Source organism: Mixophyes fleayi, chromosome 9 (assembly GCF_038048845.1).
Source record: "Mixophyes fleayi isolate aMixFle1 chromosome 9, aMixFle1.hap1, whole genome shotgun sequence".
In the NCBI taxonomy this organism is placed as follows: domain Eukaryota; kingdom Metazoa; phylum Chordata; class Amphibia; order Anura; family Limnodynastidae; genus Mixophyes; species Mixophyes fleayi.
Genome location: NC_134410.1, coordinates 109,795,880 through 109,933,234, shown reverse-complemented (window position 1 = coordinate 109,933,234; position 137,355 = coordinate 109,795,880). Strand labels below are relative to the sequence as shown.

Genomic DNA, 137,355 nt, shown 5'->3' with positions numbered 1-137,355 from the left:
TCACTTTAAATGTACTAAGGACAAGTGCTTGCACTCACGTAGTTAATCCGTTCTAAGAAGCATTCAGTAGTGGCCATGATTATCTTTAAAATAAGACTTTTCTTATGAACATAAAATCAGGACTCGGAATGTTGCTTCTCTCAAAAATCTCTGGAGAAATCTGGAAACAGATCGTTCTATAGAGTTAAGCTGTATTTTTAAAAGAAAAAGTACCGGTAAGTAAGCATTCAAGAAGAGGACAGGGTTGAAGGTGGGAGAAAGAAGTAGATCATCATCTTCAGCTATTTATATAGCGCCACTAATTCCGCAGCGCTGTACAGAGAACTCACTCACATCAGTCCCTGCCCCATTGGAGCTTGCAGCCTAAATTCTCTAATATACACACACACAGACACACACACACACACACACACACACACACACACACACACACACACACAGAGACTAGGGTCAATTTACTAGCAGACAATTAACCTACCAGTATGTTGTTGGATTGTGGGAGGAAACCGGAGCACACGGAGGAAACCCACACAAACACGGGGAGAACATACAAACTCCACACGGATAAGGTCAGGGTCGGAAATCGAACTCATGATCCCAGTGCTATGAGGCAGAAGTGCTAACCATTAGCCACCATGCTGCCCAAATAAAACAATACTGAGTATTACATACGTACAGAGAGATAAGAGCATACTTGCCAACTCTCCCGGAATGTCCGGGAGACTCACAAAATTCGGGCCGGTCTCACGGACTCCCGGGAGAGCAGGCAAGTCTCCCGCATCCTGCAACTGCCTTCCCGAAATGACACGATTCCCGGTGAATCGCATCATTTTGGCCCCGCCCCCCGCATCAAAACGTCATTACCGTCGTGGGGCCAAAATGACGCGTTTGGCCCCGGCCCCGCCCCCTCCTGCCCTCAGGTCACGCCCCTCTCCTGGACAGAACTTGCCGAAAGTAGGCAAGCATGGGTAAGAGGGACCTGCCCGCAAGCTTACAATAAGAATATGTGAGTACAAATAGTATGAGAAAAGCATTCCTTGTGACAATAGCTTTGTAGTGAACATATAAGAATATACAATTTATTGTAGAAGGCAAATCAATTTTGTATACTGACCAGCAAATTTAGCTGATGCCTCTAAGCACTGTCTTTATTAACCAAAATGAAAAAAGGTCTCCTTAACAAAGCTGCAGTCCTCAGGCCAGATCTGAAAATACATTAATTAATTAGCTGCTTGATACAAGAGAGTATTTACTGTACACCATATTTCAACACTTAGTAATGTAGAAGTGTGTAACAGCGGTATTCCTGATATTGTCCACACACGGAGGTGCCCTTTACAGACCCCGCCCACATGGTTTCATATTTTTATCTATTGAGTTGGTTGCTAGGCAGCAGCCTAGCAACATGTAAACGCTTGGCGGCGGAAGATGTACACAGTAGAAGTTTGGCTTGCCTTGTAAATGCTACAATTTAAAACACTATTATGAATGATTCATGAATGTATACACATTCCAGCCATGTCACAGGAATTCCTGGATCACATTGCATCTGAATCTTTAAAACAAATCTCCAATGTAATACAAACGTCGGCCTTTTTTGGGCCTAAAATGCACAGAAAATAAAAATACTTTTATAAAAAAAAAAAAACTCCTACTGCAAGAGATAAAATATGAACGTTCCATCGATGGGGTCATAATTCAGCAAAGAGAGAGAGAGCACTTAAAACTTTGCATAGTGAGGAAGACATTACTGAAGCAAAAAAACATCTAAAGGCAACGTGCGAGGACCACCACTGAGCACCTAGATTGGGGCATGAGCGCCTAGATTTCTGCCGAAGCGCATGTGTTTGTCAGCGCTTGCAGAAGAGAGGATTGCACAGGCCAAGGGGGTGATTTGGGCGGAGGGTTGCAAAGTACAGAGCTTAGCTTTGTGGGGCTGTGCAAATGATTCAGTTAAGACACAAATGAGGATGAACAGTGCAGTATTTTAGGAATATAATGGACACGTTTTGCTTAATAAAAGGGTAGGTTGTAAAGTGTTTGGACCTTGATGTGATGTTTACACTTCTGCATAGTGCTCTCTTCAAAATGTTCCACTTTTCCGCACTTCTAGTGCGCGGAGGAATTTCCTGAGTGGAGAGTAGGCGAGCACCTTGATAAGTGCTGGGCGAGCCATCCATGTGCACCAGGGCAAAACCAAGGCTTGGTCTAGCCACACGTCTAATAGTCAACAGAACCTGTTAGATTAAATTTAATTTGGTTGGTCATAACACAGTTATTAAATTTAGTATCACTTGCTGGCACTGCGTTACTCTTATCCTTTAGCAATTAGATGAATGCTATGAAAGTGTTCTAATGTAATTTTGTCAGTCTCAAAACTTACTTTAATAAACACTAGCTTGTGTCCTACAAGACTGGTTAAACAACTTTACCTGCCAACATCCCAACATACTTGAGGTATGCTCCATGCAATCTGATCTCCTGCTCCACTTTCAGTACTGAGCAATTCAGAAAACAAAAGAAAAAACAAAAGAAGTACAACAACATTTATGCAGCCTTTGCTTGAGTTCCCAAAGTGCGGTCATCTTCTATACGCACTAACAGGCTCCACTGAAGCCGGAAAAAATCCGGCTGCTTGGCCTGAGTCCCAAATGTCCGTATTTCTTCCAATTTTGGACACTGATCATCATAGTGGGGAGGTATTGTACAAAATCTGGACAATACCTCCACATTGTCCAGATTTTGGTGGAACAGTCCCGAATCGTGGACCGTGGAAGGGACAGGGCTTACGCAAAAATAGGCAAGTTTTGCACTCAAAAGTTGTAATTTTTTGGGAGGATCTGGGCAATGTCTGGACGGATTGGGGTGTGTGACTTAATGCTGTGTGTCTCAATGTTGATAGTAGGTAGGTATGAAGAAAATATGCTGTAATAGAAATTGTTAGGGTTTCTGCAGATTGTTGCAGCATCAGAATAATGTAAAGGGCTCCTCCGGTGTTGGTGCCGGACTTCACATCTAAGTTCCTCTACTCTAACACATCTTTTACTTCCCAACAATAGAACTAAGGATCTCAGAGTCACCCATGCAAGCACTTTAGTCTGGAGAATCCTCCTCAGTCTTATGCTTTCCCAATATTATTAGCATATTCAACACTTTCTTAAAGTTAACATAAGCTGTTTTTAAAAAGTCTCACAAGCCAGGTGTTGCCCACTGGTGTTGTGTTAGCATTTTATAATGCTAATAAAAAGCAAGTCAAGCACAAACGCGTTTCACTGCATTTTTTACTAGCATCTGGTGATCACTGTTGGCTATATTTATCCACCGTAAACGCATGTAGATAGAACAAGATGCATCCCAAATACCAGAAGCAAATACTAGCCATAGTGGATACGGTGACACTCAAACCATTGGTTTCTAGAGTCGTATCCATTTACATGCATGTTACTAGTGTCGAAGTCGTATAATTGGATGAACGAAAGTATATTGGTTAATATTGTTTTATCGTGCGATTGCGAACAGTATGCCTCGTAACACGTGGCATACTGCGATCGCACCGTAAAATACGCACGCACACACTCGCACTACAACATTTAGTTATTTATATATATTTCATATTTATATTGATTCCACAGTGATTTATGAGCAGATAGTATTTAGTTTATTATTAGTATATATATTATGATTATATATATACTTTAGTGTTATTTAAGGTTCAGGTTATAGGAAAATGTGTCATGTCTAGTATCATTTTAATCCCCTATTCATCAGCAGTTGTCCGGTTCATTCGCCGAAAATATCGCACATTGCATACACTAGTTAGTGATATTATGTAATAAATACTTAAAGTGATACTGACTATAAAATGCTAATAGACTAGTTGAAACTGGAGTCTTGGCGGGAAAAGTCAGAGCACAACCCCTGGAGAGATGACCCCCACCTTTGGATATTTTGGTTTGAACTGGCCTATGACCTGCAGCACTCTGAACCTTCCTGATACCTGGACCAATAGAAGCAAGCCACACCATCTGCATTGTTCTCACCGTAACACTGAGTGTATATAATAACAGCTCTCACTGGCACTGGCCTCAGTCTCTTCTGACCACAGTATTCTGGAGTGAAATACTGTTCGCAGGTACCAGTGGGAGGGCAGCTAGCGCAAGCGAACGCAGCAGTATGTATTTATCTTTTGGTATTGGCTGTACTGTATTATAATTATGTATTGAACTGTTAAATTTTACATCTGCTAAAATAAATTACTTTGTGCTTTGGAAAGACAATACAATCGCTTATGCAATGCTTATTTGAAAACGATAGAATTCCTTTAATACTAGTAAAATGATTGTGTTTAATATTGATGCTGAAAGTTTGTCAACCAAGTTACTGTGTTACTGCAATAATGTGATCTGATCTTTATCTATAGCTGTCCGCAAACAGATCGATCCTACTGCTCTGCTCGAGTTCTTTTAGTGTCATGATCAGTGACCGAAATTGGAAGGAATATGGACATTTGGGACTTAGGCCAAGCAGCCGGATCTTTTCCGGCTTCAGTGGGTCCTGTTAGTGCGTATAGAGGATGACCGCACAACGCAAACCAATAATTGTCACCGTCCTACCCCGTTTACCAACACATCCAACAATGATCTGACTGGTTCAGATCAGACTATTGTTGAGCATCAGGGTCAATCTGGGTTCATATGCGCTGTGGGCAGCTAAAGTCTAAATAATAAGGACAGAGGAGCTAGATAAACAACAAAAGATTTTAAAGTATTTAACAAATGAATGTACTGGAACTTATGAGCTATCTTAAATGGTAATTCCCTCTTTATATGATATCTGCAATAAAGCTAATATTGCTCAAGAAATGTGTTTGTTTTTGTTTTATTATTGTGACCCCGGGAATACCTTTTGCACGAAACTGTGAATTCCAGTAATAATTTTCTAGCTTTGTATATTTTCAAAATGAATTCCTAGTGGGGCAAAGGCAGCCTGCAGGGACATCCCAGCTCTGTAGTGCAAAGATTCTCACAGTAACCTGCAACTTCCATCATCCATTGCTGCAAACATCCATTAGCAGCATTAGCCTGTACCTGTACCTCCCCTGTGACATCATCACTGACGGTGTAGTCTGATTGGTCCAGCACAGAGCTAGTAGTCGTAGAGAATGTAACACAGAATTAGATTTTGAGGGACAGTTCTGGACAGACATACGACGATGAACAGTGGTTTCTGAGGACCTAAGAAAGAAACGTTACCAATGCTAATAAGACTGGACATCGACAACCAATGCCAAAGCCTTTGGCCTACACCGATTCAATCAGGCTGATGAATCGGTGTAGGCCAAATTTTTTCTAAAAACATCATAAAGATGTCTACCTTTGATGAAGTTCTACCCCCACATTACTTATGTTTGAAATTCAATTTTCTGTAACTAAAAAGTTCCCATCTATCTCCCTTAAATTTCTTGCTTAGGAGCCATTTACAGGCAGGCAGCTAAAGTAGACAGTGCAACAAGTGAGGTAGGCAGTAGATTGTATTGTGCCGTTAGCTGTCTGAGTTGGCCAACTTGGGATGTAGAATCAAATGGGCAGTACAGTATTCACAGTACACTCCCACAAGTGAGTTTGCTTTACACAAAGAATAACTGTTGAGCCCACAAGGAGCAAGTAAATGACAAGACAATAGGGGAACATTGATGACATCAGTGAATATACATCTGTAATCTAATTACTGGTGAAGTCCAGTGGTGGTGTTAGACTACGTGTTAGTGTATTTGGTAGTGCCAATCCCACCTGCTAGTTATTGTCACCTGTGTGTGTGTGTGTACTCCGGCACACTTGCTGTCTATCTGTGTTCTGCAGGGTCACTGCCATGTACTCCATTCTATCAGTTTGTTTACTACCTCAATCTGAACTAATACATCCTTGTACCTCACTACAAGCTGTGCGCTGTTCAAACATTGCCAAAACATCCGTGTACCATATTGCACGCTACACAGTGTTCAACCAGTACAAACACTTCCATGTACCGTATTTCATGCTACGCGCTGTTTAATGAGGGCTAATACCCCTGTGTACCTTATTGCCGCTACACGCTGTCCAACACGTACCAACACCTTCCGCTACCTTAGTACACACCAGGAGCTGCCAACAATCTCTGCGTACTCTGTTGCACGTTACCAAACCACCACACTTTGTGTACGTAGCTGTATCCTCAGCATTTTGCCTACAGTGTAAAACACCTCCAGTGTATTCCAGTGGGACAACCTCTCTTTGTATTGCATCCACCTTCTGGTGTGTTCTCTGTAGATAGAAAATCCCAAGTTCTCACACTTCCAAGATCCCTGGTTCCGGGTCTAGAGCCCCCTCCAAGCCAAAATAGTCTCCAGAGTGATGTAAGCCAAATCATCTTGAGAGGGACAGTCCCCCCGCCGCTTCTGGAGCCCGCAGGACTCCCAGGAGGCAGTGCGTCTCTAGAAGCCCCTCCAATGCCCTATGGATGAGGAACCCTCAGGTATACCAGCACACATGGGAGCTGAAATGGAGGCATGGCACCACCAGATGCGCCCAGATTTCACCTTTAAATTTTTCCCCCACATATATTATAAAGGATGCGCTGCACCTATATGATTATACAAAACATGTCGCACAACACATGTGGGGTGCGGGAGAAGGCCGATCTTTCTACAGCAAAATTTTGGGAAGACAATGCCCAGATGACAGGGTAGCGGCTGTAGGAAAAAGGTCTGTGATGAAAATAAAATAATATAATACTAATCTTAAATACTGTGTTGCTGAGATCTATTGATTTAATTCACCAAACATGTTTCTTGAAGACCTATGTCTCCTTAACTATATCCTCATATATAGCACAGTTGTATATACAGTGAGTGGCTTTAGCCCTTTTAGCTCTACACACATTCAGACTGGTAGCGGTAATTCATGAGAGTCACTATCAGGAAATTAAAATTATACCAGCTGCTGAATTTCTTTCTTTCTTTCAAGAAAAAAACACAAGAATAATGTGACCTAAACTTGATATCTTGTGAGAAAATTGCCCAAGTCCAAAATATGAACCACTTTAAGAATATAAGTGGTTTATTTTTGTGCTGGAACACCAGGAGAGATACAAACTATTGGTAGATGTGGTTGCAGCACAACATCTTCTCTGGTGAAAACTATCTGAGCTTTTGACAGAGATTTAAGTAAGGGATGGAGGGTCTGATTCATTAAGGATCTTAACTTAAGAAACTTCTTATTTCAGTTTCCTGGACAAAACCATGTTACAATGCAAGGGGTGCAAATTAGTATTCTGATTTGCACATAAGTTAAATATTGTCTGTGTTTTCATGTAGCACACAAATATCAACTTTAAATTTCAGTGTACAAATAAGCTATCAAGTATTTGTGTGTTACATGAAAAAACAGTCAGTATTTAACTTATGTGCAAAACAGAATACTAATTTGCACCCCTTGCATTGTAACATGGTTTAGTCCAGGAGACTGAAATAAGAAGTTTCTTAAGTTAAAATCCTTAATGAATCAGGCCCGGAGTATTCACTGCTATAGAGGCCAAACAATCATAGGCTACCTGACACTGATCCCTGGGACAAGCAGGAGTTGGATTTTACAGAGAGAAATGATATACAATCCCTTTAAATGCAGACAATTAGGGGATAACTAATAGATTAAGGCTGTTATACAACAATCTCGTTTAAGATTTCTTAGTACACTGTAGTTTGGGACATTCCCCTGTAGAAACTGTGGGCACTGCAATGGCTTATTTAAAGGTGTGTATCTTGTAAAACCAATCCCTTTGAAATGCTACAAAAATAGATATAAAGAAATTACAGTAGGCAGAATTTTTCCCCGCTTAGACACAATGGGGCAGATTCCTTTATTCGCGAGGTGACGTCATGTGTCTGCAGCAGTTCACAAAGACACTTCACATCACAGTTTGTACTAAAATTTCAGCTCAAAATGAGTGGAGCTTTCTGTGCCGCATCAGCCTGGCAAGGTGCGCAGCTGGACCGCGGCTAATTGAACCTTAATCATGTAATTCTCTTGGTATTATTTTTGTTATATTTATAGATTAGTGGGCAGCGATTGTAACATCACATTATCATCATCACCATTTATTTATATAGCGCCACTAATTCCGCAGCGCTGTACAGAGAACTCATTCACATCAGTCCCTGCCCCATTGGAGCTTACAGTCTAAATTCCCTATCACACACACACACAGACGGACAGAGACAGACTAGGGTCAATTTGATAGCAGCCAATTAACCTACCAGTATGTTTTTTTTGGAGTGTGGGAGGAAACCGGAGCACCCGGAGGAAACCCACGCAAACACGGGGAGAACATACAAACTCCTCACAGATAAGGCCATGGTTGGGAATTGAACTCATGACCCCAGTGCTGTGAGGCAGAAGTGCTAACCACTGAGCCACCAGCATTGCGGTCACCTGATCAATGTTCCATATGCAGCTATCGTATTATTAAATTATAGCAATATTATTGGCAGTAGCATATAGCATTAAGAGTTACTGGTAGAATATCGCTTTAATCGATTAATTTGTGTCTGCTATGAAAGGGTTAAGTTATCAGATGACCTCTGACATTACTCCATGATTGGTTGAATCCTAGGGGGCATATTCAATTGTTGGCGTTATAGCCAAAAATCTCGCGGCGCGCCCACTATTACCATTAGAGCGCGTAAATACCGTTATTACGGTAGTTTTCTCGCTGGATTTCAGCTTGCAGCTCCCTGAGCCGCAAGCTGAAATCCAGCTAACTACTACCGTAATAACGGTAATAGTTTTAACGCCGCGGGATATTCAAACAATTGAATATGCCCCTATATGTCCTATGTCCACCGTGGTGCTTTTAAAACTTAAATGCGTCGAAATTCCATGTTTTATTCCGCAAACTCTGCTGAATAAATTTGCATTTCACTACATGGAGCCGTTTCAAGAGGCCATTTTTGACACTGGACAGTTTTGCAAGGCATGGCAGTCCTTAGATCAATAACAGGTGATAAATTTGAAATCATTTGACTATATTAGCAGTTAATTAATAATTTTGCAGCCTTGAGGCCTACTGGTTGCTGCAAATGTAAAGTTATAGAGTCAATCTATGAATACATTTGTAGACAAGAGGAAAATAATTACCTACCAATGGAACAACGTTCTTTGAGCCTGATTCTGCAATCTGGTGGATGTGGTGAGGTAAGAAAAGTGCACAATCTACACTTAGCGATTAATTGCATGTCGTTTACATTGCTCTGTGGATTGCTCTGTGAGGCTAAAAGATTGTTGCTCCGTCTGAAGTGGATGATGATCAATTGTTTAAAAATCTATTTTCTTCTGGGGGTAAATGTATCAAGCTGAGAGTTTTCCGGCGGCTTTGAAAAACCAATCAGATTCTAACTATCATTTATTTAGTACAGTCTACAAAATGACAGCTAGAATCTGATTGGTTGTTATAGGCAACATCTCTACTTTTCAAACCCGCTGGAAAACTCTCAGCTTGATACATTTACCCCTTAGTTTAACTTTAAGTCCATTGTAGACTAGACATTAAAGAACAATCTTTACATTTTGGCAACAAAATAGATCAGTCAAATAAAGCTGAATATTGTCCAGATAAACAATCATGATTTAATAAAATAAGACCCCAAAATCTTGTTCTTGAAATTCTGTAAAACTGTCGGTGCTTTGAGCAACCTAAAAGTCGCGACAAGACATTTGGGGGCATATTCAATTAGCAGATGAACATCGCGGCTACGTGCAACTGTGCATTTTTCACGTTAATACGGTACCAGAACATTGCAGATTTCCTTTTGCAACCTTATGGGGGACGAATGGAATTCTGCGATGTTGCGGTAATGTGGAGGGCCTTTAGGTCTGTTCCGGAGCCACTTCGGTCTTAATCGAATATATCCCTTGGAATTACCAAAATAAGATATTAACATGGAATTTGGATGAGCATTGTAGGCATCCCACACATTTGGTTTAGTAAAACCCCAGTCAAGCAGTATTAAGCAGAACTAATCACATAAAACTAATATGTATACAAGTTGTACTCTAAAACCAATTGTATAGAGCGTTTATTCAGGAAGTCTCTAATAGCACGGGGATCTCCACAACAACAGGCAGGAGAAACAAGAAGGAATAATCAGTGAAGTCACTACTGGAACAGGAACAGTAATGCATTCTGTAGGCAAAGTACGCCCTCGAAATACCGAGATGTACCAAGGACTGTGAGAAGTGTTAACAATCAAACAATACAAAATAAAAAAGGACAAAAAACAAAGCCCAATTACTCAAACGTGTTTTCCAAAAAGAAATAATCATTGTATGAATTTAAGCAATTTACCAAAAATGTGGTGGGAAAGATTACCCCCCCCCCCCCCCCCCCCATAACTACCCAGCACTGAGTGTGAAGTTTATAAAGGGGAATTTAAAAGTGATTATTTCCTGAAGTAGGTTTCTAAAATCAGTGCCATTTATTCATCACAAAACACTGATTTTCAAAACTGCCATTTAAAATTGAAACAGAAGCTGTTGCCATGGAACGGATATCGTGCAAGGATTGTGCAGCTGTGGTGGCACAGTGCGTGTATGGGGCATCCTGTACAACAATGGCACTAAGTAAGGTTAACCACGATGCACAGATCTAAATGTCACAAATGATAAGTAATATGAAAAGGAGAAACACAGCTTAAATGTGTGACCTAATAGCAAGTAACATGTAATAAAGCATAGTAAACATTATTTTATTTTATAATGATCCATCTGTGTACCAGGACTCTCTGTGTTTACCTTAATTTACATGCTCTTAAGAGATTGTTTTCATCATATTATATCTGTGTAGTAAGCACAATTTCATAGGCTTAAATATAGATGCATGACATACATACAAACAGACACAGGAAGCAGATTTAATGGAAAGTTTTGAGGACCATACACTTTAAAACATTGGTACTCACTAGAAATTTTTCTAGAGCAACTAAGAGGTACAAACAAGCACAAGTGGGCAGCAACCCAACTGATATATGGGTGCATGAATTAACTACAACTAACTACCCCTCACTGCCCCCCTCCAACACACTTTACTTTTGATAGACCGTTCTGCTGCGCTTTTATTCCTATGCTGCTCAGACAGGAAGTGAAGAAATATGAACACACTTCCTCTCTGACAAACCTCCCAACTGGCCAGATTTTGGTGGGCCGCAAAAGGAGCGGAATGTAACAAAAAGTGGGTGGGGTTTTAGCTAGCGATGCTCGGGCTCAGTTTCCTGAAAACCGAGCCCACCCGAACTTGGGGGATCCGAGTAGGCTCGCGAGCCGGCTCGGTACTTTCGCGCATCCTTGGTTCTGAATCAAGGCAAAACGTCATTGTTGCATTGTCGGATCTTGCAGGTTTTGGATTCCATAAGTACCTCCCTCCCCAGGAGATCCAGCGCCATTGCTCACACAGAAACAGGGGTAGCAGTGTTCTTGTCATTCTCCATTCTCCAGTGACATTGCTTAGTGACATTGCTCACACAGAAACAGGAGGGGTAGCAGTGTTCTTGTCACTTGACAAAAATCGATTGTAAATGACTGTAAATTAATGTTATTGAGGTTAATTATAATGTAGGAACACCATCCAAAACCAAAACTCGAACACATGAGGGCGGTATTGCCAAAACCAAAACACGAAATATGTAGAACCATGTAAAGTAGTGTCCTCATGCACCTGTGAGCACAGAGGATTCTGGGAGTGCCGGACTGTGCTTTATAAATCCAGGTCTGGCGCTTTGCTTCTCTCTCTGACTTCACAGCCCTAAAACAAGCTAGCACCTCCATCTCCCCCCCCCCCCTGCGCTCTCTGTTTTACATAAAGACAAACAAGGAGGCAAGGAACTAACTTTGGAATAGGGCATACCATGAAGGAAGACACAAGGCAAGAAGTGGACACAATGGAAATTCCATACTTGTCAACTTCGGAGATCCCCCCTCCGTGAGATCTTGGCCGGGTCTTAGGGGCGTGGCCACACAAATTGCATCATTGGGCCACACCCCTTGCTATACAATACCAATTTTGGCCTATTATAGCAGAGAACACAATTAGCCCTGCCTCCACCCACTTCACCAACCGGGATTCGGGAGGTTGCTCTGCACTCCCAGGAGTCCTGGGGAGCTCCCAAATAATCGAGAGTCTCCCGGATATTCTGAGAGAGTGGGCAACTATGGGGAATACACAAAGAGGCAATCAACTAATCAGGGAAAGGGACACATACGAGGAAGGGAAACCAGAGAGGACATTAGGAAGGAGGGTGACACAAGATGACACAGGCAGGCATAGGAGTTATAGCAAGCATGGGAAAACAAATTAGGAAGAACAGAAGTAACTTGTCAAATTTAGGGATAGACTGCTTTGTGATTACATCCTCTATACAAGGGCTTTAGTGTAGATATTTCTATGTTATTTAAAAGGTTTATGACTGAAGAGAGCATGTCTAACCAGTGCAAGGAAAAGTGCGAAAAGGATGCGAGTAAATATAAAGTACCCTAGGAAGAACAAACAAGTATACAAAAAGGAAACATCAAAGGAAAAAAATGCTAATGACCCTGTAATCTAAATATTAATTATCGATACGCCATATTATCCTTTAACTATAAATTTGAAGATAATTTTTCTAACAACTATATTTTTCAAACAGTTCACAGATAATGGGCATTGTAAAGTAGAGGGCTATCATAGCACAGACTGTCACCATTACACTGAAATATAGATCCAAATAAACAAATCAAAAGAATCTTATCAGTAAATAGTGATATTTTAAGATACAAAAGAAAAAAAGAAAGAAAATAGCATGAGATATGTAAATATTGTCAGATTTATACACTACCAAAAAACGAAGAGGTATTTACAGCTAAGATATCTAGAGGTAGATGCTAGTATTGAGGGAATTATAGACCTGTAAGCCTGACATCAATAGTGGGGAAACTACTGGAAGGTATATTAAGGGATAGTATTCAGGATTACTTGGTGCGCAGTATGATTATTAGTGCGAATCAACATGGATTTGTGAGGGATAGGTCATGTCAAACTAATCTAATTAGTTTCTACGAGGAAGTTAATGGGAACTTAGACCAGGGCAGCACAGTAGATGTGGTCTACTTAGATTTTGCAAAGGCCTTTGATACAGTGCCACACAAGAGGTTGGTTTACAAAATAAGGGAACTGGGTCTAGGAAACAACATTTTTACTTGGATCGAAAACTGGTTAGAGAATAGGGAACAGAGAGTTCAAAAGTGATAAATGGAACATTTTCTAAATGGTCAAACGTTTTAAGTGGAGTATCTCAAGGTTCCGTGCTGGGAACCAGGGCTGCCAAGAGGAATTTCGGGCCCCGGTACAACAAATTCATGGGGCCTCTCCCTTGTAGTCGAGCATGCAAATTTTTTTTGGGGGTGTGGTCATGCATTTGGGCGCGTGGCAAATGCACCATTGGGCGTGGCTAACATCAAAATCACTATCACTAGGCTCTCAATTCGCCGGAGCGTCATATATGTCCAAGCACTCCTGACTTTCAGGACATCTACTACCACAGTGTAGTATAGAAAGAATGCAGTGTGTACACAAAGAGTTCAGTTTTGGCCTGCACCCTACATTGGGCACAACATTCACCAAAAATTGGTATTGTCCCTACTAGAATCACAACATTTCACACACTGTGCTGCTCTCTCCTACCTGTTCTTCTCACTTCTCCACCTGTGGCTGCTGGTTTCTTAAGTTGTGGCTTGTCTGGATCCTGGAATGTTGGGGACCCTATTTGGAAAAATAATGGCTACATTTAGAAAATTACAGCCAGCCCCGGCGTTAAATCAATGGCACCCACGATTAATAATTAGGCCTTCCTCCAGCCCCAACATTAAAATAATACTTTTTTCTATATTAAAATAATACTATTCACATTTAATAAATAAACCTATTTCCCTTCCTGCAAACAGCAATACCTATTTCCCGCAACCATCACTGCCATTAAATAACTCATAGTCACATTTAATAAATAGACCTCATTCTCCCCAAACTCACCCCCATATTCAATAGCCCCCAAACCACCCCATCTTAAATTAATAGTTCCCACTATTAAATTGCCCCACCATCACCCTACAAACAAAATAGCGCCCATTAATTAGCCACCACCTACCTCACACACACTACATTGCTACAAGCCCCCTGTGCCATCACACACACATTACTGTGCCCCTTCATCACAACTACACTGTGCCCCCTTATGCTCACACTGCGCCCTCCATGCTGCTTTCCCCCCTTCTTTTTTACTTTGTGCCTCTCTCCCCCCCTTCTTTTTCACTCTGTGCCTCTCCCCTTTTTTTTTTAATCTGTGCCTCTCCCCTTTTTTTTTTTAATCTGTGCCTCTCCCCTTTTTTTTTAAATCTGTGCTTCTCTCCCCCTTTTTTTTTTTACTCTCAGCTTCTCTCCCCTTTTTTCTTTTACTTTCAGCTTCTCTCCCCCGTTTTTTTACTCCCTCTTCTTTATAGCACTGTCCCCTTCTGTTTTCCTCCCCTTGCCTCTCCTTTTCTTTACTTACCTTTTGTCAGCTTCTTTCTTTTCTTCTCTTCTTTCTTCTGGCTTGGTCTTGTCTGGCGCTCCTCACTGACTGACGGGCATGACTTGATGACGTCACGCCCGACAGTCAGTGTGAATGGAGCAGAGAAGAGAGGAGGGACGCGGCGCCGCGGTCAGGTGAGTGTGATTTTTTTTTTGTTCCAGCTCCCCCCACCAATGAGCTTTGATGGACCGGCCCCCCCTACCTCCCCGCAGAAAAAAATAATAAATAAAAAAAAACGCAAGATGAAAAAAAATAAAAAATTAATAAAAATAAAAAAATTAGAAGAGAGGGCCCGGCCCGGGCCCTCTGGCAAGCCCGGGCCCGGGTAAAATGTACCCGCTCCCCCCCCTCTCGGCGGCCCTGCTGGGGACACTCCTTTTTAATATATTTGTTAATGACCTTGGTGATGGTTTAGAGAGTAAAGTTCTATTCTTGCAGATGACACTAAACTCTGTAAGGTAATAAAATCAGAGCAAGATGTAGCTTCTCTACAGAGGGACTTAAATAAACTGGAGGATTGGGCGGCCAAATGGAATATGAGGTTTAACATAGATAAATGTAAGATTATGCATTTAGGGATCAAAAACAAGAACGCAATCTATAAATTAAATGGAATTAATTTAGGAGAATCTATAATGGAAAAGGATTTGGGAGTGGTCGTAGACAGTAGAATTAGCAATAGTGCTCAATGTCAAGCAGCAGCTGCAAGGGCAAATAAAGTATTGGCATACATAAAAAGGGGCATAGATGCAAGGGAAGACAGTGTAATTTTGCCACTGTATAAATTGTTGGTAAGACCTTATCTTGAATATGCAGTACAGTTCTGGGCACCACTCTATAAAAAAGATAATTTGGAACTAGAAAGGGTTCAGAGAAGGGCGACAAAATTGATAAAGGGTATGGAGTCATTAAGTTATGAGGAAAGGTTAGCCAGTTTAGACATGTTTACTTTAGAAAAGAGGCGTCTAAGAGGGGATATGATTACTATGTACAAATACATTAAGGGTCAATACAGAGAACTTTCATGGGAACTTTTTACCCCAAGGACCATACACAGGACACGCAGTCACCCCCTAAGGTTAGAGGAGAGGAAATTTCACAACCAGCAAAGGAAGGGGTTCTTTACAGTAAGGGCAGTCAAGATATGGAATTCACTGCCAGGGAAGGTTGTGATGGCAGATTCTATAGATATGTTTAAGAAAGGGTTAGACAAATTTTTTGTGGAAAAGTGTCTCCAGGGATACGACCGTTAATTAAAATGAAGGATAGTAGTAGATATAGGGTAAAAATAGAACTGCAATATTGAGTCTGGGGGGATTTTCACAATTGAAACAGATTGGCGGTTGCTTACTCTGGATCAATTTCAAATATAAGTGCAGGATCGCAGGAGATCCAAAATAGGATGAACTCGATGGACTGGTGTTTTTTTTTAACCTCATCAACTATGTTACTATGTTACTAGTATTGTAAGCTAAAATATCCTTAAATCATAGGCGGAATGAAGCAAACCCAAGATTTATTATTAATGTTTTTAGTAAGAAGTATGGACACAGAATAATCACATCCTGGACCTAAAATGAAATTAGAATTCACGTCATATACGCAAATTAGTATTTCTCTACACTGACTAGCAATTAGGGGATGGAAGCGTGGCCATCTTGTAATTATATGGGGAAAAGTTTGTGTACACTCTAACTAAATTTTAAGAATATAGCTGTGTCTTTATTGTGATTCAATCAAAGTTAAGAATATTACCTATTATACAGGAAGCATACATGGTAGCATTACTTGCTTGAATGAAAATGTGCTCCTTTAAATTAATTATGCTTAATAGACCAAAAAAGGTGGTTAGATACACTTTATAGCAGAGTGAACCTAACAGTACCCGCTGCTGATCTTTAGATGCTTGGCAGGTAGAGCTTGTATGCAGCTGTGCATAAAGACTCGCACCCTCTGCAGTGTCCATACATATTTCTAGGAATGTATTATAACAAAACCAGCAAAGTCTGCCATTATTCCCATCCACTGTAATGCAGCTTCAAGGTTACTCATCAACCTTCACCACTAAGTGGTTGGATGGCGCTCTAGGAGACAACACAATAGAACAATAAACAACCATCTTTCAACATCTTAAATGTCACAAAAACAAAAGAAATAACATTTGATGAATAATGGAAACATTCTCTGTAAAGCACTGCGCTATATGTTGATGCAATATAATAAAGATAATAGTCTCTCCTTGTTGGTTTTTTTTCTAACTCGTACTTTGTCATCTTAACAAAAAGTCTTGCAATATATATTGTACATGTGTTCACAGTGACCTCTAGGGGTGTATTTATTAAACTGCGGGTTTGAAAAAGTGGAGATGTTGCCTACAGCAACCAATCAGATTCTAGTTAGTTATTTAGCACATTCTACAAAATGACAGCCAGAATCTGATTGGTTGCTATAGGCAACATCTCCACTTTTTAAAACCCGCTCTTTAGTAAATATACCCCCTAGTGTTCTTACAAATGACTGAAAACAAACTATAGCCACTAGTTTACATTAAAAGCAGCAATCCAGGGAAAAAAAATGGGGTGTGCTTTTTTAACATAAATAACTGTGGCAGGCTATAAGAAGAATCTTGTTTATTACTATTTTCTTTGGTTTGTTTCTTCAGACTGCTATTAATGATTTCTAATTCTGCACAGAGTCATGTGACTACCATGGTAACGGGATGTAGTCATCTGTTCACGCTGAGCATGTGGACAGGCAGACTGTTGATACCAAAATGTCGATAGTTAGAAATGTCGATAGCTTCAGTGTTTCCACATGGTTAAAATGACGACATTGTGACTGATGACCGGTAGTAAAGTTGACATTCACAATGTCGCCAGCAGCTGGAAATACAGCCGATGGATCCGTAGGAACAATACAACCGCCGGACACGCTGGTACAATGCAGTACTTAATACACACCAGACCTGCCCCACAATACAGTAAATAACACAGGGGAAAAAAACAAAAACCTCTAAAACATAAATAAATAAACAGAAAGAGCTTAACCCTAGTGCAGCCAGCCTAGGCTGGTACTAAGACAATCGGGGGGATAAAAAGCATGGGGGTCCCCCCGACTTTACCAGCCGGGGCTGGTGGTACTATAGTAGGGGAACCAGCAGTGTAGGATCCCCCTGCCATAAGGACAACCAACCCTAGGCTGGTCAGTAAGGGCTGTAGGGAGAATACAGCAGACTACACCTTACCCCCATAGGGGTACCCAGACCCGGACTAGGGCTCTTACCACACCCCTGGGCAGTGGGTTAGGGGTAATAAAAATATTTTTTTATTTAAATGGTCCCCCTAAAGTGGGAACTATTTTGTCCCTGGTGCATTACAGGTCCCAGCAAGTCAGGGGCATTTTGGGATTAATAATGTGGGGTGCTGAGGTAGTTTGGTTCATTACCAAAATGGAGGGTAATGCATCGCGCGTTATGCTGCCATTAAGAATGTAATTTTTCCTACGTTGTCCTACCCTCTCCAGATGCTTCCACTTAACCTCTCTAAATTTGACCTCCACACGTGTACCAAATAATATTCTCACTTTTTATGACAATCATATTACTCAAAATAAGCTGGTTCTGGGGAAGAAACAAGGAGGTATAGGCTTACCAGACATTCTCTCCTTCATATGTGCAGCCTTATTTTGCTACATTTCGGAATGTCTCTTGAATCAGGAACACTTTACGAATCGTTTTTCCCTGTTCCCCAGCTGCACAATTACATATCCCCAGACCCCTAATACCTTCTTAATTTCATCACAATATTCTTTTCAGAGATAATTCGTGCCAAATTAGTAAAAAATATGATCAAAATTAATAGAAAATATGACCGGAGTTATAGGTACTCTAGATTCTTTCTTCAGTGTTTAGACAATGCCACCATCTTTACTATTACTACAATCATAGATGTATTTGATCCAGGGAGCAATTTATACAGTTTCCAACAACTTTGGGGAAAAATGAACATCCCCAATAGCCAGCTTTATATGTTTTTACAACTCATCATATACATAATAGCCCTCCCCTGACAGACATGGTCAAAAATTACAATTGTAGTTCTGACCAAACACCAGAATGGAGAAGAAATGTGATCTAAGTGACTTTTACTGTGGAATGATTGTTGGTACCGGACTGGTTTCAGTACCACAGAAACTGTTGATCTCTTGGGATTTTTACACACAACAGTCTCTAAAGTTTACAGAGAACAGTGCTCAAAACCAGAGCGGCAGTTCTGTGGGTGGAAAAGCTGACAGGAGGGTGACAGTAACTCAATTGACCATGGGTGGTATGCAGAGGAGCATCTCTGGATGCACAAACTTGATGTGGATCTGCTATAGCATTAGAAGACCACACAACACCCTTGTGACCGCCACACAATACACAGCACCCTTGTGACATGAGACCTCCACCCAATACAGAGAGCAAAATAAGATTTTTATTGATGCAAAAAAACTGCAGTTAATGTGCGAGAATGTGATTATCAGCTGTTGGTCATTTTCAGACCTTCTAATACCTCAAATCGTCAAAGGGGAATGTATAAGATTTATTATATATAACAGGTGCCCTCAAAAAAAAAAAATATATATATATTATTTTTTTTACTCCTGGCTGGCCTGAGCCTATTTCCGTGGAGAGGCCTGGGGCTGCCGCCCCATCAGGCCCCTTGTTACTTCGGCCCTAGCCATTTATGTACAAGTACCCACTTACAGTCTTAATATAAAGAATATTAATTTTTAAGTGTTGACCTTTGTTTCAGCACTCACACATTGAAGGACAATTACCTTTTGATCCTGGTCAGTATTGTAATCCTTTTTCTTTTTTGTAGGTGACCTATATCAATACTTACCCACTCTCCTGGAATGTCCAGGAGACTCACGAATTTCAGTTAGGTCTCCCATACTCCCGGGAGAGGAGGACCAGGATGGGAGCCTCCACGACACGTTTTGCATCATTTTGGCCCCCCCTCCCCATGGCAAAATGACGCTTTAGCATCATTGCATCACAGGGCGGGGCCAAAATAACGTGATCCACAGTGCGCCACCCCCCTCCTCACACTTCACCTCCTCTCCTGGTACATATGCCTATATCTACTATTAGTTTTGTATATTCATGTTCTCTATTCTATTGATGTCACTGGAATGTTCTCTGCATTGTATAGAAGTTAAACAGCCTCATCACTTTAATAAACTACAGATAGGACTGTGCTGTATTTGATTATAGCTCTTTGACGTAACATTTTTTCATATATTTAGTTGATTAAATAACCCACTCCCACCTTATAAATCCTTGCATTTATTAAGTATATGTTTTAACCATGGTTTATGTTAAAATGTATTACCGTATTTGTGCTTTATGTTACAATTAGGCTGTTGCTGCTAGGTATAATTTTATCCCTATTATTGGTACAGCTTGCCTGGTATATTATTGTAAATGCAGTAATTTTATTTTTGAGACAGGCTGTCCACAGGAAATCATATGTAAATTAACATCTTGCTTCAGCTGGCAGGGGGATGGTATTATCTTGACCACTACATTCATGGTTTCAATGCACACCAGGTGATCCCTGTTGGTATATGTTAAAGATAGCCAGGCTATTTGTCAATGATACAGTTCCTTGTTACATTACAGATTACTGTATATTTGTTGTATTGTGATATACTGTTGGAATCAACATTCTAGATAACTCATTGCCCCACGTGAATAGAGGTTTCCTCTGACACTAAAGATTAATATGTAATCATCTCGGTGTTGAAGCTATTGTCTTGTTTGTAAGGAAAATAGATCTGTCCCCTTGCAGCCAGGAAATTAAGTGCACAGGCTTCCAAAGGCTTTGTCCATTGGCCTAGTCACACTTATTCCTGATTGGTTAGCTCAGTGCAGTCTATCCCTTCTCTTAGATTGGCCACCCTGATCAAATGCCTATGTATGTGATTGATAACAAAGGCACCATTCCAATTGGTTACCACTCCCTTAAAGAATTCTTCAACGACCAATGACAGTAAAACCACTTTAACAAAATTGACAATTTCTTAACATATTTGTTTTTGTTATTTCCATCAATCTGTGGACATATTATAGTCTGTGTATAAGTATATAGGTGTCTATATTCATACAAGCCTTAATACAAAGACAGACTGGGCTCAGGTATTGCACCAGAGATCTCGGACATAAGCCAGCATGAAAGGAAGAGAAGCACTAGAAGAGGTAACTTTGAAAGCTGTAAGTTGCATAATAATATAGTACAATTAGCGCCATGTTACAGTTGGTTGTATTGGACCATTATTTTAGTTTAAGTTGATCAATGCACTTGTTAGCAGCTGATTGTAGGTGAGTCAGCAGGGGATCCCCATCTCATAAAACCAGGAGTGTTCTTCCAGCTTCCAAGAATCTAAGACGATATATTTGCAGGCTTTTCGTCTTCCTCCTCCAAGAGCTTGGACAGGATTTCCTCACACATATACAGGCATCGAGGGACATGGAAACAGCCTAAAAAGAAAGCGGTAAATCATCATCATCAATTTATATAGCGCCACTAATTCCGTAGCGCTGTACAGAGAACTGGCCCATATCAGTCCCTGCCCCATTGGAGCTTACAGTCTACATTCCCTAACATACACAGACACACACACAGATAGAGAGAGAGACTAGGGTCAATTTTTTGATAGCGGCCAATTAATCTTCTAGTATGTTTTTGGATTGTGGGAGAAAACCCAAGCAGCTGGAGGAAACACACGCAAAAACGCGGGGGGAACATACAAACTCCACACAGATAAGGCCATGGTCTGGAATCGAACTCATGACCCCAGTTCTGTGAGGCAGAAGTGCTAACCACTGAGCCAGACAAAATGAAGGAGGAAATAAAAACTCTTTTTGACATTGATATATTTTGAAGCCTGTATATCAGTGAGCTAAATAATTTACCTTAAAGAACTGTTTAAGAGGGTGGTGCATCTCTATCTTGCAGCAATGCAAAACAGAAGCCTGTGAGAAATGCTCTGTACTGACTGTAGATTGGTAGACTCAGACACATGGCAGTGCTAAGCTTTCAGTTCTGTATCGCATCCACATAAGACATTGTGTTGGTTTAAATAAATTCACTTTTGGTACTACTGGCACTCGGCCACAAATATAAAAAAATAAAAACATGAAATAAAAAATATTCACAACATATTTAAAAGCAACAGGATTTATTATAAAGTGTAGATTTTTATTGTAAAATATATTAATTTAAAAAAAGTGTTAATTGCACTTTTATTTCAAGTTTTACTATGGTGGCTGGAGGCAATTCCCTTAAGCAATTTTGCCACTTACCCGTTTGTGAATTTTCAGATTACTTTCAAGGTTTTGAAATTTCCTTTTTTTTTTTTTTTAATCGGAAATGAAAGTTGGACTAAATGGTAACACATACATTTTGGATTTTGCTGTCCTTGTATATGTATGCAAAGGCTGAATATGTATTTTCTACAAATAATGCTTGGGATTGTTAAAACCTAAAAAAACAAAAACAAAAAACCTCTATACTATCATTCAAGACGGATGATGAAAACTCTCCTAATCTTTGGACCAGATTTAGTCATAGGGCTTGGGCACAGGTGAAAAAAACCCAAAGCTGGGGGAGCGTGGCTTGGCTGCCAACACGTGTTCAACTGCAGTTCCAACTGTTGAGTAAAAACACAAAAAAAACACAAAAAAACCTATCCTAAAACTTTACACCAGGGAGCTCCCTGAAGTACATTTGGTCCACAGAGAGCTGCCAAAGCAAAAACATTTCCGAGGCCTACACTGTATCCACGGCTCAGAGAGGTGTTATTGGACGATCAATTATAAAATCAAAACTCAAGTGCCCCCCTCCCCCAGGAGGTCTATCCCCCTCGCTTGGATGGAAAAGTTGTTCCAAGGCTAAGCTACAGTATAAACCAATTGAACTTACAAACCAGAGGTCGACACCTGTTTCTAATGTGTCTGGGCCGTTGTGGTCTTTAATCAAATAAGAAGTTTTAACCACTTTCCCAGGGACAGGCTGGGCTGGGGGACATCTGCCTCCCAGGCCGGTCCCATAGTGAGCTACCTTGGGCTGGGTCACCTGCATTTTTTTTTGCTTTAAAATGTTCCTGATAGGCTGCTGAGTTGAGTCTTGCCCCCATCCCCCCCGGGGCTAAAATTTTACAGTCCTCCCCTGTACTTTCTCCCCGGCTCTCCCACTTTCTCTGCCAAACACCCATATCTGTGCCTGTTCTACCCTTAGTGGGATATTTGAACAAACTCTGACCCCACATAAGATCCTCTGCCTGGTCCCTATAACAAGGCAACAGCACCGACTGCACAGAAACACACATCAGGAATCTATTGAAATAGGCAGCTCACCCGCTAGGGCGACACAGGTGATGGTACCACTGGGCCTTGGAGAGATTTCAACAGTTATACTGATCCGGCAATAAGTAGAGGAAACTTCAGAGGACGCCTCAAGTACAAAGTGTAGGGGAGACTGAATTCTTTATAAAAACCAGGATTACGTATTTCAGGCCCTATCAGCATTTTAACCAGACCCGAAAGAAAATGACAAACCCTCAGCACATGAATTTGTGTTCTCTTAACGCCACACAGGCATTCATGAGAACCGTCATTTAGTGTTTCAAGCAGCTAATGCGATCATATCATCAAAGGTCTACGCCGCATCAGAATTACAATCCTCATAAATTATCCACCCCCTTGGGATATTGGTTTATAACCCGAAGAAGAAAAACTGCATCAGTAACAGAAACAGCCAAACCCTATAGTGAAGCTTACAGTTATAATTACATCTACAGTGTATCCGCCTGAATCAGGTTTCCTTCAATCATAGCAGGTGTTAACAATCACTGAGTATTAGGCAGTGATCAACTGTACTTAACTCTGTAGTCACAGCAGAGAGTGTTGCGATATCCCCATTACAATTATATAATAAGACTTTACTGCCCTCAGGTGGCTATTTGTGAAATTACAGAGCTCTTTCCTCTAAAGATAAAAGAAAATGATTGTAAGTATTATTATTACTGTAGATTTGTAAGGCGCCACAGTGCTCCGCAGCGCCGTACAGTAGGGAAAACAGGACAAACATAAAACAGGGACATACAAGGTAGGCAAACTAAATGCAGACATGAAAACAAAGGGTATGGAGGAGAACTTTCTTCCAAAAGAAAAACTTACGTCTCCTTCTTATCTAATTATAAAGAAATATTTGCTATTAAAACAGGAACTGACATCTGAAGGACACATAAAAGATTTCTTTTAAGATTCCTCTCTCCAAAAGTCATCCGCTCTGTGATAAACGCTTGACAAGATCCCTAAAGTAAAAAACACCACAACTGAAGTATCATCCAGCTTTTTTGCACTAGCAAAAAAAAATAAAATACACTACTTCTGATACAAGAGGTAAGATTAGAGTCCACATGTGCTCACATATAATCTGATTCGGAAGATCATCTATTTATTTAGGCAGCATTGTGGCTCAGTGGTTAGCACTTTTGCATTACAGCCCTGGGGTCGTGAGTTCAATTCCCGACCATAGCCTCATCTGTGTGGAGTTTGTACGTTCTCCCCGTGTTTGCGTGGGTTTCCTCCGGGTGCTCCGGTTTCCTTCCACTCTCCAAAAACATACTGGTAGGTTAATTGGCTGCTAACAAAATTGACCCTAGTCTGTGTGTGTATGTTAGGGAATTTAGATTGTAAGCTCCAATGGGGCAGGGACTGATGTGAATGAGTTCTCTGTACAGCGCTGCGGAATTAGTAGCGCTATATAAATAAATGGTGATGATGATGATAGCGCTAATAATTCCGCAGAACTGAACTAGATAAAGTGAGAACTCGCTCACATCAGCTCCTGCCCCACCGGAGCACCCGGAGGAAACCCTCGCAAATACAGGGAAAACATACAAACTCCACACAGATAAGTGTTAGGAACCCCTCCAGCCGGCACAACACAACCCGGAGTCTACTCTGCCAGTCAGGTGTTCACTGGAGCCCCTGATGGTGGGGACAGACTGGGCTGCAGACTGACAGAGGGTCGTGAAGTGTGTACCGGCTGGGGAGAACCCAGGCAAGAAGAGTCAGGTCCACGCAGAGGTCAAAAGGCCGGCAGCAGGTAACAGAAACGATGAGCAAGCTGAGGTCAGAGGTCACAGGCAAAGTAGCAGAACAGGTAAACGAGCCAAGGATCAGGGTCACAGGAAACACAAGCGAAGTCAAATACGAAGCCAAGGGTCATACACGGGAAGTCAAAACGTAGATACAGGAACAGGAACTGGAGCAAGCAGGTCAGCAGACTGGAGCACAGAAGCTATAACCGGCAATGAGGCAGCAGACCTCATTGCCTTAAATACAACCCATAACCAATCAGAACCTGCCCCTAGACAAGGCCACACTTGTAGGCTAATTGCCAGCACCTAGCAAGACCAATCAGGGCTTAGCACTGAAATCCACACCTGCAGGCTAATGCCTGCTAATTCAGCCACAGGCTAAATCTGCCTGATTGTCCCTAGAGCGCATGCGCGCCTGGCTGCCAGGACACGGCGCTGAGGAAGTGTCCGACCGTTGCCTTGGCAACGGTTGGGAGTTGGAAGGAAATGACGTCCCGGTCGTCATGGTGACGGCCGGGACGTTGGGACCTACAGGAAGCGAGCCGCGGCGGCTGTGAGTACCGCCGCGGCTCGTGACAGTACCCCCCCCTTGAGGAAGGGTTAAGGAACCCCGACATCCCGGTTTCCTTGGAAATTTTTTAAAAAACTCCTTCAACTGTTTAGGAGCATCGAGTTGTCTCCGTGGGATCCAAGACCGTTCTTCTAACCCACGATTCCTCCACTGCACTAGGAAGTGCACCTGACCTTGCACTTTTTTGGAATCCAAGATCTTCTGAACAACGTATCTTGGTGATCTGTTTGATTTTCTCTCAGGCAAATTTGAAGACTGGATTTGAGTAGGATATAATACCGGCTTCAACAGAGAACAGTGAAATGTGTTGGGAATTCTCAATGAGCCCGGAATTCTTAACCTAAATGCAACAGAATTAACCTGCTTGATGATAAGGAACGGGCCGATGAACTTGGGACCTAACTTTTTGCAAGGCTGTCTGAGTTTAATGTTTTTTGTAGACAGCCACACTCTCTGGCCCACCTTGAAGGAGCAGATGGTACGGTGGCGATCCGAAAATTTTTTTGCGACAACTGAAGCCTGTTTCAGAGATGCCTGTACTTTCCTCCAGATAACTCTGAGATCTCTTGCAGTGGAACGGATCTCCTGGACACCAACTGGGTTAAGTGAATACAGGGAGTTAGATCTGGGGTGAAAACCATAATTGCAGAAAAACGGAGAAGTTTTAGTATATGAATGACAGGAATTGTTACAGGCGAATTCTGCCCAGGGTAACAAGGAAGACCAATTATCATGGAACTCTGACGTGTAGCATCGCAAAAATTTTTCCAAGGACTGGTTAACTCTTTCGGTCTGCCCATTGGACTGAGGGTGATATGCGGATGATAAACTAACCTTGATTCCGAGGAGGGTACAGAAAGATCTCCAGAATTGCGCTATGAACTGGGAACCCCGATCGGAAACTATGTCAGTAGGGAGTCCATGGAGCCGGAAAATATGTTGAATGAATAAGACGGCCAAATCCCGAGCTGTAGGCAGTCTGGGTAAGGGAACGAAATGGGACATCTTACTGAACCGGTCTACCACGACCCAAATGGTATTGTGTCCTGCAGAAGGTGGTAAATCCACTATAAAGTCCATGGACAAGTGGGTCCATGGTTTTGCAGGTGGTGCCAAAGGAACTAACTGGCCTATTGGGCGGATCCTAGGAACTTTGTTTCTGGCACAAACCTCACATGAGAGGATATGACTCCTGACGTCAGCAGACATAGATGGCCACCAGACTGTACGGGAAAGGATTTCTAACGTCTTGAAAATTCCAGGATGCCCTGCAACCCTACTGTTATGCGCCTCTGCAATAACCGCCTTCCTTAGATGGACTGGAACAAAGAGACGTCGCTCCGGAGTAGTATCAGGGGCTAATTTCTGGAATCTCTGAAGTGTGATACTCAGATCTTGGGTCAACCCGGCATGGATTACAGAAGGGGGAATAATCGGCTCTGGGATAGTGACTGGATTGTGGTGTGCCGAGAAACTTCTGGAAAGGGCATCTGCCCGGACATTTTTGGAGCCTGGTCGGTAGGTGATCAGGAAGTTAAACCGGGTAAAGAATAACGCCCACCGGGCCTGTCTGGGATTTAAACGTTTGGCTGACTGTATATATTGTAAATTCTTGTGATCGGTAATGACAGAGATCTGATGTGAAGCACCCTCCAACCAATGCCGCCACTCCTCGAAGGCCCATTTGATTGCCAATAGTTCTCTATTACCGACATCATAGTTGGCCTCCGCTGAAGAGAACTGACGGGAGAAATAAGCACATGGGTGCAGACGATTAGTATGAGGATCCTTCTGCGATAGGATGGCACCGGCACCGATGTCAGAGGCGTCGACCTCAAGAATAAATGTCCTAGCTGGATCCGGATGTCTGAGGACCTGAGCGGAGACAAAGGCCCTTTTCAGGCTTTCGAATGAGGCTACTGCTTGGGGCGACCAATTAGTTGGATCCATTCCTTTACGGGTCAGAGCGACAATGGGAGCCACAATGTCGGCAAAGTTGTGAATGAATCTCCTATAATAATTGGAGAAGCCCAGGAACCTCTGCACCGCCTTAAGATTGTTGGGTTGCACCCAATCCAGAATAGCCTGGACCTTAGCTGGATCCATGGAGAATCCCTCAGAAGAGATTACATAGCCTAAAAAGGATACTCTCTGTACCTCGAACTCACACTTTTCCAGCTTAGCGTACAGGTGGTTCTCTCGTAATTTCTGTAGAACTTGTTTGACGTGAGTCTGATGGGCGGGCAAAGATCTGGAATAGATGAGGATATCATCTAAATAGACGACCACGAAACAACCAAGGAATTCCCGAAGAACTTCATTGATCAAGTCCTGGAACACTGCAGGTGCATTACTAAGGCCAAACGGCATGACCAGATACTCGTAGTGGCCGGAGTGCGAATTGAACGCCGTCTTCCACTCATCTCCTTCTTTGATACGGATGAGGTTATATGCTCCGCGAAGGTCGATTTTAGTGAAGATAGTGGCCCCTCTTAGCTGATCAAACAAAACCGAGATGAGCGGAAGGGGATAGGTGTTCTTGACTGTGATATGATTCAATCCCCGGTAGTCAATACAAGGTCTTAACCCTCCGTCTTTTTTTGATACAAAGAAGCATCCCGCTCCTACGGGAGACTTAGATGGCCTGATGAAGCCTCTCTCCAGGTTTTCATCGATATACTCCTGCATGGATTTTGTTTCTGGAGCAGAAAGGGAATACAAACGCCCCTTAGGTAACTTGGAACCAGGAATAAGTTCGATGGCACAGTCAAAGTCACGATGTGGCGGTAAGGTATCAGCAGCCTTCTTGGAGAACACGTCCCAGAATTCATGATACTGTGAGGGAAGCCGCTCCGGAATAGGCTGAATCATACGCAGAGACAGTGACAAACAAGATTGTGTACAATAAGTACTCCACTTGACAATCTCTCCTTTTACCCAGTCTATGACAGGGTTATGACAGGAAAGCCATGGGTGGCCCAAGATCATAGGAACCGACGAACAATCGATCAGGAAGAAGGTGATTGACTCAGAATGGAGAGCTCCGATCTTCAACTGTAGTGGCGGGGTCTCCCAGGAAATCTTGCCACCAGGCAACGGACCTCCGTCTAAGCCACAGACAGTAATGGCAGAGTTGAGTTTTACCATCGGAATTCCGGCAGAGCGGGCAAACCCAATATCAAGGAAGTTGCCTGCAGCTCCGCTATCAATGAAGGCCGACAGGTCCACAGAGCGAGCCCGGAAGGTGAGCTGTGCAGGGATTAATACAGCATTTTTCGGGGAGATAATTTGCAGACCTAGGTGAACTTTCCCCTCATTCCCTAGGCATGGTCTTTTCCCGACTTATTTGGGCAAGAACGGGAGAAGTGGCCTTTTATGCCACAGTATAGACATAGACCTTGCGAACGTCTCCTGTCTCTCTCTTCCGAAGAGAGACGATATGCTCCTAATTGCATAGGCTCCTCACCATCCTGGGAAACAGGAACGAAGGCGAATGGAGGTGATGATGCTTCCTTTTCAGTTTTCCGCTCCTTATATCTCCTGTCAATTTTAATGGAGAGGTGCATCAGATCCTCCAGAGAACTAGGAGACGGGTATTGCACCAAAGAATCTTTAATCTGTTCAGATAGGCCGAGACGGAACTGACTCCGTAAGGCAGGGTCGTTCCATCCACTATCAGGTGACCATCTACGGAATTCAGCGCAGTATTCTTCTGCCGACCGTCGGCCTTGTTTCAAGGACCGTAGATGAGCTTCCGCGGAGGCCACTCGATCCGGGTCATCATACAGTAGACCCAGTGCCTCGAAGAAGGAGTCTACGGACTGCATGGCCGGACTGGTCTGCGGCAAAGAAAACGCCCAGGACTGGGGGTCACCCTGTAGAAGGGAAATAATAATCCCAACTCTTTGCTGCTCTGAACCGGAGGAGCGAGGTCTCATCCGAAAATAGAGCTTGCAGCTCTCCCTGAAGTTCCGAAACAGGGTTCTATTTCCGGAGAACCGATCTGGTAAGTTCATTTTGGGTTCACAGATGGGACCTGGAGTCGGTTGTGAAGCTTTTGTGGCTTCTTCTTGAACAGACATACGCTCAGCCAATCCCTGCATCATCTGATACAAGGACTCAACGTGGCCTGCTAGAGTTTGTGCTGGAGACGGTGTGGATCCACTTGTATCCATCCTAATCTTGTCTCCGTGAGTGGGCCGGTTATAATGTTAGGAACCCCTCCAGCCGGCACAACACAACCCGGAGTCTACTCTGCCAGTCAGGTGTTCACTGGAGCCCCTGATGGTGGGGACAGACTGGGCTGCAGACTGACAGAGGGTCGTGAAGTGTGTACCGGCTGGGGAGAACCCAGGCAAGAAGAGTCAGGTCCACGCAGAGGTCTAAAGGCCGGCAGCAGGTAACAGAAACGATGAGCAAGCTGAGGTCAGAGGTCACAGGCAAAGTAGCAGAACAGGTAAACGAGCCAAGGATCAGGGTCACAGGAAACACAAGCGAAGTCAAATACGAAGCCAAGGGTCATACACGGGAAGTCAAAACGTAGATACAGGAACAGGAACTGGAGCAAGCAGGTCAGCAGACTGGAGCACAGAAGCTATAACCGGCAATGAGGCAGCAGACCTCATTGCCTTAAATACAACCCATAACCAATCAGAACCTGCCCCTAGACAAGGCCACACTTGTAGGCTAATTGCCAGCACCTAGCAAGACCAATCAGGGCTTAGCACTGAAATCCACACCTGCAGGCTAATGCCTGCTAATTCAGCCACAGGCTAAATCTGGCTGATTGTCCCTAGAGCGCATGCGCGCCTGGCTGCCAGGACACGGCGCTGAGGAAGTGTCCGACCGTTGCCTTGGCAACGGTTGGGAGTTGGAAGGAAATGACGTCCCGGTCGTCATGGTGACGGCCGGGACGTTGGGACCTACAGGAAGCGAGCCGCGGCGGCTGTGAGTACCGCCGCGGCTCGTGACAATAAGGCCATTATCAGAAATTGAACTCATGACTCCAATGCTGTGAGGTAGAAGTGCTAACCACTGAGCCACAGTGCTGCCCAAATAGACTGCAAAGACTTTCATATTTTATTGCATAAGCAAATGAAGGAAATGTGGCTAACTATGTATTCTGATGTGCGATATGTTGAAAACAGATGACTTCTGGTGGGGAGAGAACAGTTCAAGTGAAGAAAAAGTTTGCATACCAGCACAAAGTGGGGTAGACCTACTCCAGAGCCATCAAGACGTATCTCAGCTTCAAGAAGACCAAGATAATAAGGGTAGATGGGACAATTTAAAACCAAGAGGCATAGCGGAAGAGGTAGAAATCTCCAACCTGGAATTATACCTTCAGAAATCATTTCTAAACTTTTCCCTGCAAACCCCATTTGCTACTGGATGGAACACACATAACTCTTAGCCCCAAATCCCAAAACTCATCTCAACCAAGAGATGTAATCCCCAGAATGCACTATTACCGCGCTAAAACAGCTATATTAACTCAGTGCTCGGATTACCAGATTATGGTGTGTCTGCAGCAGTGTCTAGTGTTTGTCCATATCTCTGATGTCACATTGTGTACCAGACCCTTGGCCTACCTGTGACTACAATTGTGGTCCTACCTCAGTAATTTTACCTCCTGAACATTTGTCATTAACCCGATGGGCACTTAAGGTCACACTGTTACCTGCATTGTGTATTAAACCTCAGACTTCTAACCACAGTTACAGTCTTTATTATGACTATACTGTGTCCCAGACCCTTGGCATTGACCGCGACTGCAGATGTCTCCTAGATGCTAAACCTCAGCACTAATCCTTGTATACTTCAGTGTTCTATATCCTGGGAAGTTATCACGAATGTTGGCGTCGATTTTCCAGCCTGGTTACCAGTAATAAATACTACTTGGACCCTAGTTCTTCTTCCTCTGGAGATATTTCTGAGTTGGTGGATTTTCCCGAATATGGATATTAATCCTTGTATAGCCACAAGCCACTGGTATCCATTACAAAGACTACAAACAGTGAAAATTATTTGCTATGTTCATTAGCACCAGGTTTGTCTTCAAGTGAGTATCTGGTATATAGAACAGTATTTCATATGGTAATGTTATCCTCAACACTCAGGGTATCTTAATTTGTAGGGAGCAGTTCATTCACTTGTGCTCCATTAAGGATTGATGTGATAATGTTGTACTGACCTTTAAATGGACCTCCTTTTATGCTGAGGGCCACGTTCCCATCTTGATTCAAGTAACCAAACCACTCTCCATGTTCTGGATCAGAAAACTGAAGCAAATAAGTATACTCAATGTTATTTGTATACCAGACACACTGCACAGCGCCCCCCACATAGCCGGCTACACTGCACAGACCCCACCCCCCACATAGCCGGCTACACTGCACAGACCCCACCCCACCCCCCATCCCCCACATAGCCGGCTACACTGCACAGACCCTACACTGCACAGACCCCACCCCACCCCCCACATAGCCGGCTACACTGCACAGACCCCACCCCACCCCCCACATAGCCGGCTACACTGCACAGACCCTACACTGCACAGACCCCACCCCACCCCCCACACAGCCGACCACACTGCACAGACCACCCCCACCCCCCACATAGCCGGCTACACTGTACAGACCCCACCCCACCCCCCCACATAGCCGGCTACACTGCACAGACGCTACACTGCACAGATCCCACCCCACCCCCCACATAGCTGACCACACTGCACAGACCCCACCCCCCACATAGCCGGCTACACTGTACAGACCCCACCCCACCCCCCACATAGCCGGCTACGCTGCACAGACGCTACACTGCACAGATCCCACCCCACCCCCCACATAGCCGGCCACACTGCACAGACCACCCCCACCCCTCACATAGCCGGCTACACTGTACAGACCCCACCCCACCCCCCACATAGCCAGCTACACTGCACAGACCCTACACTGCACAGACCCCACCCCACCCCCCACATAGCCGGCTACACTGCACAGACCCTACACTGCACAGACCCCACCCCCCACAAAGCCGACCACACTGCACAGACCCCACCCCACCCCCCACATAGCCGGCTACACTGCACAGACCCTACACTGCACAGACCCCACCCCACCCCCCACATAGCCGGCTACACTGCACAGACCCTACACTGCACAGACCCCACCCCCCACAAAGCCGACCACACTGCACAGACCCCACCCCACCCCCCACATAGCCGGCTACACTGCACAGACCCTACACTGCACAGACCCCACCCCACCCCCCACATAGCCGGCCACACTGCACAGACCCTACACTGCACAGACCCCACCCCACCCCCCACATAGCCGGCTACACTGCACAGACCCTACACTGCACAGACCCCACCCCACCCCCCACATAGCCGGCTACACTGCACAGACCCTACACTGCGCAGACCCCACCCCACCCCCCACATACCCGGCCACACTGCACAGACCACCCCCACCCCCCACATAGCCGGCTACACTGCACAGACCCCACCCCACCCCCCACATAGCCGGCTACACTGCACAGACCCTACACTGCACAGACCCCACCCCACCCCCCACATAGCCGGCCACACTGCACAGACCACCCCCACCCCCCACATAGCCGGCTAAACTGCACAGACCCCACACTGCACAGACCACCCCCACATAGCCAACCACACTGCACAGACCCCCAACCCCCAACCCCCACATAGCCGGCCACACTGCACAGACCCCCCCCCCACATATAGCCGGCCACACTGCACAGACCCTCCCACATTGCCAGCCACACTGCACAGACCCCCCCCCCCCCCCACATAGCCGGCCACACTGCACAGACCCCCCCCCCCACACTGCACAGACCCCCCACAAGGTATGCACTGGTAAATCAAATGGATCCCTGGAAGGTGCTGCAGACATCTGAACCAATATTTGTAGGTGATTATAGCGGTTTCTTTCTACAACCCCGGCTGCTTACACACCCGGCTGAATGTGTAATCAAAGACTTTCTGGAAATGGTCAAGCAGTTGTGGATCCCGTGTCTCCAGATAGCCCAGCAGGAAGGCAATGAGAGCCTCGGTGTGTGGCCACCACAGTTTCATCCTCCACTCCAGCTGGAAGAGAACAGATGAATGATCCGCAAACTGCGTATTATACAGCCGGAAACATGATCTACACAATATTCTTCTATCTGAGCATGTGCACAGGGGCAGCTGGATTCACATACAATGTAACAGGTCATATACAAACAAATACAATCTACTCGTCAAATTTCATAATGACCTCATTTATAATTTTGGGTTAATCCTATGTTATAGAGCAATGTCCATTATAAAATGGATCCCATGATAAAGTAGTTCATACAACAATGTATAGAGATTCTCAGGAAAGCTTGGACTTACACTAGAGCAGTATTGGCTAACCTGTGACACTCCAGGCGTTGTGAAACTACAAGTCCCAGCATGCTTTGCCAATATATAGGAGCTTATTGCTGGAAGGGTATGCTGGGATTTGTAGTTTCACAACACCTTGAGTGTCACAGGTTAGCCAACACTGCACTAGAGTCTAGGAGGGATATATTCTAGTTTACAAGATGTCAGTTGGACCCTTACTGGAGAAGGTAACAAGTTATCGATATAGGATTATACGTACTACATACTAGAGGGTGAGAAAGTCACAGAACCCCATGAAATCATTCAAACATTTTCATATGTATTATTACACCAACGATGGTACATAAACAAAGTGCAATAGGATCTTTGCACAAGCACAGTTGCACAAATTGAGGTGGTCCAGAGAGAGAGGTGCGGATGTGACCTGTGATAACCCATCCAAGCACTTTAGCACAAACCCATAGCATTCCCTGTACACATCGGGTGGTTTCATAAAGGAGCACTTATGGTTGTGGGCCACAGGAAATCTACACGATTTCAGACACCAACACAATCATATGCCAAATTAATTATTAAAAGAGTGGGACAGTTTATCCTGGAAACTTATTGGGGTTGAGTTAATTTGTACGAAAATGGAACATTCACTGGCTCTGCTACTGAGCTGTATTTTCACCTGCGTTGGACAATGTCCATCCACATCCTGGAAAGAGAAGAGACCCCCATGCTCCTGGTCCCACCCCGACAGAAACGGCATTATTACAAACTTCTCCACCGCTGTGCGCCCCAAAGCACGATCAGACTGTGTGATCGCTTGACGTAAAAGGAACCATCCGGCTTCAATGGCGTGACCTATCAGGAGAGAAGCAAGAGGTTACATGAGCAATGAGCAGCTGCTATAGGTTTCTGATGAAGGCAGAGTTGGCCATACCAGGGTTCTGATGCCTGCCCAGGCATCCTGGAAGTTCCTTTCCATCTACAGAAACATTCTCCAATATGACCTGTCCATCACGCTGCAGAAGAAGAACTTACAGTCATCTAAGGCATTATTTTGGACAACTGAACAGTGTACAGAAAGAAGAGACCCAGGGAAAAGTACATTGCGGATCTACTCTATCAGCCACTAACGGAAGATCCACTAAATCTAGTAGATTAAATCGTAAAAGGCATCTTACAACATTTACAAATGTATTTCAAAATATTAAACTTCCCATATTGTAAAGATTTTTCACATTGGCCATTAATTGCATTACTAACACTGTCCACCGAAATATATCTATTTCTGAGTAGCATAAAACATTTTCATATATTTGTGAATGTTAGCAGTCCTTTTATAGGAAACAACTTAAATGTTGTGTCTTGTTACATGACACTTTAAAGAGTTCTCCACATTCAACCCCCCATTTTTAGTATATATGTTTAATGGTGTATGGTGGGTCTTAGAGGTGAAACTAGTGAGCTGTGGGCCCTGGTGCAGGGAGGAGGGAACCGGGGCCCCCAACCCTCTGCATCTGCTATGCAGCGGGCCCCATTATCTCCCCCGATGCACAGCACCAATGGTAGTTCCCCCCACTGGTGGGTCTAACTCAAGAGGGGGTATTCCAAACATGGAATAATCCTATTTCTTAAAGTGCCTTTTCTATCATCATCGTCATTTATATAGCGCCACTAATTCCACAGCACTGTACAGGGAACTCATTCACATCAGTCCCTGCCCCATTGGGGCTTACAATCTAAATCCCCTAACATACACACACACAGACAGAGAAAGACTAAGGGCAATTAAATAGCAGCCAATTGACCTACCAGTAGGTTTATGGAGTGTGGGAGGAAACCAGAGCACCCGGAAGTAACCCACGCAAACACGGGGAGAACATACAAACCCCTCACAGATAAGGCCATGGTCGGGAATCAAACTCAGTGCTGTAAGGCAGAAGTGCTAACCACTAAGCCACTGTGCTGCCCTATTCTATTCTCTTCAGCACCAGTTCTCAGTCTCCATCATACATGCACTTCCCGTTTTAGGTCTCTGGTACCTGCAGGTGTTGCAGTATTGTCTCCACACTCCAGGCTCCCAGCTCTTCATACTTCCTTGCTGCCTCTTCATCCTCCTCACGTAGCTGGTCCACCAAGTTCAGCAGCATCATTGGAACAGCCATAGAGTTCACCGGTTCAGCCCCTGGTAGCTCTGGTCTCCCTAAACCCGAGGGGTCCTCTCGCACCCAGTGTACAATCTGATCCATCATCTCTCGTGCCTCTTTCTGAAAAGCAAAAAACTATTTAGCAAATAGAACTATTTTATATGCTGTGTAATAATCATAAATGATGGATCATTTTATTTAATTACAAAAAACGCCACCACCTCTAGATATTGCCGTCCTATAAGCATTACTGTGGCTTTTGTAGTCTATGTACAATTTAGTTATTCAGTAAATGCTCTATGCACAATAATCACACTGGAGATCTTGCAGAATGTAATAATGGACATATCACATATCAGGTGTGTCTACAATACATCAAAGAATCTTTGTTTTAATGACCAGGAAGAATCTGATTTATAGAAAGTTTACATTTTGCAAAAACATGGAATAACTGTATCTGGATATTAAGCATTAAGCCTCAGTCGGCTGTTACAAGATGCTTCAATGGCGGGTTAAAATGTTGATCTCTCGAGGTGATATAAGCGGTATACATGAGAATGGGCCAGGCTGTCAGATTAAAGAGGATTTATCATAGTTTTTCATCTTGTATTAAAACTCCCTTGTGTATCAGAACACCCACTTTTTATTTGTATTATTTAATTTATGAAAGAAACTGATGTAAACAATCAAACGTTCTATGAAAACCCACCTCTTCAGACAAGCTTATAATATTCCTCAATCACCTTCTTAACCTCACTACCTTACCCTATTACCACCCGTTACACAATTTCACACAAGACAACTACCCCCTGACCAACATTGTTGTGTGACAGGATCATCTAGCCTATGAGTCACTTTTACCTCTGCAGTCTGGCTGGGCCGAAATGCAAAATGTAGACTTAGGGCTAGATTTACTAAGCTGCGGGTTTGAAAAAGGTGGGATGTTGCCTATAGCAACCAATCAGATACTAGCTTTCATTTATTTAGTGCTTTCTACAAAATGACAGCTAGAATATGATTGGTTGCTATAGGCAACATCTCCACTTTTTCAAACCCGCAGCTTAGTAAATCTAGCCCTTAGCCGCATGTGTCAAACTCCCATTGTCCCATAGATTGTAAGCTTGCGAGCAGGGCCTTCTCACCTCTTTGTCTATTGTACCCAGTTTGTTTATTAGTTTACTATGTTTGTCCCCAATTGTAAAGCGCTACGGAATATGTTGGTGCTATATAAATAAATGATGATGATGAATAAAAATTGGTGAACATATAACCAGGTGTTTCTGTGATTGAATGAAAAGACTGATGGGGAAAAAAATAAAGGGGGCAGTTACATAACTGAAATAGCCCCCATACACAATATAATCAAACCCACCTTGGAATAATAGGTGGGTGGAATCAAGGGGCACCCATATAATTAACACCTACTGTAATAAACAGACTGATAAGTCCTGTATAAATGGCACCTCCCGCTCATGCGATAAGCAGGTTCCCACCTCTCTTGTTCACCTTATAGCGCTCTCTGCGGGTTATCTTCCACAGCTCGTCCATAGCCAGAATGTAGAAACATTCACTGAAAACGGTGCGCTGGGTCTTCACCGCTCGCCCGTCACGGGTCACCACAAAGGCACATTTCAGGGAGTCAGCCGATGGGCGCGCATGGGTAAGGAGGAACTCACCCCCTGGGTATGGAGGAGGAACACATCAGATATATGTAAGTACATTCAGAAAAAGGGAAGGTCATGTACTAATATTGCCCAAAAGGTGCAAATCTGCACTAAAATCACCGCTACCAATCGGCAATTAGCTTTTATCTGCCTAGTGCAAATTACACAATGACAGCAAACACCTGATTGGTGACTTAACCATCAATGTGTTAACATTCTGATCCATGTACATTGTAGCACGCACACATATATATATATATATATATATATATATATATATATATATATATATATATATATATATATATATATATATATATATATATATATATATACATATACATACATATATATATATATATATATACACATACACACACACACACACACACAAGTTAACCCATGCATGATACTCATGCATTCTAGTCAAATCAAGCTACTTAAGGTGTCAAAAAGGTTCTTGTCATGCATTTGGGCCTAGCCCAGGCCTCCTCATGGGAAGAGCGTTACTTCCCGACGCAAGCGCCCTTTTTTAACGTGGTTTTGTCCACATGTCACCACCTCATCATTTTTCTCCATCACCTCATCCTTCATCTTCATCGCCACATCCTTCATCAAGCTACTTAAGGTGTTAAAAACTCCCCACTGTCACCCCCGGCAACCACCAACCACTCCCAACTGTCACTTCTCCTTCAAGAAATACATAGGTCAGTGTATAACTCTGCCCAGCAGGTGGCGCTGCAGCTTGTGGTTTTTTTTCACACACGCCACTAGGCATTTATATAGTAGAATATATATATATATATATATATATATAGATAGATATAGATATATATATACACATACACACATATGTGTACGTATTATTCTGTATACACTATTGAACCAGAGACTCACCAGCAATGGCAGAGGCGAGTATCTCCGGTCTGTGGAACCTGGGCACCTTCCTGTAGAGACGGCAATACATCCAAACCTAGAAGCACCAGAACAACATGGGCCTGACTTAACAGAACAAAGGGATCTATCATGACTCTTACAGTCTACCATCTGCACAGAAATATACACTGCTTTTATTTAACTCATCAAGAACCTGATTTAGAGTAAAATATAAAACAGTGAATTTTGCATACCTGCAAAAACGTACTCATACACTTACATTTCTGTGGCTATGTTTGGAGTTTCATGTCTACTAGAATACATGCAAATTTAACTTGAGCGCATAGATATGTTCAACACAAAAACGTGGCCGCCATCGTCATCATCAAGCGGGAAACCTGCATCAGGTCTATGGGATGTGCAGAGGAACATATAACAGGAGTATCTTAAAGATACATGGAAGACTAAATTGGATGCATGTCTAACAGGGGTAGATGCAGGGGCTGGCTGGCAAATGTTAGCCCGAGGCAGTGAGCAGGACTCGGCTCAGCAGCCTATTAGGATGTTAAAGGTGCAGGTAGCCCAATGACCCAGCCCAAGGTAGCCCACTATAGGACTGTCCCCCATCCCAGCCAGCCCCTGGGTAGTTGCTTTGTATCTCCACTCCCCATGCCACAGAATTTACAAATGAGCCTCTGACCCAACTCTCAAGCGCAAGGGAATGCAAGTATATAAGTTCAACTGGGAATTAGGGAGCAACTGAAAAGTTATGCAAGTCGCACTTTTATGGGACGTAAATGGTCTTGTACGCAACAACAGTATTTAAGGATACTGTTGCAATTACCTTTTCTGTCCCCTCCCGATGCACAGAGGGGCAGTGTCACCTTCCCCTAACACCAGTGGATCACAAACTTTTTCAGTTCAAGGCACTCTTGGGGTCTCTAATTTTTTGAAGGCACCCCTAAGCCAAAATAATTACAATTAGTCCCCCCCCCGCCTTGCTTACCACTGGCCCTGGCTGAGGCACCCCTGTGAGATCGCCGAGGCACCCCAGGGAGCCTAGGCACACAGTTCGGGAACCACTGGCTTACACTACTGAAGTGTTGGTATATATCGCCTCTACTGTCACTTACATACTATACTAGCATTAAGTTGCAACAAAAGGAAAGCGATTCAGAACAAGTTGGATGTATCATCATCATTTATTTATATAGCGCCAACATATTCCATAGCGCTTTACAATTGGGGACAAACATAGTAAACGAATAAACAAACTGGGTACAGACAAAGGTGAGAAGGCCCTGCTCGCAAGCTTACAATCTATGGGATGTATGAACTTCATTTCATCTAGAGATTGCAAGCTTGCGGGCAGGGCCTTCTTACCGCTCTGTCTGTGTTACCCAGTATTGTTTTATTACTGTGTTTGCTCCCAATTGTACAGCACTACAGAATTTGCTAGCGCTATACAAATAAACGATTATGATATTGTGGTGTGTTTGACAGCAGTATCTTCCCAGCACCAGTTTGATAGAACTAATCAGTCTTGTTTAGTTATCCAGCACCTTACACTGGCTCCCAGTCTCCCTCGATTCCACTCCCTTCCTCACACCATAACAAACCTGTCCGTCTCCTTACTAACACAATCACACAAGTGGGCAGGACACTGCCCCCGTAAGATCATCACGCTATTTTCCTGAAATAATCTGTGCTGCTGTGAACATTTTTATGTTCCGACTAGCTACGAGTTGTTTTATCCCAGTCTACTTAAAAACTACAAACAATCAAAAGATGTAGGCTGATAACAAAAAGGTACGGAAAGAAGCTAAAAGTATGGCAATTCATGATGACCAGGGTCAGCAAGATAAATTTCGGGCCCCGGAACAGCAACTTTCTTATGTGTTATTCTATAGATGCCGAAGGGGGCGGGATCATACCAGGTTGGTGACTCCTCCCCCTACACAGGCAGGTCAGAGTTCCCCAGGCAGGCCCGGGCACTTCCTACCTGTCCCTCCCCTCTTGGGGCCCCGGATAATGACAGGTGCACACTAAGAGCCAGTCAGGAGTAGGTTCATGCAGTAATGTTTGCCAAGAGTTTGCCTTTTGGCAAAAGATGACCCAACTGTAGCAAGAATGGAGGATACAGTAGAAGTGATTTATCAGTAAGTTTCTGATGGGTTTTGTCAAGTAAAGATTTACCCAGTAAAGGGATCCCAGAAAAGAAACGGTTACATAAAAACACCCTGTATCTAACCAACAGTGATACATGTGAGCGCTGCAGGTCATTTACTAATATTGCTTAAAGGGGCAAAACTGCAGTGAAACAACCAAATATTTGCTTTTATTGTCTAAGTAGCACTTGACAGATGAACACCGCTTGGTTGCTGCGATTTTAGTGCAGACTTGCAGCTTTCAGCAACGTTAATGAATAACTCTCCATGGGTAATATCTGAATGTACAAGGATCTTCTAACAAGACCACAATAACATAGATGGATAAACTTTATTTCACCTCTTAATAAAATACAGATCACATCACATATATTTCCGCCAGAGAGCAGCTGTCTGACCAGCAAAGCAAATGCAGTTCAGCAATAATGAATGTATTGTATGTGCGTTATAAAAGCATAGTATAGCCGTAGAGATGATGGTTTTATTTAAACTCAGCTCTCACTGCAGTCACCTCACCTGTCTCCCCTGCAGCCAGATGTACTTCAGTTGATCATACACTGACCCATCCTGACCGAGACAAGTGAAGAAGCCTCTAGCAACAAGAAACACAGTGGAATAAGAACATTTGTGAATGAATCAGATGGTACAAATAAGTACGATAGTAGAAGTAGATGTCATTGAGGTATATGAGCATTTGTTATATAAGTTAGAGATACTATTTTTTGTTATATGTGTTGCCATCTACTCGTGTCACCTATTGCATGGATCCCACAGGAATAGTTGGCAGCTAATCTGGCATTTTATTCTGAGGTAACATGATCCTTTCCTATTAAGTGTCTGCAATTCCCAGAATTAGCCATATTGGTGGAGAACTCTGCTCTGGCCACGCCCTCATTTCCCCTCACAGGTTTAAAGGAACCTGCAAATAAATTGTTGGTATTAAGTTGGTGTTGGATCCCCAAAGACAGTTTTAGGGGCTTGGAAAATAGAGACCCTCCCCTATTCCACAGGAAGGGCTAATGCCACAGGAAGTGTGGCTAGACACGCAGATAAACTGCCTGACGGCCGTTGCCCCCGTTCTTACTACCCACTCTCCTATTTCTTGAAATAAAGACATGAGATTGATTTTAAAATAAAGCTGTGACCTCTTTTTTGCCAAATAAATCTTTCGAAAGGTGGCAAAGAAAAATCCATCCATCAGTTCCAGTCATAACCTTAAATATCACAACCAAGAAGAGACCTCCAGGCCCTGGTGACCCCACCCCCCTTTACCCTTGCTTTCTATAAGACTCCCCCCCCTTATAAGGGTGGTATCGACAATTTCAGCTGCACCTTGAAAAGGGGCTTAACCCCAGGGCCGCCACTTGCGCCCCCATGGCAGCAATTTAATCTAGACTCCTTGATTCCCTCAATTTAAACCTCTCTTATCCCTTCTGAACATCCCTACTACAGCTCCCTCCCTTCTCCCTTTGGCTCCCTTCTAACCAGCTCCCGCTCTGTTTCACACCTGATCTACCTAACCTGTGACACTCCAGGTGTTGTGAAACTACAAGTCCCAGCATGCTTTGCCAATATATGGCAGCTTATTGCTGGAAGGGTATGCTGGGACTTGTAGTTTCACAACACCTGGAGTGTCACAGGTTAGCCAACACTGTCCTAACCCATTCCCCTTTATTCTCCACTATCCCTCTCACCCCCTCCCCTCGCTTACTTAATGCAAGACTGGCCCAGTCAGGGCGTTTATGTTCCTTCGGTACTAATTAGACCTCTGTCTTCTTTATAGTGTTTAACAAGCTCTACCAGCCTTCCATCCCACACCGCGTGCCCTGTTCACCAACCAAATACATCTGCCATGTGATCACACTCATATAGGCTGTGCTCGCAGCACCATACTGCAGTAACGCACAGGGAAAACCTGTTTCAGACTGCAGTTCTCAAGGATCCACATAAGAGGGCATTAAGCATGGAGCTCTGCTCAAGCATGGGTAGTGCACTGATGGTACCCCTCAAATGTCAGCCCTGCTGTCTTACCAATCATTATAATCCATGAATGATCCTAACAGAATGCAAATGTAGCTTTTTACATTGTGTAACTTTTTTTTTTTTTTTATATGCACTTTTCAATGAAACATGAAATATTCCCAATACTTTTCCTCCACCCTCCTCTCTCTCAGCCCTCGTAACCTGCCACTCCCCATGTGGCAAATAGGATGGGGGCACAACAACTGCGCAGAAGGGTGTTGTCAGTCCAATTCTATTCAACAGAGCTGACTAGGAGGGCCCTATTGAGTACTACCCAAAATCTGTTACTGAGTTGTGGTAAGATATGCGCATAGGGCAACCGCTTTGGGATAATAGATTGTAATTCTCATAGGATCATCTTCTGTTGTGCACTGAAATGCATCAAGATTAGATTTTTTTCTTCAAAAGTGAATTCCTGAGAGCACCAGAAGGTCATTTTGAATAATCTATCTTATAGATCATTGAAATAAAACATGATTTAGATAAATTAAGTCTGTGTATTCCGTACTAGATGATCTTGTTTGAATAGGGCATACTCATGTATTTTGTGGAGTCCTCCGGAACCAGTTGGCATTCTCCTGGTTTCTGGCAGAGGCAGAGCTTAATTGTGCGATTCTTGTCATAAGCCCCGCCCCCCCATGTGGGCATGACTCTCCGCATTATATAACAGGGGATGGGCCATAGTGAAGCATCACCATACCCCTCCTGACCTTGCCACCTGACTTCCCGGGGGAGTTGTTATAAAATGTTGGCAAATATGGAATGGTGCCATGTGCACAGCAAGCACAATGTTAAACATTTGGACCGCCCCAAAACAACCACCATGCAGTATAATCTATATGGGACATCAACCATCAAGTTGTGTGCAGTAGACGGCATGTTTATGACAACGACGTGCAAAATGTTGCTGCATTTTAGATTGTAACCTCATATAGACCTGGATTTCTATATCCTTGTTTAATGTTTGTTGTTTGTTTTATGTGTATAATATTTTGCTGGATAATTAAAGTTTAGAGTTCTAAATTGTTACAATAGCACGAGATTGGTTTACATTATACTTGACGTCCAATATTTTGCACTAATTTAGGACTCTAAACTTTATGATTAGCTTTTCCCTTATTGTACAACACAGCAGAATAAATATTTGCTAATAAATACATGTTTAACAGTGATATCCGACTCTGTTTACAATTTATTTTATAGCACAATAAGCCGCCAATAATCTCTGTATCCCACTTTCCAGTTAACACAATAATCATCCCAGGATTGAACCAGAGTCTAGTTACCCATATTCCTTGTCCTCGGAATGTTTTATCCAGAAATCCATGACTCTGTCCAGCTCTTTGCTCATCTGGTCTTTCCACTGCTGCAGGCGTGTTCTCCCTTCCATCCTGGAACTTATCTGTATGTGGTCACTCAGTCTCTGCAATTGTCTCTTCCACACAATTTGGAAACAACCGTCTGCCCTGTTCTCTCTCCCACAATTTGTTACTGCCAATATATAACCCCTGTCCCTAAGATTGTCTCTGCTTAACACCTCTGTGCACTTACACTACACTGTCACCCTCTATATGCTCACTGGTCCCTGTCTGTAAATTCAGCAGCTGAGGAAGGAAATCAACTGTGTGAAGCAGATCAACAATCAGCTGACTCTGTCACGTGACTCATTAATGAAAGTTAAAGTGTACTAGGAGCAGATCCTCTGAGTTCTATTTAATAAAATAACGTGCAATGTACTTGTAACATGTTTTGGGTTTTTTTTACAAACAGTGGGGGGGAATGCTTAATGTGTACCTGTCATACAGTTTTGAAAAATTTAATATTAATAGTGCATGCTGAACAAACTCCAAACTGAAATGCAGTTAGTAACACAAACATCATTCTTGAGTAAAGAATTAGAAAAACAGCTATTAATCTGAGACCCTCTGTACCTGTAACATAAAAAAAATTACACATTATTTAAACTTAGCTGATGGTGTGAGCACAAGTTCATGTGCACTAATCTCATGTGATTACTCAGAGCCAATGTGCTGAATCCTGGCAGTGGAATGATGTCACAGGGGGTTTCTCAGAAGCATAGGTAGCATGCTCCTGCCCGTATATGGTTTGTCCTCACTTTTCACAGCCAATATTAAAAGTATACTTGCCAACTCTTCCTGAATGTCAGGGAGACTCACTCCCTGAAGAGTCTGGAATTCTCCCTGATGCTGAGCCAGTACAAGATATGGTTGGCTTCGCCATCTGTGGTATGATTACACAGTTCAGAAATTGTGTTCTATGTCCATATATTGATGCCTATGGAGGTTGCCATTTTCATGGAGACCAAGATTTAATCAAAGACTGACAGGTAAGACAACATGACTTCAGTAATGGAGACAGAAATGTAAAAGACACTTCAGTCTCTAGAGATTCATTAACTGCTTTTCTTTAGGCATAGTTGCTTACTCTCCTGGAATGTCCGGGAGACTCCCGCATTTCTGGGAGACCTCCCGGCTCCCAGGAGAGCAGGGCAACCTCCCGGTTCTCGTCCCCGCAATAGATAAGTGGTGGGGGCGAATCGTGTCATTACGGCCTGGTTCCGCCGCGAAAATGCCATGATTCACGACATTGCCTGGCAAGGGGCGGGGTTCGGGTTATGCGATTGCATTGCCATGACTCCTCCCCACTTGCTCTCCCCTCCGGGATCTCCCAGAAGAAAGGCACAAAATATTGGTAATTATGCATGAAAGATGAACTAGTCACTGTAGAAATCTTAAAACAGCTGCTGAAAACCATGACAGGTATTCTTTAGTATGGACAATCTGGTCATGGGATCATGTTTATATCTGTAGAGTTAAAAAAAATCTGTATTTAACAAAGAAGAGACTTAAAAAATATATTTTATTTATGAAAAATTGCTATAAGGTCGATAATGTATTCTGCACTTTACATGGTTGTAATAAAATATAACAACTGAAACAAAGAACAACATGGTGCAGATAGCGAGACCTCAGGAGGATTTGAAGCACTGTGAACCTTTGGATTTCTATTGGAGAGAAAGGTTTACACATGCAGAGCCTGAGCCATTAAGGAGAGCAAAGCACCTGGGCACCTGGGAAAAACCATGTTGCATTGGAGGGGGAGGTAAATTTAAAATGTGGAGACAGATTTATAGCATACTCGCCAACTTTGGGGAGGAGTTGTGCATGGGGGGCGGGGCTCGGCGAATCACGTCACCCCCCCCCCCCAACTGAAATCACAATTTCTGGCCTATTACAGCAGGGGTGGGGCCACGATGACGCTTGAATCGTGCCACTTAATTAATGAAGTGGCCAAGAACCGGGAGGTTGCCCTGCTCTCCCGGGGGAGGCTAACAGAAATTCCGGATTCTCATGGACATCCCGGGAGAGTAGGCAACTATAATTTATAGTTGGGGTAGGGCATGTCCTAGATTAACTTTAAATTTCAGTGTAAAAATAAAACTATCAAGTATTTGTGTGCTGCAAGAAAAAGCAGCCATTTTTTTCCTTATGTGCAAAATTATAAACTAATCTGCATCCCTTGCATTGTAACATGGTTTATCCCAGAGCAAACTTAATCCTTTTTTTTTTTTGCCTTGCTTAATGACTCAGGCCCTGTCACTCTATAGGCGTCTGGAACAGGCTCGGGCTGGCAGATTTCAGCCCGGGGGCCACACAGGCGGCCGCTTCAGATGACACATGATGCGTCCGTGTCCAATGATGCGGCCGCCGGTAAAAATCAGGCGATATTGCATCCGGGGGGCGGCCGGCCAGTCTAACGGCCGGCCCTAACAGCGGTGAGACTGAGCGGCCTGAGGGACCGATGCCCCCCCCGGCCTGGAAGTTGAACCATTGATACAGCCAGATTTAGGCCACAGGCCCAATGGTGTTTTACATGCATTATTACTAGTGATTGTAGGCTTTCCTATGTGTTTAAATGCAGAAATGCACAGAAATGTAACACAAACGCTACCGCAATGGATCACAAGGCAAGATAAACATCACTGGGTACAAAAACTCTACAAACAATGGTTTCTGGTGTCAGACGTGTTTACACACATTAAAAAGGAATTTAAAAACACCTTTTGTTAGGAGGTTTAATACATACAAATATAAGGCATGTGATTATAGCCTTCTGTACCACAGGGACACTTGTATGGCATACTTGCCTACTCTCCCGGAATTCCTGGGAGGCTCCAGAATTTCGGGGAGTCCTCCGGGACTCCCGGAAGAGTAGGCACAGCTCCCGCATTCGCCAAAATTCACGGCATTGAATGGAGGGGGCGGGACTCAATTGTGTCATTAAGCCCTGCCCCACTATTCAATGCCGTGAATTTCTGCATTTTATAGTGGGGGCGGGGCTACGGTGACACGACGATGTCACCATGCCCCCTCCTACACCTTGTCACATGACTTCTCCCCTGGACCTCCCGGGGGAGGAATCTTAAAAGTTGGCATGTATGTCGCATGGTAGCCCGGCTGGACCAAAAGTCCTGCCAATTAAGAGGTAAATTGCTCATTTTATCCTAAACTCCATCCTATTTATTTGAAACCACTTTGAACTTTGCAATAACACTGCTCCTTTTATCTCTCAGTCTTCTTGTATTTACGGGAACCCCTCTATGGGATTGGTCAGAGAGTTTCTAGAATTTAAATTTGTCTTAGAGTGTTAAACATAATTGTTCTTTTGCTCTCTGGAATATAAAGAGTTTAACAGTAATGTACTGTCTGCACAGACTGCAATACGTTCTGACAGTTCTACTCCTCAAAGCACAGGGTGGAGCTGCGGAGAGACCGCGGAGCAGCCAGATTGGAACAGCGTTGTGTGATCCTGTATTCCTGAAAGGGGGGATTCAGCTGACTGGCGGTGGAGGATTCTGCAGATCTCTGGTTGTGGATTTCCGGAGATTCTCTCTCACTCTCAGGAATTCGTGGACGTTTGGACTGTCACTGTTGGCCGATTTCTGCTCCCTCTGCAATGTCAAAAGATCACAGAGGAAACTAAGTTTTTTTTATTACATAACCCTCAAACAGTCAAAATATAGTGTTATACGGTGGTTGAAGTGGACATTTAGAAGTGATGGTATGAAAAATGTCATGGGAGTGTAAGCGATACCCCCACTGATTTCAAATAGATTCCTACCGATAAAAACAGTATATTCAGTAGGGATGTGCACTGGCGACTTTTGAGGTCTCGTGTTTTGTGTTTTGTATCCGGATTTTTGCGATGTTTTGGGTTCGGATTTGTTTCGCAAAACACCTGCCGAAAGGTTTTGGTTCGGATTTAAGGTTTTGGATTCGGATATTTTTTGAAAAAAAACTAAAAAGTGTTTTTGGGCTTATTTTCACTCCTACGCTATTATTAACCTCAATAACATTCAATAACAATCATTTCCACTAATTTAAAGGCTATTCTGAACACCTAACACCTCACAATATTTTTTTTTTTTTTAGTACAAAACGTTGCAACGAGGTATCTTTCTGGACTGCGTAGAGGAGTGTTCCCCACAATATAATTAAAAACCCATCAACTGGTCTGAATTACACCCAAAAATAGTATCTGGACTGCGTAGAGTAGTGGGCACTGGGCACCACAATAAAATATATAGAAAACCTTCAACAGGTCTGAATTACACCCAAAAATAGTATCTGGACTGCGTAGAGGACTGGCCACTGGCCACCACAATATAATATATAGAAAACCTTCAACAGGTCTGCATTACACCCAAAAATAGTATCTGGACTGCGTAGAGGACTGGCCACCACAATATAATATATAGAAAACCTTCAACAGGTCTGCATTACACCCAAAAATAGTATCTGGACTGCGTAGAGGACTGGCCACTGGCCACCACAATATAATATATAGAAAACCTTCAACAGGTCTGAATTACACCCAAAAATAGTATCTGGACTGCGTAGAGTAGTGGGCACTGGGCACTGGGCACCACAATAAAATATATAGAAAACCTTCAACAGGTCTGAATTACACCCAAAAATAGTATCTGGACTGCGTAGAGGACTGGCCACTGGCCACCACAATATAATATATAGAAAACCTTCAACAGGTCTGCATTACACCCAAAAATAGTATCTGGACTGCGTAGGACTGGCCACTGGCCACCACAATATAATATATAGAAAACCTTCAACAGGTCTGCATTACACCCAAAAATAGAACCTGGACTGCGTAGAGTAGTGGGCACTGGGCACCACAATAAAATATATAGAAAACCTTCAACAGGTCTGAATTACACCCAAAAATAGTATCTGGACTGCGTAGAGGACTGGCCACTGGCCACCACAATATAATATATAGAAAACCTTCAACAGGTCTGCATTACACTGCACATACGGCTGCTCCTCCATCCTCTCCATCATATACATGTTGGAGTTTCAGCGTGTCAAAACCTCTTGTTTTTGATAATGACAGTGCATTTTGAATATTTTTCAATTTGCCCCACAACACTGAATGTACTTTATCTATGATACGCATCTATCTTTCTTGACTGCGTAGTGTGGTGGCCCCGGTACACAATTTGGTACCGAGGCCACAATATAATTAAAAAACCCTCCACGGGTCAGAATTCCACCAAAAAAGGGTATGGACTGCGTAGTGTGGTGTGCCAGGAACACAATTTTTTACAGCACCAACAATATAATTTAAAAATTGGGCATCAACTGTCACCGTTGTTTAATATCTGATACACCTAAATATGGACTGCACAGTGGAGTGGCCCCGGTAGTAAATTTGGTGCCGGGGCCACAATACCTCCTCCAACTTCCAAGTGTAGTGTTTATAAAGACAGACAGCGTCAAAGTGTTATTTGTTGACTTTCTTAACCCTAAAATTGTCCCTGTTGCAAATATTCGTGCAATGGAGAGTTACTTTTTCATTGAAAGACTCAAGCTTTCAAGTGTAGTGTTTATAAAATATAAACAACAATACAGTAGTTCTAAAGCACGTCAATCCCTCTTGTTTTAAATTATGACAGGGCATTTTACTTTTGGTTTAATTTCCTGAATTTGTTTAAATTTGGTTTTACTTTTTGAACATGGCAAACGACTGTTGATTGGTCATATAATGCAAAAAAAAAAGTTCCAAGATGGAATTGTCCTTGGGCCCTCCCACCCACCCTTATGTTGTTGAAATAGGACATGCACACTTTAACAAACCAATCATTTCAGCGACAGGGCCTACCAAACAACTTTGGCTGAAATGATTGGTTTGTTTGGGCCCCCACACCAATAAAACAATTAATCTCTCCCTGTACAAACTAAACAGGCTCTACTGAGGAAAGATGTCGTCCTCATCCTCAACCTCTGATTCCTCTCCCCCTACAGTGTGTACTTCCTCCTCCTCACACATTATCAATTCGTCCCCGCTGGACTCCACAACCACAGGTCCCTCTGTACTGTCTGGAGGGCAGTGCTGTACTTCATTGAGGAATTGATTATTCATTTTTATAAACATCATTTTTTCAACGTTGTGAGGAAGCAACCTCCTTCGCCGCTCACTGACCAGGTTCCCAGCTGCACTAAAAACTCTTTCCGAGTACACACTGGAGGGGGGACAACTCAGTTAAAAAATAGAGCCAGTTTGTACAGGGGCTTCCAAACTGCCTTTTGGAGTTCTACCACGTCACTACCTCTAGTTAATTTAGATTGCAAGGCTTGTAAATATAAATACTTTGAAGATAAAAAAAGCAGGCTGCACAGACTGTGGAGCTAGAAAGTGTAATTAAATGGACCACGTTACTTTGGTGGCTATCTATGCCCCCCCCCCGCTCTACACTTGTAGTTGAATATAAATAAAGCAGCCTGCATAGACTGTAGAACTAGAAATTCAAATATACAAAGAAATGGACAAAGGCAGTTTGGTATCTGTCTGCATCAGATCCCCTCTCCACTAGGAGTAAAACAGTAAACTATTCAGCCATTATATAATCTAGAATATAAATAGAAATTGAGAAAGGCAATTTGGTATCTGTCTGCATCATAATCATCAACATCCTCCTCAGCGCCAGCTACATCAATATCCTCCTCCCGGTGTACAACATTCACACCTTCATTAGCTAAATCTGTAACTGGACTGTGGGTGATCCTTCCAGCATATGCAGAGGGCGTGCTGCAAATGCTGGATGGAGTCACCTCTTCCCGTACAGTGATGGGAAGGTCAGGGTTCACAACCAACAACACCCTTGGACTCGCCTTGGGGATTTGTGATGTCATCTTTTTAGAAGGCAGAGTTCTTTGCTGTTTTGTTGTTGTTGCTGACAGCATAACTCTCTTAAAAATTTTGTAGGGGGGGGGGAGGAGGAGGGCTTAGATCCTTGGGTAAAGCTGGACCACTAGTCATGAACACGGGCCAGGGCCTAAGCCGTTCCTTGCCACTACGTATCGTAAATGGCATATTGCCAACTTTACGTTTCTCCTCAGATGATTTTAAGTTTCTCTTTTTGCTATTTTTTGAAAACTTGGGCTTTTTGGATTTTACATTCCCTGTACTAGGAGATTGGGCATCGGGCTTGCCAGACGACGTTGATGGCATTTCATCGTCTATGTCATGACTAGTGGCAGCAGCTTCAGCATTAGGAGGAAGTGGGTCTTGATCTTTCCCTACTTTATCCTCCAAATTTTGGTTTTCCATTATATGTAGCACAAGAGAGCGTACCCCTAAGCCACACACACTCGGCAAAGCCTTTAAAAATTATATGCGGCACAGGAGAGTAGCACTGGACTTATACTGCTGAATCAGTGAACTTTTTAATAGCAGGACCACTGGACGTATACACTGCTGAATCAGTGAACTTTTTAATAGCAGTACCACTGGACTTATACTGCTGAATCAGTGAACTTTGTAATAGCAGTACCACTGGACTTATACTGCTGAATCAGTGAACTTGGTAATATTGCAGTACCAATGGGCTTATACTGCAGGATTGGTTTTGCAAATTTTGTTGTAATTAATTTTTTTTTAATTTTTTTTTTTTGTATTTTTTTTTTATAACTTTTTTTTCATTTTTTAAACACTTGGGAATAATGGGGAAATAACTATGCCCTTAGAAGCACAGAGCACAGGACACAGCACCACTGGACTGAACAGGACACAGCACAGGACCCAGCAGCACTACTGAACTCAGCAGGACAGAGCACAGGACACAGCACCACTGGACTGATACTGCAGAATGTGTGAACTTTGTAATATTGCAGTACCACTGGACTTTTACTGCTGAATGTGTGAACTTGGTAATATTGCAGTACCAATGGGCTTATACTGCAGGATTGGTTGTGCAAATTTTGTTGTAATTAAAAAAAAATGTAATTAGTCTTTTGTATTTTTTTAAATAACTTTTTTTTATTTTTTTAAACACTTATATGAACAGGACACAGCACAGGACCCAGCAGCACCACTGAACTCAAAAGGACAGAGCACAGGACACAGCACCACTGGACTGAGCACAGCACAGCACTGCACTGCACAGCACTGCACAGCACTGCACAGCACGAGATATAGCAGGACAGAGGACCACCTAACACACCCTCCCTCTACCCTGATCAATGCCCGAGTGAAGATGGCGGCGACTAGCGGGGAATTTATAGGATCCGAATATCGCGAGATCCGACAACTGGATTATGAGTCGTAGCCTCGGTTTCAGATTTGAATTTGGCGCTAATACCCGGATCTGTCTCGGATCCGACTCGGATCGGCAACGTTCGGGTGGGCTCGGATTTCAGAAATCCGAGTGCGCTCATCTCTAATATTCAGTCAATAAATTATTTATTTTCATCCTGATATGACATGAACAGAACAGGAATAAAGGCCATACCTTATATAAATTGGCACCCCAAGCTTTTGCTGGTATACAAACAGTGTATATACCTGCCAACTTTCACAATTGGAGATTTAGGACAGAACAACTACATCTCTTATCAGCACAAACTACCCTTCACCCGGATCCACCAAAACAACACCTATTTCAGACCCTATGCACTTGCTGGTAGGTTACACCCACTTTTGACTGCCGAAACACGTTGACTGTCCACGTAGTCTGGACTATTGTTGGGTATGATGTAGGGATGAGCGCACTCGGATTTATGTGTTAGGTGGTCCTCTGTCCTGGTAGATCTCGTGCTGTGCTGTTTAGTTCTGTGCTGTGCTGTGCTGTGCTGTGTTCTGCAGTATCAGTCCAGTGGTGCTGTGTGCTGTGCTCTGTCCTTCTGAGGTCAGTGGTGCTGCTGGGTCCTGTGCTGTGTCCTGTTCAGTCCAGTGGTGCTGTGTCCTGTGCTCTGTGCTTCTAAGGGCATAGTTATTTCCCCAAAATTCCCCGCTAGTCGCCGCCATCTTCACTCGGGCATTGATCAGGGTAGAGGGAGGGTGTGTTAGGTGGTCCTCTGTCCTGCTATATCTCGTGCTGTGCAGTGCTGTGCAGTGCTGTGCAGTGCAGTGCTGTGCTGTGCTCAGTCCAGTGGTGCTGTGTCCTGTGCTCTGTCCTTTTGAGTTCAGTGGTGCTGCTGGGTCCTGTGCTGTGTCCTGTTCATATAAGTGTTTAAAAAAATAAAAAAAAGTTATTTAAAAAAATACCAAAAACTAATTTAATTTTTTTTAATTACCACAAAATTTGCACAACCAATCCTGCAGTATAAGCCCATTGGTACTGCAATATTACCAAGTTCACACATTCAGCAGTAAAAGTCCAGTGGTACTGCAATATTACAAAGTTTACACATTCTGCAGTATCAGTCCAGTGGTGCTGTGTCCTGTGCTCTGTCCTGCTGAGTTCCGTAGTGCTGCTGGGTCCTGTGCCGTGTCCTGTTCAGTCCAGTGGTGCTGTGTCCTGTGCTCTGTGCTTCTAAGGGCATAGTTATTTCCCCAATATTCCCCTGTGTTTAAAAAAATAAAAAAAAGTTATTTAAAAAAATACCAAAAACTAATTTAATTTTTTTTAATTACCACAAAATTTGCACAACCAATCCTGCAGTATAAGCCCATTGGTACTGCAATATTACCAAGTTCACACATTCAGCAGTAAAAGTCCATTGGTACTGCAATATTACAAAGTTCACACATTCTGCAGTATCAGTCCAGTGGTGTTGTGTCCTGTGCTCTGTCCTGCTGAGTTCCGTAGTGCTGCTGGGTCCTGTGCCGTGTCCTGTTCAGTCCAGTGGTGCTGTGTCCTGTGCTCTGTGCTTCTAAGGGTATAGTTATTTCCCCATTATTCCCAAGTTTTTAAAAAATAAAAAAAAAGTAAAAAAAAATAAAAATATATAATAATTATAACCAAATTTGCAAAACCAATCCAGCAGTATAAGTCCATTGGTACTGCAATATTACCAAGTTCACACATTCTGCAGTATCTTGTGCTACATATAATGGAGACCAAAAATTTGGAGGATAAAGTAGGGAAAGATCAAGACCCACTTCCTCCTAATGCTGAAGCTGCTGCCACTAGTCATGACATAGACGATGAAATGCCATCAACGTCGTCTTCCAAGCCCGATGCCCAATCTCGTAGTACCGGGCATGTAAAATCCAAAAAGCCCAAGTTAAGAAAAAGTAGCAAAAAGAGAAACTTAAAATCATCTGAGGAGAAACGTAAAGTTGCCAATATGCCATTTACGACACGGAGTGGCAAGGAACGGCTTAGGCCCTGGTCCGTGTTCATGACTAGTGGTTCAGCTTCACCCACGGATCTTAGCCCTCCTCCTCCTCCCCCCCCCTACAAAAAATTGAAGAGAGTTATGCTGTCAGCAACAAAACAGAAAACAACTCTGCCTTCTAAAGAGAAATTATCACAAATCCACAAGGCGAGTCCAAGGATGTTGGTGGTTGTCAAGCCTGACCTTCCCATCACTGTACGGGAAGAGGTGGCTCGGGAGGAGGCTATTGATGATGTACCTGGCGCTGTGGAGGAACTTGATGATGAGGATGGTGATGTGGTTATTGTAAATGAGGCACCAGGGGGGGAAACAGCTGATGTCCATGGGATGAAAAAGCCCATCGTCATGCCTGGTCAGAAGACCAAAAAATGCACCTCTTCGGTCTGGAGTTATTTTTATCCAAATCCAGACAACCAATGTATGGCCATATGTAGCTTATGTAAAGCTCAAATAAGCAGGGGTAAGGATCTTGCCCACCTAGGAACATCCTCCCTTATACGTCACCTGAATAACCTTCATAGTTCAGTGGTTAGTTCAGGAACTGGGGCTAGGACCCTCATCGGTACAGGGACACCTAAATCCCGTGGTCCAGTTGGATACACACCAGCAACACCCTCCTCGTCAACTTCCTCCACAATCTCCATCAGATTCAGTCCTGCAGCCCAAGTCAGCAGCCAGACTGAGTCCTCCTCAATACGGGATTCATCCGAGGAATCCTGCAGCGGTACGCCTACTACTGCCACTGCTGCTGTTGCTGCTGTTAGTCGGTCATCTTCCCAGAGGGGAAGTCGTAAGACCGCTAAGTCTTTCACAAAACAATTGACCGTCCAACAGTCGTTTGCCATGACCACAAAATACGATAGTAGTCACCCTATTGCAAAGCGTATAACTGCGGCTGTAACTGCAATGTTGGTGTTAGACGTGCGCCCGGTGTCCGCCATCAGTGGAGTGGGATTTAGAGGGTTGATGGAGGTATTGTGTCCCCGGTACCTAATCCCGTCGAGATTCTACTTCACTAGGCAGGCGATACCAAAAATGTACAGAGAAGTACGATCAAGTGTCCTCAGTGCTCTAAAAAATGCGGTTGTACCCACTGTCCACTTAACCACGGACATGTGGACAAGTGGTTCTGGGCAAACGAAGGACTATATGACTGTGACAGCCCACTGGGTAGATGCATCCCCTTCCGCAGCAACAGCAACAGCTGCATCAGTAGCAGCAACTACAAAATGGCGGCTCGTGCAAAGGCAGGCAACATTGTGTATTACAGGCTTTAATAAGAGGCACAACGCTGACAACATATTAGAGAAAATGAGGGAAATTATCTCCCAGTGGCTTACCCCACTTAGACTCTCATGGGGATTTGTGGTGTCAGACAATGCCAGTAACATTGTGCGTGCATTAAATATGGGCAATTTCCAGCACGTCCCATGTTTTGCCCACACCATTAATTTGGTGGTGCAGCATTACCTCAAGAGTGACAGGGGTGTGCAGGAGATGCTTGCGGTGGCGCGCAAAATTGCTGGACACTTTCGGCATTCAGCCAGTGCCTACCGCAGACTAGAGGCACATCAAAAAAGCATGAACCTGCCCTGCCATCACCTCAAACAAGAGGTTGTGACGCGCTGGAACTCCACCCTCTATATGCTGCAGAGGATGGAGGAGCAGCAAAAGGCCATTCAGGCCTACACAGCCACCTACGACATAGGCAAAGGAGTGGGGATGCGCCTCAGTCAAGCGCAGTGGAGACTGATTTCCGTGTTGTGCAAGGTTCTGCAGCCATTTGAACTTGCCACACGAGAAGTCAGTTCCGACACTGCCAGCTTGAGTCAGGTCATTCCCCTGATCAGGCTGTTGCAGAAGCAGCTGGAGAAAGTGAGGGAGGAGCTGGTAAGCCATTGCGATTACACCAAGCATGTAGCTCTTGTGGATGTAGCCCTTCGTACGCTTTGCCAGGATCCGAGGGTGGTCACTCTTTTAAAGTCAGAGGAATACATTCTGGCCATCGTGCTCGATCCTCGGTTTAAAGCGTATGTTGTGTCTCTGTTTCCGGCGGACACAAGTCTACAGCGGTGCAAAGACCTGCTGGTCAGGAGATTGTCCTCTGAAGAGGACCGTGACATGCCAACAGCTCCACCCTCATTTTCTTCCACATCTATGGCTGCGAGGAAAAAGCTCAGTTTTCCCAAAAGAGGCACTGGCGGGGATGCTGATAACATCTGGTCCGGACTGAAGGACCTGCCAACCATTGCAGACATGTCTACTCTCGCTGCATTGGATGCTGTCACAATAGAAAAAATTGTGGATGATTACTTTGCTGACACCATCCAAGTAGACATGTCAGACAGTCCATATTGTTACTGGCAGGAAAAAAAGGCAGTTTGGAAGCCCCTGTACAAACTGGCTTTATTTTACCTGAGTTGTCCCCCCTCCAGTGTGTACTCGGAAAGAGTTTTTAGTGCAGCGGGGAACCTGGTCAGTGAGCGGCGAAGGAGGTTGCTTCCTCAGAACGTTGAAAAAATGATGTTTATAAAAATGAATAATCAATTCCTCAATGAAGTACAGCACTGCCCTCCAGATACTACAGAGGGACCTGTGGTTGTGGAGTCCAGCGGGGACGAATTGATAATGTGTGATGAGGAGGAAGTACACACTGTAGGGGGAGAGGAATCAGAGGTTGAGGATGAGGACGACATCTTGCCTCAGTAGAGCCTGTTTAGTCTGTACAGGGAGAGATGAATAGCTTTTTTGGTGTGGGGGCCCAAACAAACCAATCATTTCAGCCAAAGTTGTTTGGTAGGCCCGGTCGCTGAAATGGTTGGTTTGTTAAAGTGTGCATGTCCTATTTCAACAACATAAGGGTGGGTGTGAGGGCCCAAGGACAATTCCATCTTGGACCTTTTTTTTTTGCATTATATGACCAATCAACAGTCGTTTGCCATGTTCAAAAAGTAAAACCAAATTTAAAAAAATTCAAGAAATTAAACCAAAAGTAAAATGCCCTGTCATAATTTAAAACAAGAGGTATTGACGTGCTCTAAAACTACTGTATTGTTGTTTATATTTTATAAACACTACACTTGAAAGCTTGAGTCTTTCAATAAAAAAGTAACTGTCCATTGCACGAATATTTGCAACAGGGACAATTTTAGGGTTAAGAAAGTCAACTAATAACACTTCGACGCTGTCTGTCTTTATAAACACTACACTTGGAATTTGGAGGAGGTATTGTGGCCCCGGCACCAAATTTACTACCGGGGCCACTCCACTGTGCAGTCCATATTTAGGTGTATCAGATATTAAACAACGGTGACAGTTGATGCCCAATTTTTTAATTATATTGTGGCCTCGGTACCAAATTGTGTACCGGGGCCACCACACTACGCAGTCCATACCCTTTTTTGGTGGAATTCTGACACGTGGAGGGTTTTTTAATTATATTGTGGCCGCGGTACCAAATTGTGTACCGGGGCCACCACACTACGCAGTCAAGATAGATAGATGCGTATCATAGATAAAGTACATTCAGTGGTGTGGGGCAAATTGAAAAATATTCAAAATGCACTGACATTATCAAAAACAAGAGGTTGTCACACGCTAAAACTCCAACATGTATATGATGGAGAGGATGGAGGAGCAGCCGTATGTGTAGTGTAATGCAGACCTGTTGAAGGTTTTTTATATATTTTATTGTGGTGCCCAGTGCCCACTCCTCTACGCAGTCCAGATACATTTATTGGTGCGAATCATAAAAGTTCAGGGTTTTTAATATATATTGTGGTGACCCACTCCTCTACGCAGTCCAGGTACATTTATTGGTGCGAATCATAAAAGTTCAGGGTTTTTAATATATATTGTGGTGACCCACTCCTCTACGCAGTCCAGATACATTTATTGGTGCGAATCATAAAAGTTCAGGGTTTTTAATATATATTGTGGTGACCCACTCCTCTACGCAGTCCAGGTACATTTATTGGTGCGAATCATACAAGTTGATGGTTTTCTTATTATATATATTGTGGTGACCCACTCCTCTACGCAGTCCAGATACATTTATTGGTGCGAATCATAAAAGTTCAGGGTTTTTAATATATATTGTGGTGACCCACTCCTCTACGCAGTCCAGATACATTTATTGGTGCGAATCATAAAAGTTCAGGGTTTTTAATATATATTGTGGTGACCCACTCCTCTACGCAGTCCAGATACATTTATTGGTGCGAATCATAAAAGTTCAGGGTTTTTAATATATATTGTGGTGACCCACTCCTCTACGCAGTCCAGATACATTTATTGGTGCGAATCATAAAAGTTCAGGGTTTTTAATATATATTGTGGTGACCCACTCCTCTACGCAGTCCAGATACATTTATTGGTGCGAATCATAAAAGTTCAGGGTTTTTAATATATATTGTGGTGACCCACTCCTCTACGCAGTCCAGGTACATTTATTGGTGCGATTCATAAAAGTTCAGGGTTTTTAATATATTGCGGTGACCCACTCCTCTACGCAGTCCAGGTACATTTATTGGTACGATTCATAAAAGTTCAGGGTTTTTAATATATATTGTGGTGACCCACTCCTCTACGCAGTCCAGGTACATTTATTGGTGCGAATCATACAAGTTGATGGTTTTCTTATTATATATATTGTGGTGACCCACTCCTCTAGGCAGTCCAGGTACATTTATTGGTGCGAATCATAAAAGTTCAGGGTTTTTAATATATATTGTGGTGACCCACTCCTCTATGCAGTCCAGGTACATTTATTGGTGCGATTCATAAAAGTTCAGGGTTTTTAATATATTGTGGTGACCCACTCCTCTACGCAGTCCAGGTACATTTATTGGTGCGATTCATAAAAGTTCAGGGTTTTTAATATATTGTGGTGACCCACTCCTCTACGCAGTCCAGGTACATTTATTGGTGCGATTCATAAAAGTTCAGGGTTTTTAATATATTGTGGTGACCCACTCCTCTACGCAGTCCAGGTACATTTATTGGTGCGATTCATAAAAGTTCAGGGTTTTTAATATATATTGTGGTGACCCACTCCTCTACGCAGTCCAGGTACATTTATTGGTGCGAATCATAAAAGTTCAGGGTTTTTAATATATATTGTGGTGACCCACTCCTCTACGCAGTCCAGAAAGATACCTTGTTGCAACGTTTTGGACTAATAACTATATTGTGAGGTGTTCAGAATACACTGTAAATTAGTGGAAATGCTTGTTATTGAATGTTATTGAGGTTAATAATAGCGTAGGAGTGAAAATAAGCCCAAAAACTTGATTTTTAAACTTTTTATGTTTTTTTCAAAAAAAAATCCGAATCCAAAACCTTAAATCCGAACCGAGACCTTTCGTCAAGTGTTTTGCGAGACAAATCCGAACCCCAAAAATAACGAAAATCCGGATCCAAAACACAAAACACGAGACCTCAAAAGTCGCCAGTGCACATCCCTAGTATGATGCTGTTATAACATTATCATTAGCTCCTCAAATTTATTAATTCAGCTTTCATACTAGGGGTGAGCGGGCTCGGATTTCCAAAATCCGAACACCCCCGAACAGTGCCAATCCGAGCCCGGATCCGAGCACTGTTCGGGGATTCCCGCCCGAAGCAAAACTCAGAACGAGGCAAAACGTCATCATCCCGCCGTCGAATCTCACGAGATCCGGATTAATATTATTCCCCGCTGCCCGCCGCCATCTTCACTCGGGCACTGGAGCTTGTATTGAAAACAGCTTTCAGACTTTAACCAGTCAGCTAACACACTGCCCTCTCTATAAACTTATAGATTTTTATTAATCGCACTGTATTAGGAGTGTGAACTCCCAGCTTATTTTGTCCACGGAGTGCTACTGTGTTTATAAATAAGTGGACTGTATATGTACATATTAGTTTGGAGGGCTGAGTTCCTGTTTATTATACAATGAGAAGGTTTTAGACTAGAACCTTATACCCTGGTACTAATGTGGTCTAATATCAAGTAATTAAGACTTACCACACTTCTTCCCAGGGTCTACTAGGTCTGAACAAAGCTGTTACATCCTACCAAGAATTATGTTATATAAGGGTTCTAACGAACATATAAAAATTGTGGCCATTTATGACATCTATCACTAAGAGGTTCAATAGTAGGTTGATATGCTGTTTATGTATTATAAGTAAACAGCATTAGCAAAGACTTCTCTAGCTTATAAGGAGTATTTTAGCTCATTTATCAAGAACTCAATCAAAGGTGTACACTCTTAGAAAATACTAAAGTTCCTGGATGGCATAGAGATTGAATACATGCATGATTCAAAAAGGGGATCAATCTATTAATTTTCCAGTCCAGTGGTACTGCTGTTTAAGTCCACTGATCCTGCCATATAAGTCCAGTGGTACTGTTGTTTAAGTCCACTGATCCTGCCGTATAAGTCCAGTGGTACTGCTGTTTAAGTTCACTGATCCTGCTGTATAAGTCCAGTGGTACTGCTGTTTAAGTCCACTGATCCTGCCGTATAAGTCCAGTGGTACTGTTGTTTAAGTTCACTGATCCTGCCTTATAAGTCCAGTGGTACTGCTGTTTAAGTTCATTGATCCTGCCGTATAAGTCCAGTGGTACTGCTGTTTAAGTCCACTGATCCTGCCGTATAAGTCCAGTGGTACTCTCCTGTGCCGCATATAATTTTTAAAGGCTTTGCCGAGTGTGTGTGGTTTAGGAGTATGCTCTCTTGTGCTGCATATAATGGAGAACAAAAATTTGGAGGATAAAGTAGGGAAAGATCAAGAACCACTTCCTCCTAATGCTGAAGCTGCTGCCACTAGTCATGACATAGACGATGAAATGCCATCAACGTCGTCTGCCAAAGCCGATGCCCAATGTAATAGTAGAGGGCATGTAAAATCCAAAAAGCCAAAGTTCACTAAAATGATCAAAAAAAAAAGAAATTAAAATCATCTGAGGAGAAACGTAAACTTGCCAATATGCCATTTACGACACGGAGTGGCAAGGGACGGCTTAGGCCCTGGCCCGTGTTCATGACTAGTGGTTCAGCTTCACACAACGATCTAAGCCCTCCTACTCCCCCCCCCTCCTCTAGAAAATTTAAGAGAGTTAAGCTGTCATCAAAAACACAGCAAACAACTCTGCCTTCTAAAGAGATGGCATCACAAATCCCCAAGGAGAGTCCAAGGGTGTTGGTGGTTGCGAAGCCTGACCTTCCCATCACTGTACAGGAAGAGGTGGCTCCTTCCACCATTTGCAGCACGCCCTCTGCATATGCTGGAAGGATCACCCACAGTGCAGTTCCAGATGTTGATAATGAAGGTGTCAATGTTGTACACCAGGAGGAGGATATTGATGTAGCTGGCGCTGAGGAGGAAGTTGACAAGGAGGATGCTGATGTGGTTTTCTTAAATGAGGCACCAGGGGGGGGGGGAAACAGTTGTTGTCCATGGGATGAAAAAGCCCATCGTCATGCCTGGGCAGAAGACCAATAAATCCACCTCTTCGGTCTGGAATTATTTCTATCCCAATCCGGACAACAAATGTATTGCCATATGTAGCTTATGTAAAGCTGCAATAAGCAGGGGTAAGGATCTTGGCCACCTAGGGACATCCTCCCTTATACGTCACCTGAAGACCCTTCATAATTCTGTGTTTAGTTCAGGAACTGTGGCTAGGACCGTCAGCAGTCCAGGGACACCTAAATCCCTTGGTCCTGTTGTATCCACACCAGCAACACCCTCCTCCTAAATTTCCTCCTCGATCGGGATCGGAGGTAGTCCTGCAGGCCATGTCACCGGCATGACTGCGTCCTCTTCAATCCGGGATTCTTCCGGAGGATCCTGCAGCACTACGCCTACTACTGCCGCTGCTGCTGGGAGTCGGTCATCTTCCCAGAGGGGAAGTCGTAAGACCGCTACGTCTTTCACTAAGCAATTGACCGTACAACAGTCGTTTGCCATGAGGACGAACTACGACAGCAGTCATCCTATGGCAAAGCGGATAACTGCGGCCTTGACAGCTATGTTGGTGTCAGACGTGCGTCCGGTGTCCGCCATCAGTGGAGTGGGATTTAGACGGTTGATGGAGGTATTGTGTCCCCGGTACCGGTCTAGATTCCACTTCACTAGGCAGGCGATACCCGGGATATACAGAGAAGTACGAAAAAGTGTCCTCAGTGCTCTGAAAAATGCGGTTGTACCCACTGTCCACTTAACCACGGACATGTGGACAAGTGGTTCAGGGCAAACTAAGGACTATATGACTGTGACAGGCCACTGGGTAGATGCATCGCCTTCCGCAGCAACAGCAGCAGCAGCATCAGTAGCAGTATCTCCGAAACACCTGCTTGTTCCAAGGCAGGCAACGTTGTGTATCACCAGTTTCAGTAAGAGGCACAACGCCGACAACCTCTTAGAGAAACTGAGGGAAATCATATTGCAGTGGCTTACCCCACTTAGACTCTCCTGGGGATTTGTGGTGTTGGACAACACCAGTAACATTGTGCGGGCATTACATATGGGCAATTTCCAGCACGTGCCATGTTTTGCCCACACAATAAATTTGGTGGTGCAGCATTATCTTAAAAGTGACAGGGGTGTGCAGGATATGCTTGCGGTGGCCCGCAAAATTGCGGGACACTTTCGCCATTCTGCCACTGCCTACCGAAGACTGGAGCACCATCAAAAACGCCTGAACCTGCCCTGCCATCACCTCAAACAAGAGGTTGTGACACGCTGGAACGCCACCCTTTATATGCTGCAGAGGATGGAGGAGCAGCAAAAGGCCATTCAAGCCTACACAGCCACCTACGACATAGGCAAAGGAGTGGGGATGCACCTGAGTCAAGCGCAGTGGAGACTGATTTCCGTGTTGTGCAAGGTTTTCCAGCCATTTGAACTTGCCACACGAGAAGTCAGTTTCGACACTGCCAGCTTGAGTCAGGTGATTCCCCTGATCAGGCTGTTGCAGAAGCAGCTGGAGAAAGTGAGGGAGGAGCTGGTAAAGCATTGCGATTTAACAAAGCATGTAGCTCTTGTGGATGAAGCCCTTCTTACGCTTTGCCAGGATCCGAGGATGGTCAGTCTTTTAAAGTCAGAGGAATACATTCTGGCCACCGTGCTCGATCCTCGGTTTAAAGCGTATGTTGTGTCTCTGTTTCCGCCGGACACAAGTCTACAGCGGTGCAAAGACCTGCTGATCAGGAGATTGTCATCTGAAGAGGACCGTGACATGGCAACAGCTCCTCCTTCATTTTCTTCCACACCTGTGGCTGCGAGGAAACAGCTGAGATTTCCTAAACGACCCGCTGGCGGGGATGCAGAGCAGGCAGAAGCGAATTTCAACATCTGGTCCGGACTGAAGGACCTGCCAACGATTGCTGACATGTCTACTGTCGCTGCATTGGATGCTGTCACCATTGAAAAAATGGTGGAGGATTACTTTGGTGACAGCATCCAAATAGACATGTCAGACAGTCCTTTCTTGTACTGGCAGGAAAAAAAGGCAGTTTGGAAGCCCCTGTACAAACTGGCTCTATTTTACCTGAGTTGTCCCCCCTCCAGTGTGTACTCCGAAAGAGTTTTTAGTGCAGCGGGGAACCTGGTCAGTGAGCGGCGAAGGAGGTTGCTTCCGCAAAATGTGGAGAAGATGATGTTCATCAAAATGAATTATCAATTCTTCAATGAAGACCAGCACTGCCCTCCAGAGACTACAGAGGGACCTGTGATTGTGGAGTCCAGCGGGGACGAATTGATAATGTGTGATGAGGAGGAAGTACACACTGAATGGGGCGAGGATTCAGAGGATGAGCATGAGGACGACATCTTGCCTCAGTAGAGCCAGTTTACTATGTACAGGGAGAGATGAATTGCTTTTTTTGTGTGGGGGCCCAAACAAACCAATCATTTCAGCCACAGTAGTTTGGTAGGCCCTGTCGCTGAAATGATTGGTTTGTTAAAGTGTGCATGTCCTATTTCCCCAACATAAGGGTGGGTGGGAGGGCCCAAGGACAATTCCATCTTGCACCTCTTTTTTTTCTTTACCAGCTCATTTTGTGGGGGTCCAAACGAACCAATCATTTCAGCCACAGTAGTTTGGTAGGCCCTGTCGCTGAAATGATTGGTTTGTTAAAGTGCGCATGTCCTATTTCCCCAACATAAGGGTGGGTGGGAGGGCCCAAGGACAATTCCATCTTGCACCTCTTTTTTTGGCATTATGTTCTCTTTGGGGCCTAGTTTTTCAAACTGCCATCCTGTCTGCCACTGCAGTGCCACTACTAGATGGGCCACGTGTTTGTGCCGCCCACTTGTGTTGCTTAGCTTAGTCATCCAGCTACCTCGGTGCAACCTTTTGGCCTAAAAACAATATTGTGAGGTGTGAGGTGTTCAGAATAGACTGGAAATGAGTGGAAATTAATGTTATTGAGGTTAATAATAGCGTAGGAGTGAAAAAAATAAATAAATCTGGATTTTAGCAGTTTTTATGCTTTTTTAAAAAAAAATCAGAACCCAAAACCCAAAACCTTGAGGGGGGTGTTTTGGCAAAACCCATTAGAACCCAAAACCTGAAGCTAATCAGAACCCAAAACGCAAAAAGTGGCCGGTGCACATCCCTATTTCATACTGTATGATAACATAATTTAGCACCTGTTTTAGAGCTCAAAAATTAATAGTGTCCTAAAATATTTGCTTTTATACTGTCATGAAAGCTAATATGCTGGTTAAAGCTAGGTACACACTACACGGTTTTCGTCCAATAATCGGCTAAATCATATGATCGCTCGTTCAAAAGTCGGGTCAGTGTGTGCAGTGACACGATGGTCGAAATTCTGCCCAAATGGACGATTGTCACCTCATTTGGTTGGTCGTACCGTTTAATATTTTCATTCCAATCTCGTTTCCGCTGTGTAGTGTGTATAAACTTCCGACCGATCCACAACAGTGAGTACGAAACTAGTCATTGCTCACGACAACATTGCTATAAAAAGTCGCTAAAGGGAGGTTCGCTCTTCCCTTTATCGTCCTAAACAAGGCTAGTGTGTATGCAGTCCATGGACCGAGCGATCGGAACATCGATCGCATGTAAAATCGATCGGCATAAAAAGTTGGTGGAAAATTCTGTAGTGTGTACCTAGCTTTAGATAACCATATGGTCAACCATTGAGCAGCGTGTGGCTTTAAGGTAAACAATTTAACATCAGATTGGATTTGAGGAGGAGGGACTGACCGGGTCAGCTAGTGATCCACTAAATCACTTTCAGAACACTGACAAATTCAGATCAAGGGGTCTATTTAGTAAGGTGCGATGAGCTGCAAATCTGGAGCTGTTTTCTCCAGAGAATGGCCATTACAGCTCTTCTTTGAATTTATCAAGGGATAAAAGCAGCAGAAATCAGAGAATAGACTGCCAGTGAAGAAGGTTTTTAGTTAGTTTAGTCGGTGGCTCGGCAACGAGCCCTGGCTTGATAAATTTAAGCGTCAGAACGTTTTGCATCGCTGTGGTATGCAGCGACACAAAATTAATCTTATTGCCTCCTACTGACCACCAATGTTAAATAGACCCCTATGTGTGTTTTTGTGTGTGTGGGAGGCTGGTTTCTATAGGTATACTGTCATGCGGCTAGGAGTAAATGTAGTAAGTAGCAGATATGGGCAGCACGGTGGCTAAGTGGTTAGCACTTCTGCCTTACAGCACTGGGGTCATGAGTTCAATTTCCGACCATGGCCTTATCTATGTGGAGTTTGTATGTTCTCCCCGTGTTTGCGTGGGTTTCCTCCGGGTGCTCTGGTTTCCTCCCACACTCCAAAAACATACTAGTAGGTCAATTGGCTGCTATCAAAAATTGACCTTAGTCTGTCTCTCCCTCTCTGTCTGTGTGTATGTTAGGGAATTTAGACTGTAAGCTCCAATGGGGCAGGGACAGATGTGAATGAGTGCAGCGCTGCGAAATCAGTGGCGCTATATAAATAAATGGTGATGATGATGATTCTGCAAGTCACCTATGTTCGGCGACTTTGCAGAAGAAATTTAAACGGCAATTGCTTTCAAGGCTAGTTTTGCCTTGAAAATGATTGCCATTTTAAATTTCCTCTGAAATTTGACCCACACAAGCATTAAGATTGTAATATAGCCTATGTAGCTAGCATTGGTCACAACTATCCTTGTGCAGCAAAACGAAGCAGCTTGAGGGCGTTGAGGCTTTACAAGCAGGACAATGTTATTAAAACGAGTCACACATGAGGAGAGATCAGCAGAAATACGTGTGACTCGCTGACAAGATTGTGTTGATGATGTGTTTATGTTGTTGTTGTGTTACCTAATTGTTGCTAGTGACCGCGGAGAGTGAAATATGACGTTTTGTTTTGTGGAAATCAACGATGAAGATCCTGCATTGGTTACAATCTACTTTATGCATTATTTAAATGGGATGAATACCTCCTCTCTGCGCAGCTGCCACTTCTGCAGTTCCTGCTGTAGAGGACAGTGCGGCGCCTTAGTGTTCCGAGTTTCCTGCCACTGAACCCTTCTCTTCTCCATGACACGCAGTAGTTCAGGCTTACTGTGCAAAACAAGGCCTCTGCAAGGGGAATAGCGGAGAGTAATTAGCTAAAGCAAGGGCATGACTAACAGTGTGCCAACCCACACAGATTTTATAGGCCTGGTGCTGAGGGAGGGGCAGAGCAATAAGTATCCATCGACTCTGCAGGCCCCGGACTCTGCTCTTCAGTGCATGCAATGGAAATGAAAGCCCAAATGAAGCTCCACACCAATATGCAGGCCCCTGAGCATGCTCAAAAGAACAGGAGCCATGAACAGTTACACATTACCACCTTTTGCTATGGGTTTTGGCGACTGCTAGCTACGGTTCTGGCCAAGGGCTAGAATCAAGAGGAGAAACAAAAGACCTGTTGGTGGTATTTGAATATAGTAGTTCTTCACATTGCAACTGTCCCTCTTTTGGACCCAATTCTTCCTGTCACACTTTCGTTTGAAAGCCACCCACTTCTGAATACACCTGTTTGGGAAAAGTTCTCTACTGATTCACAGCAGCAACATGTAAATTGTCTGCTGTGCAGCGGAAAAGGAGGTTTTAATGGGACCCATGTTGCTCCGCCATGTTGTACTTTAGCAGAGAGGCGTATTCCTGGCCAGCTACGAGAAATTTCATAGACTGTTTAACACACACAATTGCCACATAAAGGAAGTCCCATCAGTCTTGTCAGTCTAAGCCATAAATTATTCTAAACCGAGCAGTATTTTAGCAGAAAAATTAATGGGTTTATTTTACTGAAAGGGGCCAGAAGGTAGTTTGCAGTAACTGACCCCCAATGTCTTGTCTGACTCCTATGTGCAATACAGTATCAACCACATTGTGTATTATTGTGATTTTATGTCATTTGTGGTGTTTGTGGCTGTGTATAATAAGATTAGTTTCCAACATCTAAAAACGATTTCCAAGAACACTTTGCTGGTGGAAAGAGTAATACACACAGTGCAGTCCAATGGGGGGTGTTTAATATAATTTCCATTGTTCCCTGAACATAGTACATTGTCATATTTTTATTCTAAATGTTTATCTTTAGTAAATAATAATTTACAAAGCCCAGAGAATAACGACAGTGAGAGCTGCATTTTATATACAGAAAAGGAGAAATTGTAATAAACAGTTGCTCAATTATGAAATATAGGTTCATTAACAGGGGCAAAAACTCCCATGGACAAATCTTTAAACCCTTGGACTACCTGTGAATTAGGAATAGTGATGCACTGCATGTTACGGCACATAATATCTGAATATATGTCATGGCGTATGGGTGTGGCTACTATTCATAGTTGCCTATATTCTCCTGGAATGTCCGGGAGACTCCAAATCCCAGAGAGTTGTCCCTGGCTCCCGGCAGAGTAGGCCACCCTACTAGATCTCACTTCACTTTCTTCTGAAGTGGGTGGGGCTTTCATTATGCAAATAAATGCAAATCACATTATCATCACCCCACCCCCTGCTGTGTGATGATGCAAATCACATTGTCACGCCCCCCACAATTGTCCCTTGGACCTGCCCTCTGGGGTCTGTAAGGGTGTTTCGTTTTAGCTCTTTAACATGTGAGGACCACGCCTTCACACATACTTCATACTTGCCCACGCTCCCGGGATGTCCGGGACACTCACGAATTCCGGGAAGGTCTCCCTAGACTCCCAGAAGAGCAGGAAAGTCTCCCGCATCCTGCCCTTGGGGAGCCAAAATAACACGATTCTCGGTGAATCGCAGCATTTTGGACCCACCCCAGCAACAAAAATAAGGATTTTGTCGTAGGGGCGTGGCCAAAATGAGGCAAATAGCTGCATCTCACCCCCTTCCTCCCTCCCACCACACCCTCCCTCCAAGATCTCCCGGAGGCCAGCTTACTTCTTGTATGTGAGCAGCAGTTCCCGGTGCAGTTCCTGGTGGGTGCGCGATGATTTTACTGGGTTATCAGGTTTGCCGGGAGGGATGAGCTTTGGAAACATGGAGACTGAGTCACATGACCCTGCAGCTGAGGAAATGTAAGAAGCAGAAGTCAGTGTAACTAGGACTCAGTCTACAAAATACACACAAGTAGGAAGAGCGGGAATTATTTCCATCTTAAAGGATAGCGACTGAATATGTAGATTTGGGTGCAGTTCACTAAGAAACTAAAATACAGTTCTGTCTACATTTGGTTCAGCATTATGGGCAGCACGGTGGCTTATTGGTTAGCACTTCTGCCTCACAGCACTGGGGTCATGAGTTCAATTCCCAACCATGGCCTTATCTGTGTGGAGTTTGTATGTTCTCACCGTGTTTGTGTGGGTTTCCTCCGGGTGCTCTGGTTTCCTCCCACACTCCAAAAACATACTAGTAGGTTTATTGGCTGCTATCAAATTGACACTAGTCTGTGTGTGTGTGTTAGGGAATTTAGACTGTAAGCTCCAATGGGGCAGGGACTGATGTGAGTGAGTTCTCTGTACAGCGCTGCGGAATTAGTGGCGCTATATAAATAAATGGTGATGATGATGATGATTATCCTGTTCCAGTGTGTACCCTGAAGGCTCCAGCGATCTTATACTATGTGGATCTATTTCATAGTAACATACTTATGAAGTTCAGAGGGAAGGGGACCAACAATACTGCATGTCTAAGTCAGGTAAGTGGTAGTAGGAGAGAAGATCACAGTGCACGACCTTCTGCATTGGGGTGACCCCAGACCAAAGGTAAATCCAACTTTGTATTTTATATTAGTGAACTTCACCCAAGGCATCATTTGTGGTTTTGGGTGGAATTCCTCTTAAATTTAAAACTAATCTGATGAAAACGGAACATAACATGACAGTGAAGAAAGTATTTCTGAGTCCTATTATGCTTATCTTCAATTATAGATGGAGCACCAGCAATCCCAATTTGAATTACTCAGTATCTTAAATAATATGCTACTTGTATTCGTAGTTGGTTAATGAGACAGCTCAAAATAAGATTCTCATTTGGAATAACTAATTCTTATATGTATGTTTGCATTTAGAAGCTAGTGTTTCACTTTAACTCAGAATTGCATTAAGGGTTAATTACATGTGTATTTACAGCTGCATTCATTTGTCTCTTTAAATGTATTGGCATTAAATATTTTCAATGGCTCTTCAATCTACTTACTGGAATGTCAACTTTGATTCAAGCTGGAAGAAAAATACTGGACAGATATTCTGAGTAAATGTACGAAACAAATATTTTCACTCCTAAATGTTCTCAATTTATTCTCAGCTTATGATGTACTGTGCATGAGTGCATATATTATAATATACATTATATACATTATATATATATATATATATATTATATATGTATATATATTTATTTATACTAAGCAGATTAACTAACCTTTTTTAAGGACTGGTAGAGTGGCTCCAATACCAAAGGGCAGACGTAACGAGGACAGGACCTGGCATTTTGCCCACATCCATAGCTCCTGGGACATCCTGGTAATACAGACAGTAGAGTCATTGTAAGGTAGTTTCATCAGAGCTACAAAGAGCAGTCTATGGTAATATACAGAGAAGCTGCTGTCAGTGTGCTCTATTAGCCTTGGAGACATTGGTTGAAAGAAAAAAAAAAAAAAAAACATTTCTCCAGGGCAGAATACAGTGGTACCCCTGCATCTACCTGGGTCGGCCCGCCAATTAGATACGGGTCTTTTGCAGGGTTATTCCTGGGGCCGACCTGGGTAGCCTTCAGTCTGAACGGTGAGATCCAGGTTTTTCAACCCGTGTCTCTCACCGAAAACTATTGAGAAGTAAAAAAAAAAAACCCATCACAAAAGGAGCCAATCAAAGCTCCTCTTGTGATGTTGCCAGGGAGAACCGGGCAGACCCTGGTTCAGTGTGAACACGGTCGACCCGGGAATTTGCTGTCACCCGGCAATATCCCAGGTTCATATACCCGGGATATTGCCGGGCCCAGGGCCATCTTAACAACATTATGGGCCCCCGGGCAAAGCAGTGCACCGGGGCCCCTAGATATAGATAGAGATATATAGATGTATACAGATATAGATATAAATATATAGATAGATAGATAGATAGATAGATGTACTTGCTCAGTGACCCTTGAAGGTGTTTTTTGCAGGTTTTTCTCTTTTGCAGGATTATTTATTCTCATTAAGAGCCCTGCCTATGGGGCCTCCTTGCCCGTGGGGCCCCCGGGCACCTGCCTATCGTGCCCAATGGAAAAGATGGCCCTGGACGGGCCTGCAATGTAAACGCAGTATTACATACCAATTAAAATAGGTGGAGAAAGCCCTGTTTGAGAGGCCTCCAAAGACAGATTGGAGAATTTGGGCATAATGGAGGGAATTTATTTCACTAAACATGTAATAGTGATTGTTACATAGTTTATTTGTGTAGTATTTTGTTATTACACCTACTGTTGATAAAAGTGACAACAATATTTGTGTTACTTTGTGAACACTAATACATACTGTATGTTTATATTAGCTTATGGAATGTATGAGAAGGAATTCATTCTATTGGCTGAGTTAGGAGAAGGGTTAGGTCCACCCTGTGTTATCTGACAGGTCCGCCATGTTGGATAGTTTACTGAACACATGCATATATACGTTTGCCCCCAATTGCAAAGAGCTAGGGATTTCGATGGCGATTTATAAATAAATGTTGATGATGATGATGATATGTACTAAAAATAGGGGGCACTGAGTTTCACTTTAAACCAAGCCCTTTTCTAACATATGTCAAACAATCAATACATGTCACTGTCAGTCACAAACAGACTATACGTGCACCAATGGTTATGTCATTTGCAATATTTTTCACCTGCATTCGGCTTATAAATTTCCCCAGGTGTAATTGGTGAATGAGGCTGCACCGAATATGCCCTAGACCAAAAAGTCCTTAATAAGGGTGTGTGGACACGCCTAACTTGCTATGTAGAGTAGTAAACAGCCACTTATACACCTCTTAGAAAACGTATTTCTTTCAGTTGCGCCCCCCTTGGTGCAAGATCCATGTTGCTTACGATGATCATCGGCACAGACCTTACCTGTCTGTTTTTAAATACATTTAAAAAATATAGAGCGGGGTCGCCTCTAAAAAGTAAAATCAGCCCTAGTGCTGCGATCCTAGGCTGGTATGGGAAAATTGGGGAGGGCTAAAAGAATGGGGTCCCCCTGAAATTGCCAATACCAGCCCTTGGCTATGCCAACCAGGGCTGGTGGCACTACAGCAATGAAGGCCGCAGTGTGGGGTGCCCATGCCATCGTATCAACCAGCCCTAGCTGGTCAGCATGGGACTGAGTTTCCTAGGGTAATCGGGCTCACAAAAAAAACATTCCTCTTCACCCTCAAGAATAACCAAATGAGCTCTTAGTGGCAGTGCAGTAATATTTATGTAACACCCCCCTAGTGGTGTTTTAGTTAAACCTTTACCTCAGTGAATAGAGGAGGGGTCACCTAGAGGGTAAGATAGAAGTTTCTGAAAAGTTACATAAACTGGTTACCATAGTGATAACCCAGCCCAGCCTGTGAGACTAAGTGAGAGGAAGGAGGGGCTGTCATTAAGGGGGGATAGGAACTGAGAAGGGAGACACAAGAGGAGAGTTGTAGCTGGGGACCTGGGGTGGAAGCTCCCAGGCTCCCCCAGCATTCCCTGGAAGTCTGAGCATGGTGACTGAGCCAGGGCAAGGAATGTGTGCCCTGGATGAGGGGGAGAACTCCATGCCACTATAGAGAACCCAAGAGAGAGGGGGACACTTCGCATGGAAGAGGCCCTGGAGTGAGGGCTGCTACAAGAGGCCTGGTAGCTGTAGTGTCAGATCCTGAGGCTGAGAGTACACAGAGTGACGTGTCAGAGCACAGGAGACATCATCCCCGCAGAGGAGGGATGAGCTGCAGTTGAGAGGTACACAGAGTGTGTCAGAGCTGCATGGAGGAGAGGCTGCCTGCCTATTAGCATCCATGCATGTGCCCCTGCAGAAAGGGTATCTGCAGTGAGTATGGAGTGTAAGAGAGACCAATGATTTATGTTACATAACATCTGGATAACATTAAGAACTGTGCAGGAGGAGTAATGAGATATATTTGCAACCATATTCGTATTGCTCATTAAGAACTGTGCTGGAGAGAGTAAGGAGCTGTACATATATTTCTTTATTGCTGCAACCATTATGATTATCGTGCTGGAGGAAGAGTGTAAATAAAGAGTTGAGTTTGTTATAGAGATGGTCTGGCGCCCAAATTATTGTGACTTCTATTACACTGCACCAAAGTGACATTACCTGTGTCCCACTAACTACAAAGAAACACCTGCATGTGCAGGGACCCCCTGATCATTTACACCCATGCCCATCAGCTAGCCAGGGCTTGAGAAGGAGGTGCACTGTGTACCCTTTGCACCCCACACTACACACAGTGACAGGGGGTTACATTTATAACCAGGGAATTTACCATGTTCTGACTTGCATAGCAAAGTGATTGTATTGGCAAAATCGGGGGGACCAAAATACTCACTAGTGCTAGTTTGGCTTTTGAGGGGAGGGGAGAGCCTAGTTTTTAAATATTATTATTTGTTTATTTATCGGGCTTATTATAATAGTGGCTAGCACTTCTGCCTCACAGCACTGGGTTCATGAGTTTGATTCCCGACCATGGCCTTATCTGTGTGTTTATATGTTCTCCCTGTGTTTCCTCCGGGTGCTCCGGTTTCCTCCCACACTCCAAAAACATACTGGTAGGTAAGTTGGCTGCTATCAAATTGACCCTAGTCTGTGTGTCTGTGTGTGTGTGTGTGTGTGTGTGTGTGTGTGTGTGTGTGTGTGTGTGTGTGTGTGTGTGTGTTAGGGAATTTAGACTATAAGCTCCAATGGGGCAGGGACTGATGTGAGCGAGTTCTCTGTACAGCGCTGTGGAATTAGTGGCGCTATGTAAATAAATGTTGATGATGATGGATATACTTTAAGCTAGTCTTACTGAAATGTATGCATTTTGCGTACTATGCAGAGTCGCATGTATCATAAGATACATATTGTTCTGCATACTAAGTCAAGTAGAATCTTTGTAATTTTGGGTGGCAGATTACTAAAACAATAGGATCTATGTTACCTGCACTGTGGTGGGACGGGGGGCTTCATCCTCCATTGCTGGTCACTGTGTAGGATACAGAAGCAGAAGAGAACAAGATTTAAGCATATTATGCATCTCCCCTGTCTGTGACGGGGATGTCTGTGTGTAGCAATTACAAAAGACATCCAACTGCTAAAGTTTATGTGCCTGGGAAACATCATCCAGATGTTTAATAATGAATAAGGGAGGTTCTGATCTCCAGTTTCACAGCCATTGATGAACACTTTCTGTACAGCAAGACATTAACTTCCTCCTAGCAAGAAACGTAATGTGCAATACATACACAGATTATTTTACACACCATGAAGCTTTAAATAATCCCAGATTTATGATCCCAGATCTATGCTGAAATAATGTGTACCCATTTATGTCTGCCCCCCGCTATGGATTGTAAGCTGTCATGAGCAGGGCCCTCTTGCTATGTTTTCCTGCCTTCACTGCCCCATCCAACTGCATACCTCCCAAGCAATAGCACTTTTTGGACAGACGTCCTGCCCCACTACCTCCTAGACCACCGGGGAAACTGGCTGCTATGGAAATAGAGCGTGGTGCCCCGATACCGGGACAAATTGTAAGTTGGGCGGGACAGCCCACTGAAATCGGGACTGTCTCGCTGGAATGGGGACACTTGGGAGGTAAGCAACTGCGCACCCCTGTCTAACACCTTCTACCTGGTTTCTTAGTCTCCGACCTTCAGCCTATAAAAGCTTGAAAAACTAGTCAGACACCATAGACAGAAACTTCACCTTATCCGCACATTGAAGCATGTTAACAGTACATTTGAAAGATGTACATCACACACTAAAGAATATATCTCAAAGCTTCCCTGCAGTGTTCAATATGTTCGAACCCAAATCCAACTCGTCCTTACAAACTGTGTATGTATTTATCAAGCTCTGAATGAAATTACACATATCATTACCTTTCATCTTCAACACTTCTGAATGCTACAGGCATCAGCTAACATTCATCTCCGTATTTTCATAGCGTATTTAATATGTGTTGAAAATACATATTAAACACTTTAAAATAACATCCTTGTATACGAGTCCTAAGGGATATTGGTTTGTCCCATAAAATGGTTGTCTGTGGGGATGGGTAGACAAGAGACAGTGGGGTATATTTACTAAACTGCGGGTTTGAAAAAAATGGAGATATTGCCATTAGCAACCAATCAGATTCTAGCTGTCATTTTGTAGAATGTACTAAATAAATGACAACTAGAATCTGATTGGTTGCTATAGGCAACATCTCCACTTTTTCAAACCTGCAGTTTAGTAAATGTACAGCTGAAACTATGGGAACACAGTGCCTACCAAATATCCTGGATTATAAGGACCTTTGGTCCTGTTTCTCTACAAGCTAATCTCCTGTCTATCTCTAACATTGCCTTAGCATGAGAAAGAAAATGGTATCTGCCTTATGAGCCTCACTCCCTCGCCGCTTTTTTCCCCAGAGTCCATGCTTTATTCCCATCTCCTACAAATATTTTCTGCAGAGATTTATAACATCTGTTCTGTGATTTTATGCAATTACTGTCAATGAACCTGAGCATTATTGTATTGTCATCAGCAGGTGGGCATGGCTTATTTATGTTGGCATTGATCCATCACATATAAGATTGGAATGCAGGGTACCTTCTGGGTTGGTATGAGGTATCTGTAGTCCAGGGTTCACTGTATTCTAAGTATATGAGAATTTGGCTGGAGTTATAACCCCTAGCTTTACATTATTTCCTTTATGACAAAAATGTGAGTTTGGTTGCAACAGGAAGGAATAGTGCTGATCATTTCTGCATTCTGGAAAATGCAAGTCAGCAGCAAACTGTTCCTTCCTCTTGTATAGTAAAATTATTGTTTGGGTTGAAAAAGGCAGCCCCAGCAGCTGAGCCTGAGAAAAGCAAAAGATACCCTCAAAACAATACAAAACATAGTCCGGTTGATTTAGGGGGGAGAATGCCTTCCTGACTCTGGACTGGCAATCTGACAAGTTCTTGTGTCAATATAGCCCTGTTTTACTCGGCAGATATCCAGCTCTTTCTTAAATCTATCTACAGTGTGTGCCAATCCGTTTGTTGTGGAACAGCATACCAGAGATTAACTGCTCTTGTGGTACCAGCTAGAGATTCGGGGACTGATTCCAGTTGCAGTTTCAAAAAAGAAGCACAGAACGAGTGTAGTTCCGCCCATAATCAAATCTAAGCGGCTCTCAAGATGCGTTTTGATTGGAAACTGGTTATAAGTACGCTTTCTATTTCAGAGGGTGTCAGAGAAATGTCTACCATTATGTATTTATACACAGTGATCATATCTGCCCCTACCCACTTAGGTGTCTCTTCTCTTTTTTAGCATCATATACCTAATTTCCAGTGATTGGCAGCCGTAGCACACTGAGTAGCATGACAACATGGTGTAAATTGCAGTATGACCAAAAAAAAGGTGTTGCCCGTAGGAACCAATCAGATTCTAGCTAACATTTTCTAGGATTTACTAGATAAATGATAGCTAGAATCTTATTGGTTGCTATGGGCAACATCTACACTTTTCTTTTTAGAAGTTTTAGCTAATCTACCCCCAAGTGCGTTTAATTTAGTTCCAGACTCCAACTCAATCTCTTTTTCCCTTTTTAGACTCTCTCATTGTATGTCTCTTCCTGCATCTGCGTTGATAAGTACTTATGGTTTTTTTTTTATCTATAATCACAATAATAACACCATACTTGCCAACTTCAGCAAGTTGGCTTCCGGGAGTCTGTCATTGAAGGTGGGCGTGATGGGGGTGCGGCTTCAAAATTCACGTCCTTTTGGCCCCGCCCCTGTAACGTAATGACACAATTTGACAGTAGGGGCGGGGCCAAATGCTGCGATTCCCGGTGAATCGCTGCGTTTTGGACCTAATTCTGCCCACTTCACTAGGAAGTGGGCAGAACTCTGCCAGATGCAGGAGATTGCCACACTCTCCCGTGAGACTCTCGCAAAATTCCGGGAGAGTTGGTAAGTATGAATAACACCCATAAATATTCCATAGCTACACAATAGAAAATACATACACACTGTAGTTGCCTTACGGGAACCATTATAAGAATACAAGATAACTTGCTAATTATCAACAAAATTAAAACAAAGAATAGCCATTCCTCTACACTATAGTTCACAACCTGAGTACATAGCTACATGCCCAGCAATACACAAAATAAATACTTTAAATAACTCTTGTTTATTTCATTAACAGCAAGAAGCACAACATGTTTCTATGAATAGCAACTATGTCTGCAATAAATGAGCTATCGTAGCACAGGTATAATGAATGCACTGTGCAATCCAAAATAACACTATTTATTACTGCAATTTTGCATTCATATAAAGACAAACTAAATATTCAAAAAGTAATTAAATGTGCAATTCTATGTAGTAGCTTTTTTTTGTTGTTTAAAGTCTTTTTTATTGAAATTATGCAAAGGAAAATAGAATAATAAACATCAGCAGAATTTACAAACACTTTCCAATAATATTTCCAGAGCATTTCAATAACAAAAAGAAACGATATGAAAACATGTAGGAACCGAGGGTATGTAGTTTATTTTTAATGGACACTGATCCTGTAAAAACGTATTATCAATCATACTGCTGGAAAGTCCTACGTACATTAAGATTCTGGTAGCACAAACGTTAATTTTCTGTCTATTTATCAAACAAACAAACTCTAGAAGAGAACATACATGTTGTGAGATCTTACATGGTCTTGGCGTGGCTTTGCTCCAGTGGGGTCTGTGACATCACTCGAAGTTCCAGGGACCCTCCAGACAGGATACAGAGTCAGGGAAGTGTCCTGGGCAACCGTCACAGGAGACCTTAACCTGCTCTAATTTCTGGCTTCATTTCCAGTGCATTGTTAATTATTAAGTACCTCTGATTGTCTTCAATCCACAAGAGGCTCACATACATCAGTCATGTCTGTAAAGTTTCAATGCAACTCAACAGTTGGAACAATGTAAAAGTAATCCCATGAAATAATATATTCCAAAGCTGTACACCCACATGAGCTGTAGTGGTCACTGAACTCCCTACCACATACACCTCAAAAATCACCCCTTGTCAAAAGTCACGGAGGTCTCTACCATACTAACCATAATTATAGGCAACCAAGGCCCTCCAATGTTTTTTTTTATAGATGAACCCGACTAAGCTGGAGTCCTATTTGCTTAATTAAAGCATAAGCCCCAACTGTGTGGAAGTTCTTGCTTTCAATATACCTGGGGGTATATTTACTAAACTGCAGGTTTGAAAAAGTGGAGATGTTACCTATAGCAACCAATCAGATTCTATCTTTCATTTATTTAGTGCATTCTACAAAATGACAGCTAGAATCTGATTGGTTGCTATAGGCAACATATCCACTTTTTTTTATATCTGCAGTTTAGTAAATATACCCCTTGGTGTTTCTCCTTTACCCATTGTTTTGTCCACTGCCTGTACACGGTCAGTTCATATCAACGAAAATGTATAATGCCTGACAGACAATGGCTTTATTTCCTGCATACATTAATCTTCCGTCATTTTTGCATCAAAACACCTTAAAACTGTTTAATACTTAAAAAAAAATATCCAGTGTCAACAACATCAAGTAGTTACTGACATCAGCTGTAACAGGGCCATCTTTTCCATTGGGCACGATGGGCAGGTGCCCGGAGGCCCCACAGGTAAGGGGGCTCCATAGACAGGGCTCTTAAGTAAAATAAATAATCCTGCAAAAAATAAAATCCTGCAAATATATCTATATCTAGATCTATATCTATATATATATATATGATACACATATATAGAGGTAGGGGCCCTGCTGCACTGCTTTGCCCGGGGGCCCATAATGTTGTTAAGGTGGCCGAGCTGTAATTTATATAGTGTATTGCTGACAGTAGAACACTGGGTGGCAGCAACACACCATATCTTGAATGTATTTAGCTCCACGTGTAAACACATATTGTTGGGTTTAAAAATACATTATATTTCTAGACCACTAATTACAGAGGTAATAATGCTAGATGATTCACTGCCTCTATTGCAATGTTATATTTTGCTTTCCATTTTAAAATATAGATTTTCTGGTAAAAGCATTGTGGATGTTGTCCAAATCGTATAAAAGTTAAAGTGAAGATTGAGTTCTGGCCCTGTGGGGCCTTTCCTTTTGTTTGTACGTAATCATGGGTGCAGTGGTTTCGTTTTATGTATGTATCCATGAGCAATGTGTCCGCTTCTGTATTTAAGGTAAGCTGCAACAAAATGTTAAATACAAGTCCGCTTCCTTGTAAAATGGAGTTGTATGTACCAGGGCTGCCCATAGGGGGAGTACAAGGGGAATACGTGTCAGGGAGACTATTTTTTGAGGGCCCCGTGACAGGGCTATTACTGTAAATGTAAACTTTTGGAGCCCAAAAGAACTCAATCATGCTCCCATGTGAGGAGGGAGGGTGGTGGGGCGCAGCCAATCGCATCTTTTTGGCCCCACTCCGCGATGACACAAAAGCGTTATTTTGCAGTGAAAGATGGAGCCAAAATGAAGCGATTCATAGCGAATCGCACCATGGAGGTTTCCATTCTGCCTGCTTCACTAGGAAGCGCGGAGTATGCGGGAGAATGGGCTGCTTTCCCAGGAGTTCTAGAGACCTACCTGGAATTCGGAAGTCTCCTGGACATTCCGGGAGATTGGACAAGTATAATCATGCTGCTTCTGAAGGCCCAGGCCCCCATGTGTCAATCATGTGACGTGTGGGCCATGCGGCTGAGAGAGTGCTGTTCAGTGCTCTAGTTTCTCTATTAGAAAGATCACCACTATCATGCAGTTCTCTACTTAATATAGTAGATGTTTGTTTTTTGCAGTACAGTCTACAGCGGATCTTCTGACCTGCAATAACTGGGAATACCCAGTTCAGAGTTTACCACCCACTTGTTAGTAAACCCCCTACAGTAAAACAGGCCGGAATGGTTTACTATAAAAGTTCATCACCCACAGTATTCTAAACAGTCTTGGAGGGAAGATAACCGGGGCGAACATTTTATCTACAACCAGAGAGTCTAGTGGACAGAGCCAAGTCTTTGATCTGATCACAATAAGATTTGAGCTGAATCTTTGATATTATTAAACATAACCCTCTGATCCAAACCTGCATGCAGGTCGTAGATTACATACCATTCAACCTTCGCTTGAAGTTTTAGAAGTAAATAAAGTCATACTTGCCAAGGAGTGCGCTAGGAGATCAGGGGGAGGTGGACGTGCAGGAAGGGGATCAGATTGCGTCATTTGGCCCCGCCCCCTAAACATCCATCACTTTTTCTTACAGCAGGGGGCGGGGCCACAATGATGCACTATTCACATCCTACGCACCCACCACTTTACTATTATGGTAGTTAGGAACTGGGTGGTCACTCTGCTCTCCCGGGAGTCCGGGGAATTCAGGAGTCTCCCGGACATTCCGGGAGAGTGGCAACTTTGAATAAAGTCATCTTTCAAGAAGATGGAATAAAATTTGACAGTTGGAACATAATTCCTATGGGCAACCCAAAAATGACTTAGTGGAAACCTGTCATTGGTGGAAACGAGCACTCAGGGCTGCAGAGTTCCTTAGGTTGGTGCCGCACATGTACTCATCTATTTGTCAATGATGAAGGATTCATGTGATCATATCACCTTCCTCCACTGCTGGTAGTACATGACCTGCACCACCCAACTGTCAACCATGCATTGCCAGGTGTCATGAGCAGTTTAACACTGTAACCCATCTACAATACCCTGATCTGTGGGGTCTGCATTAAACGGACTGCTTGTGCCACAGGTTGAAATTTATAGTCAATTTTAGCTGATCTCCTTTTGCAGCCATACAAGTCATAATTATAGGCATCCAGGGAAGTCCAGATTACACAGCACACTGACCATGCTGGGGTTTTATTTGCTTAATTTGTGCATGAGCCATAGCTGAGCAGAAGCCTTTGCTGGCGATATGACTAGGGACCCTCATTTCTGTGCATATTGTTAGGCTGCTGGTGGTCAGATAACGAACCTGCAGAATAGACTGGCGGAGATCTTCACCTATAGCAGCCGCCTTTCCTGTAGAGCTGGACACACTCACAGGTACTCGGATGCCCCCAGGTCTTAACTCCAAGTAGTGTAGGTTCGTTATACTAAACCGCAGCTGCAGACCAGGAGACAGTAGAGATGGGATGGGATGGTCAGACGAAAGCCAAGGTCAGGGGTCACTAGCAGGAAGAGTAGTCAGAAAACACACCAAAGGTCAAAGTCACAGGGAGAACAGCAAAATCTGAGGTACGGGCCAAAGGGTCAGGGTCACTAGCAAGCAGGCAGGTTCCAATAAACAGGCGGAGGGTCACAACGAATAATCAGCAATCCAAGGGTCCAAAGCAGGTCAGCACAGTACACAACTGGGAGGCATAAATCGGCAGGGAGGCTCAGCCTTCCCTGCCTTAAATACTAATTGCAGCCAATCAGAGCCTAGCTCTGAAAGTATCCACAGCCCCAGCATACAACTAATTAATTAAATTACTAAGCCCGCAGGCTGGTGGGGATGCTCGCGCACGCGCCCGGCTTTCTTGCATTGCTGGGACACGGCGCTGAATAACTAGCGACAACGGTCGGGTCATGCCCCGGAAGTAACGTCCCGGTCGTCAAGGTGACGGCCGGGACGCTGGGGAGCACAGGAAGTGAGTCGCGGTGGCTGTGAGTACCGCCGCGCCTTGTAACACACATAACATCAAAGTCCAGTCACAAGTGACAAATTGTACATGGCTTCATACAAAACACAGATGACATTTGATGAATGTGACACTAGCCCCACAACACATATTGCTAGTGTAGATTTAATGGAAACCGGAGTTTAAATGGTGTAAAACAGGTCTACTACACCAATTATTAATACATGGCCCATTTATGCAAAATGTTAGAGCGAAAAATGAGGAGCAGACAATCATCTCCCAGAAAGAAAGTATGTGTGTGCTGGAGAATTTATCAGATGAAGTCAAAGTTGCCAACTCTCCCGGGATATCAAGGAGACTTCTGAATTTCTGGGAGTCCTCCCAGGAGAGCACGACAACCTCCTGGTTCCTGGGCCTTCATTAGTTAAGTGGCAGAAATGGGGCTTAGGACATTCTCACTCATCGTGCCACCGTAATAGGCCAGAAAACATGATGTGAGTTTAGGGGGTGGGGCCAAATGATATGATTCTCCGATCCCCGGCCCAATCTCCCGGAGAACAATATCCCAAAGTAGGCAAGTATGTATGAAGTTTTGTAATCATTTGCATAATAAAGCTGTTTAAATGCTAGAAAGCCTCATCTCTCAAAATAACTTTGCCTCCCACCACAGCTCAGTGGAGCTAGTGATTCCATTTGCAAAAATAATACTAGAGAATGTATGGTGGCCATCCTTTCATTAGCTAGGAGAACTGTTGAACTAACTTGCAGGAGAAGTGTGCACCATAGTTTATTTCAAGCATTTACTACTCTGTCATTACCCCCAGTCATGTGGTCTCCCTTTCTCATAGGTCAAGGCACACAAAGAAAGGTTGAATATTTGGGGCTAGGTCAGGTTAGATCTCAGTGGGCTGGCATCAGCTGATCTTCTCATCATAAAGTGTCAACTGTCCAAAGTAATGAAGCAGCATAATCAGTTTTCCACCTACGGTTTGTCAGCTGTTGTACAATCTTCGCCATTCTCACAGCCCCGGGGTCCCTATGTGTGCAGTTATTCTTTTCCTTCTTGTGTTCAGGGTATAACTATGTCAAATTAAAGGCACTGTTAGTACAAAGCATTTTGTTCAGGGAGATGACGTATAGCCAGATATTTTGTAGTTTTTCTTTGGATAAAATCTGTCGTTGGAGGGGTTTTAAAAGGAAGTTATTTCAGTCCTAGCAGCCTGAATAAGGGCTCTATTGGTCCCGGCTCAAGACTCTGCCGGCTGGCCAGGAGTATGCCAGGACATACCTACTCCATGCTGTACAGAAAGGCTGAAGGAACCTAGGTCATAGACAACGTACACTATTGATTTAACCTGTTACTTGTCATACCCAAAAACAAAAAACCCATCCTCAATCATCTTCTACAGCACAATACCACTCACATTAGTAGATATCAAGGCAACCAGGCCCCACTCAGGAAAAGCAGCTCAATTAATGGGTTTTATATCGTGGCAAATGAATTCTGGTTTTACATGTATAAATGGATGCCTCAACATCTCTCCATGTTCTTGTGCTCCTTAGGCCAGGAACACACTGGAGGTTTTACAGCCGATGATCGGGACAATCACCTGATAAACGACCGCTCGGCCACATATTGCGTTAGTGAGTATAATCACAAGATAGACATGGATCGTTCCAAAGTGCCAACTGCAGTTTAATTTGGTTGTACAGTTTAATTATCTCATTCCAGTCACCTACCGGTCATGCAATGTGTATGCACGGACGATCACCATAGCGATTACAGAGTCATGGTCTTTTCAGCCAATGCCAGCAATGAACATGTCCTGGTGACTAAATGTAGCGAGTGCTGTAGATGGAATAGTTTGTTTTTTTTCCAGTCAGAGACTGAATATTTTATTTCAGAGTTACAGAAGCTAAACAAAATTCGTAAGGATATGTGTATAGCTATAACAAGTTTTAATCAGTGTGACAGGAATGAGTGAGTTTTGTGCTGTCATTCTCTAAACGACTAGAGGACCAGATGAAAGCCACAGATCTGAAGGTAAAACTTGTGTAGTGTGTATGCATGAATCACCCGACCTCTCAGACCTTTAGTCGTAGGAACAATCGTTGTAGACAACAGATTGGACAAAAAAAATTCTCCAGTGTGTACCTAGCCATAAAGCGACACTGTACAACTGAAAAACCCTGGAGGAGGTAAAAACAAAGCCTTAAGTCAAATTCACAGCGTTAATTGGGTGCATTTCTCCAATAAAACACAGCTTAGTCTTACAAAGATCCACAAGTGACCATCCCTAGTCACTGCACAAGCTCTGTAGCGTTTGAAATTCAGAGAGAGCAAGTATAACATTATGGGGTATATTTATCAAAAAACCATTCTAAAAATGAAAAGTGGAGGTGTTGTCCCATAGCAACCAATCAGATTCTAGCTACAATTTCTAGTACATTCTAGAATGTGATAACCAAAATCTGATTGGTTGCTATAGGCAACAACTCCACTTTTTAGAAGATTTGATAACTCTGTCCCCCCCAAACATGCACTTTAATGTTTGGGATATTAGAGCAATTTTTTTTTATCTATTTAAAAGTCCAGAGAAAGGAAGGTAGACTAAGATAAAAAGTCTAGTCTCTGGCAGGGCCGGATTTACCGCTAGGCAACCTAGGCACCTGCCTAGTGGCTCTCAGGGGGCACAGCTGGGGGGACAAGAGCAATTTAAAAAAAAAAAAAATTCAGCCCCTCCCCTGACTCTTTTTTTTTTTTGCTCCTAACTCGGCATTAGACCCTCAGTGTTAACTGAAAACTCAATTTTAACCATGAGCAGCCATCTTGTGGGAGAATTGGCTGCTAGTCCTAGATTGGAGAAACAGACATAAGTGAGAATGTAGAGCTGGGAATAGGCTAAGCTTTAATAAAGAGCCTCAGTGGAATGTTGGTGTCAGAAACCAGATGACAGATATTCAAGAAGGGAGTGAGAAGAGAGAATTTAAAGACTCTTATACAAGTAGCTCAAGTAGGCTGGAGGCATGGGAGGAAAGAAATAAGGTAATTAGACAGGATGATTTCTTAAATATTGGCTAGGAGGCATTTGTTTAAAGGAGGATGGGAAGGTGTCAGTGGAGAGCAGTAGAAGAAATAAACTAGAATCAGGCAGGCACACAGTGGTGGGGTAGGGGAGAGTGTGGAGAAAACAGGGTTGAGGGTGCAGGTTGTAGGCACGATGATTGAGTGCAGAGTAGGGAAGTGACCAGAGGGTGACTTGGGGAGCGTAGGGTAATCTTGTCAAATTGTGTCAATTTGGTCTCTGAAGTAGGTGGCAAAGTCCTGGGCTATTCAGGAGGACGTGCAGGTGGGCAGCAAGCAAGTGGAAGGTGGCAAAGAGGCATCAGGTATTAGAAGACTAGGGGCTAGATTTACTGAACTGAAGGTTTGAAAAAGTGGAGATGTTGCCTATAGCAACCAGATTGTAGTTATTCAGTACATTCTACAAAAGGACAGCTAGAATCTGATTGGTTGCTATAGGCAACATCTCCACTTTTTCAAACCTGCAGTTTAGTAAATATATCCCTAGATGGATGTTAGAAAAGTGTAGTAGGAAGGCTTGTCAATTGAAAAGGCAGCGTTTCAATAAGAAAGGAAGAGTTTATATTGGAGGAAGATTTCTCCCTGTGGCAGACGGAAGTGCAGGTAGACTGTCTGCTTAGTGAACCATTGCAGATATTTGGACTGTCAGAGACTATTTGACGACAGGAGATGCACTGGCTATGGGTGGAATGTGGTGTTGTAGAAAGAGGCAGATAAATCAGGGCTGGGTAGTTAAAGACTGCATTATGTGGATGTTTATAAAAGTGGCATATCAAATAAGACATGCCCACTTTTTACTCATTTAAATAAGATGTGGAAGGGGGCAAAAAAAATAAATAAAAAAAAATAAAAAGTTGTAGAGTTTATAATGCAAATGGTAAAAATTACATATACCGTAGTAACTTATCTATAGACAGCATGAAATTCATAAGTCTCTCCTCCTAGCTGTCATTCAGAGTATTGCAATTCTACAGACTTCAGTAACACTAGATAAAGGGGTAGTCTACTTTTGACAATCATTGCTATTGTAGCCAAGTTTACAATACCAACGACTGGTACCGAATGGAAACAGACTGTCTGTGCGTTTCAGAGGAGTCTCCAGATTCTGTTTTTGTTTTGAAGAATACATTTTGGCCCAACTTTACTCCAGGTCCTGGGAGACCGGGCACCTTTCACCCAGAAACACCATTACCAGCCAAAGACATTTTGTTTTGCTCTCAGTGTTCCTATCAAGTTTCGTTACTGAAAACAGAATGTATTTGGCTCAGTTATGTGGTTTCTGGGTGGACTAGAACGTCACATACACAAAGAAGAAAAGAAACATTTTACTGAAAGTTTATTTGAAGATTTTCATCGTACAGCTTGGTCAAGCCTTTGAAAATCAAAAGCACATCACACAAACTGCACAGACCAGTAAATGCGTCCACTTCATGGTTCTCATGTTAATCTAAGAAAACAAACAAACAAACATTCATGGGGATCGTACCCCAGCAGAATATAAAAACACCTATACAAGAAAAGTAAAACACGGCAGGTACTCAAGCACCACTGTGCAGGGCTTCACTTCCTCGTCAACCAATCGCGTCATTTACTTACCCAAGACTTTGACCTATGCATTTACTAGAGATAAGTCCAAAGCTTATTTCTTTACACTTAGTGTCAGACCTAAGTGTGGCTCATATCTCTGATCATACCCTGAAAAACCTTTTAAAAGTCACATTCATTACCTCCTTCAATATCCAATGATGTTGCAAACAGACGTCTTTTTGTCTACCTGCCTCACAAGGACAAAGGCTAAATTTCTTTAGAAATAAAAAAATTGTGCGTAAACTCTCGGCTCTAAAAATCATTTTTAAGTGTCACTGAATCTGCAAGCTTCCGGTCCTACCTGTAGAATGTATCACACTGGTTCTTGTCCAGGTCAGAAGATTAGGCCCTACACGGGACAAAGAACAGTCTAACTCCTGAACTAATCTCGTCACAATCATGATTATGGTGCACAACATTCCCGGAGATAAGGATCCCTTCATGTTATTCAAGTTGGCATAATTCCGCTCAGCAATTTCATTAATGAAGAGGAATCTTGGCAGTTGACATTTTCTTGTAGACCAATCATTTACCATGTCTGTATTTCTCATTTTGCTGATCAGCGTTATTAAGTCACACAAACTCCTTTATAGGCACCAACAATGTTAAGTAAAAAAGCAGATATTGGCTTGGTCAACAGATGGCAAATTTCCAAATATTTCACACTGATCATACAGACATGTGCAACTCATCCAGCGAGTTTCATTCCAGAAGGTTACCATTAATCCAGACCAACTTTAGCGCCAGTGATGAGGGCTAGTACAAGGGTAACTAAACACGGTGCCACAGAATGAAGGTCCGTGTGTAATACTACAAGGCAGTAAATCTAGTATTAAATCTGTCCATTGTAAACAAAGCAAAATCATCTCTGTACTCTAAAGTGACTTGTAAAAGAACCTTAGCAGAGAGGAGGAATAGATCTTCAAAAACACAGTTGCACAGTTTATACACACACATTAATCCGCTGCCTGTGTATTCTGGAAAACACTGTGCACTCGTCTTTGTGCAAACAGTACTGGAATAAAAGGAAAAAATAAATGGAGTATAAAATCACGTCTTAGTCTATACTGGGTGGTCCTGGGTGTTTAGCGGATGTGGGCCATTTCTTCCAGGAAGGGCGTTTTCATGCAACCTGTACAGAGCTGATCCATCCAGAGGGGCGCCTCGTGCTGCAATGGGGTGCGGCGGGGGAAGAACCTGTAACTTAAATCATAGTTTAGGAGGCAGCTGACTGAGGCCATGTACAGGTCAGAGAAGCGGCAAAGCCGGCGGGAAAAGTACGTGGGATTGTGGCAGGTGCGGAAGATGCTACCAAACTGGGGGTTGAATAAGTTCTTGGTCACAGCCCTGAAAGAAGCAGTTACATAAAGTTAGCTTCAGAATGTAAACAATGGAATTGTATAAATTTTTATACAATCTTCTACATGTTATTAATGAAAAAGTAAAATACATTTTTCAAAAGAAAATCTAAAAACCACAAAACCCCCCACAAACAAAAAAATTAAATCCGAGCTTTTGACCCATTACGGTGGCGAAGTGGTTAGCACTGGGGTCATGAGTTCAATTCCCGACCATGGCCTTATCTGTGAGTTTGAATGGTTCTCCCCTTGTTTGCGTGGGTTTCCTCCGGGTGCTCCGGTTTCCTCCCACACTCCAAAGACATACTAGTAGGTTAATTGGCTGCTATCAAAAATTGACCCTAGTCTGTATCAGTGTGTATGTGTGTGTGTGTGTGTGTATGTATGTGTGTGTGTATGTATGTGTGTGTGTATGTATGTGTGTGTGTATGTATGTGTATGTATGTGTATGTGTGTATGTATGTATGTATGTATGTGTGTGTGTATGTGTGTATGTGTGTATGTGTGTATGTGTGTATGTGTGTATGTGTGTATGTGTGTATGTGTGTATGTGTGTATGTGTGTATGTGTGTATGTGTGTATGTGTGTATGTGTGTATGTGTGTTAGGGAATTTAGACTAAGCTCCAATGGGGCAGGGACTGATGTGAATGAGTTCTCTGTACAGCGCTGCGGAATCAGTGGCGCTATATAAATAGATGATGATGAGAGTCATCTGTGCTGTTCACACCAGTGCATTAGAAAATTTATATGGTATATTTAAATATTAACGCACCAAAACCACTAATATATTGCATTGGTAAAAATGTAATGCATGAAAAGGGCATAGAAAATAGATTAAAAAAAACAGTGTTTAAGAACTCGTTCATCCATTTGCACTGGGAAAATAAATGTAATGTTCCCAAGCTGGAGCTTAGCTAGCTATTGCCGCCACAAGATTAGACATGAATAGGAAGAGATAAGCTCTTTTCTCTGCTCTGTATTGGGTTAGCCAGAGAAAAGGAATGCAGCGGTGTCCTAAAAAGCGGAGCTAGAATACCAGTCCGTACCTCAGCTCATGTCTCTCCTTTATCCAGTCTTGTAGAACCTTCTGAGACTCTGGGTCATGGAAGTTCTGCAACAAAAACAAAGGATTAAAAAAAAAAAAATCTATTACCTACTGTGATATTTCTAACTTGTTATTTGTGTACAGATCTAGTTCTGTGTGTATTAATGACATGTTATTGCAATTATGTGAGCAGATAGGTAAACCTTTGATTAGTGTCTAAAAAAAGATGGAAGTCGCAATCAAAGGACGTTATAGTCCTGAGCACCCCACCACCACCACGTCTACTGGTATAACCACTTCACAAAAATCAAAAGCCCACCACATTTGGATTTTTTTTTACATTTCTTCTCTAACACACACAGGTAACTTCATATTTTTATATATTTCACAGTAGCTGGTACATGATTACCTGCATGCGCTCCAGAAGCCCAGTCAGAGCCTGCAGCCAGGTCAAGGACTGGGAATACTGCTCCGTGTTCACAATCTTGGTTTCAGTCTCCAACTCCGGCACAATAGCTCCCGTCCTCCAGCCGTGACGGAGCATCAGATCCTTTGGGAGGAGCAGGTATTAGACACAGGGATCACTTTTATAACATGCACACAGTCACTAGTACAAGAGGGCAGGGTACTTACTGCAAGGTCACTATACAGATGGTCCCCAAAATAAAGCACCTTGGAACCACGCCACCCTGTCAGCCGAAGGAAGTCAAACAAGTTACCCTGGAAGAACAAAACAATAGAAGATATTTAGTTGCAGCTTTTTCAAACAAGTTTTGAACAGGTCTTAATTATTTAATAATTTTAAATGACTTATTTGGGGTCATCTACCCTTATTCAAAAAAGATTGAAACAGAAACAGAAGAGGGGAATTATCTCAGCAGGGTTCAAGTAAAAATAGCACCTTCATTATTACAATTTAATTTAGTGGGAGCGAGGTGGATGATTAGATATTCTCTGCACAAGATGATAAAAATGAATGCTTATTGAGAAGTTATTACACAATACCAATGTTTTACCCATTCTGGCTCAACAAACACATTAAAGCATGTAAAACAATTCATTGAATGTCTTACAATGTTCCTCAACTATAACCATTACTTAACCAAAACCTAAACAGTCCTAGCCTCTGATTGGACAGAATGATGAAAGTACTTTCTAGTAGAGAAGATACCCCAGTCATCTGCACTAACATAGGGCCATTCTTATTAGCACTTTTTAGATGTACCAAGCAAAAAACAAAGTCATGTAACCAGTCTAATGGCAAAACACAGAGAGGACTGGTGGGCGCTTTAAAAATTCCTGGGGGTATATTTACTAAGCAACAGTTGCAATTAACAGCCGATTCTTGGTGCTTTGCAGTCTTTTTTTTGTTAAATGGCAGAGCCCGTTGCCGTTTTAATTAAACGGCTGCAAAGTGCCGACAATCGGCTGTTCTACAGAATCCCCGCTTAGTAAAAACACCCCCTAGATTTAAATCGCTATTCTTCCCTGCACTCGGAAGTTTGGATCTTTTGCCAAAGCGGTTCAGTCCTGAAATGTTAGCTATTTATAACAGTGTACAATAATGCGCTTCACGTCTCCTATGAGATTGCATCCTCTATTGCAGAAAGCACTTATTCTAGCATTTCCTTCCTGTCCTTTGTAGAATCCTTTAATGTATCAGAGGACTCACTGTGTCACAATATCCTTCAAAACTAGACATAGCCAGGTCCTTGATGCAAAAGGCCTTTTTTTTTTTTTTAAATTAGTTTGTTTTTCTGAACATGTTTTGAGTCTTAAAATAAACACAAAAGTGGACATGTTAATAGACATGAATCCCAGCTTTGATGGTAACCCTTTGTTTGCCATGTACAGTGATTAGATTGCATTCCTTGGGAAGAGCTATACAAGGATGCTGGGTCATCATTTGACAGCAACACACAGGTTAACTGCATATCAGACAAACCTTTTGTTCAGCTGATCTCTATAGGATCACGTAGCATGCATAGACAACTGTGGGAAAGCTCAATAGGCTGAGGTCAGGGCAATATTGTAAGAGCCAGGATGATTTATCCTGTGCAGCAATAGAAACACCCTCATATACCTGCAGAGTTGTTATACAAATCACTCACTAGTAACCTAGGCCAAGCGCAGTCAGAGTAAATAAAACTAGAGACACCGTTCCCCACTGTCTGAACATTCTCTGAGATACATAATAAACACCAGTCAACCCTGACAGAAAAACAGGAGACCAGCTGACAGTACTTAATACGCACCTAATGAAAAGACAAACAATAACCTTAATTTTTATAAGGGTAAAAAAAAACAAAAAAAAAAAAAAACAACCCCACACAGCAAAATGTCTGGTCCTACTACATATTTTTAATATCCTACCAACACCCACGCCAGAAATGCTTTGAACTCCCTGCTGTAAAGGAGGGAGAGCTGCTCACGTGTTGTGCGATTGGAATTTTTTTTCCCCCCTAAAAGTTTGACCAAAAACCTATAGACGACCATCAATAAAAAAAACAAACACTAGATATGTCTCTGACAACTTACTTAGCCCCAACATGAAATCCAATACTACCTGTATATGTGCTAGCAACCTTTTCAATTGCTGATGCCTGAGGATGCACGGATAGATGCATTAAGGGGGGGGGGGGGGGGGGGAGAGAGAATCTAAGGCTGCAGGGACTCTGGCTGTCAAACTAGAGAAGCAGAAACAGGAAGTAGCGACTACCCCTCCTCTCCATGCTGCCCCTTTTAAATGGCCTGACTAATGTGAATATCCCCTGAATAATGTGAATAAAATAAAAAACAGGAATCTCATGCCTAGTAGCAGCATGATCTGGGGCATAGTAAACTCATTTAGAGCTTGTAGCTGCCTGCACATGTCAGCCTGGACACATATGAATGCAGAACCTACACTGCCACATTCTTATCTGTTGTAGAAACAACCGCTTCCCCCCCCCCCCTCCCCAATTACCTCTACCAGTGTACGGATCTCTTGGGGATCCTGCTTCTAGCACCCCTTACTTCCGTTTTAGGGGAGAGGACATTATAACCTAGTTTCTGCCTGGAGTTTCCAATTAAGTGTGTGCTGATGCTCTTGCTCTAGATCGCTAACAAGACACAAAGCTTCACTCACTGACTAAATCCTCATTGACAGCAGTGCCCAACACATGCAGTCTGTGCAAAATATAAAAAAAAAAAAAAAAAAAAAGTCCTTTTCTTCTAGTCAATCAGTTTCAGATTAAGTTTTTTTTAAAGTGGAATCTAGTGAATTATGATGATTTTTAAAAATAGAAGTGTTTAATTATGCTTCAGAACAATGCTTGGTTTCCCTCGCAGTGATCAGTCCCTTTCCTATATTCAGTTAAGTGTTCACAATGTACAAAGAAACCGTCTGGAATATTTTGTTCTATGGGCCTGGACTGTGGCCAGACCTTCTCTGCTTTTTAATCCTAAGAGAAACGAGACATCCTGTAATGTGCCAAAGAGTTATAGGGCCAACAGCAGCAGTGACACGTATACACAGCTGACTGCTTCCTGCTGGGAGAGGATGGTGTGAAGAACAGCCGTCAGCAGCAGCCTCTTCTATGGACACAGCCAAAACAGTCACAGTTAGTGTGAGGCGGCTGGCAGGTGAAGGGTCTCTCCCCCCCTGGGCGCAGGAATGGTCATGTGACTTAGCATGCCTCTGCCAATGAATGGGTACATTCATTTAACCAGCTGAGTTTAAAGGTTTACTGCTCCAATAGTAATTAGTATGTAACATGGTCAGTTACAAGTCCCAATTCTGCCTGAAAACAAAGCTGTAACGTGCCATACTGTTACAGAAGTGCCACAAGCTAATCGCCAAGACAACTAGCTGTGTACCAGCTCATGCGTGCCAATTAACAAATCACAAACTTGTAATCCTCCACCGCAACCTGTCACCAATTAGCTTTGATTATGCAATAAAAGCCAATTTTCAATCGGTTGCTACACCTCCCACTGTTTTCCCTTTACAGAAACAAAATAAAAAGAATGCTCCAAGTCAGGCCTGGACAACTCGTGGCTCTCCATGTGTTGTAAAACTACAACCCCCACCATGCATTACAAGTCGATAGCTGGCATGGTATGCTGGGACTTGTAGTTTCACAAAATTGTGCTTTAAATACTGCAACTCAAAGCTCCAAGACAGGACTGAATCCCCCCACCCGTTCTTCTGGCACTGACAATTATTCCCCCCAGCCTAAAATTAAAATGCACCATTAGTGGGTTCAACGAGATTCCCTGGGAGACCATGATACAAATAGGAAATATCCAACAGCCGGCCCTCAAGTTGCTCAGTAGTACTAAAATTAAAATGCACCATTAGTGGGTTCAACGAGATTCCCTGGGAGACCATGATACAAATAGGAAATATCCAACAGCCGGCCCTCAAGTTGCTCAGTAGTACAGAATTGTAAGTTTAAGCCACTAAAGCTTTTTTTTATAAACAGGAACTGCACCAGTTACACCAGTAAACTGGCTACTTCAAGATGGGAGAAACTACTCTTAGATTATAATTTAGTGATCTGTGCTTAATTATTGTATAAAATATTGCACAATGGGAGTAACCGCATTAAAATGAAGATAATCCCTTTAGCCAACCTTGCTGTTATTTCAAGGAAACCAACCTTTCAAATGATCCGTACCTGTTTGTAGACCTTCCCCTTCTCCAGTTTAGTAATCTTGTCCCACTTCAGGTCTCCATTCCCATCCACCTGACGAAAGGGCCTAAACAATATCACAATGTGGTTAACTTTCATTTGTTTGATTGTACTTTGTACAGTGTAATTTGTTATTCAAACACATCAGAATTCATTTCTTACATAACATATATAAAATGTATTTTATTTACTTGGATTGAGACCTGTGGGCAGAAAAACCAGTTCCATTCCTGGCAGGAATCTGCTCTATTTAATCAGACAAATCACTGTCTTATAGTAATGAATGGCCACATATACATGACAGGAAAGGCTCCCCCCCCCCCTGTAAATGCAAAGACCGGACACTAACTAGTAGCAGTCCCTATCAGTGCTAGGCATTATCCCCATAAATGATTAATAGGCACATTCTGCTGAGCCATACTGCACAGTCAGAGTTTTACGTCAACTGCTGACATTGCACAATCTGTATGCAGAGCGGGGAATTCACAGCAAGTTTCATATAACGTCTGGTCATTTATTATAAATAAATATCTGGTAACACTAAGAATGACTCGTCCAAGTCATCATTTACAGTGTTTAAGCAACATGCCCAAGTGATGAGGCAAATGATCCGAACTTGCTGTGAATAGTTACATCAGAAGCATACCAAGCAACAGTGTGCATCATGCCTGATTAATGACAGTTATGCAAGTAACAGTAACCGTGCATCTGTCTGAAGGTTTAACATAGGAAGTTCATATCGTGTCGCAATACATGCATAGACTGTCTAGGGACAAGTTGTGAAGACATTGAAGAGCAAGTAATAACTTGGGGGCATATTCAATTGTTGACTATCCCCGCCACGTTAAAACCATTACCGTTATTACGGTAATAGTTAGCTGGATTTCAGCTCGCAGCTCCCTGAGCCGTGAGCTTAAATCCAGCGAGAAAACTACCGTAATAACGGTTTTTACACGCACTATTACGGTAATAATGGTAATGCGCAAGATTTTCTGCATTTTCGCAAACAATTGAATATGCCCCATAGTGTCTAAAAGTAGGGTTACACACATACATGGAAATACACTATTTAGGGAAGTTATTTATATTCCTCTGCCCCCCAATAGCTTTCTCCAACGCACTTTACAGCAGGTGAAGCCTTCATGAGTCCTGCTTGCAGCTTTCTAGGTAACAAATTATCTTTGCATATATCGCTGAATTCACACACAATTAAATCCAAGTTCTTATCAGGGAAGTGCTAACCCCGAGGTTAGCACGGAGCTCAGTTTTGCCTCTCTAGGCAGTATATTGACATGCAGACACTTCACCAAGAGCTCTTCCCAAGACAATCCTTGTAGGTCATCTGCCTACAGACCATACTAGCCAATCTCTCAATGAGAACTCACTTGACGCAGTCGTTGAAGAAATGGGGTTTGTCTGCTTGAACAATCACAACGTCAAAGAAGTCCCTCCAGTCCTTGCCCACCATGTACTTCATTCCTTTGTCTCTACGGGATAAAAAAAATGGTTCCAGAACAAATTAGTATATTACATGATATTCTGGAAACTGAGCAAAATTAGTGGAGTAGGAACATCAGATCGGAAACAAACCATGGCTCCCACCAGCAAATATGCAGATAAAGCAATCTTACTTTTGTCTTAAAAAGCACATTGTCCCTGACCTCTATGTGTAAGCATGTACTAAGAAAGCCACGTTCATTTATTACCATGACTCACTTCCCAAATCCATGATAAAATGCATAATCGTCAAAAGCAAAGCCATACATAGGAGAACTCATCTAACACAAACATAGCGCCTGCAAATTAAAGGTTGATCATGTGAGTTGAACGCTAATGCATTATCCTTCTTAAAATGCTATTCAGACATTCACAATAAATAGGTTCAGATGTATTATCGTCTATTGACAGACCTACGGAAATAAACTTACACAAAACTAAAAGGACTGTTTGTGATGAGGAAAAGCTTCTTCCCGTGACTGGCTAAACTGTGCAGAACTGCATAAGTCTCATCCCCACGAAGGATATATTTTTCTAGAAGTCGCATTAGAAAAGGAAAAAAAAAAAAGTTACAATTTATAAAAAAATATCTCTACATGAATACCAGACCTTGTCAAAATCCATTTTTAATGGAAAATAACAAAGTCCTAAACAGTACAGAGATACAATAGTGAAAGAGACCATGCATATATTGTTGAAAATACAGAGACAAAGAGTGAGGGGGCCCAGCATGTTTGCTATACAAATATACACTTCAGACTTAAGAGGCTGAAAATCCCCTCCACAGAAACCACAACAGATCCTGACAAATGGGGACTGTAGTCTGCAGAGGGGGTGGATACTAAAATCTGAGCAGCTGGAAAGGATTTAGTAGAAAGGTAGGAATTTTTTAGGTGCTTTCAACAGTCTGGAAAATGGGAAAGCTTCAGTTAGCAACAATGGGCGACTAAAAACTAAAACCTCTGCAAGCTTGTCTAGTTGGTGTATAAACTCCACGATGCTTATACAGTTAAACAGTGTTAGGCAAATATGCAGTCAAGTACAGAGGGAAAGGCAATAAACACATGAGGAAAAGACTGAAACAGATATGGTACAAACAAAAACAATGCACTTAATTCATGATAACTGGAGTGACAGCCATTGTAAGAAACTAGAAAAACACACTTCATGTGCAAAGACTGCTCTCCAGAAACAGGTCTGGCAGGTAAGGGGACTACAGGAGAGCAGTAGCTTTATAGAACTACTCCAATATAAGTTTAGGAAACGTTCTGTAACACATAGTAATCAGAGGGCAGAAGTTCTAGAATGTCTTATATACAAGATATCCACAAAGGGTCACAAGGATACCTGCCCAGTGCTTGTATCCTTCTTAGGCATGATACATTAGAAACAGGCGAGTAAAAATCAAGAGCTGGTATGGAGTTCTCTATGCTTTTAAAACAATACAAGTAATGTGTTGAATTATGTATTTAATCACCAACATCCATTCTCATAAACAATATGTTCTTGTTTAGACATGAAACAGAACTTTTTTTTTCTAGCAGACTGAATTAGTCAAATATTGCCTGATCAGTACTCCATGGAAGACCAACCCAAACAAAAGATTATTTCCCCACAATACCATACTGTGGCCCCAGCATACTAGTGACTGTAGTAATCACAATACAGTAAGCCCACCACTCAGAGCTGACATGTGATGTGAGCAGGGTGTGTACAAACAATTTTCATAGAATGTTGAGAAACTAAAAACTTATTGTCTGGAGCATATCTGTGACCGGCTTAGGAGAAGACACATCTAGCCTTGGGCCAATGGGTGAACCTTGCGAGGGATCAAGCAAAGCAGTTTACATTCATGCCTTCCTGAAAGACAGCAATTGTTCATGGCCCGAGACTACGTGCCCTACTCCCTTACAGAACAAGTTTTAGGTGGAACACTGCAAGATACACTGATAGTCTGCAGATAACATCTAAATGTGAGGGCCAACAGGACAAGGCTTCTTTCTAGTCTGGCAACAACAATATCTGAGAAGTTCTATATTTACATAACTGTCACTCACCAAGGTCCTGCATGATCCATTTGTACATAAATCCTTTAATGTGGACATCCCGGATTGCATCCTGCAAGAGAAGTTTTAAATAAACAGTTACTACATTACAGCACTATACAGAAAGTGTGGGTTTTTACACTTTAAATGCACTGCTGTCCCATATACAATTATAGCGGAGAGAAACTTTATTTTTATTTTTTTATTTTTCCTTCAAGTTTAAGGGATACAGAAAAAAAATGAAACATTTTAACCCAGCAGATCATGTAACACAAATGCATTAATTAACACCAATTTCTTAACTAGTATAGACAGTTTGTGCGATTGCGTAATTGTCCAAACACAAAACTTAGCTGAAGACCATGAAACCAGGAGCTGCAAATGTACTTAATAGGTTTCTAATATTATAGATTGCAATTGGAACCCCCACCAGGGCTCTATCATTTTCTGTGAAGTACTGAAGTGTTTCCTGCAAGAGAGTTACCCAGACTACCAGACAACTCCATCACTTTATATAAACTTCTACTGTGACTAATAGAAAATTATTTTTGCTGACACAAACCCTGCCCTTTCCCCAAAGGCTAAACACTAAGCAAACCACTTTTATGTTACTTCCAAGATGCTTCCTGTTTGCTCAACATACAAACACTCAACCCAGTCAGCAGCATCCTTCACCAATGAAGATCCTTAACAGAGATGCAGTAGGTGGAAAAGGCTAATCTACTATATATTTGCTGATGGAACTGCAAGGTCCAGCATGGCTAAGGCATCCATATTTAGACAGACGACCAGAATATAAGGTTTTCTCTGCCAAAAACAAACACCTTTTGCCACGTAGCTGCCACATGCAGTGTAAGTCATATAAATGGATTTCCACTACTTTAAGCAAGATGCATCAGGAGATGGATGGATATGAACAGGTTATAGACTTCTGTGTGTCATTTTTGTTTTTCTACTAGAACTGTTCTGGACAATGAGCCTCAGTGACTAGCGGCCCATGGGAAGAGCTTGCTGAGACTTGTGTGCCAGGAACACGTGGCTGCTCAATGAACGCAGCCAGCATAGGGAGTGTGGACACCAAGATAAACATATGGGGGATTGAAAGCACCCATGTGTTACAAGCCCTAAGCTAACCATATCTGGGCACATAAACAGTTGGAGAGCCATATATTGCTTACATTAGCAGCAAGGTGAAATATTCATATGATAAGTAGAGTTGCATAAGCAAAAAACAGATTGCTAGCTTGGTCCCATACTAACAGCCACCTACTTGTAGCATTAGATGTATATTTATTATCAGTGTACAAAATGCTTGCTACAAGTCATAGCAACCAATCAACTTCTAGCTAAAAATGTCATAGGCAGATTTTTAAAATTAAAATCTGTTTAGTTCCTTTGGGTTTTAGAGTTGTATTGAAAGTTTAACAGGGGGAAGTAACTGTATAATAACGAGTTAACACCTAAATATGAGGAGCAACATATATAGATAGCTCCTTAAACAGGCTGATCTGGCTATTCACGCTTGGGTCACAATATACAGGGCACTATTTGGCATCTTAAGACTCAGGCTGGGTACACACTACAGTGTTTTCAGCATATCAGCAGTGTCCGTTGATCTCTATGGAGTGTGCAGAGTCACAATCTTTTAAGTCGATGGTTATGACAGATGAAGAGCACAGATCAGACGGTAAATTTAGTAAAATGTGTACAATATATACACAGCAATCAGCATACCGATCGGGACTTTTCTGTCATTGTCAAAAATCGTTAAAGATGTCGCATCAGGATACATTTTCTGGAGTGTGTACCCAGCTTTACTCTGTCACATTACAGCTGACCCAAAGAGTTCTAGGAAACTACACAATAGGCAGAATAATATTGTGTAAGGTTATAGTGCCCCAGATTTTGCTGTGCAATGTACAGACTGTGCTCCTCTGACATGCTGTAATAAAACTTGTATATCAACCACCAACTCTAAAAAAGCACAGGGCTAATTAACCTTAATCCATTGTGCTAAGCTCCACTGATTACTTGAGTCCCAGGTGAAAGCATTGCATTCTTATGTTCTCAGGGCAAATACTCTAAAGGTCCACACAGGTGTGAATGTAATGCAATATATGCTCACCTAACTGGGAGGACAGGGTCAAGGGCCATCTATCTATATCCATCCAACTCTCCCCAAGGCTAATCCCACAGAAATAAGGACAGTCATATTTACTTGCATACACTTGAGTGCTTTTGAAGGAAAGAGTTGTACCGCATTCATTGTTCTGTTCATTGTTCTGGAACTTACGCAGCAAAGTACAGACAAACCTATGCAGGATATTTCCTTGTGTTACAGGAAGGAAACATTGATGTGAAGTTTAGACTACGTTCAAGCGAGCAGGGCCCTCAGGGTCCACTTTAAAACCAAATTCATAACACTCCCGTTTCCCCTACAGTTAAATTTTACGATTTACAACGGCCCTAAAGTTTAGAACTTCAGGCTCAATCTCCGTAAAATGGATTTCTTTCTGGTTCACCAGTTCTTTTTTGTAACCCCCTCCCTTCCCTGCACTACAATGCACCAAAAAAGTAAGCCAAATTTCAAAATAGACCATGACAGCTATTTGTGCACAGAGGGAAACTTTCTAGATACGTGAGCAAGGTGGGCAAACACACTAAGAATGGGTTTTGTCTGCAAGTGCAATCCGAAATTTATCAAAGCTTACACCATGGAGAAAATCAAAATGGGAATACGAGGTGGCGATATCCAAAAAGAGTTATTAAAAAAGGAAACCAGAAAAATTTTCCTAATGGGGAGTATGGTTCTTAAAGGCTTAAATGATTATAATAGTTATATGGCCTTCCTATAATCAACTCCTTACCTCACCCGTTCCACTGGTAATAGTCCCTATGAACATCGTATATATCATTGGAAATATTTTTTTAACATCATACTTATTTGAGGGGGATCTTATTAATATTGTACCTTACGTTACATTACATTACTCCTCCTAGGGAGTAGGGCTCTTCTCATTGATTGAAAGGGATAATGTTATATCAACTTTATGGAAGAAGGATAATAAATGTCTTTAGCAATCAATGGATTGTCTTCCATGCATATCACCCTTACTTAAGAAGTTTGTTTTCATTTATTTAATATATTAATTATTCACTGTGTCCTGTTCCAGATATCATTGGACTTCTTAATATACTATCCCTAACCCAGCGCTATCTATGATTATATATCTTCTGACTAAGCGCAATATAGGTTTCCTTATTATAGGTAATCAATCAGTCCACTCCTCAGATATAGTTTATACACCAACTGTTTGGATATACAACATTAACACATCCTAAGGGCCATAAGATCTTCATAACATTACTTATGACATTGTTTAAACTTATTTACACAGACTAACTATGTGACGTATATGCAAACTTTAGCAACTAACTATTCTCTCCCTATATTGGCCAACTCCTAAGTCAATCAGGGGATAATTCCACCCTCTGACTCCGATTGGGTTGCGTCATCCAACACGCCCACTATATTCATTATTTAAGAGCTGTCAGTCTGTTCCTCGCTGCAGCTTTGAGAAAGACAGAGCGAAACGCGCGTTGGCGTTTTGCCCTGCTACTTCCAATCTTTTAGCCAGCAACTATCTCCCTTTGATCGCTCCCCAGCTTTACATACAGGCAGGGCATCTCACATATACCGGCGATCATAGGGCGCTAATCTATACCCGCTTATCCACTAATTTATGCTGTATTGGTACTGATTGGTGGGAGTTCCCTTTATCTAGGGATTATTTATGGGAGACTTTGATTAACCACAGCACTCTCATTCCGATTTATAACTCCTACCACAGTAGGACAATTGTGGGTAGATTAGACTTAGGTTATACTAGTAATTGCTTACACAGCTCGCTGTTTATTTTCACAGAGAGACCTTTAAGAGACTACTGATAGGCAATGCCACTAACACTTGGTTCTATGGCTAAATACTAAAAGCCATACTTTCAGACACACCTAAATTCACATTATAGTGGCATCCGCTGTGTTTCATCATAGCTGGCTATCGTATGCACTTAACAAGGTGCATTATATAATAGCAGCAGAGGCATTGCAAACGTTATTGCATTTTAACTCCCTTAAACACTGTTCTGTCTATAGGTGTTTTGCATTTTAATGATTTCGCTCTTGTCCTACCAGACTATTTTAATGCATACCTAATAAAATTATATATTTTACTTATGTTGTGACCTAAGGAGTGCCCCTCCTATACACTGCTTGTCTTTTTCTGTATTCGCAACACCATAAAAGTCATGCAGATGTTCCAATAGTATGGGAGTACATCAGTTTTAAACAGTCGCACTTATAAGCAATGGTGTCTCTAAAGTGAAACAGGAATGTGCATTGGGAGGAAGAATTTTCAGGGTTTAGACTCTGCCACAAGAGGTCTGGAAACATCTCTGTGCTTATATATCTTTTTGTTCTACAACAATTACTGAAACCCCCCCTCATTAGTTGACAATTGAAAGTTCAATCAGCTTTACGACAAGTCAATCAGTGGAACAGGTTCCAGTTCTGCCTGTTCAGCTTCCACTTGATTGTAAGCTCTTGAGAGCAGGGCCCAGTTCTGCATTACAGCCCCATGTGTGTGTTTACACCCTATGTGCATAGTCACCAAATCATTGCTCACTGCTGCATCCTATTGCCAAAGGGTCCATATTTCATTTAACCCCCTCACAGGGAGTATTAAGACAAGTATCACAACCGCAGGAATTTCAACTCTATTGATTTTCAACAGCTTTCCACCTCTTCAACACCTTCTCTCCCCAATTTCTACATTCTCCTCTCCTGATCGGGCAGTATCCCATTTTCATCAAACCCTAGCAACTGCTCTGGATCAAGTGGCTCCAGCGACACTACATACTTCGTGTAGACTTCGTTGCCAACCGTGGCACACTACAGTAACACGAACTCTACAAAAACGCTCGTAAAGCTGAACGTCACTGGCGTAAATCTTGTACCTCTAATGATTTCCTCACATATACTGGTATCTACCACTTCTATAGAAATGCTCTGGACACTGCTAAACAAGCATACTACCGATCTCTCATCTATGCTCAGGCTTCTAACCCCAAACGCCTCTTTAACACATTTAACTCTTCCGAATCCTCCTGCCCCAAATTCTCCAACTAACATCAGTGCACAGGATCTTGCTTCCTATTTCAAGGACAAAATTGATAAGATCAGGCTTGAAATGGTATCATCTCCCTTGACAGGCAATCGGCTCAATTCGTTTGTAGCACCCTCTGACACTTCATTTGATCCCACAAATGAAGAGGAAGTTTCTACTCTTCTCATCTTCCTACTCTACCTCCTGTCCTCTTGATCCCATTCCCTCACAAATTGGTATGTCCCTGTCTCCTGTTCTCATTCCCCCTCTAACTAAAATCTGTCCTCTCTCTCTTTCTACTGGTATTTTTTCATCACTATTCAAGCATGCAGTGATTACTCCCATGTTATAAAAAACAGAATTCTGACCCCAACTCTTTCGTAAATTACCACCCCATCTCTCAGCTCCCAGGCCCCTCCAAGCTTCGAGAGAATTGCCTACACTCGCCTCGCACACTTTCTTACAGCAAACAACCTGTTGGATCCTCTTCAGTCAGGCTTTCACTCTCAACACTCCACAGAGACTGCGCTGACCAAAGTTGTCAATGATTTCACAGCAAAAAATAATAACCATTACTCTTCTAATTCTCCTGGATCTCTCTGCTGCATTTGACACTGTTGACCACTCGCTCCTTATACAAACGCTACAATCCCGTGGTCTTGAAGGCACTGTCCTATCCTGGTTCTCATCCTGCCTATCTACAGGGGCGGGCTAACAGTTTTTCCTCTGCTGAGCCACTCTGTCAGTCTCTACATTGGCTGCCTGTATTTCAACGAATTCAATATAAAGTTCTTCTACTAACATACAAGGCCGTCAACAAAATTGCACCGACATACATTTTCTCACTGGTCTTGAAATATCTCCCCACTCGACACCTCCGTTCTGCACAAGATCTACGTCTCTCCTCCACTCTCATCACATCCTCCCATTCTCGGGTACTTTGTGGAATTGCCTCCCACGCACAGTAAGACTTTCCTCTAGACGTCAAACCTTTAAGCGTTCACTGAAAACCCACCTCTTCAGACAAGGTTATGATATTCCTCAACCACCATCTTAATCTCCCTAGATTACCCTATTACCATCCTCTACACAGCTAACACAAGACAACAACCCTCTGATCAACACTGCAACACACAGCCCACTCAATACTTTTACCTTTGCATTCTAGCTGGTCCATTGTGCAATATGATGTAGCACATGCCCTTGTGTTTCTAACTCCCATTGTCCTATAGATTGTAAGCTTGCGAGCAGGGTTCTCTTACCTCTGTCTGTATGTATTACCCAGTATTGTTTTATTAATGTCTGTTCCCAATTGTAAAGCGCTACGGAATTTGCTGGCGTTATATAAATAAATGTTGATGAAGTATTTAAAAAGATAGGTTTAAGTAACTACATAATTATGATGTATCCAGAAAAGTTGCCCCATCCCACAACTGAATAGTACTCAATATTTATTTATATATCGGCAGCAAATTCAATAGTGCTTTACAATTGGGAACAGACATTAATAAAACAATACTGGGTAATACATACAGACAGAGGTAAGAGAACCCTGCTCACAAGATTACAATCTATGGGACAATAGGAGTTTGATACATGAGGATAACTGCTAGATATTGCATATTGGTCTAACCAGAATGCAAAGGTAAAGGTTATGAAAAATTGTTGTATAAGTAGCCACCAATTTTGTCTAGTCTATAACATTGACAATGTTTTTTATTATGCACTCAATTTATACCTTGGTGCCCCATGCAAATAGAGGGCTGAGGGCTACAGACAAACAGGCACATTACTTATTTCACAACAGCTCCCCCCCTCCCTCCTTCGGTGCAAGCTGGCTGATAGAGTCTATCGCTGCTTGTGAGATAACCAACATCTGTGGGACGGTTACATCACACGGCTCTGCTCACGTTCTGGCACATAATGTTCCAGTCAGGCTCACTTACACACATAAGTACTGGAGGGGGGAGGGCAGATACAAAATACAGGGAGCTTCCTCAAACCACACAGTGGTGTTACACACACACACACAAACCACCTCTGCGATACATTTCCAGTCCACACTAGTTCCAGCCAGACTTGTTTTCATAAAAAACGAGGAGAACAGAGCCCCCTGCACTGTGCCCCCAAATCCGATTTTGGTTTAGCAAATATACAGTCACACATTCAATATGCACCAACAGTTCTGGATATATTTTCCAGATGCATAAAAATATTATATAAAGTAATATTCACTTTTGTTTTCTTCACAAAACAACTGAAGTTACAGGGAAATTTGAAGCCAGATTAACAGCCAGGAGCAGACAAATGCTCTGAGGGCTTATTAAATATACATAAATCCTTCAAAGTATTTGTAAGAGATCACAAACAAAGAAGGCTGCAGATCTGGAGTCGGTCACAGCTCATACTGTGCTACCCACAGAATAAATCGCTTATCTCTGGTCAGGAACCACACTTATTAGTCATGTGGCTTTTTTGGAGAAACACAAACCATTTTTTTTTAATTTTTTTTTAAACAACTTGTATAGATCAGTTAATCTCTGAAAAACAGAAATTTAATATTAAAAAGGCAGTTATATTTTTCTGCAGCTAAGGTTATATGGCCAATTAAAAATACCCTTAGTAGGCTTTGCAAATATCTTGTTTACATCGAAACTAATAACAAACATGTACAAGACTTAGAATAACAGAAAAAGTGTTTCTAAGACAAAAAAAGTGCCTACAACTACTCAATATACACATGCAGTGTGGACCAATAAGAACGCTTTCTTCTACAACAAATGTTTACAATTAGTACAACACTAACATACATCTTAAACTCCTTTCCCTCACATCCTCTTTGATCACCTCACACCTACAAGACTTCTCCCATCTATGGAATTCCCTACCATGCCCGAGTCTCTCCCTCAACCTCATAATGCTTGCGAAAAACTTACCTTTTTACTAGAGCCAACCCTACGCCCATCTATACTACTCACACAGGTACAATCTCCACACTTAATCTGCGTTCACCCTACAGAGTATTACTGCAGGTGCCATTTCTGTAACAATTTTACAAAACGATTCAAAGTCCCGATGAGCATGCAGATTCATGTGTACACACCTACACGAGTTACCTTCAGATCTGTGCTCTTCATCAGTCATAACTACGTGCTGAAAAGATCCGGAATCTGCACACTACATAGAGATCTGCCTACACTGCTGGCCGCGAGTACGTACATACTTCCAGTTGTCCGATGTCGTTCCATCATAGTGATTTTTAGTCCGTTTATAAAAACGAACAATATGATGCACTTTGGTACAATAAAAAATGATCGTGGGAGCGTACAAACTAATGATACTGGACCCAATGGTCGTTTATTGTTCAAATTTAACCTGTAGTGTGTACCCAGCTTTATTATGCAACTCCCTTCCATTATCTCAGGTAAGTTCGCTCTACTTTTGTCTTTACACCTGCACTAATTTCCCTATTTTGCATGTCTGGCACTGTGGCTTCTTACAAATCAATAAGACCACCATATGCCACAGTGCTGTACAGAGGGTACAAACAGTAGCAGTTATAGTGTTGTTTTAGCTGTACAAAGTTCTCTATGGGGTATGCAGTGTTCCAGCACAACAATGCATTCATACGGCTGGACATCGGTCTAATTTTCCCCTTTAGGACAGCAATATATAATAGATCAGAATACATAGTTATATATACTTACTGTGACATCCTTGTAGAGGTGGATAGGGTCATAATCAATGTCATTGCTAAGGAAAAAGTCATTGGCTACTTGCAAGAGGTTCATTTCCGGCAGAGAGAATATGTCCATGTACTGTTTGACAGCAGGACCCTGATGGGAGAGATCACAGAAAGTCAGCTGTCAGTAGTGTGTAGAAGAATACCTGGTTAGTGTATGCAAGCCTGTAACTAATCATGTTATTAAAAGTTATATTAAAAAGTTAAATATCTATGTTGGTTAAAAAATAACCCCACTAATTTGCTTCGTTTATTTTTTAACGTAAAACAAATGGTTGATTCTTCAGATAGAGGGAAATTGGTGTCTGCGGGCACGTAGCTTTTTACTAATCCAGGTCAGTCTAGGAAGTAATGGTACAGTACAGAGGGATAACTAACACCTGTTTTGGAGATGCCATTTTAGCATCTTAAGATAAGATGCCCTAAAATAAAGGGTTTATATATTCTAACAAGTCAACAACCCCACCATGGAAATCAAAGATATATAATAGATCACAAATCTGTGGACTAGATTTCACTGCCCCTTTGTTATAGTAATGTTTTCCTCCTGAAGAAAAGAATGGAACAGGACAGTTTGTTAAAGAATCAGACTCTTGTAAGAAAACCAACTACAGTCATTGGAGAAACACTCCGCGTGGCGGAGCCTTACCTTGCCGTAGAAACCGCTGACCTGCTGAAGGGGGATGTGGTTGGTGCCCTGGTACAGCTCCATCACCTCCTCATCCGATACTGGTTTCAGGCCCCTAGTGAAATGGGAGGAGAGCAGATCATAGTACTGCTACAATACGAGAAGGTTAGCGGAACACAACACACTAACAAGTATGGCTGCCTATGTGCATAGATTGCTATAGTAATTTAGTTTGTAAACAGATTTGTGATATCATGAATATTCCATGTAGTGTCACGATTTCATGAGTAGGGTCCACCCTAGAAACTATCCCATTCTTCCTGTACAGGGTACAATGTCCCACCAGCCACCCCACCAGTAGTCTCAAATGTCAGATGCGGACATCGCTTTTGCCTTACAATAGCCACATACATTTTGCCCAACGACCCTCGTATGCAATTTGTATCATGATCCCCTCAAGATGAGCGCTGCACAATATTACCTGTACACGGTACCCAACTGAATGTAGTGGTATGCATCTATCTTCATTAGCAGGCCCTATATAACAGAAAACACAACAAATGTCAGAGGGTCACAACTTGGAAGTCAGATAAAAATACACTGTTGAAAAGCACCATAATGGATTACAGAGCTCACACGTAACAGGTAAGGCTTTAATTCAGGGCTATAAAACGTAATCCCCCAGCTAAAGCCTACAAGCCAATTGACAATCAATGACCACCTCTATACTGATCACTACATACTGTGATAGCGCTATAAACACCAAGCTGAACACTCGTCACAATAATGCATGTTCTGTCTTAATACAATGCAGCTATATTTAATCTACACAAAATAGGTTATATTTAAGGATAATTCTGCGACCATGATATCCTGTTATTTGTCTAGTATTAACTAGTGGCTGCAAATGCTCCGAGTAAACATGATCACATAGTTGTTATCTTAAGAACAGTGTTAGCATTTGCTCCATGATTTAATAGCAGAGATACTGTGGAGGACGCATACACATTGTTTGGGGCTTTTCTCAGATGCCATACTCTAAGATATATGATCCTGTTTTTAGATTACCTTATTGATGTCGTAGTGCAGACCTCTTACTGCAAAGTTAGGCAGATATTCATACTTCAGGATCCCCTCTGGGTACTAGCAATAAAAAGAACAAGACATTACATATGTAAGAGAAGAGCCATAATGTGCATGTCTGTTATTTCTAAGCAAATAAAGTTCAGTATGTAGAAGGAGCACTAAACAAAAAGGTTTTCAGAAATTAAGATAAGTTATTTTGTCATTACCCTGACATTCCAATTCTAACACTAAACTATATCACCTCTCCATTATACAAGACAAATAAAGCTGCTCCCACGTCTTTAGGGCTGTGTACTACTAAAGGGATCGGATATTGGTCAAAACGATAAAAATGCATTTGAGACACCGATACCACTGGCCGTGCTCATGTGTTTGAATCAGCCAATCCGTATTAACATAGTACCCTACTCTAAAGGAGTCACGGAGCAGACAGGGTTGTCATATTTAGTTAACCCTTCAGTTATTTTATGCATAAAATAGTATTTGCAGAGTTGTAGCAACTGGGAACCTAAAATATTTATAAGCTGTGCCCTCCTTCAATGTTGCGCCTTGGATGGCTGCTCCCCTATCGCACAGCCCTAAATGTTAGTACAGCTCAAGGTGAATTCGTGACTTATTGCTTTTTAAAAAAGGAGCCAGACAGACTTGTGTACCCCAGTGACGGCGTGTGAAAGTTACAATTAATTTACTTTGCGGTTGTGATTGTATTACGCAAGTGTGAAATTAATTCTCCCCCCCCCCCCCCCCCCCTCTCTTTAAAGACGACCAATCAACTACAGGATCATGTATTTTGTGCTTAAGAGACACTAACGGCAATACTAAAATTTACAACCTCTTATAAATTTGACAATGCAGATTTGGCCTGCTATGAGGAAGCATATTTCTTAGGAGAGTGACCAAAAACAAGTTTAATTAGCTGTCACAATGGGGGGCATATGCTTGGAGATGACAATTTGTAAAATAAGCAGTTTCATAGCTCACATTTAGTAGACATAACCTTTACATTTATTTATTGTTTAATGTTTTTAAATAACCCCCCCCATTTAGATGTCCCAGGCTCAGCATCCTTGACTTACTTTGTATTGCTCCACCAATATATCCCTGGCAGTGTTGAAGATCATGGAGTGAAGCGCACTGGAGTACAGTGCCAGTGTATAGTCATAGTCAAAGCCATAAATCTCTATGTCTCCCAGACAGACTTCATTGTTGGCGTAGATGGTGGAAGAATTCAGGAGGTTACACACCCCTGGAGGCAACAGATCTGGAAACGGGAAAGAGCAGCGAGATTAACCATGAATGGAGTTATTCACTATAAATATCATCATCTCACGTGACCATTACTTAGCGATAAGATGGGGCTGGCTTCTCTGATATAGGTCCAGGCCAGAGGCGGAACTAGCGAGCCGTGGGCCCCGAAGTAGGGAGGCGTGGAGGAGGGAACAGAGGCCCAGAGCTTGCTAGTTCCCCATCCAGCAGGCCCCATTGCACTGTACCTGCTGCACCAATGGTAATTCTGCCACTGGTCCAGCCACCCAAAAAAATATCTCCCGTCTTTTTGTCAGGGCGATGGACAGCAAGTTGTGAAAAATAATCAGGATGTAGGGTAAAATGTGTATGTGTGTGTTAGGGAATTTAGATTGTAAATGGGGCAGGGACTGATGCGAATGAGTTCTCTGTACATCGCTGCGGAATCAGTGGCGCTATATAAATAAATGGTGATAATGTCAATAAGAGTATGTTTATTATAAAGGGGGGAGGGCAACCCACAAAAACAGTATTCTAGTTATAAAAACGCAATATATTAAATCAATTTTGTCACCTTTTTACTTCACCCTAAATATAATTACAGTGTTGGTTTTGTTCCAAAATCTGGTGTATTTTTCTTAAAATAAGCATACGATTTTGTCAATACATCATAATCAGAGGATTGTACAATTTATTAAGCTGTTGCATAGTTATGGATTGTGTCAGCTACAAGACCAGTCAGAACAGCTATAAAACTACACTTAATACAAAGTATCACTAGTTTTTTTTCCTGCACAATCAGGAATTGCTGCTAAAACCCAATTAATTAAAAGCTGCAGAACTTTCCTCCTAGAGAAAGAAATCCACAGGGCACATTATTTTGACTGAAGGAATTTTGTTTGAACTACTCCGAGATCAATTCCTTACATCCCCCACTAATTCAAAATCCTTTCAAAACAAAAATTGCCTGGTAGTGAAGGGGGGAGGGACAACGAGTCAATATAATCAGCCCCATATGGATAAAAAGGAATCTCAATGTCCTTAGAACAGAAGCTAGAAACAACAACAACACAAAAACATTTAACAATGACACAAAAAAAAAAAAACAACTAATCTCAATACAGTAGGTATGATGTTATTGGGAGAGTCTGCATTTCAGAGCCTGGAAGGCATATGAAAAACAAACAAAAAAAACAAAACTCTATTTAACCAACATTGATGATTCTCTGGCATGTATGAACATGTAGAATTAGGGAACACTGTTCTTAAGTCCAAGAACTATAACCTCCAGAGGATACTTTTGCTTGCATAAAATGCACATGCAAGCACATTTTCACAAAACAGTGGAAGCAAAATATGTAGGAAGACAGACTTAGAAAAAACCCCAAAAAAAACATCCCCACCCTCCCAACACTGAAGCAATGTACATTTTAGCAATTTAACACAATTGGAAAGAAAAGGGACAAAAAAACAAAACAGCAGAGTTTAGATAGTGGACAAATGTGGCTCTTGGCAGCACAGCAATATAAATCGCTCCTCGTCACTGCAGTTCTACTGGGACTGCCACGTCATTTAAATAAAGTGCACAGGACTGGGCCTGCTAAAATCCGATAAGAAAACTTCTGCCTCTTTCTAAAAGAAACAGAGGCAAGATAGCATGAACCTAAACCCTGCTGGTACCCACATGTGTGACAAAGATATGTAGCTGCCATACATGTGTAACAATGTTTGTTTTGGTAAAGACAAACTTCAATAACAGAAGTATTCAACCTTTGGTTCTCCAGCTCTTGCTGAAATATGAGTTCCAGGCATGCTAGGACTTTTAATTCCACAATAGTGGGAGAAACTCCGCAACGCAGCTATGTAGAATTAGTTTTACATTATGCTATGAAAAGCCTGAGGAGATCATAATATTTTGTAAACAATGTTTTCCATACAACTCCTTGTTTCATAATAGTCATCTGTAACTAACTCCCAGAATTAAAATGATGAGAAACAAGTAGATTAAAGCTTTAATACCAAATTCCAGTATTTAACATAAAAAAAAACAACAACACACATAGGTGTATGAAATGACTCATCTATAGGCTTACTTCCCTGGACGTGAATGCAAGTTGTACCTCCCAGTACGTGCTGGCTGCAATGTAGGAGTAGCATCCTCTGCCAGGACAATGTTTGAACGTGTCCACTGGAAAAGGATTAGGTGACCTGTCTAATTGGCAAGCTCAATAGGCACAGAAGGACTCACTGGTATAGATATCAGATATAGATAAAAACGTACAATAATGTTTTTTTATATGCACTGCAGCTCATTCGCAAAACAATTTGCCAATCTTGTGGGCATTTCTTCTTTTGAATATACTCAATTCGTATAATCTACTAATATAATCACCGAGAGCCATCACCACTTAAATACATCCCTAACAAAGACAGTATATTTTCTGAACTGCAGGCTTGAAAGAGTGAAGATGCTGCCTATAGCAACCAATCATTCTAGCCATTTTTTATTTAGTACATTCTACAAAGTGACAGCTGGAATCTGACTGGTTGCTATAGGCAACATCTCCACTTTTTCAAGCCAGCATGTAATAGATATACCCCTAGGGCTTTGTAGACACTGCTGCAAAACTCAGGAACACCAATATATAGCATTGTATTAAAACATTTAGATTTACTGAAAACGAGCACACAGAAGCATAGCTGTAGATGCAGTAATTCTAACACTGACAAAGGGGCCAAAAAGGCAACAAGCCGCATCTTAATTACTTTCACGCCAACATTCAAACCACACCATTCAGAGCGCCAGACAAGGACAAAGGCTTCAGACACAGACAGGCAGTGTATGGATCAGCCTCAGCATTTACATCACATGTGGAACAAAAGGAGCCCAGTAAACAAATGCACTTCTGTCCAAAGATATTACACTGCATGGGGGCGAGGTCAGATGTGTGAAGATCAATGTAAAGTACAAGTTATAAAGCTTATGGTACCAAACTGAGGCATACATTTAAGGAACACATTCCGTTTGCAGATCACAAAGTAGAAAAATAATCTACACCTCTAATGCAATGTACATTATTGCTGCAAGGACACTCATATCAACACGCAAAACATATATATATATATATATATACACATATACAAACACGTTTGTTACAAGACAACATATTAGTCATTTACTCCAGAACATCCAATCATGAAGACTTAAATAAAATTGGCTTTCAGGTGGTTGTCAGACACACAAAAATCATTTAAATGTTCTAATGTGTGACATTTACAGGGGTTTGTGTAGTGTTTTATAAAATGTACCAATTTCTAACTAATGCTCCTTTTTAATGTATTTATTTATTTTTTTAAATCATAACATTTTAAAGAGTTTGTTGCAAACTAGACAAACTCCTACTGAGTAACATATGTACCACAGAATAATTAAGACTGTTTACCCCTGAAGATTATTTTTTAATGTCCATACTGGCTAACATTTAAATACATATATTTATAAAAACAACTTTGCTACAATATATAGGAGATAAGTTACATCTTATTAGATCTGCAGCTAATTATAAGCCATTATATTAGATTTACTGCTCAGTATTTATCTTACTATGGAAAGTTTCAGTGACTTCTTAAAATACTTTCAAAAGGGACAGTGTCAACAAGAGCATGCTTTGTTACTCAGCATGTGTGCTGAATGACAGGCATTACAGCTAAGCTTAACTGTATATTAGTCATGTCAACATGCTCAGACATTTAACTGTCTCATGCTACATCATGGATTCACAGGCAAAGGGTGAGGCATGAGATTAGGGGCATGTGGTATAGTTATGTCTAATTTGGACCAAATTGCAACAAAATTGTGAATGGTAAAAAGTGACAAACAACAACTCCCCTTCATGATCATCATCACATATTGATGTTGGTCTATGTAGATATTTAACGTCAATTTGGTTGGAATCACTGCATGCATGGGCTGTACACATGGGCATTATGTTTTGCTCAATTGCTGCAGGAAATCAAAGTATAATTCAACAGATTGGTAAATTAAAACCATATTATATTGAGAAGATAAACATCTTTATAATCCAGCCAATGCAATAATAAGAATATAAAATGGTTATGTGCTCTGTGGGATGGATATATAAATAAAATATAAATTTTCTTCCAACTTAAAAATGTCAGTTTTGCAGCTATGGATGGGAGGTAAATATGGAAATAACAATCACTAGTCTGCAGCACGATGCAGCAGAGGTGACTGGGTGTAGTTATATATACTGATATTTACATAGGCTTGAGAAGTGCACCCATAAGAAGAGAGCTGCAGCTTATACCTTGCACCAGTTTCTTCATCTCCCCGTACCGGGACCACAAGAAGCTCTTGTTGTCGACCTTAGGGGCGATGGAGGTGGACGAGAAGCGGGCGTGCAGATGAGGTTGTGCCGGGGTGGGGGGCCCAGGCGCGGGGACTGGAGGCACCTGGGAGGGCACAGCAGCAGGGCCGCCGTCCTTGGCTGTACTGTAGGCAGCCGAGGCCGCTCTCCGGGGAGCGTCACGCAGCAGCCGCCGCCACATTACAGCCGCCATCACCCAGCAGCTCCGGACACTGCCGGTCTGACACACGTTCTGCCGCACATCACAACAAGCCCGCGAAGCCACTCCCCTATCCGCCGCAGCCATTGGCTCAGAGTTAGAAGGGTGGGAGGGGCAAGTCAGAGTAATCCAATAGAGAAGTGAGGGGACGATGAAGGGGCGTAAAGTTACCTTACTTTGTTTGTCTGGTTGGCACGTCCCAAGTATCTCTACCAGCATCATCTATTCTCATATGTACTAATACTTATACATGTACTACTCTCTCATTATCTCATATTACTACCTGCATCATCTCCTCACATGTACTAATACTTATACATGTACTACTCTCTCATTATCTCATATTACTACCTGCATCATCTCCTCACATGTACTAATACTTATACATGTACTACTCTCTCATTATCTCATATTACTACCTGCATCATCTCCTCACATGTACTAATACTTATACATGTACTACTCTCTCATTATCTCATATTACTACCTGCATCATCTCCTCACATGTACTAATACTTATACATGTACTACTCTTTCATTATCTCATATTACTACCTGCATCATCTCCTCACATGTACTAATACTTATACATGTACTACTCCACAGTATCTCATATTACTACCAGCATCATCTCCTCACATGTACTAATACTTACACATGTACTACTCCACGGTATCTCATATTACTACCTGCATCATCTCCTCACATGTACTAATACTTATACATGTACTACTCCACATTATCTCATATTACTACCTGCATCATCTCCTCACATGTACTAATACTTATACATGTACTACTCCACATTATATCATATTACTACCAGCATCATCTCCTCACATGTACTAATACTTATACATGTACTACTCCACAGTATCTCATATTACTACCAGCATCATCTCCTCACATGTACTAATACTTATACATGTACTACTCTCTCATTATCTTATATTACTACCAGCATCATCTCCTCACATGTACTAATACTTATACATGTACTACTCCACATTATATCATATTACTATCAGCATCATCTCCTCACATGTACTAATACTTATACATGTACTACTCTCTCATTATCTCATATTACTACCAGCATCATCTCCTCACATGTACTAATACTTATACATGTACTACTCCACATTATATCATATTACTACCAGCATCATCTCCTCACATGTACTAATACTTATACATGTACTACTCCACAGTATCTCATATTACTACCTGCATCATCTCCTCACATGTACTAATACTTATACATGTACTACTCCACATTGTATCATATTACTACCAGCATCATCTCCTCACATGTACTAATACTTATACATGTACTACTCCACATTGTATCATATTACTACCTGCATCATCTCCTCACATGTACTAATACTTATACATGTACTACTCCACGGTATCTCATATTACTACCTGCATCATCTCCTCACATGTACTAATACTTATACATGTACTACTCCACATTATCTCATATTACTACCTGCATCATCTCCTCACATGTACTAATACTTATACATGTACTACTCCACAGTATCTCATATTACTACCAGCATCATCTCCTCACATGTACTAATACTTATACATGTACTACTCCACATTATCTTGTATTACTACCTGCATCATCTCCTCACATGTACTAATACTTACACATGTACTACTCCACGGTATCTCATATTACTACCTGCATCATCTCCTCACATGTACTAATACTTATACATGTACTACTCCACATTATCTCATATTACTACCTTCATCATCTCCTCACATGTACTAATACTTATACATGTACTACTCCACGGTATCTCATATTACTACCTGCATCATCTCCTCACATGTACTAATACTTATACATGTATTACTCCACATTATCTCATATTACTACCTGCATCATCTCCTCACATGTACTAATACTTATACATGTACTACTCCACAGTATCTCATATTACTACCAGCATCATCTCCTCACATGTACTAATACTTATACATGTACTACTCTCTCATTATCTCATATTACTACCTGCATCATCTCCTCACATGTACTAATACTTATACATGTACTACTCTCTCATTATCTCATATTACTACCAGCATCATCTCTCCTCACATGTACTAATACTTATACATGTACTACTCCACAGTATCTCATATTACTACCAGCATCATCTCCTCACATGTACTAATACTTATACATGTACTACTCTCTCATTATCTCATATTACTACCAGCATCATCTCCTCACATGTTCTTATACTTATACATGTACTACTCCACATTATATCATATTACTACCTGCATCATCTCCTCACATATACTAATACTTATACATGTACTACTCCACATTGTATCATATTACTACCTGCATTAAAATTGAGGGCTGGGGGGGGGCGGCATTTGTCTTTCTCGCCCCATGTGCTAGAATTCTAAGTTACGGCTCTGACCTACATCATCTCTTCTCACATACTTATACATGTACTACTCTCTCGTTATCTTATATTACTATTCCCAGCATTATCTCTCCTCACATTACTAATACTTATACATGTACTACACTTTCATTATCTCATATTACTCCCAGCATCATCTCTTTTCACGTGTACAGATAATTATACAAGTACTAGTCTCTCCCTACCTAATATTACTAACCTCAGCATCATCTTTCCTCTCATATATACACATACTTAGGACATGATGCAGAGTTGAGCGCAACTTGGGAGTAATTTACAGGCAAAAAATGTGCACCCAAAAATAACTTATTTAAGCCCATATACTGAGTCGCATGTATCTCAAGATCCATCCACTTCTGCGTCTTTAGTATATCCACCAGGTTTACAGCAGGCATACTTACACCCGCATATGCAGAACTAGGGCATAAGTGCAGTATACTTGGTTAACATTTGTTTTTCTGTAGTGGTTGATATCTGTCCAGATGAGAACCAACTCCGTATTGCCTCCATGGCCATGCAAGTCAAAACCACTTAAACAGCAACACAAGTTGCCTGGTGTGGGAAAATTGTGTCCAATACGCCTATATACAAAATGAATTGCTGAAAAGCACACAATAAAATTAGAAAGCAATGTGTCTATTAAAAGTTGCAGCATACCACATATAATAAAGTAATTTTAATGTTATACAAAGATAAAAAAAAAACTTTATTGAAAGTAAATATTTAGCCATAGATGCATGGCACGTACCTACCAAGAAAAGTGGTCCTGGGAAAATATATTAACATACTATGCCATTTTATTTTCTTGCAAAAAATATATTACATTTAACCATATATTTATAATTATTAATGTCCAAACAATAATTGACGGCTGTTTTTTTTATTTTAAAGACCTTCTGGTGCAGTCGTGGGTTTTATTGCATTAATTTAAGGTGTGTCCTCTGCTACTGGTGACTGGCTTCTATCACTGTAATAACAGCTCTGTTGCTCAGCCAGTCTGCACATAGACGTGCTCTGCATCTACTGAGGAAAACAGCAGCCAAGGACAAATCTGGCTTGTTATTGATATACTAACCAGAAGGTAATCAAGGCTCACTTGCCTGTAAATGTGCCTGTTCAATTGTTTACTGACATTCATCATCGCAGGCACTACATTAGCTGGTGATTTTGCTTATTTTTATATAGCACACATCATTTTAATATGTTTTTTACACTGACATTTTCAGGCAGAGTTTCCCTATCAAGCTTACAGTCTAATTATGGTGCTTGGTACACAAAGGTAAAAAGGTCTGCCAATAATCCTATTTTTCATGGGACAGACTCATTTTTCGGTGTTCAGAAGCAATGTGGCTTGCTAGAAAAGGGGCACGGTCTCACTAGAAATGGGCAACTATGGCATACTTGCCAACTCTCCCGGAATGTCCGGGAGGCTCCCGAAATCCGGGTCGGTCTCCCGGACTCCTGGGAGAGCAGGCAAGTCTCCCGCTTCAGCAAATACCTGGCCAAAACAATGCATTTTGCAGTGAATTGTGTCATTTTGGCCCCGCCCCCAGCATCAAAACATCATTTTTTTGTGTGTGTGTGGGGCCAAAATGAGGCAATTGACCTCGCCCGCCCCCTCTCGCCCACTAGTCACGCTTCCTGTCCGGGATCTCCCGGACTTCAGTGCCTAAAAGTAGGCAAGTATGAAATATGGTTAAATCAGCTGTGGATTAAATTGTCCAGATTTTCCATATGAGATTGTTGGAAGGTGCAGTATATACAGAAATGGAAGAAATTTGCAAAACTGTTCTACAAAATATTGACCACATTGCGCATTTTGCCACTAAATTTGCATATTTAGCTGCTGGAGTTTGACCTTAGGTTCACTCACTCCACCCAAACCATGCCATGCAGCAGAATGAATTGACAGTCATCGCCCTAGGTCTTTTCATAGGTAATAAATGTCATCAACTTGCAAACACAGTGCTGAATGGCATTTCACGTGATGAAAAAACAGAAACAACATTTAATAATTGTATTGCCAGAAATTCTTAAGCCTTTGCAAATGTTTATCGTTTGTAGAAATCGATGTTCACAATATTTTGCAGTGATTTCTTGATTTTGATAACCTGGGCATAGGGAAACCCGAGGGGGTTTCCTTGTGCCTGGAAACCCCCCTCCAAGCCTGGGACACTGTATAATTGAGGTGGCTGGACCCTGCCCCCGCTTCACACGGCTCTACTTGAAAAGGAAGAGCTGCGTGCACCTAACAGTAGTGCACGTAGCATTGCCCATGTATATTATGCGGATAGGAAGATTTGGAGAGCAGCCATGCACTGTCTAAAATTATAGCCACGCCCCCATGCATGCTGGTTACGCCCACTGGCGGCGTGGTGTGGAAACCCCTCTCTACAAATCCTGCCTTTGCCCCTGCTGGGCAATCTTCTTGGGAGTAATGTCAGTATTGAGTTGTTCAGCTGCCTGATCAGCCAATGTAAAGGGAGATTTTGCCTCTACGAGAAATGTGTTAATTCTTGGCATAGTAGGGTAGTATAGTATCATTATATGGTTGGGGAGAGTATATAAATTTGAGAAGAATTTTAAAAATTCTTTGTGTATTGTTCAAGGGTCATGTGAGAGGGGGGTTCTTTGAAGTTTTGATTACTAGAAGGCTGCAGTCTGTAATCTTGGATCTAAGTTTGGCAGCAAAGATTCTATCAGCTTTGTCCCATTTCTCCTAGATGCGTTACCCCATGCAGGTACGTTTATTGAGGGCTTGGGTGGAGAGTGAGTGGTTTACTTCACTTTTTCTTGTTTTCTGGCCAGCAACAGGGTTTGGGTTGTTTTATGTAGGGTTTCTTTGTTATTGATTTGTGATCTAAGATCAATGACATGTAAGAGAGAATATTTAATTCTCTGATTTGCTGGAGGATTATCTTTTACGATTTTACCAATGATTTTAGCAACAAACCAGATCTTTGCTTTCATGTGTCATAACCATCACCGGATAAGATCCTGACTCTGCACACTCCATATAGATCTATGGACACTGTCGGTCGTGAGTGCATCCAGGCCCGGTGCTCCCATTAGGCAAGGTTAGGCAGTTGCCTAGGGTGCCGGGCTCTGGAGGGCGCCACAGATTAAAAATTCCTTTAAAACTGTGCGGCGACCGCTGACCATACCTTTCACGGCCGCCGCACAGCTTCAGATACATGCACAGGGAGGGGTGGAGGGACTATTGCTCACCACCACCGCCTCTCTGCTCCGTCTCCTCCCCCCCACTCACTGACTGACTGTCGGGCGTGACATCATCATCACGGTCCGACAGTGTCAGTGAGTGGAGAGGAGCAGACGGAGCAGAGAGGAGGCAAGTTAAGGTAAGAAAAGACGCACATTTTCGAAATCGCCGCTTTTGAAAATGTGCCTAGGGCGCCACGGACCCTAGCACCGGCCCTGAGTGCACCAACACTGCAGAATTGGAACAACATCGTTCCATCGTTGAATGACAATTTTTAGTTTGGTTTAATACTCAAATGAAACAATACAATGTGCTTTGGAACGATAATCAATAATCGTTTATTGTTGGAGCGTACACACTAATCTGATATTGGGTCGAACGGTCGTTTATCATGTGATTGGTCCAATAATCGTCTGGACATGAAGAATTTTGGAGTGTTAATTCTTCTCTCTATCTGACGAGGTCCTGATGGGGGACAATCTATCTAGGTTAGGTTTGATGGTAGTGTTAAAATCACCTGCAACAACTAGGTTTTCCTTTCTGAGATTATAAAGATCACATTTTCTTAAATAATTTATGTTGGTCTTGATTTGGTTATTAACTAATGAGCATAGGTGGTTGGTAAGCTTTACAAGTAATATCAGGTATATATCTTCTTGGTCTGTATGGATTTCTAAGGATTCAAAATTGAGGTGGAATGCATGCTAAAAGCGAGAGAAGGAGAGAGGCTCCGAAACGCGTCGTTCAGGAGAGGAAAGCCTGCAGCTATACGATGGATGCCAGCACTTCTGTTTGGGTGAAACGTTTCCACCTGTTATAGGATTCATACATCCTGATCATTTTTTGTCATTTCCACCCTGTATCTTTTGCTTAGAATCACACACATGGAATATGGTTGGGAATATTTGTGGCCCCTAGGCATGTTATTAGGGTGAAGGTGGTTTGCAAAGTGTATTTGTGAAGGAAGACTAAATCACCCTTCAAGGCATTAAGAGATGAGGAGAGGTGTAGGTTAAACCAATTTACGTTGTGTGAGTTTATGCGTAAAGCCATAAGATTAATTGGGGGTGTTATAGTATGGCTTTGGTAGAAAGATCTGGGACCTTGGTTAGTGCGGAAAAAGGAGTGTAGTGGAAATTTAATTTCTATGAATGAGTCTCGGGACGAGGGTAGATTTGGAGGAGGAAAGGAAAGATAAGTGGGGCAGCACGGTGGCTTAGTGGTTAGCACTTCTGCCTCACAGCGATGGGATCATGAGTTCAATTCTTGACCATGGCCTTATCTGTGTGGAGTTTGTATGGTCTCCCTGTTTTTGGGTGGGTTTCCTCCGGGTGCTCCGGTTTCCTCCCACACTCCAAAAACATACTAATAGGTTAATTGGCTGCTATCAAATTTGACCCTACAGTCTCTCTCTCTCTCTCTCTCTCTCTCTCTGTCGTCTGTGTGTGTATGTTAGGGAATTTAGACTGTAAGCTCCAGTGAGGCAGAGAATGAGTTCTCTGTTTAGCGCTGCGGAATCAGTGGCGCTATATAAATAAATGGTGATGATAAGTGGCTTGGTAAGTTATGTAACACCTGTCTCATAAATCCTGCGATTTGGCTCTGAAAACCACATCCGATGTGTGATGGTGTGTACACTGTATACTCTACCACACTTTAATAAATATCCCACTTGGCATTATAATTAATTAGACATCTATATATATATATATATATATATATATATATATATATATATATATATCTAGATATAAAGAGACAGTGAACATACTCAACTTTAGAACAATCCATGGGGTCGCCAGGAAGTCTAGAGACTTTAACCATTGTACAGTGATACTGTATTGCAGTGACCAAATGGGTTACAATAGTAAATGGAACAAAAAGAAAACATTGACCATATCCCTAAAAGTTCTGAAACACTTGAAGCTAGACTAATGGGATTAAGTTACAGAGATAAACAAATGTAAAGTTTTATCAAAAAGCTGATGACGATATATATATGCAGGAATGTGGAGTAATAGGTCTACCGCCAAGAAGCATTATAGCATTATATTGGTGAGATGACATACAGTTGTTAGCAAAAAGGTGATATTTAAAAGTTCATTTAGTGACACTCACTCCATAATATCAAGGTAGCATAGGTTTAAGAGTAAAGAGTTAAGTAAAGGTTAAGAGTCTTGAGAATTATAAAGAATACATTCTATAAACAAACAAATGTATTTAATGCAATTATACTCAAGAACAATTCTCTAGCTGCAGGATAGGCTAAAGAAGAATCAGTCCAACTTTGTGGAAAGCGGACTTAACTTCAGGGATCTGGCACCACAGGCTTGGGCAACGAAGGGACTGTGGACCATTCTCTTCTCAGTGGTTTTTGTGGCCCATGGGCATGTTATTAGTTTCCTGGTTTCCTTCTGCTAGACTTCTCATGGGTAGGTCTAGTTAATACAGAAGATTCTCAGTTTCTGCTGGTGTTCTGGCTAATAGCTTTTTGGCTCTGATGCCATAGAAAACGTGTACGAAGGGGTACCCCATCTGTATCTTAGATTATTATTCTTACCATTTATTTATATAGCACCACTAAATCCGCAGCACTGTACAGAGAACTCACTCACATCAGTCCCTGCCCCATTGGGGCTTACTGTCTAAATTTTCTAACACACATACATACACACACTAGGGTTAATTTGTTAGCAGCCAATTAACCTACCAGTATGTTTTTGGAGTGTGGGAGGAAACCGGAGCACCCGGAGGAAACCCACGCAAACAAGAGGAGAACATACAAACTCCACACAGATAAGGCCATGGTCGGGAATTGAACTCATGACCCCAGTGCTGTAAGGCAGAAGTGCTAACCACTTAGCCACCAATTGGCCAGTGATGCTGGGGATATGACCTGGTAGATTTGAATATTTGCACCTGCATATTTCTGGGTTTGGACGTTTTTTTGGCTCACAAAATGTAGATTATTTGGTGGTGACTTAATGTAAAAATATTATAAGTAGAAATAGCCCAAATATCTGCACAAGTACACAGTGCATATCCGTAGACGTTACGGCTGCCTCTAAGCTTCCACCCTTTCAGTGCCACACTGATGATCAGGTATGTGTACATACAGAGCTCTAAAACAGAAGAAACAACTTCCATAGAGATGTGTTCACAAACATTTAATCACAAAATGAAAACGCTCATTCAGGATCACAGGAAAGTTAAAGCATGTAGTGGGTTAAACCATAAAGTTTCCCTGCAACACATTTCAGATAGCTCCTTCCTCAGGCCACTCAGGGAACATAAAACCTTTCCCCCCATTTTAAGAAATATAAAAAGGTGTCCCAATCAGAATAAGTAGCATCACTATGATTCACAGCATTTAAAGTCACATTTATCAGACCATATCACCATCATCATCATAATTTGTTTTGTAGCGCTTTACAATTGGGAGCTAACACAGTAACTAAACAATACTGGGTAATACAGTCACAGAGGTAAGAAGGCCCTGCTCGCAAGCTTGCAATCTATGGGACAATGGGAGTTTGATACATGAGGTTAAATGCTACATATTGCAGATTGGTCCAGCTAGAATGCAAAGGTAAAAAGTGATTCGTATGCTATATGATCCAGTCACACAGCAATGTTGGTCAGGGGGTCACAGGGTTGTTTTCTTGTCTGAACTGTGTAAAGGGTGTAATAGGATAACCTAGTGAGGTTAAGCGGGTGGTTGAGGAATATTATAAGCTTGTCTGAAGAGGTGGGTTTTTCAGAGAACGCTTGAATGTTTGTAGATTAGAGGAAAGTCTAATTGTGCGAGGGAGGGAATTCCACAAAGTGGGTGCAGCCCGAAAAAAATCCTGTATGGGAGGATGTAATGAGAGTGGATGAGAGACACAGATCTTGTGCAGAACAGAGATATTGGGTTGGTAGATATTTTGAGACAAAAAAGGAGATGTATGTTGGTGCAGTTTTATTGATGGCCTTGAATGTTAGTAGAAGTATTTTATATTGGATTTGGTAAAAAACAGGCAAACAATGTAGAGACTGACAGAGTGGTTCAGCAGAGGAAGAATTCAGTTTTCTAAAAACACATTAAAGTTAAACACATTATGATGAGTTTGGCCGTTCCAAAACCTTGATTCTTTTATTTTCCAGCCATTCAGTTGTAGATTTGCTGATGTACTTAGGATCATTGTCACGTTGCATGATACAACTTCAGCCAAGCTTACGTTGTCTGACAGATGGCCTCACAGAGACAGAGGTCCGAGATCAGTTGAGGGAGTTCAAATTCATGATTGTGATTACATTGAGCCCACAATAGTCAACATAAGGTTTTAGGGACCTGAACTTCTTCACCACAAAAGAAAACTCTGCACATACCTTTGCCACTTTCACTGATTTTAATCAAGTAATCTGGCATTATTCCTCCTACTCCTGTATATATATATATATATATATATATATATATATATATATATATATATATTTTATATATATTATAGCCCCCCCATCAATCACTGGGCTCTGCGTGTAGACCTAGTAGTATGATGGCATGTGTTTTTTAGTTTGAGACAGGTAAGAGGCATGTGGGAACATTTGATGATATGTGGGGAGGTCTGAGGGGCATTTGGGGAACTTAGAGCTTGTGGGAGTCTGGGTGCATGTGGGTGCACTTTGTAGCAGTTCTGCGTCTGAGAGCATGTGAGGTTATTTTGGACCATGCCAGAGGTCTGAGTGGCACGGTGTGGAATTTTGTAAGCAAGTGAGGGGCATGTGGGGGCATTTTGGGATGAGTGATGTGGGTGTGTCAGGGTCTTTTTGGAGATATTTTTTCATTTTCAATATGAAGGGTAACGTGCAGCCCTTTTGAAGGTTGGCTGTATGTATTATTTACTGTGTGATCTGTGTTATGTACTGTGTTTACTTATTGAGCGGCTTTCCATAATTCATGTACCTATACATTTTTCGGACAATCCCCAACTCCAGGATCCTGGCAAGAAACGAGCATCTTGTGAATCCTACAATAACAGGTAGGAGAGAACAACACAGTCCACCAACAGGGGAGAGACATAGCATGCACTTTTATTATGCGCCATGGTTCCACCTGTGTGCCCACTGGGACCAAGGTGATGGGGGATGAGCAGGGGGGCCCTACCTGTTTCATTGGTACTGGCTTGAACATTTTATGATGACGGCCCACCTCCATGGCTACAGAATCCCTAAGAGATGCTTGGTATCTACGGAGTAGAATCCCTTGTAGAGGTTGGTGGACAGGAATTCAATGGCATGCTGATCGACCACGTTGCTTGATATGGGCGTGTCTTGCAGAAGCATTGGCCATGCCACCTGGAAAGTCAAAGATCAGTTTTAAATTGGCCAAAAATTTACCCATCAATGGATTGTCCTTCTTGTGGAGTGGTGTGGCCATGTCTGATCAGTCAGCAGGGAGATAATTTGTCCCAATTTGATATGTTATTTGGTGAACAATGCTGCTTGAACTGCAGGTGAAGTTGTGTGAGGAGTTCCCTGCACACTCTTCAGGGTTGCCACCAAAATGCAGAAATTTTAGGCTCCTGGATAAAAATGGGCGCTAGCATATGTTGCTCCAAGACAAATCTGAGATTCTGTCATCAGGCTGACAAACAAATCATAGCATTAGCTGTAAGGACTTCTTGCTTCAGGACGCCAATCTATGCTTCATGAAGATGTGAGCGGTATTGCAAAGCATCACAACAAAGCTCTAGCATGGCAGAGAGAAAGCAATGACAGGACTCCAGGCAGCAAATCAGAATGAGACAAATGCATTCTGATTTGAACAGGATACTTACAACAGTCACTATGTAACTTATGTGCAAAACAGAATGCTAAATTGCACCCCTTGCATTGTAACATGGTTTTGTCCAGGAGTCTGAAATAAGAAGTTTCTTCAGTTAAGATCCTTAATGAATCAGGCCCCTTGTTCTTGGTGAGTGGATATCTCCCACAGCAGTATCTGAAGCATCAATTTCAAGAACAAATGGTAATAGTGGGATGAAACACCACAGGGACAGACAGGCCCTTTCACAGATTCATATAGGCCCAGGGAAACCCAAATTAAGAGGTCCTCCACCACCCTCTTTTCTTGAAAAAAAAAAACTCCCAAAAAAGCAAAAACATTGAACTGTATTATAATTGATTTTAATCCTTAACTTTATTCAAAATTACAAATAAATTCTGTACACATATACTGATGTACTGGATTATTGGAGATTTCAAATTAGAAGTGCTTCTCTAGCTTTTTTTGCTGGGAATGCAGCAATCAACTTGGAAAACTCGTCACAGTTAATATTGAGCATGGCCAGTTAATTCAATCGCTCTTGCCCCATAGTTGAGCGATGATAGTTTTTTGAGTTCTTCAGCACAGTGAACTTTCACCAGAAGGAACTGATGCTGGCAAACTGAGGAACATGGCCTTTGGCTTGCATTCCAACTTAAAGTTTGTACTATAATTTCACTTCAGGAAAATTAGTTTGTCACTGAACTCTTCGGCAATCTCTGTTAGAGCCCACGGTTACTAGGATAAACGTTTAGAACTGATGGAATAGAGGTCTTCATCTTTAGCAGCTGCCTTTTCCGTAGAGCTTTATGTGCTCGCAGGTACTTAGATGCCCCCAGGTCTTAAGCTCTAGTGTAGTAAAAGTTTATCTTTGGCGGCCGTAGCGCAGCTGGAAATAGGAGGTAGTAGACAGGATGATAGTGGGTAGTCAGAAGTAGCCGTGGTCAGGGGTCCGTAGCAGGGTGCATGGTCAGAAACAGACAAGGGTTAGGGCTGACAGCGACCAAGAGTATCCAAGTAACAGGCCAAAGGTCAGGGCAACTAGCAAACAATCAGGGTCCAGGAAGGCCGAGGGTCAGTAACAGAGAAACAATCCGAAGTCAGGAGGCATTAAGAAGTCAGGTCAGCAACACAAAGTGAAGCTCTAACCAGCCGGGAGGCTAAGCCAATCATGATACAGGGAGCACAGATACAACAACCAGCCTCAATTGCTATTTAATTCATTAAAGACAGTTACACACGCGCCAGGTTGCCTCTCACGCCGGGACGCGGTGTTTCAGGCCCACAGTGTCCCGACTGTTGTCTTGACAGCGGCCGGGATGAAGAGGAAGTGATGTCATGGAGACGGCAGTGATTCGCTTAGGCTTCGGGCACTGCCCCGGCTCGTAACAGTATCGTTCTTGTATTGTTGCTGAAAGCACGGGTCTGCAGTACTTATTTTGTTGAACTCCTAAAGAAACTTAAACAAGTCACAAATTACTTTTAACAAAGTAAATCGAAGATGAAGACCAGACAGATAGAAAACGTTGACCCTATAGAGCTTTTCGGCATCGGACTGAGTAGGTAAGTGGTGACTGGTGGAGAACTTGGTTGGAATCTCAATGTTTTTTGCTACAATTTTGCACTCTATGATGATCTCATCCCATTTACCGCACATCTGTTCAGTGTCTTTGATAAGATATTTGATGTTGGCCAGCTCAACGTCCATTGTATCATTGCGTCCTTCAATAAGGAGGATAGTTTGGACGATCATTGTAAGTAGCAAATTCAAATTTCGACAAGTACTTCGCAATGGACTTAATTTCTGATCGAGTTTGAGCAGTGAGATTGAGAATTTCAATATCTGATAAAGCCGTTCCCATAGAATGCAAATGATGGGCAACTGGTTTAACAGAATCAATGTGTACAGACCAACTAGTGGATATATTATGAAGTGAAGCAGAAAGATTCTCTTACAGAATTTCGTGGAGAGGAACTGAACATATTGTACATTTGTTGCACAGATCCAAAGTAAGTAATTGCCTCCTTACAGGATTCAGCGCAGTCAACAACCACAAGGTTTAGTGTGTGGTTTCCACAGCTGGATAAAATACAGTACGAGTCCAGTCCAGTTTCTTAATTATAAACAACTGATTCCCTTGCGGAGTTGCGAATCACTCATCCTGGAAAATCTCTAGCACAAGTGACGTTCTCATGTGTCTGTGTGGATACAAGCATCATGCACAGAGAGAGCAAGAATCACTTGCATCACCATGTTTAGGTGCTAGGTGTGAACTTTTATTATTTGGAAATTGCCAAATTAACAAATGGATAAATATAAAACAGAAAAACAATAAGTCAGAAAATTTTGAGGCCCCCTGCCAGTGGGAGACCTGGGGAAATTCAATTAGTGGCAAAGATTAAGGGCCACATGGACTTGGGGCTGAAAATGATAAATGGCCTATTGGGAGAAGTGCTGTCCCACCGGAGGTGTGGCCAGTGATGTGTGGGTGTGGCCATGGCCAGCACCATGGTGAGCATAGCCTGCACTTCCCTCCAACCACCTACATCTCCCTCCCATCTTCCCTTATATAAAGAGTGCATCACTAACTGGATCACACAGCATGTATGTAACGTGAAGAGTGGAAATACGTCCCAGCTGTCCCTCATGCCGGGACAGGCTCCTGGCTGATCAGGACAGTCGCTTAAAATCAGGACTATCCTGATGGAATAGGGACAGTTAAGAGGTAAAGGTATGTTATTTTATTGACCATTGAAGAAAAAAATACAAACATTGGTTCATTATTTTTATTTATAAAGTGCTTTAACAGAAACATACATGAAAAATGCTAATTTTCAGGTATTTAACACTGAACAGAGTACAGGCTTCTGAGAACTTAAGAAAAATAAATAAAAAATAAAACTTGAATATATGTATAAATACACTTTCTATTGTATGTATCTATAGTGATCCTAATATATAAACATTCACTGTTGACTTTATTAGGTAGCCCTCCCCTGTCAGACATGGTCAAAAATTACAATTGTAGTACAGACCAAACATCAGAATGGAAAAGAAATGTGATCTAAGTGACTTTTACTGTAGAATGATTGTTGGTGCCATACGGGTTGTTTCAGTACCACAGAAACTGCTGATCTCTTGGGATTCTTACACACAACAGTCTCTAGAGTTTACAAAGAGCAATGCTCAAAACCAGAGCGGCAGTTCTGTGGGTGGAAACGCCTTGTTAATAAGAGTCGCCAGAAGAGAATGGTCAGCCTAATTCACAACCAACTTTGAAGTGGATATGCCACAGCAGTAGAAGACCTCACAGCACCCTTGTGACCGCCACACAATACAGAGGACAACCTTGTTACCACCACTCAATACAGAGGGCAACCTTGTGACCACCACGCAACATAGAGGGCAACCTTGTCACTGTCACACAATAAAGAGGGCAACCTTGTCACCGTCACACAATAAAGAGGGCAACATTGTCACCATGACACAATACAGAGGGGGCAAACTTGTCACTGTCACACAATACAGAGGGCAGCCATGAAACTGCAACCCAATACAGAGAGCAAAATATGATTTTAATTGATACATACTGTGCAGTTAATGTGTGAGAATGTGATTATCAGCTGTTGGTCATTTTCATACCTTCTAACACCTCAAATGGCCAAAGGGGAATGTATAATATTTGTTACATGTAACTATTCTTATTTAAAGTGTTCATACATCTGAGCAGATTTCAAAACACAAGTAGCCAAACACCTGTCAGTGGTACCAGGGTATAATGTCCATGGAAAACGTTAGTAATTTTGCTGTAAGAAAAGGAACGGATCAATATGCTAATCACTCGAGCCATTCACACTTCATATTCAATTTTCACATATCCCTTGTCGCATATTCCATGTTGTCACATATCCCCTGTTAAAAATAAATTGTTCCTACCTTTTGTGTTGAGCGCCATTGACCTCCGTCTGGGACTGGGTGGATGTTAGTACAACACGAGTCACACAGCACGAGTCACACAGCACGAGTCACACACAGCCTCTGTAGGCGCAGCCCCCACCCTACTCAGCAAGGGCAGCCTCGTGATTGGCTGTCTGTTGCTCTCTAATGGCGGGACCGCCCTCTGGCAACCAGGGAAGCCCCCAGCAGTCCACATAACCACCCCGCACCACTCATCACCCTAAAAACTGCCTCCTCCCCGCACCAGGTGCCCTCACAAAAAAACAAAGTTTTCTTTTGGCTGGACTGGGCCTATATCTGTGGAGAAGCCTGGGGCTTCAGCCCCATTGTTAATCTGTCCCTGGAAGGCTGTGAGGAAGGCTGCTTTGAATAAGCGAATGACTAGTGTGCTTGGTTGAAGGAGCTAGCGTAATGGCCTGGCCAATCTAACACAGCCTTAATGTTTTGCAGAAGAATTGAACTTACATTTCCCTCAAATTCATATTTTTCCAATTCAGCATAAATGGTGTGTGTATGAAGACATTCTAAGACTATGTACCTGAAGATGATGTTCCTGAGGATATCAGAAAATATAAGAATGTTGTCCAAATATGCAATGATGAACTGATTAAATATATCCTAGGAAACGTAAATTACTAGGTGTTGACCAGACTTTGGCTTACATTCAGTGTCCATGCCAAGTTGTAAAAGTGGTCTAACACTAATCTCCATATCATCATCATCATCAAGTTATTTATATAGCGCCAGCAAATTCCGTAGCACTTAACAATTGGGACCAAACATTAATAAAACAATACTGGGTAATACATACAGAGAGGTAAGAGGGCCCTGCTGGCAAGCTTACAATCTATGGGACAATGGTAGTTTGAAACATAAGGGTAAGTGCTACATCATATTGCATATTGATCCAGCTACAATGCAAAGGTAAAAAGTATTGAGTGGGCTGTGTGATCAGTCACACAGCAATGTTGGTCAGAGGGTTGTTGCCTTGTGTTAGCTGTGTAGAGGGTGGTAATAGGGTAACCTGGGGAGATTAAGAGGTGGGTTTTCAGAGAACGCTTAAAGATATTATTATTATTATTAGAATTACTTAATAAACAAATGTTTATTATTGTGATTGGCATGTTATGATTTGGTACGGTATCATCATCATCATTTATTTTTTTATATAGCGCCAGCAGATTCTGTAGCACTTTACAAGTGGGAACAAGCAGTAATAAAACAATACTGGGTAATACATACAGAGAGGTAAGAGGGCCCTGCTAGCAAGCTTACAATCTTACAATCTATGAGTATGTATAAAGTGTGCAATGTGTGCTCCTGAATTCTTGTTTTGCATTTTGCAAAAACAGTCTTAGCGGTAATGCACCCGTCAGGTGTGCGCACAAACTCCCTGCCCCCCTTTTTTTTCTTCTATTTAGTACTTTGAAGCATGTGACCTCCTTCACTTTAGCTCAGCATCCCACCGATTTATGCATGAAAAATATTTTTTTTACAAATGTACTAAAATTATGTTTTGGGACACTTTGTTGTTTTTTTAAATGTTTTATTGCCTAAATCTGTCAGCTTGTTGCACATCTGTGTCGTACCAGAGGACACTGACACAATGCTGCATAGGGGACAGGCTGACACCACCCTTATAGTGTTCACAGATGATGTCACTGCTACAAGATCTTTATTCGGAGTAATAGATTGGGGCACAGATGTTACTTTTCCCATTGCCGTTATATAGACATCCTGAATACAGTTATATTTCCTCATCAGTGGCGTTTTGCATCTTAAGGCACCTGCTAGAAAGCGGACAGGTTTGTGCTCCCTACCCACCACTTCAATGCTACCCAGCTGAGAGCACTAGGTGGGTGGCCGGTTCAGACACGGTTACTGAGCACAGAACAACCGTCATATAGTTGGGAGGTCCACTGTACATAACACAAGCACTTGTGGGAGGTCCACTGTACATAACAAGCACTTGTGGGAGGTCCACTGTACATAACAAGCACTTGTGCTGCTATTTTCTTCCCTGCAACTATTTTTAATCATAAGTTTTAACAAGAACAGCCCTCTCCCTTGTTGTTTCATCTACTGTTTCTGTATTTTTTATAATTTTATGTTCATTTTGCCTTCTTATCATAAAATACTGCACAATATCTTGGTTCTGTATAAGTGATAAAATTAACAGTCTTTTATAGTCTTTAGGTGTATGACATATCTAGCATTATAAACATTGCTCAGAATACACCCTTTTTCTTACTCAACATACTACCAAAATTCTTATCACTCCCATCTTGACTATTGCTACCTCCTGTTATCTGGCATTCCTGACACCCATATATACACACTTCAGTCCATCCTAAATGCTGCTGGAAGGCTTATCTTCCTCTCTCACCACTCCATGTCTGTTGCACCACTTTGCAAATCCCTACACTGGCTCCCTGTGTCCTCCAGAATCAAATTCAAATTACTCGCCCTTACCTACAAAGCCCTCAACAACAACAACACCCCTGCATACATCTCAAATCTTAGCTCTACCTCTGACCTATGCCTTGTATCGTCTCCAGTAACCACCTCTCACTCCCGCCTACAAGACTTCTCCTGTGCTGCTCCCCACTTATGGAATTCCCTACCACGCTCAATTAGACTTTCCCACAACCTTTAAATATTCAGATGCACTTTCAAAACCCATCTCTTTTTTAGAGTTCACCTTATCCCCGATAACGCTATTCACACTAATACACCCTTACACCTGTCCCAATCTCCACTGTGAGCCACACTCGCTCCTCTTGTTTCAGCTGTGCCCTCTTCCACTTACAATGTAAGCTCTCTAATGAGCAGGGTTCTCAATACCCTTTGTTTTCATGTCTGCATTTATTTTGTCTACCTTGTATGTCCCTGTTTTATGTATGTACTGTTTTCCCTACTGTACGGCGCTGCGGAGCACTGTGGCACCTTGCAAATCTACGATAATAATAATAATAATAATAATTAAAATGACCCAAGCAAAACGCCAGTGAGTAAATGGCCTTAACTTGACTAGTTCTTCAAAGAGGCAGCAGATTGCCTTCACTGCTATATATCCTGCTCCCTGTCATCACTGATAGTGGGGAGAGCAGGTTACCCATACTTGCCAACTCTCCCGGATTGTCCGGGAGACTCCCGCATTTTGCGAGAGTCTCCCGGACGAGTGTGGCAATCTCCCTGATAGGAAGGGGGAAAAATTTAGTTTAAACGCCGCGATTCACCCGGAATCGCGGCGTTTAGCCCCGCCCCCACTGTAAAATGACGCGATTTGCGTCATTCCGTCACGGGGGCGGGGCCAAAATGACGCGATTTCGCAGCCCCGCCCCCTGCACGCCCACGTCCCAGCCGGCATCTCCCGGAAAAAGAAAAAAAAAAGTTGGCAAGTATGAGGTTACCACTTACAGCTGTCTGTTAGGCATCAAGCAGCTGCTGGAAGCAGCTTTGCTCCCCAGGGGGCGGCAGAAGTGTAGAAAGTTCAGTCAGATCCCTGCCCTAACAGAGAAGGTTGATGTGAGGATCTTAGAAAACCTGCCCCAGACAGCATTAAGCACTGTCTATGGTTATTGCTTTAGGTCATTATTGGCTAACCTGTGACACTCCGGCTGTTTTTGGAAACTACAAGTCCCAGCATATCCTTCCAGCAATACGCTGCTATATATTGGCAAAGCATCCTGGGACTTGTAGTTTCACAACACCTGGAGTGTCACAGGTTAGCCAATGCTGCTTTAGGCAGACTGCATCCAGGTTCTGGGTGCACTCTCTGCAGCCTACTACAAATGATCTGCACATCTAAAAGGAATTGTGATTTAAAGAGCAATACGTCCAAAGCAAAAACAAATATACAAAACAACTTTCACTTCCTCACCATGGTACTTGTACAAACAATTGCATTTTTCAATAAATAATGGCAAGTCGTCTTGGGGGGAAAAAAAGACCCTCAAAATAATTAAGGTATTGCCAAATACACAAGAGTGTTATTATTATTATTATTATATATTATGTTATATTATTATTAAAGGTCAATATTATTCCACTTATGCAAAGTTGATCACATTTTGGATTGTATCTGCAATGAACCAGATATAATTTTATTTATATGTCAGTTTTACAAATAAAATAGGACATTTCTTCAAAATTGTGTTCGTACTCAAAATTTCAAATGAGCATCCTGTGGCAAACTGTAGTCTCTAACAGCAGAAATCTGTAGTGTGGTTTGCTTCAAATTCTAAAGGGTTTCTTACATCATCAGCGGTACACTGGATTTTCAAGATCTTTCTATTATTCCTTGTTTTTTATGTGTTCTTCCTTACAGCCATGTTTGCAGCAGCCTGTTGGGTTCTCACCAAATATTTTCTTATTTGCTTATTTTATCTACTGGTACTGTTTTGTTTTCTCTTATCTTAATTCAGACTATTGCTTCTTGAGACTATTGCTTCTAATGTAGCGCTTGTATCCATTGCCTGTATTTCATACTACTGTGGTAACTGTACAATTTTAATCATCATCACCCTTTATTTATATAGCACCACTGATTCCGCAGCGCTGTACAGAGAACTCACTCATATCAGTCCCTGCCACATTGGAGCTTACAGTCTAAATCCCCTAACACACATACACACACACACACAGAGACTAGGTTCAATTTGATAGCAGCCAATTAACCTACTAGTACGTTTTTGGAGTGTGGGAGGAAACCAGAGCACATGGAGGAAACCCATGCAAATACGGGGAGAACATACAAACTTCTCACAGATAAGGCCATGGTCGGGAATTTAACTCATGACCCCAGTGCTGAGAGGCAGAAGGGCTAATCACTGAGCCACCGTGCTGCCCATACAATGTACGTAGTCAAGTACTGAGCTTGTATAGTGAAGGAATTTTAAAAATCAAACAACAGTTGTCAGAAATATTTGTTTCTATACTGCAGATGTACATGCAGCTCCACCCTCTAAAGTTGCACTATATAAAAGCTACACAAATACATATGTAAAACCTTCCATACTTCAATAGAACTTGAAATATTTGACATTGAATGTAGCAATTCTCCTCTGCTGGTGTTAGTCATCAGCCATTTTCGCTAAAAAAGGCTGACTGCAGCATCCTCCAATGATATTGCTGGCAGGAACACGATCATGTGTCGGAAAATAATGGTCAGAACGTTATCTCAAATATGTTCAGTTCTGATAAGCTGCAGAAAACTTTATTACTAAAGAAGAAAAGTTGAATAGTTCCTTGAGGTTGGGGATTATTTCCGACGGAACATCACAGTGTAAATATCTGTATCTAATTGAACACCTATGCAACAAGATGAGCAATAAATTTGGGTTATGGTGAAAACGCCAAAGTGCTTAAACATTTGGACCACTCACACTACATTGAATTTACCTAATTAAGTTTTGGGAAACCAATGAAATGAAGGGGATTGTTTTTACTTCCAAGTGTCAAAATTGTGTAGGGTGCAATACCAAATACATTGACACAATATTCACAGGGTGTATTAGCAGTAGCGACAACAACCTAGCAATTTTCATTCTGAAGTGCCAAACAGTCAGATCTCATCCCGCTTGGCCAAACATCTGGTGCGTAAACAGAACACTAATGAAAGTAGCAGATAATGACACCTCTAATGTTAAAAATAACTTGTTTTGCCAGTTGAAGAAAAGCTGTGCCTACTTATAAAACTGGCAACACTTTCAAGTTTGAACATGATATTACAACAGGGAAAAGTGGCTTTCCTGCTTTGGTATTTTTTTTTTTTAGCTTGGTAACCCTACATTATGTGCAGTGTAAACCTAGTACATATAATGAACACAAGCGCCCTCTAGTGACCACAACTAGCAATGCTGTCAACTTGAAATATCGAATTATAAATACAATTGAAGCAAAGTTAGTTGTATGAGGAAAATATACTTGCATTTGTCTACTTAACAAGAGAGCATGCCATTAAAATACATTAATGCATGATGTTGGCACTTGCAGAGGAGCTGAGATTTTGCACAGACCGAGGTCAGGAGTTTTGTGCAGTGAGGGCGTTTCTGGTAAACTACAATGTACACATACCAAAGTGCCTAGATTATGCAGAGCGGTTATGAATAGGATGTAAAGCAGCAAGCTGCCTTACATAACTCTTCATTGAAGGAATATTCTTTCTCTGCCCAGAACATTGTCGTTCCTCTATTGGAACACGCTCTAATACCTTCTGGTATTTTAACCTTTTAATTTTATAGGCTTCCTTAATTTTATTGGTTTCATTACTGAAATGGCACAGAGTGCTGGAGAGTGGCACATTTCAAAGCCTTATATACTTTACATAGATGACTGAGCAATGTAATAAAAAGGTTCACACATCCAATAAAAACAGTCCAGACATGACCACCCTTATGTTTAATTAGTGGAAAGTAGTCTAGCAGTATTAGGAGAAACCCCAAATCCCAAATATTTTGAATTATAGAGGTAAAACTATACAACCCCGAGGTTGGACATTGATGTAATGTTCAGAATTTTCATGGAAAAAGAGAAGTGTAAATTGGGGTTGGGGGACTCCAGGTAATCTTTTATTTGAATTTAAAACATCATATTTTGTTAGATATACATTAAAAATAAAAGGGAATATAGTTCCGTACTACAAAAGCATTTATGTGTTCCTGTATATAAGTGTATACATGTGTTCTTATCACATGTGAAAATAAATATTCTCATTAAATGAACATACTCAAAGATGTGCTACAGAATGAATGGAGATGACGGTTTTCTTTTTCCAGAATCTGAGTTTGTGGGAATTTATGCCGGAGATGTTCAGCCCTTTATTTAAATTAATTGGCATATCGCTGCAGGGAGACCATATATCATTTCAGTGTGTACGGATTCACAATCTTTAGCGACAGTGTTATGCCTGACAAAAATCGAAGACTGGACGGTTAGTCGTGCAAAAATTGTTTAAAACGTGTCTAGGGTGTGTATGCACGAATCACCGACTGATCTGAACTTCAGTCGTAGGTACAATCACATTGTACATAACACGTTGGTCAGAAAATTCTGTAGTGATCATATAGCCTTACTGTCTCTTAAATAAATGTATCTGCATTATCAAGTTATCTGTTAGTCTAATTATGTATTGTGGGCAGCACAGTGGCTTAGTGGTTAGCACTTCTGACTCACAGCACTGGGGTCATGAGTTTGATTCCCGACCATGGCTTTATCTGTGAGGAGTTTGTATGTTCTCCCTAGTGTTTGCATTGGTTTCCTCCCACACTCCAAAAACATACAAGTAGGTTAATTGGCTGCTATTAAATTGCCCTTAGTGTCTCTGTGTATGTTATGGGATTTAGATTGTAAGCTCCAATAGGGCAGGTACTGATGTGAATGCGTTTGTTGTACATCGCTGTGGAATTAGCAGTGCTTTATAAATAGATGATGAAGATGATGATAATGTAATTTACTTTGGATTATTGCTGTCTGTATTGTATACTACTGTAAATTCCATGTGTAGCGCTGCAGACGATTTTGGCACCCTATAAACAATAGATAAGAATTTCGTCTTTATGATCCTTGTTTCTAGACAAATAAATACATATTGCTTTGACTAAATCCAAACAATAGGTAATGTAAGAATGTGGCAATGTACAGTGTAGAAGTCTTTGCAAACTACATTGTACATCGCCCCATACTTACATTACCCCTTCACAGCAGCGACAATACCGTTGCCTTTTTCACAGACGTCATTAAGTGGCGTCGGCTTCTTGCTACATCGCGGTTGCTTCAAGTTGCATTGCAGAACAGTCGTCATTGATGACACATTCAGCGTCAAGATGTCGGGGCGAGTCTTGTCGGAGTGGTCAGCATCGATATGTTGACTACCACTGTTTCTTACAGTGCACCATTTTCTAAAAGTGTCCCAAACAATGTACTTTGGATGTAGACGGCTTCCTGGTTCTTCATAAAGTGTAAGTGCCTTTTGCTGAAAATCCTTTGTTTCAGCTCAGTAACCAGTCTGTCAAGATTCCAGATTTCTGAGCATATATTTTACTTGATGCAAAAAGGTCTGGGCATTCTTTGTTGATCCACTGCCACGTGCAGCACTTGTGCAAACCATATCTTCACTTTGTCCTTTTTTAATCCCCTCCCCCAGGACTTTGGGAATCATGGGTGTGGGAGGAAACACATATCCCAGACAGCCACTTCATTGAGTGTAGTTCCCCCCAGTTTGTTACCTGCAGGTCTGGAATACAGCCCTTGGCATTTGCAGTTATCCGTGAAAGTCGTCACTTGTTTGTGATCTCATGAGGAAACCTACCTTAATGTTACTGGGCCCAGCTGTACGAATTGTTGATAGTCCGGACATGTTGCATTCTGCTCAATACTAGCAAAAGTCATATCTCCTCCATCATGACCTGACAATTTGTACCAGCTGGATGACATTTGTGTGTCACTGCCGTTTGATTGTTGGGTGTACCCTAAGTCTAATGTTCCTGTGCATATGAACTTCAAACAGCACCCTCATTTCCCTGACATTTGAGGATAAGGTGCCTGTTATTATTCTGC

General features: G+C 42.2%; 3 protein-coding genes across 3 annotated transcripts; all 3 read right to left on the bottom strand.

The window, feature by feature from the left end:
• Positions 1–20,659: 20,659 nt before the first annotated feature.
• On the bottom strand, positions 20,660–44,238 carry RENBP (renin binding protein). The gene is made up of 10 exons (XM_075184871.1): positions 43,896–44,238; positions 41,104–41,179; positions 38,441–38,516; positions 37,386–37,558; positions 35,775–35,999; positions 34,670–34,751; positions 34,415–34,590; positions 33,331–33,462; positions 31,546–31,633; positions 20,660–21,152 (listed from the first exon to the last, which is right to left on the bottom strand). Exons 1-10 carry the CDS (start codon positions 43,997–43,999, stop codon positions 21,055–21,057), a joined length of 1,230 nt encoding a protein of 409 aa, XP_075040972.1. The 5' UTR covers positions 44,000–44,238; the 3' UTR covers positions 20,660–21,054.
• Positions 44,239–47,047: 2,809 nt separating this feature from the next.
• LOC142101682 (actin-associated protein FAM107A-like) lies at positions 47,048–73,915 on the bottom strand. The gene is made up of 5 exons (XM_075186067.1): positions 73,888–73,915; positions 70,157–70,254; positions 68,675–68,801; positions 66,703–66,844; positions 47,048–47,581 (listed from the first exon to the last, which is right to left on the bottom strand). Exons 2-5 carry the CDS (start codon positions 70,251–70,253, stop codon positions 47,462–47,464), a joined length of 486 nt encoding a protein of 161 aa, XP_075042168.1. The 5' UTR covers position 70,254; positions 73,888–73,915; the 3' UTR covers positions 47,048–47,461.
• Positions 73,916–86,011: 12,096 nt separating this feature from the next.
• LOC142100944 (5'-nucleotidase domain-containing protein 2-like) lies at positions 86,012–113,391 on the bottom strand. The gene is made up of 14 exons (XM_075184868.1): positions 113,095–113,391; positions 108,598–108,782; positions 107,504–107,578; positions 106,917–106,972; positions 106,457–106,550; positions 105,773–105,901; positions 96,914–96,974; positions 95,288–95,390; positions 94,745–94,846; positions 93,345–93,426; positions 89,317–89,403; positions 89,093–89,233; positions 88,685–88,749; positions 86,012–87,626 (listed from the first exon to the last, which is right to left on the bottom strand). Exons 1-14 carry the CDS (start codon positions 113,345–113,347, stop codon positions 87,365–87,367), a joined length of 1,695 nt encoding a protein of 564 aa, XP_075040969.1. The 5' UTR covers positions 113,348–113,391; the 3' UTR covers positions 86,012–87,364.
• Between the last annotated feature and the right edge of the window lie 23,964 nt (positions 113,392–137,355).

Bases quoted from the DNA above. Each gene is read 5' to 3' on its own strand.
- RENBP (XM_075184871.1), bottom strand. From the start codon at position 43,999: ATGGAAGGGAGAACACGCCTGCAGCAGTGGAAAGACCAGATGAGCAAA. The intron at 38,517-41,103 runs GTGAGGTGACTG...TGGTGCTTCTAG, and splicing joins TCTGGCTGCAGGGGAGACAG to GTTTGGATGTATTGCCGTCT. The intron at 36,000-37,385 runs GTGAACAAGAGA...TTTGCTTTTCAG, and splicing joins CCCGCAGAGAGCGCTATAAG to AAAGAGGCACGAGAGATGAT.
- LOC142101682 (XM_075186067.1), bottom strand. From the start codon at position 70,253: ATGTCCCAGGAGCTATGGATGTGGGCAAAATGCCAGGTCCTGTCCTCG. The intron at 66,845-68,674 runs GTAAGCTGGCCT...TTCCCCTTGCAG, and splicing joins CTGCTGCTCACATACAAGAA to AGGCCTTGTTTTGCACAGTA. The intron at 47,582-66,702 runs GTATTCATCCCA...TTGACATTGCAG, and splicing joins GGCAGCTGCGCAGAGAGGAG to AGGGAGCAGAAATCGGCCAA.
- LOC142100944 (XM_075184868.1), bottom strand. From the start codon at position 113,347: ATGGCGGCTGTAATGTGGCGGCGGCTGCTGCGTGACGCTCCCCGGAGA. The intron at 106,551-106,916 runs GTAATATTGTGC...CCATTTCACTAG, and splicing joins CAGTTGGGTACCGTGTACAG to GGGCCTGAAACCAGTATCGG. The intron at 89,234-89,316 runs GTAAGTACCCTG...CTCCTCCCAAAG, and splicing joins ATCTGTATAGTGACCTTGCA to GATCTGATGCTCCGTCACGG.